General features: G+C 46.9%; 2 long non-coding RNA genes and 1 other non-coding gene across 14 annotated transcripts; 1 reads left to right on the plus strand and 2 right to left on the minus strand.

The window, feature by feature from the left end:
- Positions 1-23,412: 23,412 nt before the first annotated feature.
- On the minus strand, positions 23,413-27,624 carry LOC121485086. The gene is made up of 3 exons (XR_005986196.1): positions 27,246-27,624; positions 25,877-26,005; positions 23,413-24,060 (listed from the first exon to the last, which is right to left on the minus strand). It is a non-coding gene; the product is annotated as an uncharacterized LOC121485086 (long non-coding RNA).
- Positions 27,625-31,538: 3,914 nt separating this feature from the next.
- On the minus strand, positions 31,539-79,121 carry LOC121484896. Of its 12 annotated transcripts, XR_005986148.1 has the most exons (11): positions 78,798-79,121; positions 76,755-76,849; positions 73,847-74,039; positions 73,008-73,165; positions 70,509-70,552; positions 67,508-67,554; positions 62,563-67,105; positions 61,619-61,748; positions 60,783-60,961; positions 58,850-59,023; positions 48,754-50,557 (listed from the first exon to the last, which is right to left on the minus strand). It is a non-coding gene; the product is annotated as an uncharacterized LOC121484896 (long non-coding RNA). The 12 variants fall into 12 exon arrangements; XR_005986147.1 differs by lacking the exon at positions 73,008-73,165; XR_005986144.1 differs by having other exon boundaries at positions 62,563-67,554.
- On the plus strand, positions 57,063-57,167 carry LOC121485926. The gene has a single exon (XR_005986429.1). It is a non-coding gene; the product is annotated as a U6 spliceosomal RNA (small nuclear RNA).
- Positions 79,122-144,179: the final 65,058 nt, after the last annotated feature.

A 144,179-nucleotide genomic window follows, 5' to 3' on the forward strand; every position in this document is an offset into this window, starting at 1 on the left:
GTGGGTTTTAGGGTGTGGCCTTAGGAATAGGGAAAATAAAGATAGCAAAATCACAGGGCCACTGAGGGGGCTCAACGAGATGGTCTATGTCAGGGCTCTCATCACAGAGCCCTGCACTTGCTTAACAAATGCTGCCCAATGACTAGTGTCATTGTAATTAGCTCCTAATGGTGGTTTTGGTGTGTTCTTTGCTAAAGCTGTATAATAAGCCCATGTGCAAATAGTATTAAGAGTCTGCTGGGGGACGCCTGGGTGGCTCAGTGGGTGAGTGTCTGCCTTCTGCCCAGGGTGTGATCCCAGAGTTCCGGGGTTGAGTCCCACATCAAGCTCCCCGCAGGGAGCCCGCTTCTCCCTCTGCCTGTGTCTCTGCCTCTCTCTTTCTCTCTGTGTCTCCCATGAATAAATAAATAAATTTAAATTAAATTTTTTTAAAAATTAATTAATTAAAAATAAAATTAATTAATTAATTAATTAAAACATTTTTTAAAGAGTATGCTGGTATTTTGATTTTATTATGCTGTTATGTTTAAGGGATTGGGGGTGCAAAGGCCATGGGGTATTCCTTTAAAAGGGTCAATTCTGATCGAGGAGAAAGACTGGCAAATAGCTGTAAAACAAAGCCATGAGAGCGTTACAGACAGGAACCAGAGTCCATGAGAGGGAAGGGCTACTTCTACACTAGGCAGTTAGGGAAGACTTCCTGGAAGAGATGGTCCTTGTCCAGAAAGAATAAACAACGTTGATAGGATTGGAGACTATAGCCAGAGCAGGAATTCCAGGAGGAGGACCGAGAACCGAGATGGCCAGAGGCACAAAGGTAGGAGTATCCTAGTTACTCAGAGAAGTCCGTGGACTCTGCCCATGAATGACTATTGACAAAATCTCATCTGTTCTGACTTTTCCTTAGGGTTTTTCTCGATGCTGGTTTCTGGTACACCTGCATTAGTCAGGGCAGGCTAATTACGTGTAGCCAACAGCCTCTGAGATCTCAGTAGCTGAATACAGCTAAGTATGTCTTGCTCCTGTCTGTTGGGGAGAAGCTATGCCTCACGTGGTTTTATAGGGACCAAGTCCCCTTCTCTCTAGCAGCTTCATCATCCCCTAGGATCCAGAGTTCTCCCCTGGGCTGAATCTGGCTGACTAATGAATGGAAGGATTATGTGGAGCCCTCGCAGAAAGTTTTAGGGGCCAGGCTCGGAAGTGCCAACCTCACTCCTGCCAACATTCCCTCCACCAGAGCTCAGTCTCATGGCTCACCTCACCACGGGGGCGTCTGGGCAATAGTCTCCTGTGTACCCAGAAGAAAAATTAAACAGGTGTGGTGAAACCAAACAATACTGTCGCTGCCCCAATTTCCTGGATCTATAGACATTTGGGCAACAACTTGAGGATGAGAATAATAAATCCTCATCATTTATTAATAAATAATAAATAATAAATAAATAATAAGTATTCTTTTGAGTTTACAAAGTGACTTACAGAGTGTCTTATAGGTCTCATGCCAAGAGAATCCTGAAGTGTCTTGCACACCAACTATGTACAAGCCCTGTGTAGACTAGCTACATGGCACATATCACTGAAGCTCAGGGGAGGCAGACAGGACAGGTGTTAATCCCCCTGTTTAACCACAGAGGAAGCTGAGGCAGCAGTTTCTCCTGGCCTTGGGGTTTTTCTTTCCCATCAATTTGACCCAATCTGTTCCAATGAGGAAATGAAACTTTGGAGACGGTCCCATTACTTCTGTGCTCTCTGCTTTTAGAGCAACGGTTCTCAAATGGGGACATAGTCGTGCCCCACCCCCCAGATATTTGTCAATGTTTGGGACATTTTGGGTTACAACTGGAGGGTGGGGGATGCTTTGGTATCTGGTGGGTAGAAGCCAGGGATGCTGCTAAACATCCTGCATGGGACAGCCCCCCACCCCCACCCCACCACAAAGACTACTCTAGCTCCAAGTTGCAATTGCAATGCTGTTGGGAAACCCTGCTTTAAAGATGGCTCAGAGACAGACAAATACCAGGGACTTCAAAACATTTCAGGTTCCCACTGATTTTCAAAGAAGAGCAAAGACCAAAAAGGACCAGTAGTTGAAGTGTAGCCAGAGGATGGTGTGGGAGAGGCGTGCAGAGCTTGTGATGTCAGAACACGAGCAGTGCCTGGCTGTTATGGCCAAAGCAGTCAGCAGCTGCCGCCAAAACTCTGTCAAACACCCACATCTCAGGATTATAATCCCTCTTGCCAAACCAAACATGTTAGTAAGCAAGTCAGAACCTCCTCGACAATGTGTGTCTATAACCACAAGTAGTTCTCAAAACACGTCATGTTAGTGCACAGCTAAGAGGTTGCCCAGTACATTCTAAATACTGGAAGGTGCACAGAAAGGAGCCTGGGGAGAAATGACAAATAGTTCAACGTAGTCATTTCAGCAGGATGGGATGGAATTATTTTGGCTGCTGGGTGCTTCTCTGAGTTTTCCAAGATTTCTAAAATGAGTGTATTGTTTTTAACTTTTTATTTTAATGTCTTTTCAAACTTACAGCAAAGTAGCAAGGATAGTACAAAACTTCCAGAAGCCCTGTACACAGATTCACCCAATGATTCCATTTGACCCCATTTGCTCTTGTATCCCCCCCTCCCCCGGCTTTGCACGCTCTCCCATTTGAGCAGAGGTTGGGGCCAAAGTATCTCTTTATTCCCAAATACGTGAACGACATGCTTGGCAAAATCAGGTAATTTCTTTGTAGTTCCCTCTAATCTGCAACAGCTCCTTAGCCTTTTTTGGGTTTCTTGACCTTGACATATTTGATGATCATAAGCCAGTTATTATTTGCAGAATATCCCTCAGTTTGGGTTAGTCTGATGTTTCTGTCATAATTAATTCAGGGTATGCGTTGTTGGTCAGAATACTGCAAAAGTGATACCGTGTCCTTCTCGACATGCATTACTTTTTTATTTATTTAATATTTTAATATTTTATTTATTCATTCACGAGACACACACACACACACACACACAGAGAGGCAGAGACATAGGCAGATTGGAGAAGCAGGCTCCCCACAGGGAGCCTAATGTGGGACTCGATCCCAGGACCCCGGGACCATGCCCTACACTGGAGGCAGATGCTCAACCACTGAGCCACCCAGGTGTCCCGTCGACATGCATTATTTTTTAAATAAAAAAAGGAAACACCTACAAAAAGGAAATGGCTTGATATGTGAACAGAGCCCGCTCCCTACTAGTCTCCACCTCCTATCTCCTCCAAAGGCAGGAATCATGGCCATGTCTTCCTCATCTTGACATTCTTTTCAGGGTTTAATATCAATCTTTTTTACATTTCATTCCTTTGCCAAACATTTCTGAAGCTCCTATGACCCATGCTCACTTTTCCTATTTTTATTTCATCTCCCTACATGCCAAACCTTTCTAGAGCATAAGGTCTATGCCTCGACTTTGCCCCGAGCGAGGCAGGCAATGAATATTTACTGAATTGAGTTCACTCTCCCGCCTCCTCCTATGAGATCTGTGAGCCATCTGGGGTGCTCTTCCCTCAGTAATGGCCACATGGCTCTTCTTCCCTACCTCGAAGTCAGTGCTGATGACACCCAATCAAAGGGATCTGTTTGTCTCTGAACTGGCCTCTGGGCTGCTTGATGAGAGAAATCGCGTTGTGCCCATCTCCAGCTCCCAAGGAGCCTAGCCCAATGTACCAAGTCAGTGTTTAACACATGTTTCCAGAATAAATGTCTTTTACGTAACCACCCAATATAGATGGGTGGGTGACCTCTCACTTTGAGAGAACTGACTGAGAGTGTTCATTCTGTTTAATGAATGATCCTTAGGTTATGCTTATAACTTAAAAGGACAAAGAGGCCAAGAGCCACCAAGCGCAGCAGAAACACATGGTAGCTGTACGCACACACACATATGCACACGTGCATCGCACGCACATACACCCAGCTCATCCAGAGGGATTTGGAGTTCCCACTCAGGTCAGAGTGTATTTCTCTAATCCAAATGGCCCACTCTGCCCCAGACCAGCTCATCCTGTGCTGCGGATGTCTGGGAAATGGAGCATCATATTGTGTTGTTATGGCAAAGCCTTTGGAGAGAACAGCAGCTCCAAGCTGCCGCCAGGGCTCCCAGCCTCACGTCTTCATTTCATAACTACCAGTTGTCCTGGTAACTTTCTTTGCTTTGAACTCTAGAACCATGAAAAGTAAATGAGAATGAACTACTTTACATCAAATATGAGAAACAATTATATTTTGACAATTTAATTGCTTTCTTCCTCCCAGCCGAAGTTCCTAAACAAGATACTGCACTTACCAACTACACCAATTGTATTCTTAGATCCTTTTGCAATGGAGAAAGTATCCCTAAAAGAGATAGAATAATTGGTGGACTAAATGTTTATTTCTTGAGGGACCTATATTAAGGAAAGGATGCCGAGCCATCACATTCATTGTAATTAACTTTTAAACACTGCAGACAGATGGAGGCTCCTCCTTGAAACCACAATCCTATTCTTCATGCTCCCTCTTCTGCTCCATGTTGCCAACCCAACCTAGTGTCCAGAAATGCTTCAGCTAGCAAGCATTGAGTGGGCTCTTTCCTCTGTGGTCTGAGCGTCCCGAAGTGGCCTTCAGGAATGGCTTCATCGGTGCAACCACCCAGCAGAGGAGTTATCAGTCTTTTCTGGGAAGTGCTTTTAGCATCTGAGGACTGTGGATGCATTTGGCAGATGCTATGGATGCTGTTAAAATTCCAAAAGCTGATTCAAAATAGGCAGTGGGGCTGGAGAGGGACATAGAGTTACACTAAAAAAGAGTAAGATAGTGAACTGTATAATCCCAGTTGGTACCATCAAGATGCCCATTATTGATAAAAGATGGAAAGTATTACGCCAACGTGTTAGTGACTGGATGGTGGGATAAATGAGCTTTACTTCCCTATCCTTTTCTAGCAAAACCTAGGCTTAACACAAATATCTACAGGAGAGGGTTGAAATAGCAGACGGTTGAGACCCTATTCAAAATGAGAATCATAAGAGCATCTGTGTTTGATGGCACCTGTTATGGGCTGAATAATACCCCCTCCAAAACCCATATGTTGAAGTCTTAACTTTTAGTATCTCAGAATGTGACCCTTTTTGGAAATAGGGCCTATAAGTTAAAATGAAGTCTTTAGTGTGGACCCTAATCCATCCTAACTTCTGTCCTTAAGAGAAGAGGAGCTTAGGACACAGAGGGAAGAGGCTGTGAGCACACATGGAGATGGCCACTTGCAAGCCAATGAGAAAGGCCTCAGAAGAAACCGACCCGGTCGACACACCTCGGTCTGGGTGTTTATTTTAATTCCAAACTGAATTCATGTAGTTGAAGCCACCAGACTGTGGTGCTCTGCTACAGCAGCCCAAGCAGACGAGGACACCCCTATTCAGTGACACAGTTCACTGTGCTCCAGATGGCTTTATGGGGGGGTGACCCATGCAGGTAGATACACAGGCCCACACTCAGAAGGGCCCTGTACCTGTCGCAGTGCTCCACTGTGGCTGTCCTAAAATTCTTCACAATTTTTATTTTTTTAAGATTTTTTCTATTTAATTATGAGAGACACACAGAAAGAGGCAGAGACGTAGGCAGAGGGAAAAGCAGGCTCCCTTTGGGGAGCCTGATGCAGGACTCGATCCCAGGACCCCAGGATCATGACCTGAGCCTAAGGCAGTTGCTCGGCCACTGAGCCACCCAGGTGCCCCAAAATTCTTCATAATTTTTAAACAAGCAGCTCCACATTTTCATTTTGCGACTTAGCCTACAAATGAGTTAGCTGGTCTTCATTGTACCCATAGATCCACGAATGTCTTCAGTCTTCAAGTAGGCTGGGTGAGGGTTCACTTATTCACTAATCACTTACTAAGCAACTGCTATGTGCCACGCACTTTGCTCTGAAACAAGGGAAGAGTGGAGCTCCAATCCTGTGCTCTAGAAACCTGAGCTAAAGAGAGGGAAAGACTTGCAGACTAACAGCTCAGTGTCCTAAGTGGAGGAGGCAACGGGTCATGAGGGGACCTCAGTCCAGGTGGCTCCACACCAGCCAGTCACCTCTACCACCCGATGCCCATTCTAGAGGCTGGAAAACTGAGATCGGCCTACACAAGTTCAGCCAGCCAGTCCATGACAGGCTTGCACTCTGGTCTTATATCTCTCTTTCCAAGAGGCCATGCCTCGGCCAGAAATGCCCTACGTGACTTCCCATAGCTAACTCACATACCGGGCGAACATTGAGCAGGTGCGTGGTTTAGTCACACCTGAGGATTAGCAAGGCTGCAGGTACTTTGTGAAGTAATTTTAAAGGCTCGTGTTTTCAGCATGGGGCTTGTGAATCACGTAAGGTAGACAGAGCATGTGAGGGCAGAACAGACCACGGGGCAGAGAGCCTGAAGCCAGGGCAGAGATTCCTAAAAGGGAATTAGAGTTCACCCTGCATTAAATCATTCGAGAAGCAATAGTGTCTGGGTCTGTTCCTGGGGCCCAGGGGCCCCCTTTTGGGGGAGTAAGAATGCCCACTCTCTTAGAGTGTCTGCTAAATCATTTATTTTCCACTGTTGACAAAATAACTGGTACAAGGAAGCTCCATGCTCAGAAATCATAAATGTTAGGCTAAGGTCTGCATTAGCAGCAAATAAAAGGTAGACGGTTTTATTTCCATTGAAAATAATGCCCCTGTTTACCTAGATCCCCTTCCATGTCCTCATCTGAAGGATTTTGTTCAACGTCTGAGAACACCTTCCTCTTTGGCTGCATTTGGCTGCATTTTTGGTCATTTCATGACCTCGACATTTAAGTTACCCATTAATTAAATGTGATTAAGAGACGGGTAAGGTGAGTTCTCTTCCAAACTTTCAAGCGAGTGAAACTTTGTCATTTATTAAAGCAGGGGTGAAAAGTCATCTGCTTTCACCTGCACCTGCCAGTCTTGGGATCGGCCCCGGCCCCACCTGACCCGCGAAGGCTGACCCGTACCCCGCTGGCCAGTTCAGCAGCATTTCTGCTCCGGCATCAACCTCGCTCGGGCCTGTTAACCTGAGTGCCCCACAGGCCATCAAGAGAAGGTACCAGACTCCATTATAACGTCTCTTAGCACTTTCTGCACTTCCGCGCCGTGCTGGTGGGATACCTGGCTGTGCAAAAGGGGACTGCAAATGGGATTAGAGACGGAACATCACCTTGCCTGTCCCCTCCAGCCGGGCGACGGAGAAGGCAGGTCTCGCTAAGCAACCGGCACGTTCCGTGATTTTCTCAGAGGCCTCGCGCCAGGCCTGTCGCCCCTGACCAGGTTCCACTCTGATGGATGAACCAACACTCCCCAAGCCACGGCCCCTCTAAAGCAGGCCCCTGGGGAAACTGAGTCACCGTGATGTGGTTCTGAGCACCTCTGTGCACAAGGCAGGTTGTGTCATCTTCTTTCAGCTTTTGTTTTTGGGTCATGGCCGTGCCAAGTACGTGTGTGTGTGTGTGTGTGTGTGTGTGTGTGTTGTCATTTCCTCCAAAAGAAAAACAGGGTGGTTGAGAGAAGAGGGGGCACGGGGTTCCAGGGAAGCAGAGGACAATCAGTGGGTCAAGGCATCTGGGCCAGGCAGGCAGAAAAATATCTTAGCAGTTTATTAAAGGGGAAAAAAAAAATCTCTGCAAAAGTGATCTGAGTCATCCGCCTGGCCTGTCCAAGTTCAGCAGAGTTGACAACTCTGAGTTTTGCTTGGTGCTTTTTGGACTTTGCCCGACACCCCCCTAACTGTCCTGAGCAGGAGAGAAGAGGCCCTCTGCTAATTACCCCAGAGGCCAGCTTTCTGCTCCTTTGAAGAGCTCGCTTTGATGTGATGCAATGCCGCTGCCAGGCCTAGCTGTGCCCAGATTAAGTACATAATGAGCAATTATCAGCTGGGCTGAGGCCGCGGGTGGAAATGCGGCCTGCGCCCCCCCCCTCCCCCTCGGCCTGCTCCCGCCGCCCCGGCTCCCTCCGGGGCTGGAGTAATTCACTTACCCACTTCCCTCCACACCTTTGGCCTCTGCGGCCACAGCCTTCTCATCTGTAAAATGGGGCTCTCGGGACCTCAAGGAACCCCCGTGCTGTGCTTTAGCAACTGCTCAGGGCACTAGAAAAATCCTAGGAGACAGAACCTATGCTAGCCAGAGCCCGGGAGGGCAGGCGCTGTGGTCAGAGGCATCGGTATGAACTTGTGCTCGTGGGCAAGGGACCAGTCCTGGAACCTAGTTCCCTCACCTGGAAAGACAAGGCATGAGGAGAATCCACCGGTGTCAGCAGTAAAGGGAGCGCTGGGCCTGTACGTGGGCGCTTCTCAGTCCTACCTTCTCAGGTGGCTTTCCCACCTTCATGTTCACACAATCCGTCACTTGCCAGGAGGGGGGAATCGGGAGGCTCCTGATGACAGAGCCGAGACACAGACAGACAGAGTGACCTGCACATCTGTCTGCCCAAAAGACCAGCAAAGAAACTGGAGCCCAGTTTGGAAGAAATAGTTAAGGAAGCAGTGGGCAGTTTGGTGGGATCGGAGCCACACCCTCCTTCAGAAGGTCTTTAGGGGCAAGACCCAAGTTTGGGGTTATTTTTCTGCTTTTTTTGCATCAGGACACTGAGTTCTATCCTGGCAGGTTTCTTCAATGCACAGGGCAGGTCTCCCAGCAGGGAGGAAAAAAACCTACCAGAGGGAAGAGCCTTCTCTTTTCACAAGGAGGGTGGGGTCTTCTGCAAAAAGGGACTCCTGTCCTTCCAAGAGCCTCCTCTCTGTCCCTAAAACTCCTCTTCTGTCTCCATCAGATATCAGGCTTGAAACAGAGCTCCATGAAGAGGAGACACAGGACTTCCCTTCCAGATGGTTCTCTTAACCTGTCACCAAGTTAATCTGCAGAAACCCATCTACCATAAGAAGCCCACCACCACCTTTCCTGGTAGCCATGTGGTCTTCTTTGAATTCCCATAATCCTCTCTCCTGGGCCCTTATCTTGCAGATGGTTCCATAGGAGCAGATAAAGGAGGCCGTGAGTATGTTGGAGCAGAGACCACATCCTCTCATCTTTATGTTCACATGGCAGGAGAATTTCCTTCTTTCCTTCCTTCCTTCCTTCCTTCCTTCCTTCCTTCCTTCCTTCCTTTTTTCCTTCCTTCCTTCCTTCCTTCCTTCCTTCCTTCCTTCCTTCCTTCCTTCCTTTTTTCCTTCCTTCCTTCCTTCCTTCCTTCCTTCCTTCCTTCCTCCCTCCCTCCCTCCCTCTCTCCCTCCCTTCTTTCCTTCCTTCCTTCCTTCCTTCCTTCCTTCCTCCCTCCCTCCCTCCCCCCCTTCCTTCTTTTTTTAAATGCAAGCCCAATAGCTTGATATTATTTCTTGAGAGCAGGATTGGTGGAGAGGGGTTAGGGTAAGCACAGGCAGGCGTCTGGGGGAGGAGACGGCCAGAGGGAAACACCGAAGAGAGGCCACCTCATAGTTTTGTGTAAATACAGCCTTTGTCATCTTGGCAAGTTCTAAAAAGTTCTATCAGCTTCAACCTGAGGAATCAAATCCTCAATGAAAGCAAACCATCTCCTATTCCTCTGTCTTCTTCTTTACCTTGAACTACTTATTCCCACTGAAGTCCTTCAGAATTCAGCTTCCCTGTTCAGAGAAGCCACCTCTGGCTGCCCCTCCTCAGCTCCCATTGTACTTCTTTTCTTCTCCTTCATGGGCCTTATCCCAGTTTTATCTCACAGGCTTACTTGTGGGAATATCTGATTAGTAACCATCTCTGATACCCACTCATCTTGACATTTCTCTAAGGCAGTGACTCACCATTTGGCCACCAGGAGAGTTGGGCGGGGGGGGCTTCTTATAGCAGATGGATTTCTGCTGATTAACCTGGGGACAGGTTAAGAGAAACATCTGGAAGGGAAGTCCTGTGTCTCCTCTTCATGGAGCTCGGTCCCAAGTTCTATGGGGCTATGGGACCCAGTAGGTTCTCAATAAAGAGCCAGAAATGAGTAAGTTAGCACAGTGACTGACATTGTTGTGGGTCAAGTTGTCTAGGCTGAAGCCCAGGATATGTGACATAAACTGCAAGGAAGGAATGGGTTTGGCTCTGGCTGCACAGTGGAGGGCCCCCACACCCCTGAGCCTCCACACCCTCACACCTTTTCCCCTCAGTGAACTCAGGTTTGTGTTCATCCAGGACTTGAACAACAGCCACAGCTAGGGAATGTTCCCTTTGGGTAAAATGCCCTCTTCCCAAAGGGGACCGTTCTGACATGTGCCCCTGTTGGGCACATCCTGTGCACCCATGGGGAGGTGGCTGAGCCACCAGGGTGGCCTTGGCTCAAGCTAAGAGCACTCTAACCTCAGGGAAAGGAGGAGAAAAAGGGCGGGGGTGGGGGAGCTTGGAGGGGGCAGCCAACAGGCAGTTCTCACATCTCAGGTTCAGAAATGATTGCCTTTCTCTCCTCTCCCTGTGGGTGGGGAGGTGTGTTATGAGCTGGTGACTTCAGGCTGGGCCTGGCGATGGGAGGAGGCACAGAGTTGTCAGGAGCAACTTAGCGAGTCCTATGACACCCATCACAACTGTGCCCCGATCGATCCTCAGCCCGTCGGTGGGATTCACAGGATCTGCATGGCCTGTGCCAGGGGCTGTGGGGTGGGGGGCTGCTGGACCCAAGAACCGGCGTAGGGGGGAGAAGTAGTGGAAGCGCAGGGATGAAGGGAGAGGACACAGCAAATCCAGGCCTGCCCCACGCCGGGGTGAGCAGCAGAGGAGGGGCCCCACCAGTGCCCCCCCGGAGGCCTGGGCTAGAAGCCATGGGCCTCCCATGAAAGCACATCCACATCCCTGGTACCAGGGACAGGGCTTGGCATTCGCCAGGCTCTGGGATTGTTTCATCTAGTGGTGAAACAAAAGGGAGAAGTGCTGAGTTTGGACAGGTCAGGGTGCAAATCCAAACGTGGTCACGTGTTGACCAAATGACCTTGAATGAGTCCTTAATCTTGCTTAGCTTTATCTAGTTTCATCTTCCTTGATCATCCTTGTGGGTTAAAGACCTCCCCTATTAGGTCCTCAGGATAGTTATGGTGAAGTTATGGGAGCTCTCCACGTGTTACCACGGTGCACATGACAGCACTTTCTCCGTGTGGTAAAGAAAATGTATGGCTTGAACAGAAATCATGGTCTTAAATGGGGTCTCTCTTGCTCTCTCTCTCTCTCTCTCTCTTTCAACTGAGGATTCATGCCAGTGTCTGAAACCTACTCTAATTTACCTGAGGATTCGCTTCCCCTGCACATCTTCTTAGTGTATTAGCTTGGGTAGAAAAATTACAGTAAATGATTAGAATGAGACTAACCTGAGTTTTGAAAAGCACTTCATAGTTGGCAATATTTTTATGTACACTCTCACTTGATGGACAAGGAGTCTTGTTGGAATGAAAAACACAAAACAGGTGTTGGTAAGCAAATAGCTGTCCTGGCAACCCCACCTGTCCAAGAGTGTGCCTCTGGCATGGGGTGTCTCCCCCATGTTGGTGCAGTGTGCCAGTAGCACTCGGTGCCCTTTGGAAATGCTGGTGTGAACATTAGTAAAGTGTTTCTTTAAAAAGAAGGGAATTCCGGGGCGTCTGGGTGGCACAGTTGTGTCCGACTCTTGGTTTCGGCTCAGGTTGTGATCTCAGGATCATGAAATCAAGCCCCTCGTCGGGCTCCAAGCTCAGCACAGAGTCTGCTTGAGACTGTCTCCCTCTCCCTCTGCCCCTCCCTTTCTCTCTGTCTCTCTGTCTCTCTCTTGGTCTCTCTCTTTTTTTTTATTAATTTTTATTTTATTATTTATGATAGTCACAGAGAGAGAGAGAGAGGCAGAGACACAGCCAGAGGGAAAAGCAGGCTCCATGCACCGGGAGCCCGACGTGGGATTCGATCTCGGGTTTCCAGGATCGCGCCCTGGGCCAAAGGCAGGCGCCAAACCGCTGCACCACCCAGGGATCCCTCTTGGTCTCTCTTTAAAATAAAGAAATAGAGACGCCTGGGCGGGTCAGCAGTTAAGCCTCTGCCTTCAGCCCAGGGTGTGATCCTGGAGACCGCAGGATCAAGTCCTGCATCGGGCTCTCTGCATGGAGCCTGCTTCTCCCTCTGCCTTTGCCGGTCTCTGCCTCTCTCTCTCTCTCTCTCTCTTTCTCTCTCTCTCTCTCTCATTAATAAATAAATAAAATCTTTTAAAAAATAAATCTTTTTTTTTAAAAAGAGGGAATTCCATAGTGATTACCAGTCCCCTAAAACTCCATAGTGAAGCCTGTGCACTTGAGCTATTGTTACAGTTTTCTGACTTATACCTGCCTCCTTAAGAAGGATTTGGCATGACTTATCAAAGGAAAAAACAACTATATACATGCGTTTATTTGTACACACATACACACTTACCCGCACATATATACATGCATACACTAACATATGCACATGCATACATATACAGTTGACAGTGCAATAAAATAAATGGATGAAGAAATCAAGGTAAAAGGGAAGAAGAAATGGTAAAAATCAGATTACTCTAAGGACTAGGCCATAGCACCTAGAGCACATGCTACAGATAGGGAAATACTGTTGTTAAACTATTGAGGGATGGAGGACTGGGCTTTATTTACACATTCTTGCAAAGACATTCTTTTATTTCACCCCCAAATCTCATGTCCAGAGTGGCGTAGGCACACTCCTAGACATCAATATCACAAATCCCCTGCGTGGCAGTGTCTCTCCTCGAATCACTGTTTTACACTGAATTTGTTTCCTGGCATGAAACCCACTCTACCTTTGAGGCCAGTGCCTGCAGCATTTTTCACCTGGGGATTTCCTAGCCCAGCTATCAGACAGCATCCTGGTCTGGGAAAGCAATCTGCCTCAGCCTAGGAACAAGACCAGGCTCTGCATCTTTGGACATTTTGGACAAGCAGAAGAGTTATTTGCCCAGTGAAATATAGTTGTTCAGAAGTTCCTAACTCTGGGGCCGCCTGGGTAGCTCAGTCGGCTAAGCATCTGCCTTCGGCTCATGTCAGGATCTTGGGGTTTGGGGATGGAGCCCCACATCAGGGAGTCTGCTTCTTCCTCTCCCTCTGCCCCCCCCCCAATTTGTGCTTACTCTCTCTCTCTCAAGTAAATAAATAAATAAATCTTAAAAAAAAAAAGTTCCTGTGTTGTGTGCTTACGGTCTTGAGTGCTTCGATCCATGATGTGGACTAGCATTGTGCTGCCTCGGGATGCCAGAAAGACAGCACACTGTAAGCTACAGAGAAACCAGTGCCTCCCGTTGACAAGCCACCTGGTGCATTTTTCTTTTCTTTTAATGTAGGAAGATAACTTATTATGCCAACGGATTCTTTTCTTTAAAATATTTTATTTATTTATTCATGAGAGACACACACAGAGGCAGAGAGAGACATAGGCAGAGGGAGAAGCAGGCTCTCCATGTCAGGAGCCCAATGCAGGACTCAATCCCAGAACCCTGGGATCACACCCTGAGCTGAAGGCAGATGCTCAACCACTGAGTCACCCAGGCGTCCCGCCAACAGATTCTTAAAAACAAGTTCACTACTAAGGATAATGGGAAATGACATTGTATGGTTTTACCACCTAATAACAAATCCTAATTCAGCAGCCTCATTCTTTATTTACCGGTGTGAATAGGAGCTCCGGGGTTTGCACTCCACCTCTGGTACTTAGTAGCCTCATGAACTTGGGCAGGCCTGCCTGAGCCTAGATTTTTCTCATCTGAAAAATGGAGTAATAATAATACTCCACATAATGGAGCAAATGCGAAGGTTAAATGAGAGGATGTGTATCAAGTATTTAGCCATGTGTGGCATTCAATAAACGTTAGCTGCTATTATTCATATTATTAATTTTGTGATGACAATGGTGATGACAATACTCTACAGCAAAAGTTCTTGACCAGGGATGATCTTGCATCTTTGGGGACATTTTCAATGTCCTGAGACATTTTTGGTTGTCCTAACTGGGAGGGAGGGTGTTCCCGGCACATAGTGGGGAGATGCTGCTAAATATCCTGCAACGCAGAGGAAAGCCCCCACGATGAAATGATCCAACCCAAATGTCAACAATGCTGAGATTGAGAAACCCAGCATTTTAAAGTATAAAAAAGTCTCATTCAGAATGAAATACTTGGTTTTGAGGAAGTTGATTGTATCAGCTACAGAGATCACCCCTTAAATTAAAAAAAAAAAAAACAACAACTGTTGACAGTGTGCTAACTGGCTGCGTAATTTGCCATAGTTGGCTCAAGCCTCAGTGTTGTCATCTGTAAAATGGCCAGTTTGTACTAGCTGATTTCTAAGTGTCCTTCCGGCTCTGACCCTCTCCGTGATTCTAATTTTCCATAACCTTCTTTTGTGCCCCAAGGAAGTTAGGGCCGAGCAGAACCCTGCTTGCTACATTCTGGATAAATAAGCGCACAATAGAATTCCTTTGGGAAATAAATCATCTTTTCATATAAAATCTTCTGAAGACCATTTCGAGAAGAGTAATAGATCTGCCAGTCCAACACCTGGAGGGTGGGTAATAATTTACTTAGCCCACTGACTTGGAGGCAGGTCCTGTTCTTGATAAATGGCCCAATTAAGCATCTGTTAATCACAGCATTATCTCATAGGAAGGTGGAATACCTACTTCTCTCAAGCAGTTTCTCAGTGAGATAACATCACACATTCCCTAAGCCACGAAGGGCATTTAAGAGCTGAGGGAAGTGTGGGGGGAACGGTGCCCCTCTCTTAGGGCTTCGGCCCCAACGGCTGCTGGGAATATCCTCCGTGTCCCATCCCGGCCCTTCCCCCATCAACCTTCCTATAACCTCAGCTCCTGAACTCTCCTGTTCGTCTGAGGCCTTGATAATAAAGCAACATCTGCAAAACCTACAAGAACCTTACTGCAGTTAATTGAGTAATTGAAGCAAGATGCAGGGCGAGGTGATCTATGGAGCTGGGTTGAGGTCTGGGAAGGGAGACAACGGATTTATTGCAAAGGCCGTGGGCGGCCTTGGGTCCAGGCCCTGGTTCACGGGAAGTTTGAGGTCATGCGGGATTAAAATATCTTTAAAAACAAATGGAATAATTTGACTGAAATATCAGGAACGCTGTGCCAGTTTATGCCAGGAGACCAGGTGTGATTTATTTATCTTGCGCCCAACACATTTTTTTGATATCTGCCCCATTAGTCGGAATTTATAGATTATTGAGCAAATAGATGGCCCTTGTCTGTGTCCGTCTGTCTGTCTCATCCTGATTGTTACATGAAGGCTGGCTTTTGTAGTTCCAGATAAGTAAAGATATGCCTTAAAGAGACTAGAGTTCTGGGAACTACCCAGGCGGGTAATCAGGGACAAAGATATTTACAATCGAGCAGTTTATTTGCTCAAAAGAGGCTGATTAGAGCTAATAAGCAATTGGTGGTAATATCTTCTTGTAATCTGAATACACCCATAAATCTTTACATTTAAGCACAATTCACCACCTTGAAGTCATTGGGTTCGATGCAATATATTTGCTAGCCTTGCAGATGCCAGATAGACACATTGTAGATGCATAAAATCACCCATGTGAGGGCCTGGCATGGGATCCGCCTGGCCACTAGCCTGAGCACACGCCCCCAGCACACGCCCCCAGCACACGGGAGGATTGGCTCTTTGGAAGGTTATTGCTCCTTTTGTAGTTTCTCCACTGCTTTATTAAATCCCAAATTCCTTGCAAAACTGTACAATTTTAATAACTCAAATCGGTGTGGATCATAAAGCTGTCTAAATATACCTAGCGCCTTGGGTACCAGACAGATCTGTGGGTGATGATGTCACTGGACCTGATTAACCGGAACAGGTCACCCGACAAGATTTTATTACAAGTGTCATTTAGATTTCTGACAGCTTTACAAGGCTTAATGGCTTTTTATTAAATACATTGTGTTCAAGGAAGCTGACAGTTGGGGATGCCTTGTAAATACAATGCAATGGAATTTCCTTAGAAGCTTCGTGAGAGAAAGCAGAAGGAGCATGGGACATCCCTCCCTGTCCCTAGTCTCATTGCTCAGGAGGCCCAGGGTTCATTGTCTCCTGAGGCTAAAGACAAATGACCCCCCTGACGCCACCCCCGCTAGCTCTCTCCGAACCCAGCAGATCTGCCCCAGGTCAGCCCAGATGTTTTCATCTGAAGCTCTCCAGAGAATCAAATTCCTTAGCCCAGAGGGTAACCCACTCCTGCTAGACACCCCCGCCCTCCCCAACCCTTCTCTTAAGCCAGGCTTCCTCTTAGGCATCAGTGAGGCTGGCCTACCCCACATTCCCATTGTCCATGAGCAGTTAGCTCCGTTTTGTTTCTTCTCAGCCCTGTTGGATCCACTCGGTGGGGAGGCGGGAGGAAGGACAGACGGACTCACCATCCACGACTCCCAGGTGCTGGGCGCTGTGCTTGGTGGGCTCGGTAAATCACCTCATCCAATCAGACAACCACCTCGCTGAGCAGGTGCTTTTACTCCCCTTTAACAAGTGAGGAATCCCCTTTAACAAGGGAGGAAATGCAGGTCCAGAAGGATCAAACAGAACGGGGGGAAGAGAAAGGAGCGTGAAGTATTTCTTATGTGCCCAGCTTTGATATGCTCTGGGTTATTTCTTACCCTACTATCTGAAGGAGGTACTATTTCCTGGCTTTTAAGATGAAGACGCTGAGGCTTACATGACTCCCCCTGCCCCCATCCCTCAGCCCAGATGAGGGCACGGTTACCACTAGAGACTCGCCACCACCTATTGGGCATCCTCTGTGCCAAGCGCTTTGCCAGCACAGCCTCATTGAGTCCTTGCACTGTTAGTATCATCCCCATCTCACAGGGTGCTTGAGGCCTGGGGAGTTCCAGTCACTGGCCCAAGCTCACGCAGTGCAATCAAGGACAGGGTCAGGATCCCAACCCAGGTAAACTGAGTCCAGAGCCTGTGTTCTCAATGCCTGCGCACCGACAAGTCCTGCCTTCCCCAGCTCACAGCGGATCAGGAAAGCACGTGAGCGCTGTGCATCCGTGTGTTAGGTGCCGCTTCCAAGGCACTTTGCGTAGTCACCTCGCCCGATCTTCGGGAGGAAATGATGAGCGTGACCTCCATTTCATAGACTGCATAGTCGAGGCATGAAGAGGTGAAATATCCAGCCTGTGGGTTGCAAACTGCAGGACGCCAGTTGCTCTTCCTCTCCTCTGAGGCCAGGCCTCCCCGCGCCTCCAGGCCTGCGGCTCCAGCTTGGGCAGTGGGCTGATGGTAAGTGGACACAACCAGAAACCTCAGGGCAGACTTTGAGATCAAAAGACTGGCAGCCGGTGGGAGATGAGCACTGGGACTGACCATAGTAAGCTGGTAAAAACACTTCTCATTATCTGCGGATTCCGTGTTTGCCAATTCACCCACTCACTAAAATGTGTCTGTAACCCCAAATCAGTATTCGTGGTGCTTTTGCGGGCGTTTGCAGACATGCGCAGGGTGGCAAAAATTTTGAGTCACTCAGCACGCACATTCACAAGGTCCTTTGGGAGGTATATCTAGTGTCATATTTTTCATATTTCATACTTTTTGTTGGTGACATCACTGTTTAAAATAGCCCCCAAGCAGTGTAATACTGTCTGGTGTTTCTAAGCTGAATAAAGCTGTGATGTGTCTTATGGAGTATTAGATAAGCTTCATCCCGGCATGAGTTATATATTTTTAAAGATTTTATTTATTTGTTCATGAGAGTTTGTTCATGAGAGAGACATAGAGAGAGGCAGAGACATAGAGGGAGAAGTAGGGCCCCTGTGGGGAACCTGATGTGGGACTCGATCCCAGGACCATGGGATCACAACCTGAACCAAAGGCAGATGCCCAACCACTGAGCCACCCAGGTGCCCCCAGGCACGAGTTATAGTGGATATATTGGATATATATATGGATATATACATAAATAATCTTTAAACAGAAACATACACCAAGCAGGGTGATGTATTGATCAGCTGGCAACAACGTAAGAACCTGACAAGGAACCTAACCCTATACTTCCCCTAGGAGCAGCAGTTCCATATTTAGGAATCTGTCGTCTGTGGCAACCTTATAGAACATAACAACCACGAATAACAAAAATCGACTGTACTTCCCAAGTTTCTCTCATGTATGCAGCCCTCTGCCTTTTTCTCTTGGGGACAGAAGGACAAACCCTGTCCTCTGCTCTCTCAACTCATCATCACCACAGTGACAGATGCCCAAACACTGACAGTGTCTGAACCAGCCCAGGATCCAGGACCAAACCAGTGTGCACTCGCGCAGCAGAACTTCTCGGGCAGTGCTGTCTGTAGAAAAAAGAACAAGAGCCACGGATGTCGTTTTCAATCTTCTAGTGGCCACGTTTACAAAAAAGTAAAAAGAAGGGGCACCTGGTGGCTCAGTGGTTGAGCATCTGCCTTTGGCTCAGGTCGTGATTCCGGGATCTTGGGATCGAGTCCTGCATCAGGTTCCCTGCAAGGAGCCTGCTTCTCCCTCTGCCTATGTCTCTGCCTCTCTCTGTGTCTCTTATGAATAAATAAATAAAACTTTTTTTAAGAAAGAAACCAGCATGCTGCAGTTTAATAATATATTTAACCCAATATATGTAAAATATTACCAACACACAATTAATATAAAAATATTAATGAAATGTTTTGCGTTCTCTTTTTTGCACCATCTTTGAACTCCAGCACGTGTTTGGCACCCACAGCACATCTCAGTTATGACCAGCCACATTTCAAGTGCTCAGTAGCCACGTGGGACCAGTGGCTGCTGTTTGGACATCGTGATTCTAAAGGGCAGGACGTGCCATCCCCAATTACACCCAGAAAAAAGGATCTGTGCACAATGGGTGTTCAGCAAACTCCTTCCGTGACAGTTTGTAGTCAGAAGAGGTCGTAGATACGGCTCAAGCATGGGGGATCTTGGGCAGGTCACTTGATCTGTCCAAGCCTTGGGTATCTAGAAAAAGGGAGTGATGCTAACACCCCCTAATCTTCCTAGGGGAGAATAAGAGGAGACGACAGTGTACAGTGAGACCTCATTAAACACTGCATGTCACTAATACTATATTTCTGTTACTGGAAGGGTGAACTCAGCAGTCTGTGTCCAGCCAAGTCCTACAGAGGCTCAGAAGATCCATGTATGCACTGGACCCAAAGTCCTAAATATTTAATACCACACATGAAACTGAAATTCTGATGTTCCAGACCGAAGCAGCCAAACTGGAAACTCAGTTATATTCCACGAGCCACCCCCAGAAAGAATCAGGGGCTAGTCAGGAAATTATTTCCATTTAACGGGGGCGGGGGGAGGGTGCTGGGTCCCCAGGGACCCTGCTGCGTGCCCCTACTTGGCAGCCACGCCGCCTAAGCCCGGTTCCATCATTTCTGAAGCCAGGCTTTGCTCAGAGTTGGGAAGAGGAGCCAAGGGGACAAACAGATTTTTCTTCCCTTCCTATCGCCCCACAGCCTCCAGGCCTGGAGCGAGGCTACCAGGATCTCTCTGTGTAACTTGCTCACTGTTTCTGGTCTCTGGGGCTTGGGAGCATAATTTTATGTGAGGACTGGATTTCTCAACTCCAACTGTGCATGGACTCCATTTAAAGGAAAAAATAATTCATACATTCTAGAGAGTTCAGCTCGGGCCCCCATCGGAGACACAACAAAATTGAAAGGCTTACTCTGCAGCAAAGCATATTATCATTGCAACAAAGAACATGTGTTTAGATGTCGGTTTGAGAATTATTTTTATACTATTGAAATAAAATATGATTTTTAAAGTTTGTATGGGACTTACGGCTTCCCAAGATTAGGTCTTTAGACGGCAGTTTTGAGAAGTCACTGAGTTAGAGAGAACTGCTGTGTGGAGGTCATCTGGAAAAGGCCAGGGCAGCCTGGAGGAATGGCCCAAGCCACTTCATCTCATCCATCATGTCACCTCCCAGCCTCAGGGAATGGACACCTGGCTTGGGCCCCTGTGCCCACCCCCAGCCTCTGGGGGGCAACTTGAAGCTAATTCCCACATCGCTAAATCCAGCCCCCTAACTTGGCAGGCCAGCACCTGTCCTCTTGCCTTTGGGGGCAGGGTAGAGTTTTCACCTTTGTTTCCTTTTTCCTCTGGATAAAAATCTCCATGGTGGCAGGTTAACCTTCAAACCAGAATTTTGGAAATATCCTATGTACTAAAGTTACAGAGTCCATTTAAAATTAATGGCAATTTGGGATCCCTGGGTGGTGCAGCGGTTTGGTGCCTGCCTTTGGCCCGGGGCGTGATCCTGGAGACCTGGGATCGAATCCCACGTCGGGCTCCCTGCATGGAGCCTGCTTCTCCCTCTGCCTGTGTCTCTGCCTCTCTCTCTCTCTCTCTCTGTGACTATCATGAATAAATAAATAAATAAATAAATAAATAAATAAATAAATAAATCTTAAAAAAAATAAAATTAATGGCAATTTGCTTACAATACGTTTTCATACATCTTCTAAAATGGGCCTCATCTGCCCCAACTGTCTCCTTGGTGTGAGGCCCCCACAGCCACGTGGGAAAAGCACTGCTTGGAATGAGCCAGAAGGAAGTGAGCACCCAACTCTGCTGCTGAGACTTGGGACGTCACGTAGAATCTGCAAGCCTCAGCTTAGTAAATTGTGGAGCACATCGGCCACCCCAGAGGGCGAGGGGTAAGTGACATAACCAGGTTATTTGTCCCTGGCACAAAAACCACCTACCAAAGGACCCAGCGCTGAATGGAGGCTAAGTGTTCCCCCGTGGCTCCTAGAAATCAGGAGGGAGTCCCCTCTCTTTCTGGCTATCCCCAGGGCAAAGCAGCCTGTCTGGATAAAGCAGCACCGAAAAGGATGCCAAAGGTCTACTTCTGAGAGGGGGTGGTGGACTGCTCCGATGTGTGCCAGCTGAGTGAGAAGCTACGGACTGCTCCGATGTGTGCCAGCTGAGTGAGAAGCTACGCTCTCCGCACTTGTCTCAGGTCACATGTACCACCAGCCGTCCAACGTGGCAGCCTGCCGTGCCACCTCCGCAGAGCCACAGGGGCAGAGATGCAATGGGCCGCGTCTAGGCTGTCAGCTCCTCGCATCTCCAGACTCAATGGGCTTCTTTCGTTCACCTGGCCTCCGACGCTGCAAGAGAGGTGGTGAGGGGGGTGCGCTGGGTTAGGTAAACCTCCCCCCTCCTCTCCCAGGCTTAGGCGCAGGCAGCCCTGCATTCAGTGCCTTCGAGAAGGTAGGTACGCGGGTGCCGCCGTGTGAGCAGCGCTGTCAGGTGGTGGAAGGCGCCCAGAAATCAGGAACAGACACTGCACAGAGGGGCCCTAACTTGTCAGAGGAGCCACCTCCTCCAGGAACCCCCATGCCTGCTCATGTCACACTGAATGCCACTGCAGAGCCAGATGACTCTGCAGTCCCCCCTCCACGCCCCAGCCACCGCTGGATCTACCTGTCACGCTTTGATAATTCTCTGCTCTTCCACGAACCAACCATGAGACCTGCACTGATGATTTACTCTCTCTCATCTTCAGTTTTCCCATCCGTGCAAGTGAACGCGACGATGCCTGCTTCTCAGAGATGGGGGGATTACGTGAGCTAACGCGTGAAAGCATGCAACAGAGCCCATGCGTGCTAAGTGTTGGATTAACTTTTTAAGATCAGGATTGCTAGATAATGTTCACATTTGACACCTTTTTAAAAAAGATTTTATTTATCTATGAGAGACAGAGACACAGGCAGAAGGAGAAGCAGGCTCCATGCACGGAGCCCAATGTGGGACTCGATCCTGGGTCTCCAGGATTACAGCCTGGGCTGAAGGCGGCGCTAAACCACTGAGCCACCCGGGCTGCCCCGTTTGACACCTTTGTTGAAGGAAAGGGCCTCGCATCTCACTGGGTGTAGTGAGTACCTCTATCTCACCATATCCCGTGAGGGGGGAGAAACAGTCTCTAACACTCACTCAGGCCAAGACATCTTGATGCCTGGCAGAAGTTCCATGCCACCCGCCGTGGCTACCTGGTTGTGTGCGGAGCCTACACGACTCTCCATGACTACCCTGGGCCAGCTCTTATCTGAGATGTGTCTAGAGTCCAAGGGAGGTTCTTCCCTCAATTTTTGGTCCTGAAAGCCATCCAACTCCCACAGTTAAAGTAAATCTTGGGGATCCCTGGGTGGCTCAGAGGTTTGGCACCTGCCTTTGGCCCAGGGCACGATCCTGGAGTCCCGGGATCGAGTCCTGTGTCGGGCTCCAGGCATGGAGCCTGCTTCTCCCTCTGCCTGTGTCTCTGCCTCTCTCTCTATGTCTGTCATGAATAAATAAATAATAATAAAAAAATTTTTTTTTAAAGTAAAACTTACTAGGCTTGAGAGAGGAGCCCTCTCTTCCCTGTGACTGTCTGTACTTTTCTGACTTTGCACCTCTGAGTAGAAGCCCCGTGGCTTCAGGCTCAGATGCCAGGAGGGCCTGGCTTTTTGTGGGTGGGGAAGGCTCATCATGGCCTAGAGCCAGGCTTCCTGGCAGGATCTCCCCCATTCTCCCTGGCTACACACCTGCCCAGATTAGGTTTTACTGAGCCCCAAGTGCCCCCCTCGGCAGCGCCCCCTGCTAATGTCAGACTGGTCTCCCTGCCTCTGTTCCTGACCTCTCTCTGCTCCTCTTTCTACACTTGGCCTTCTACAATATCAATCTGTGCACATCACCCACCCCTTCTTAAAACCAGCTGATGGCTTCCATGACCCTCGGGTGGAATTCCTAACTCCTTCCCACGTTTCAGAAGGTTCTTCTGAGCTTGCCGCTGCTCTTCTGCCCATCGCCCCGCTAATTCCCACCCCAGCTTCAGTTCTCAGTCTAGGTGTCACCTCCTCTGGGAAGTCTTCCCTGATGCACGTCCCACTGCTGTCTAGTCCTTATCCAAGCGTGTACCAAACCTCATGTGCTGAAATGGCCTGTGCACCTGTCTCTCTGAGAGGCTGAACTAACTTCCTCCTCTCCACTTCCCAGTGCCTGGAAAACTGTACAGAATTAATGAGTTCATAGATGTGGGATGACTACTTCTGGAGGCTCTACGCGAAGCTCTCTCAGCACCGGGGCAAGCAGCTCAGAGCTCCCCCCGAGGCCTGTGGCCCAGCAGAGGTCTGTGGTTTTACTGCTAATGGAAATTGGGCTGGCAGATCAAAGGCAATGACTCCTACGGTCCAGACTGCCAGCAGCCAGCACTATCGAAATATCAGTTGAATTGGTAATTCAAAATTAAGTGGGTTAATGATTGACACAGATTCGTAAAACCCGGCCCACCACCTCGCCTCTTGCACAGAGGGCCTTTCCTATTCTGGGTTGTCTGGGAGCACCAGCCTTCCAAACAGGAGTTCATTTAGTGCTAGCCCTGCATCCCCCGGACCACCCCCCCCACCACAAGCTTTAAAGGGACCCTGTTCTCAAAAAGCGCTGCACCAGTCCTGTGAGGTGTCTTAGAAAAGGCTTAGCACCTGAGATCCCCTTTCAGAAATAAAAAGTCACAAATTTGAGCCAAGGGAGAAAAGCCTGGTACAACTTTGCACCTGTAACCCATGAGTCACTTGATTAGGAAAATACTCAGCAACAAGTTCATGATTCTCAGTGTGGGGTACAGGAAAGTGGGGGTTGGGGGGGTGCGTGTGGAGAGCAAGAAATACCTTCAGCTGCAACAGCTCCCAAATCCCAACCATGATCTAAGTACTCTGGGCCGGCCACATTTTGGAATATGTCTTTTCCCCTCCTGGTGCTGTATTGGGCTAATCTGAAGGCAGCACATGTACGTGAACAACCGCAGGAGGATTTCAAGGAGGCAGGCAGGGCTTTGTTCAGAAGCTGGGGAGGAGAATGCGATCCTGGCAGGGAGAGATGGGGGGATGTGGGGTCCCACCTGTCAGATGAGGGAGACCCAGCCAGGAGCAACCCTCAGCAAAGCCTCTGGTGGACGTGGACTTGTAAATGCTCTGACAATGCATGGAGAATCTGTAAGAGAAAAATGTCCTTTGTGATGGCCCCTCACCCTGCTGGGGGCGTGCTGACCATTGTGCAGAGTTCAAGTCCAGATAAGGCACACAACGCTGTGGGGTCTGGTCTATCCACACCTCCTGGCATGCTCATCAGTGTGATTCTGAGAAGGCTGACGCTGGCTAAGGATGCCTTAGGTGCCTAGGGCGGAGGGACATGTGTAGCCCTGGGGCCCAACTTTAGAGCCTCTATTTCTTCTCCAAAATAGGGCCAATCACCCCTTTCCTTCAGGTGAGGTGAGGATCCAGTAAGATCATTCACATCCAGCAGCTGGCCAAGTGCCCAGCACTGCGGCCATCCCCAGCTCTCCTGAGAGGCAAGCACAGCAGTTCTCAATGACTGTGACCCACACGGTCGCCTGGGGTCACTCTAGGAATGCTTCCCACTCCCCACACCCCCACCCGCTGCTGTTTGTTTGTTTGTTTTAGGCCTTTCTGGAAAAGAGGCTGAGCACCTGGGAAGAGAAGAAGAAGGTGCTTTGTCACATGGGGTCTCGGACCAGGGGGACAGGAGGACAGGCGGGGTGGCTCCCTCCCAGATCTCTGTCTGACCCTCCCCCACTTCCCACCTGGGCTTGGATGGAGGGGACATAGGAGGGCCAGGGGGCCAGGGAAGGCCAAGGACCGAAGGCCACCTCCATTCTCCCCCTCACATCCTTTCGCCCACCTTCCCTTCGAGTTTGTTATGAGCAAGAGATCTTGGGCTGCATATTAATAAAACAATGGAATTTTTATTTCTTCTTCTCATAAATTACATAATTCAAACCTTAAAACACCTTTAATGAACAGTGACTGGCCATGTGACACTTAATAAAACTGGGCTCAGGTCAGTTTCTGCTTGACAGGCTACCAGCCGAGAATGTGCCTTACGAGTAAATGATTAAGAGGCGGGGATCTTTCCTGGGCTCTACTATTAAACACTTCAAAGGTTTCCAAAGTCAGATAAAATGAAAAGCAAATGTGTTTCACTGCCTCTCAAATGCCTCAAATGTTTTAGCAGGTGCAAGCAATGAAACCTTCCATGGTGACAGCATTTTAGGGTCTGCAAAGTGCACCCGACTGAATTCTGGGAATTCTGGACTGGCTTCATAAAAATTCATGATCCCCAATGAGGAGAGATGTTCGGTCTTCAGAGCCCATCTACATATGCGGCACAGAAGGAAAATATCTCAGGGTCCTCCAGGTCATGGGTCAGCTTAACCCTTTCTGCTCCAAGAGAGACCCCACCTGCATCCCCAGCTGGAGTGGTCAGTCTTGTGCCAGCCAAACCGGGGGCGAGGGGGGGGATGGCAAATCTCTGGATTGGCCTAGACTTTCCAAAGGCACATTGGTGCTCAGGTTAAACCCAGGTCCTCTTTTTTTCTGGGCATGAGTACATTTTTTTATGTGGTCGAGGAATGCTTCACAGACTATGAGAGCCAGTGGACTTAGTACGGAGAGACGGTGGGATCTGTGCAAATTATTTCACCTCTCTGTAGCCTAGTTTCCTCATCTGTAAGATGGGGACAATCATAGCACCTACCTCACAGGGTTTGTGTGAGGATTAAATGGGTTAACGTCATAGAAGTGCTTAGATCACATAGCAGAATTCAATACATGTTTGCGATTCTTATTGTCCCATTAGGGAAAATGAATACGAAAAGTTAGCGTTCTACAGCTTGGCGATTTGAGCTTTTCATTTAAAATTTGCTGTAACTTAGCTTTATAAGTCATAGTAATCTCTCACATAGACTTGTAATATTTTATAGTTTACAAAGGACGTTCTGAGACGTTACCTCATTCCAACTTTTCAACGGTAAAGCCGTTAGGGCAGGGATGCTCTTCCATGGACCCAGGATGGATTTCCAGCTCTGCTCTGGCTCTCTTCCATAGAGTTGGACCCATCACCGCTCGGACCTCTGAATCTGTGAAATGGGTACAGAGAGGCTCCCTCCGAATCCCAACATATGCCACACTCTAGAACTGGCGCCACCAACATCCGCTGAGTGATCGGAGCTATTGGCTCCATTCTTATCCTATGGTTTTCTTATTTATGAGGAACTCAAATGCACTTCATGTATTATCTCCATAATCTTGCAAGCAGTTGTTTATGAGACCTCAACTTTTATTCTTCCCCTTTCATAATGAGGAGGGCAATGAAATGGCATTCCAAGAGTCAATGAGGGAGAACTCCTTAGTTCTTTCCTCAGGGAATAGCTGAGCAGAGATTGTTATCAGAGAACATTCTCCTGATTTCCTGGCAATACAAAATTACTCACCTCCCCCTCAACAATGCCCAATACTCAGGGCACATCTCCAAAAGACTTTGTAGGCTCGGGGTAATGTGAATTTGGGACACATCTTATGGCTCCTGCACCACACGATGGGTACCCCAAATGCACACTGTCATAAGCATCTCACTGACCAGCCCCAGCCCCCCGCCAGTCAGCACACAGTAGAGATGCCTTTGGACAAAATCACCATCAGTGTTTTGGCTCAGACATCTCTTCTCTCCTTTCCCAACAGAAAGCCTGCTGGAGCCAGCTTGGCCTCTACTCATTCTCCCCACACAACTCTCATTAACTATGCATCCACACCTGTCTCACCATCCGAGTTCAGGACATGATTTTAAGACGTATGTAAAGAAATAATTACCAGGATGTCCTTTGTAGTATTATTTTTAATAGTGGCAAATACAAAACATCTCCAGTGTTCAGCATTAATAAAACTTGGAGCAGCCATATGCTGAAGAACTAAGCAGGCATTTTAGATGAGGCTGGTAGTGACATAAAAAGAAATTCACGTGTCACGCGAAGTTACAAAAAACTATGTTGTAGTGCTGTATGTCTAGAACGATTCCTTGTGTGCCAGAAGTACAAAATTTTATATGTAAGTACTAAAAAGATATGTATGCCTCTTTCTGAGAGCCTGTGAGGATACACATAAGTTGGTTAATCATGTTTACTACTCAGTAATATATTTCAATTTTTTTTTCAATTTTTATTGTCAGTACTGTGATTTCAGATTTAACGTTTTGTTCACTTTTCCTTTTGGTTGGTCCATCTGTATTTTATGATTTCTCCATGTAAGACCTGATTTTTTTTGTTATATATTTTTAAACATTACTTTTAATTAAAAAAAAAAAAAAAACTTAGAGTTTCATACCTGAGAGTAGCTTCGGAATTCATCCAGTCTATTGGCCTTCGTTGCCAGGCCTAGAGAAGTGAGTTACTTCCAGGAAGGTCCTCAAGCTATTTGGTGGCAAAGCCATGACCAGAGACCAGGTCCCCTAACTCATCCTCATTCCTTCCAAGAAGTCCCATGATGTCTCCAAGATTTTGATAAATATGGAGGGACCATTTCCATAACGCCGTCCGCACAGAACCACCTTCCCTCTCAGCGAAACTAAGCATTCCTCAATTGGCTTACAAGCAAACGTGCCTCGCGCTGGATCTGTCTCCACCCCTTACCCCCTGGGAATGGCACCAGTGGCAGGGTTACAAATCAGTGGCACATATCCGTGTATGTGCCAGGACCTGGGGTAAAGCGTTACGCCAGATTTCAACACATCATTCTTGTCCAAGCTTCCATTGTTTTCCCGAATGTGGGACCCTGCCCTGCCCTCAGCCTGCTCCACCCCTGCCTGCGCTCATCCTGGTCCAGCTACATGGTTAAAGAACAACGTGGCCAAATGAATGGGTGGAGATTGTATCAGCTTGTTTCAAACAAAGATTTTTCTTCCCTAAACCACCCTCAGCATTTATGGTTTTCCTTCTCATCCATCATGACTCATTCATTTGCTGATGCTAACATGGAAGGTGGTTGTTCCGTTCAATTGCAGTAATTTTCTCATCAAGGAGAAGAAAGAACCGATGTTCCAGGCAGTAACTTTAAGTGAGGCCGAATATCCCAGTGTGACCACAGCGGCAGGTGGGCGAAGGGGAGGATGGCTGGGCTGGAGCTGAGCTTCTGCCAAGACCTCCGAGAGCAAGTTCGAGCTGGTGCTAGCAGCATCCGCCCTCCCAGGGCGTGGTGCTTGCACCTTCACCTCCTCGTGGGGATCCCCAGCAGCCCTCTGCACCTGATCTGCTCAGCTTCCTTTGCAGTGGTGGGGGGGATCAAAAGGTGTGCAGAGAGGCTGGGTGAATTCTCAAGGTCACAGGCTAGTAAGGCCCCCCACCCCCTACTCCAGGATTTTTTTCCCCCTTCTATTAGCCTCAGGGAGAATTTGAATAGTTGTGGGACTCACTGCTCTGACTATCTACAGGAGGCAGAAGGAACACTCTGACCCATTTAGGAATGAGGGCAGAAAAATTAAATCACTGAAAATGTCCCAACCTCAGAAGCTCCAAGCTCGGGGGTTGTACCACAGGCATCACTTGTCTCCCTTCTCCTGTATTCTCCCTTTTAAGCCTCAAATGATCCTAAAGTCTCAGAATTTTCCCTCCTGGGAATCTGTTCCATGGAAATAAAAGCACAGCTACCTAAAGATATGTGTCTACACATGAACGCATAAGGATGTTTAGCACAGTATTGTTCCTTGCAGCCAAAAATAAAAATTAAAAATCAAATGAACTCTCATGCATAGAAGAATGGCCAAACAAATAAAGGTTCATGCCCACTCTGGGTGAACAAGAGCTTCATTGTCAGGTTTGGGAGGGCAGATTTCCATGAGACAGGGGTGAGAGAGAAAAGCAGGTGGCAGGGGGTCATATATATGCATACTTCGTACCTGTGTTTATGTTTACATGTCTTTGTATGATTCTGTGAGCACTGAGAAAGTATAGAGGGACACAAAACAGGCTGCCAGCACAAGTTGGCGGTGGAGGGATTGACAGGAGAAGCAAGTAGAAAAGAAAGTCTGCACTGAAAAGCATCATATGTAATAAGATCTTAAATGTTGGGGCACCTGGGTGGCTCAGCGGTTGAGCATCTGCCTTCGGCTCAGGCCGTGATTCTGGGGTCCTGGGATCAAGTCCCACATGAGGCTCCCCGCAGGCATCCTGCTTCTCCCTCTGCTTGTGTCTCTGCCTCTCTCTGTGTGCCTCTCATGAATAAATAAAATCTTTGCAAAAAATAAGATCTTAAATGTGTGAGCTATATGTGTGTGGGTGCAGATAAACTTAAAAAAAAAACAAAAAGATTGAGGTACATTCAGATTTGCTGACTTGTAAAGCCATCAGGTATTCAAAGCAAGACAGGTTGAGAAAAACTTGTAAGGTAGGAGTCCATTTCCATGAAAACAACAAATATGACTCCTCGGTGTGTTCACATGTGTTGGGGATGGGTGTGCGAGGAGAACAGTGTGGAAGGCCTCATGCCCATGAACACTGGCTACTGGCAGAGGGTGGTGTGGGAACAGGTGGCCGAGACGGCTTTTCTTTTTTTGGCTTTGTCTTGTCTGACTTTAAATGTGTTTAAATTAAAAAAAAAAATTTTTTTTTGTATTCTGAAAAGTATCTAATTGACTGTTTTTAATGCTCCCATGTGCCTGTTCTCTGATGGCCTTCCTTGACACATTAAGTGACTCTGTAACCCTCACAGTGGTGTTCTGAGCCTGTGATGGCTGTTCTTGCATGTGGGGAAGGCTTGGGACAGACAGGCACTGTCTGGGGATTCGGGGCTGGGTGGATGGGACCCACCTCCGGGCACCTGGCTGAAGGGTCGCAGCGTCTCCTGGCAGATGGGCGGTGAGGCCTGGACACAGCGAGGGTGAAAATGCCTTCCTCACGCAGACCAGGGAAGGCAAGCTGCCTCTGGACTCCTTTGCCGGCTAGACAGAGCCAAGTGGCCCATCCCCGACCCCGGCCACCTGGGATCACACTGTCACCCACCCAAGTATCACCCACCCAAACCTTAAGACTGTAGAAGGCTCAGTAGGAAGCACCACTTTCTGAGGAGGCAGATTTGGGGTCCTGAGGGAGTGACTTGGCTCACGTTGTGGGGATTTTGGTCTCTACCAGCCAGCCTGGCTTATCATCATTGTGTTAGATGCTATGCTGGTGAGAAAGCAGGCGAAGTACAGGGCTGACGTGAATTTTAGTTCCTGGGAAGTCTTCACGTGGAGGAAAAAGCAGGAGGTAGAGTTTTGTCAGACTGGACCCTAACGAGGACGGGAGAGGAGAAGGTGGAGGTTGGGTATCGAGGCCCATGAGCTTTGCCACAGGGGGTCGGTGGGAAGCCTTCCCAGGACTGCTGTGGAGATTGGGCAGGGTCATAGACTCAAGGTCAGGACTTGGGGCTCTGCTCAGGCAGCCCGTCGCCTAGCGGTCCCCCTCGCCTGCCAAGGGTCCTCCGTGGCACACACCACCGTCCGACACGCTGCATGCTTTATTCTACGGTCAGGTTTCCTTTACTGAATTGCAAGGTCTCTGTGGTCACGGCTTCTTGTCTGTTCTGTTCACTGCTATATTCTCGTGACCTAGAACAGCACCCATGGAGCTGCCCGACAGTCACTCATCGTGTAAACAAATACACAGTGAATAAGTGAAGACCAGAAATTCGGTGAAAAATTGAAAATATCAATGTTTAACAATGGAGGCGAGGAAGCAAATAGAGTGGGATGTACCCATTTGAAGGGATATTATGCAGCCGTCAAAAACGCTTTGGCTCATGGACTGTGCTCCAAACCATTCATAGAAACGACCTCTGAGGATGGGCTTAGCGGAGGTGTGGTACCTTTACCTTCTCCTATCAGGTCATTGTGAACTACCGTTTTACTTTGTATCTCATTTGTTAACTGGAAAAGAAAAACACACCATGTAATATAGAAAAGGGTTTGGATTTTTATTTATTTATTCTTAAGAGACAGAGAGAGAGTGAAAGACAGACAGAGAGACAGAGAGACAGATAGGCAGACAGACAGACAGAAGCAGGCCCCTCTCAAGGAGCAGGGAGCCCAATGTGGGACTCAGTCCTAGGACCCCGTGATCATGACCTGAATAAAAGGCAGATGCTTTGCCGCTTAGCCACCCAGGGGCCCTAGAGAAGGGTTTGAAGGTTTGTGTAATGACATGAAAAAATAAATGTGAAGCAGTGTTCAATTTTTTTTAAAAAAAATTAAGGTACAAACCTTTACATAGAAAAATTCTATGTGCTTATGTGCCCAGAAAAGGAAGGAGGAAACTCTAACGAGGATTGTCTTGGTTTTTTTTTTTTCTGTTTTACATTTTTCTGTTCTTCGAATTTCCTGCAATAAGCATCTAGTCAGCAAACAAAAGCTTTACTTAAAAATACAAAGTAAAAACGAATAAATAAGAATAAAAACGTAATGCAGCCGTCTATACTTGACGATGCGAAATACGATGATGTGGAAATAGGAGATGGGAAACAAGGGAAGTTTGGTTTATTTATTTATTTATTTATCTATTTTTTGATTGTCAGCTCAGACAGCATCTCCAGGCTGCCGGGAAGGCTGTACCTGCTGTGCAGAAGCCGGTGTCCGAGGGGCCCTTCAGGGTTTTCGGGTTGGGACCGAATCTGCTTCCTCAGCCAGAGGATCCTCCCTGACTTCAAGTCAGTCTTCCTCAGATCTAACTCAATTCCCTCCTGCTTCAAAAGACAAAGCAAAACAAAACAGAGCAGCTGCGACTCTTCAGGGTAATAGGAAGCCCAGCGATGCCCTTGCAGACACCGTGCGCAGGTGGGACAGCGGGACAGCGCTGCGCAGCCCTCGGCCCCGGCCCTGCCGGCCCTTCCCCGCTCAAGGTGCGGAATCCGCCTGGCTGCTGTGAGCGGGCTTTCCACCCCTTGCACATGATCGCTGCCTCCTCTGGCCCCGGGCCGGGAATGTGCATCATTCCCCCAAAAAGGTGCCCCAGGCAGAACTCAGGAAGGGACTGGCCGAGGTTACAAGGGCTGAGCGGTTTGCTCCCTGGCCTGGCGCGCACCCCCTGCCACTGATCTGTCCCTCTGTCAATGGTTTAGAAGGCAACACAGAGCCCTGTCATCAGGGCGTTTCGATGACAGCCTCGGGGTCCCTCGCTAGCTATGCCCCACGACTCCGATTCCTGGGTCTCCTTGCCTTTTGGGGTTCAGGATGGCTGCATTCACACCGTCCCTTTCTCCTCGTGCCACTTGCCACCGTCATCAGTCGCTAACCGGCCCAGGAGAAGAGCGGCCACTAAGCGGGTTGGCGGTGCTAAGCAGCATCTACACCCTGCCTGCCGGCCCGAGACAATCCGATGCCCTGAGCCACCCTACCACCTGCACAGGAGGACTGCTGCCCCCACGGACAGGGGGGACGGGACACTTCTGTGAATGGGCAGGTGGACCCCATTCAAATGCAGAGCAGCTGATTTCCGAATGGTCCGGCCAAACCACACACGCGCACGCATGTACACACACGCACACACACAGCACAGCTTATTGTAGCATTCAAAAACAGATTTAAAACACATTGACGGAGTTAACAGACTGTGAGAGGGTTTTTTTTTTAATAAAATTAATTTGTAAAAGTTTCAAGATGTTAACAAATGATCAATGAGACCGTTTCATAATTGATTTAAAAAATTCATTAGCTACACAGTGTGGCTTTATATTAACTTTTACTTCAGCTTCCAGTTGAGCTTTTGTTGCACTTGAGTGGATCCAGGAAAGAGGAATTCCCGTGGTTGCTTGGGTTTGAACCTCATCCTGGAGGCCCACCCATTGCTTCAAGGCTTTGGGGCCAGGACATTGACCCTGGAATCAGGTTTAGTTGCCTCTCATGCCAGTGAGGAGGTGGGGGTGGAGAGGGGGCTTTTTTAGAAGACTCGGGGAGTCCTCTAGTGCCACCCAAGCCTGCCTCATCTTCCCCAAAGTGTAGCCCCCTACACACACTCCCCAAGTCCATCTCTCCCCTACATGGGTACAGGGCTGTCCTCAGCTTCCAGCCTATTTCACAATATTCCCATGTCGACCCCTTCTCATTTGCCCACCCACCCATCTTCTATCCATGCATGTATTCATCCAGTATTCACTGAATGCCCACTAAATGCCAGGCACTTTGCTGGATAATGGAAATTTCACTCACTATTTCTCTCTTTCCTCTTATTTCTCAAAAAAAAAAAGGATAGAAGCAGGAACACAGAGGTCTCAGTAGAAAGTGGGTTGCCAGTGGTTACCAGTGACTTCCAGGACTTCCTGTCCTTTGGAAGGAAATTCTGGGACGCCAGTTGCAGGCTTCTTTGGGGTTTTGATGGTGAAGCCTCCATCGCCCATCACTCTCTCCTTACTTTCCCATGTTGCTTTATTTTTCTTCATGGCAGTTGCTATCCTTGACATGTCCTACATTTAGCTGACTTCTCTTTTATCATCTCTCTCCCCACTACCAAAATGTTAAGTGTCAGACAGGTAGAGATTTTGTTTTTTTCACTGTGGTTTCCCTGGTGGCCAGATCCGTGTCTGGCACATGGTTGGAACTCAAAAATATTTGGTTGGGGTGGATGGATGAGAGGATGGATGGATGGATGGATGGATGGATGGATGGATGGAAGGATGGATGGATGATGAATGGATCAACAGATGGATGGAAAACAGATATGGTTCCTGCCCTTGTGGAGTTTTGGGTTTTACGAAAAAGACTACGGATTTAAGAGTCACAAATGAAATCAATATAAAATTGCAATTCCATCAAATGCCAGAAAGAATGATAATCCAGCTTCAGTAAAGAATTTAACAAAGGGCTTTGACCTGGTTTGGGTAGATGGGGCCCTCACTCTGAGGAAGTGCTTCCCCCTCTCTAAGAATAACTGCCAAGATACGTGGGGTTGCAAAACAAGATTGAAAATAGAAGTTTAGCCAAAATTCTGGTGCCAGCAGGGGAGAGGGTTTTCTTGAGACTTAAACAGAACTTTTCAGGGCCTAGAAATCAATTGAGTGCCTCATCTTCTCCTGGTGCCCTTTCAGTGAAGCCTAAGAGAAAGAGAAGAGCACTCACAATGGCATCAACTTCCTTGGTTCAGATCTTTGCTTTGCTACTTTCCACCTGTGTGACCTTAGGATACTTTACCCCCTCAGCCGCAATTTTGCCATCAGTGGAATTAAAATGATGGCTGTAAAAGTGTTTTCTAACAGAAACCGGAAAGAACTTTATAAATATTTACTGTTTTTTTTTTCTTAATGATTAGTGGTCAATGATTCTCAGAGAAGAGAAAAATGGACGGTTCCACTGGTGCCAATTGTCCATTCACTCAAAAAAAAGTAGCTACTGGTTGTTCTCTATGTTCCATCACTGTGCTGAACACAATGAGGCCACAAAGATGAATCCAGTGTGAGCTCTGCCTCCAGATAGACAAAGATAGAGTAAGAGAGATTCATGGACGGTCATGCGCAGATTAGATAGGTCTACCTGGGGGCAGAAAGAGTTCAGAGGGGAGATCATAAGAGGCCAAGAATATTTTAGCAGAGGGAATCCTAGAGGGCTTCTTGGAGGAGGTAAATCAGAACCTGCTAACCTTAGACCCCAAAGCAGCACATTTCCTAGATTTGCATGGTCTGCACTTGGAGCTGCATTCTCTGCATTTGTGACCTCATCCCTTCCGCTCTTCTCAAAACATAAGCTGAGAGGAGAGGTGGTAATGCAGCAGGCAGGGCCCTTAGCAGCTGCTTTAGGTGTCCTGTGTCATGCTCCCTCGGGCTGTGTCTGATTTCATCTTGGATTTCACCAAAAGCGGTGGGCAGTTCTGTGCATGCTGGCAAAGTCCTACCTCCAGGGCATTCTTAGTGCTTCCACCTTTTCTGCTTTTGAATCTTCAAAGTCAGAGGGTCCTATTGAGCTCACCTGCAGCTACAGTGTGGAACTGGAGGAGAGGAAGCACCACTGGGCCAGCCTTTAAGCAACCAAGGAATGAACCTGTGGATGAGTTCTCCACAGTCCCGTCCCGTGGCCCCCGAGTTCTGGGAGGCAGGCAGGGTTCAGGGGGCTCAGGAAGTTGAGCCTTCATTACCCTATGGCAGCCACCTCAATAACGGCCTTCATGCTGATTTTCTCACCCCCGTTTCACTTTCCCTAGACTCTCGCTTGTGCTTCTTGGGAAGCACTCAATAACTGTCTGTTGTCATCACCGTGATTAGATGATTGGAATTTGTGTCGGGGTATTGTAATTTGTGCAATGCTGCTGTAACCAAAACACACCAAAATCTCAGTGGCTGAGCATAGCAGACATTTACTTCTGGATCATATTTCATGTCTATCTGGATTAGCAGGCGGTCTGTTCTGCATTTTCCTCCCTTGGGGACCCAGAGCAATAGAGCCCTTCTCTGGGGAACATGCCAGCCTGCAGCAGGTAGGAGGAAAAGTGGCAAGTCAAGCACTCCATCTTAAAAGCTCTCCCAGGAAGGGACCCACATCCCTTCTGTCCACATCCCACTGGCCAAAGCAAGTTCCTCATTCTTGCCCAACTGCACCAGGGATGGAAAGACAACCCACACTTGTGATTAGAAGGAGGAAAATGGGACTGTAGGTGAAAAGCCCTAAGGCCTACCATGTTACTCTCCCCAAAAACAGCCCAACTCTGTGCCCAGTGCTGGGCTGGCAGCCCTGGAGGTGGAGCAGGAGACAGTGCATAAGGGAGAGGACACAGGCTCTGGCCTCAGGGTTCCCAGAGCCTGCTCCCTCTTTCTCTTTCTTTATTTTTTTATTTATTTTTTTTTTAAGCCAGTCTTTACTAGGAAAGCTGGCTATTTTTTTTTTTTTTATTTATGATAGTCAGAGAGAGAGAGAGAGAGAGGCAGAGACACAGGCAGAGGGAGAAGCAGGCTCCATGCACCGGGAGCCCGACGTGGGATTCGATCCCGGGTCTCCAGGATCGTGCCCTGGGCCAAAGGCAAGCGCCAAACCGCTGCGCCACCCAGGGATCCCTTTATTTTTTTAAATATTTATTTATTTATTTATTTGAGAGAGAGCATGAGCATGGTGAGAGGGAGAGAGAGAGAGAATCTCCAGCAGACTCCCTGCTGAGCACAGAGCTGGATGAGGGACTCAATCCCAGGACCCTGAGATCGTGACCTGAGCCAAAACCAAGACACTTAACCAACTAGGTGCCCCAGGCACCCCAATTGCTCCCTTGTTCTTGCCTTCTGGCCCTCGTGCCTGCTGCTGCTTCTTCCTGGACCCCTCTTCTCACCCACCAAAACCCTGCCTCTAATTCATTCTGCAGGGCTCAGACCAAACATTACCCTCTCAACATTACCCTCTCCCGGAGCTGTCCCCCAACAACTATCCACACAGGGGTCCCCACTTTTATTCTCTCAATGCCCTCTATTCTTTTCCATCACAGGACTTACCACATTTGTCATCATACATTTATTTTTGTGCAGGATTTTTTTGGCAGCACCACTGCCCGCCCAGACTATAAGCACCATAAAAACTGAGATCACATCTATGTTTCCATAATCTTATTCTTGGCACCTAGCAGAGGGCTGCACACATAGTAAATACATTTTTATCAAAATAATTAGCATATTAGGAAGCAAGAAATACATGGAATGACCATGTCATTCCAGTGGAAATTAAGGGAATATAATAATCCCTTTATATTTGTATCCTGCTTTAAATTCATACTGTCTTTTGCCAAGCACAAAGGTAGGTGTGAAAACTCTATGGAACCCAGGGGTGCCTGGGCAGCTCAGTCAGTTAAGTGTCTGACTTTTGATTTTCAATCAGATCATTATCTTATGGTTGTGGACGGAGCCCCACCCCAGGCTCTATGCTCAATGCAGAGTCTGCTTCAGATTTTCCCTCCCTCTACCTCCCATTCTCTCTCTTTCTCTCAAATGAATAAATACAAAACAAACAAACAAACAAACAAAAAACCTCTCTGGAACCCAGCTCACCCCCACACTACTTACTCCTCTTTCCTGTAGTTGTGGTTACTGCCTCAACTTCCCTGATACCACGACAAGGGTTTTTATCCTTATTTTAGAGATGAGGAGTCTCAGAGAGGGACAGTGACCTGCTTTAGGTCACCTGGCGAGTATTCCGATTTGAGATCCTAAACTTTTTCCTCTTTATAACCTTTCCAAACATAGGCTCTCACCAAATGCTCGGCACCTGAGCTGGTTGGTTAAATGTGGCCGCTGCTAAGTTTGAGTCCAAAGATCAACCAGAATGACTAAGGAGTATTGCAAATGAATGGAGCTCATGATCTAGGTTGATTTTTTTTTTTTTCAGCAGACTTCCATTTCTTCTTCTGGGAAAAGGTGTAGAGCTGGAAAGGACACAGGGTTTCTTGAAGGAAAGGTCCAGAAGTCTTTAGTGTTTGCCCCACAGCCCTGCCTTATGGTTTTATCTTCATGGCTGAATTTGGTCAGCTTCATGTCTTTGCCAAGTGTGACAAGGCTAGCTCACCCTGCCGGTGGCTTGAGGATCTTCTTTGAGGAAGAGCATAGAGGAAGGGCGTCTGGTAACCCTGGGATTCCCCACCTGATGTAGACGAAGTGCCAAGTCAGCCCCAGACGCTGCTCAGAACCCTCTGAGGGATCCAGAGAGTCTCAGGGAGGTGATCCTCTTACTCTGGAGATGGAGCTGAGTCTGAGCCTTACAGTTCATCCTCAGCCACGAGAACAAATTCCTAGCTCACAATAGAAACTCAACTCAAACAGGCTTGAGGGAGGAATATAAGGGAAATTTTGTCTTATATCCCTGAAAAATCCCAGAGTAAGGCTGGATCCAGTTCCTCCAGAGCCTGTCTCTCCTCCTCTCTCTGTTTGGTCTGCAACAGGAAGGCCTTCTGCATTCGGTGGCCTCTGCCATGCCTCCGAGGTTTGAGTCCACTGCAAGAGGAGCACAGCTTTCTAGATCCTTCTGGACACAGCCCCAGGATTTTGCTCTGACTCATTCTGAGAGGCCTCCTTGAGGCCAGAAGGATGGGATGCTCTGATCGGTCAGTTCTGGTCACATGCTCCCTGGTGCTTGGGTGCTGGGACCAACTCCTACCACACCATATGAACTCAGAGCCAAGGAGCCAAGCTTCTGCACTGAACATCGGAGGCTGTTGCTGCAAGAATGGGAACTGGCTGCTCAGCAGGACAAAGCAAATGTTCACCACAAAGAACTGTTATTATTCTTGTGCTCTGAGAAATGAGACAATTGAGGTCCAGAGAGTTTAAATAATTTGCCCCAAACATAGAGATTTGGGAGAAATCATCTGCATTGTTTAACTGGCATGCTCCAAAGAGCATGATGTTGGATCACTTGCTGCTGTGTCCTGAAAAGTCACCATTTCTGTCTGCATTTTTGGAAGACAGGTTCTAAGAAGGATGTTTGTGATTCAGGAGGCTTTAGCCCGAACAACCACACCATCTGCCCTGTGGCCTACAGTAAGCCCCCCATCCTTCTCATGAATAGAGCTCAGAGTCATCCTCCCTCTAACCACCCCCCCCCTTTTTTTTTTTTTTGCTTTTTACTTTTAATGAGTTGGAATTGAAACATTTATTGTAGTAACTATTAGTTTCAAGGCAAAATTGTAATTGCTCCTAGATCCACTCACTGATTTCAAGAGCGCTTTAACCTTTAACTTTCTCAGTACAAAAGGAGGCTTGCTGTGCGGTGAATCTAACAAGACCATCATTTATCCCTGGCAGAGTTCATTAGTCAATCGTAACAGTTTAATTATTAGCATTTTAATGCCTGAGCATTTAGCTTGACAGAACAACAAGCTTTGGCGTACAGAACAAGACTTCTTAAATGGAGCTGAATTAACCCACACAATTGTTTGTATTGTGTATTATTAAAACAAGATGATTAAGATTCAAGAAACAAATAGTTCTATATAGTTAGCCAACAAACCAGCGCTGGGTTTCACAGTATCGAGAACATGCTTTCTTTCTCAGCTGGAATTTTGAATTTTAATATCTTTGGTATATTTTTCCTGCTCCAAATTATAAGCTAACATGATATAAAGAAGATCCACCTCAGTCCACTGACTCTAATAACAAAACTGGAGACCCAAGGAGGAAGCCTAGGAATAGTTTGAGTGGCCCAAGTTGGGAATCCTACTATTAAACATGCCCGTGGGCAAAATGCCAGATGGATGGACGAATCACCCAGAGGGTTTTTTGGGCTGTACCTCCAGAGAGTCGGACGTTCTAATCATTCTAACCATACAGAGTGGCTTCTTGAGTTTGTTTTTTTAACTCCCCAGGTCATTCTAACATGCAGTCAGAGTTAGGAAGCAGACCCTATCTCCGTAAGATGAGGTGGATCACTTAACCATATTTGTCAAATAAAAATAAGTCTTCCCAATGTTCACAGCAGCTCTATTCACAATAGCCAAAAAGGAAAAACAATGCAGATGTCCATCAGCAGGTGAATGGATAAACAAGATGTGATGTATGCATACAATGGAATGTTATTCAACCTTAAAAAGGAATGAAAATGTATACACGCTGCAGCATAGGTGAAAAACTTGAAGACAACATACTAAGTGAAAGAAGCCAGATACAAAAGGAAAAGTATGATTTTACTCCCATGAGGTCCCTAGGAGAGTCAAATTCATAGAGACACAATATAGGTCAGAGGTTACCAGGGCCCTGGGGAAGGGGAAAATGAGTATTTAGTGTCTAATGGATATAGAGCTTTTGTTTGGGATGATGAAAAAGTTCTGGAGATGGATAGTGGTGATGGTTGCACAATGTTGTAAATATACTTAATGCCACTGAACTTTACACTTAAAATGGTAAAAATGGTAAAATTTATGTTATCTATGCTTTGTCACCGTAAGAAATGGGGGGAAAAAAAGAAAGCATGCTATATTCACATTGTAGAATCAATGTGTGTCATCAAATGAGATTGTGGATAGAAGCCTTTGTAAGCTTAAAATGGTGTACACATTTAAAGTGGTAGTAATAGTCTTTAATTATTTGTTTTAATCATATTGTTTTAATAAGAGGCTACAATATAAACAGCTGAGAAGGTTAATTAATAATGTCAAACCTAAACGAGTATAATTAATGTCACTCAGCAAAGGCCTTCACTAGACTCAAAACATATTTTCTCCTGGGGGTAATCGTGGCCTGATTTTTCTAAATAGTTTTTCCTGTGACTGGGAAGCAGGGTCTAGTAGAGAAAATGGGAAGAGATGGAAAGTCTTGCATTTTTCATTTGAGGCTAGATATTCATAGCTCAGTCTCACATGGCATCAGGGGCACAAGTGTCCTGGCCTCTTAGAAGAGGAAGTCTGCAAGCCCTGGAATGGCCTTTCTTAGGACAGACTGAAATGGACAACGTGCAACAAGCAACCATTGTAAGAGCCAGCACTGACTGAATCTTTCCTAAATGCCAGGCTTCTGATGGAAATAATAGTTGGGGGTTGTTGGAAGGATGAAGGGGCAGAGAAGCAGTGGGAGACCTCCTCCCAGAGCCACGCAAAAACAAACTCAAAATTCCAAAGAATTTTCTACTACTTCTTTACTTCTGATTCAAGCAATACAATCTGACCCAGAGAGTCTGGATTGTAGGGACTTGGGCCTGACTTCTGGACTATGAAGATGTCACTTGCCCCTCAGCAAATGAAGAGAATTCCTCTTGTTCCCCCCCTCCCTCCAGATTCTCCTTAGAAAATGACTTTGGTTCCGAGCTGACACCCAGACCAGCAGGCAGTAGAGGTTCTAACAAACTCACCATCTGACATGGCTAGTCGTTTTGGCTGAGTCTCCTAAAGCACAAGAAGGAAACAAGTCCCACCTAGGTTTTAATTTTATCTTGGTAATGTCCCCATCTCCCATTTATGAATGGGCAACAGAACTTTTGGAAAAGTTCTTCAAGGCAAACTAGTTGCAAAATGAACCCAATAAGCAGAATTGGGATGTAGGCATCACATACAGCGATTTTTCCCCCCATTTTCATTTGCCAACTTTTTCATCAATGTTTATCTATGGAATGACAATGGGAGGGGTCCATTCTTTCCACTAATCCTAACAACACCAGTGGGCTATTCTTAGTACTGACTGAATTGTGTGCCATAGGGTATTCTCCAGGATGCCCTTAGACCATTAGTTATTGAAGTTCAGGTCCATGAAGTTGGATAGAGGGTTTCCTGCTTGTGACTGGAGTTAACATATTTCATTACCAGTATTTGAAAAGATCAAAACCCATGTAGCCAGTCTCTTAAAATTCCATCAGCTCTCAACAGGCTGTATTAATGGAGAATAAGTTAATGCAGATGTTCCCTCTTTTGCCAACTCTAGAATGTATCCTCCTCTTCCTCCTCCTCCTCCTTGAGCACATATGAAGCCTTCACTCCATGAAAATAAGAAGAAAATACATTCCTTCCTTATGGGAAGTGCCCAGGTCCCAAGTGTGCTGGCTTCCTAAGGTTTGTCAAGAGCAAATCATGGGAACGGGGATAGTTTCCCGAGAGTTCACTGGTCTATTTTCAGGATCTAGGGGAATGATTGGCAATGTGTATGTACTCAGTAAAAATATATTTAATAATAAAACCCACCTTATCTCTCATTTCTGAGGATCCCTATAAGGATGTACAGATGGAGCAAAGAAGCTGGGAAAGGAAAGATCCCAATGTACAAAAAGAGAGCCACTCTGAGGAATTGGAGAAAATCCTGTCCTAAGAAACTGGTACCACAAGAAGTAGAAGAATTTCAGGAACATTCTATTTATATTTTCAACACTGTATCAAGAAAAGCTGATAATTTAAAAAGAATATCGGAGATCAGGAAATTCTATAAAATGATGAGAAGCACAATTGCTGAATTGAAACCAACAAATAGCAGCTTGAATACTTTTAAATTTTTAAGTCAATGAAATACATAATAAGGTCAAGAATTTTTCCCAGAATAAAGAGATGTGCATTTTAAAAGGAAATAATTTTTTAAAAAATGATTCAGTAGATTCAATTACCATTTATCAGGAAAGTCACTGGAGATAGTCAAAAAGATGGAAGATACAATAATCTAACAATAGAAGAAAATTTTATGAAACTTAAAAAAAAGAATGTCTTTAGATCCAAAGTGCTCCCTGAAAGTCAGACAATATTAATTAAAACAGATGCTATATAGAAATATTCCAGGGGATCCCTGGGTGGCGCAGCGGTTTGGCGCCTGCCTTTGGCCCAGGGCGCAATCCTGGCGACCCGGGATCGAGTCCCACGTTGGGCTCCCGGTGCATGGAGCCTGCTTCTCCCTCTGCCTGTGTCTCTGCCTCTCTCTCTCTCTCTCTCTCTCTCTCTCTCTCTCTGTGACTATCATAAATAAATAAAAAAATTAAAAAAAAGAAATATTCCAGAAATCATGTTTTAGTCTTAGATAAGGGAAATTCTATAATTCTACCCAAGAAAGGAAAACTTATCTGGCCTCAGAATTATCCTCAGCAATACAAAGCAAAAAGACCATATAGTATTAGCCACTGAGGTTTTATTTTCTTCTGGGGAAAAAGAGTAAGAAATAATGTACAAAATTTAAAGTTCACAAATATGGGAAGCCCCAGTGGCTCAGAGGTTTAGCACCACCTTCAGCCCGGGGTTTGATCCTGGAGACCCAGGATCGAGTCCCACGTTGGGTTCCCTGCATGGAGCCTGCTTCCCCCTCTGCCTGCTTCTCCCTCTGCTTGTGTCTCTGCCTCTCTCTCTCTCTCTCTCTGTCTCCCATGAATAAATAAATAAAATCTTTAAAAAATAAGTATTACCTTTAAAAAAATAAAGTTCAGAAATAATGAGTATGTGGCTCAATGAATTTTTGAAAGGAAAACACCCATATAATCAACACCTAGTTAAGAACCAGGACATGATCATCAGCCCAGAACCCTTGTTATGCCCTTATGAACAATCACTTCATACCCTAAAGAGTAACCACTATCCTAAATTTTAACAACAAAGGGTAGTTTAGCTTATTTTAGAACTTTATATAGATGGAGTCATTCTATGCATAGTCTTCCATGTACAGCTTATTTTGTTCAACATTATGTTTCTGCATATAATTGTGGGGTTTTTTCATCTTCATTACCACATTCCATTGCATGAACAGTTTGCAATTTATCCATTCTACTGCTGGTGGACATTTCATTAATGAATATTAATTGTTTTTTGGTGAACATACATATGCACTTCTGTAGGTATATACCTACAGATGGAATTGCTACATCACAGATAGGTGTACATTTAATGAATATGGCCAAATCACTTTTTCTAAAGTGACTATAGCAATTTACATTCCTCTCAGCAGAGTGTGAGGGTTCCAGTTGCTCCACATCCTTCCAACACTTGGTTCTGTCTTTAAACTTAGTCATTCTGGCAAGTTTGTAGTGGTATCACATTGTGATTTTAATTTGCATTTCCCTGATGACTAATGAAGTTTAAAACATTTTTATATGTGCATTGTCATTTGAATATCCTCTTTTTGAAGTGTCTGTTCAAGTTTCTTACCCATAATACTCCTTGTTTTAATTACTGTTGTTTTATAATGTCTTGATATTTGGTAGTGTAATCCTTCACTTTTATTTTTCTTCTCCAAGATTGCCTTGGCTTTTCTTGCTTTTAAGTTTCCATATAATTTTAGAATAAATTTATTGATTCCACAAAAAAATAAAAGCTTTCTAGGATTTGTTTGGGATGACATTTAATTCCAGATGAATTTTGGGAGAATCAACATCTTTTTAATACGAGTTTTCCAATCCATGAACATAGTATACCCTTCGTTTCCTAGGTCTTCTTTAATTTTTTTCAATAATGTGTTGTAGTATTACTTTATACCTTTTGTTAGATTCATTTTTAGGTATGTGATATTTTCTGAATGTGGCATTACCACAAGGAATGATAGACAAATAAATCAATGGAGGTTCTATTCTATTCTGAAATGTTAAAAATGTTTTATATCTTAATCTGAGTGTTTACACACATGTGTACAATTGTACACATCTAACTATACTCAATATATTTCATCTATTTTCCCTATGTTTGATTTACCACAAAAAAACCAGTATGAAAAGAAAAATATTCAAAAGATACAGTAGATAACTTGGAAAAAATTACTACTAATAAAAAATGTAAATTGCAATAAGGTATGATGATTTTTGACAAATCAGCACAAAGTTTTCCTCTTTTTGATGATATTACCAGATACTTTTATATACTACTATATATAAAAGTATAAATTAATATAAACTTACTGGAGAACAACTTCACAAAAGATTGAAAAATGTCCATGCAAGTCCACTAGAAATTCCACTTTCCATATATTTTGAAGAATATATCACATTCTTATTTAAAGAATCATAGCACAAATTTAGCTACTAGGATGTTTACTGTAAAACTATCTGTGATAACAAAATATCCAAATCTTTCTAATAATAGGTAATTAATAAAATAAACTATGATATACAACAATGAAATAATATCAACCACTAAAATTGATGACATAGAAGAAAGAAAAATTAGTGATATAGGAAAGTGTTCTCAATACAATATTTGGTAAAAGAAAGTAATCCACAATAGATCATTTGAGAAGTTCCAAGTTTGAGTCTTAAATTTAAATAAATAAATAAATATATAAATATATATATATAATCACAAGAAAAAAATTGTGTGAGCTGATGATAACTAAATTTATTGTGGTGATAATACAATATATACATATGTCACATCATACTATATACCTTAAACTTACACTATCTTATAAATCAATTATATCTAAACAAAACTGGAAGAAAATATATATGGTTTATATATTTATAGAAAAATATGTTTTTATATATGTATGTATATACATATACATATATATAAAGAGACTAGAAGGATATACAACTAAATGTCAGGAGTGACTTTCTATGTGTTGAGATCATGGGTGATATTTTCATTTCTTCTTATGTCTTCACTTTTTCTGTTTAACAGTGTACATGTATCACTCTTGTACTAATAAAAAATGGTATTTTTAAAAAGATTTTATTTATTTATTCATTCATGAGAGACACACAGAGAGAGGCAGAGATATAGGCAGAGGAAGAAGCAGGCTCCCTGCGGGGAGCTCCACGCGGGACTCCATCCCAGGAACCCAGGATCACAACCTGAGCCCAAGGCAGACCCTCAACCACTGAGCTACCCAGGCATCCCAGAAAGGGTATTTTAAGAAATTATAAAATAAAATGGTAGGCACAACCTATTCTAATACATTTGAAAATGTCAATGAATAAAAAACTATTCTCCCAATAAGAAATAGAAATTGACTAAAGAAAAATATATTCATATTTAATTATATTTAATTATATATTATATATACACAGAGAGAGAGAGAGAGAAATACATCAGAATTTTATCAGGATTGCGGTCAACTTCTCTCCTTTTTAACATCCATCTTTAGTTTTCAGGTTTCCTCCAGTAAATATGTATTCATTTTATAATCTGAAAAAAAAAAAAAAACCCTGCAACTGAGGGGAAAACAGAGGAAAAGCAGAAGCCCCCTGTATAGTTGGAGGACTGGCCTTTGTGTAGGATGGTAGACACCTTGCAGAGCTCTGGACACAAATACATAATCACCATCCGTACTCAAACCCAGTCCCAGTGCCTACACGCCCTCCCTGCAGATTTCATGCACATCCTCTCAAACTTCACAGCCCAGGGAGGTAGACATTCCTCTTCAGAATTTTGCAGGTGAGCAAACTCAGCCCCAACACAATAGTCACTTACTCAAAAAGGCCAGGGACATGTAAAGGGGAAGGAGGGATTTGAACCCTGGCTGACCCACTTTCAAAGTCCATGCTGTTTTCACTACATGAATACTTTCCTATTATCATATCACAACCAAGACCACCAAAAAGTTGTTATAAACTCTAAAGCCACGGTGCACGGGGCCTCCTTCAAGATAAATACAATCTGTTTGGAATGTACCAGCTTTATTGAAAAATATTACTGAAATCAAAGCATTTTGCACTACTTTATTCATTATTTTTATGGTACTCCAGGATTTTTGTGGGATTTGTTTTTCATTTCACTTCTGTAAGCCTGCCAATGCTTTAAAGCAATATTTCAACTGAAGGGGGAAAGAAACCAGTTTTCCCAGAAAAAAACACTCAACAGTGTTTTCCATCCTTTGCATCCTTTCCTATGGTTTGGGAAATCCTTCCCACCTCCCTCCTCGTCCCTCTCCTCAACTCTCATAAAGTGCAAATTTAATACTCAAGCTACTGTTGAAACACTGCCCCCCCCCCCAATGTTTAATAGAAATTAAGCTTGCGGTTGCAAAGTTTTGAAACATTGACATCACCAGCAGTTCCACCTACGATGCCACAAATCACTCTGATGCAAAGATAACCAAAAGGCAAGCTCTGTAGGGCCGGAGCCTTCACAGACTCTGTTGCCTTAAGAGATGACAAAGCATTGTAGGGAGGGGTTTTCTGGGATGTTAGAAGCCAAGCCAGGCCTCTGACATGGAAACAGAAGGCTTCACTCTCACTCCTCGGACAGACACTGTGTTTTCCATAGGCACCGTGTTCTGCTGGCCCTTGCGGGCCTTACACCCAATTTTGGTTTAGGGCAGGTCAATTTAGGTAGTGAATTTTATTCTGCTTATGTTGAGTGACGCTGTACTGCTGTGGCTTGAGACGGGGTTCCCTGGGACTCTAGGGATGCCTTAGGGGCCAGGGGGGCTATGGAAGAGAGCAGAGCCCAAGGTGAGAATTCTTTGCACACAACCCACCCCTCACTTCAACCACTGTAGCTCTGCTAGGATCTGTTTTGTGTATTTGTTCCCCATCAATTTTATTTTGAATGAAAGACAATGTGGCTTAAAAAAAAGTTTGAAAAGAATCCCTGCTTTACTGCACTGAAACACAGCAGAAAAGGAACAGGAGCTTCTCTGCTCATCAGAACATTGAAAGAACAGAACCAGGGGAGCCTGGGTAGCTCAGTCTGTTAAGTGTCTGCCTTTGGCTCAAGTCATGATCCCAGGGTCCTGGGATCCAGCCCCGTGTAGGGCTCCCTCTCCTGCTCCCGCTGCTTGTGCTCTCTCTTTGTGTCAAATAAATAAAAGCTTTAAAGAAAACAAAAACAATGAAAGCATTTTCTTTCAATCTGCAAATGCCCAGAATGACCCTCCTTGGCCTAACCTCCTCTTTTAAGAGCTGAGGAAATTGCAGGCCAGAGCAAGGGAGAGAGACAAACCCAAGGTCCCAGAGATGTCTCAGCGAATGCTATAGCAAAATTTAGTGTCGGAGTAGCTTGCCCACCAGCCAAGAAAACTCAGTCCCAGGCTTTTAGGGAGCAAATCATGTTGCCAAAATACATTTATTTACTTAAGGCCTGCTTCTTTTCAAAACCAGAAATAAGTAGGAGTAACAATCTGAGAGTGAATATTATTATTGAATGTTGAAATTAATTTTGAACTTCCTACCACCCCGGGTGAAAAGAGAAACCCAGTGTTCCATAGTTCTTATGGATGAGGAAACATCAATCCTTTTCACAGAAGACAATTTCATGAAGAAATGTCCTTACTTAAACTTATAGAGGAAAAGAGTGGTGCTCTTTTTTGGATAGAATAAGCCAGTAAGTCCTAAGATGCTAACTTTCCCATCTAGACTGACTTCTTTGGTCAGTTAATGGGTTAACGTGTGAATTCACCCACTGGCCACTTCCATGGACATTATAAATGAAATCATTGATTTTGTAAGTCGAGATACTAAAAATTATTTTTCCTTTTCTCATTCTTCAGGGTTACATCTTTTTCTCCAAACTTTGCATTCTGTGTGGCTTGTATCGGCAAACAAGGAGTATGAACTTTTTGAAAGAAGAGCAGAGGGGAAAAGAATAAAAATGTTTGTAATCTGGGGACACTGAGCGTTCCATGTGCCATCTCACGAGCTTCACTACCACTATTGATTCCTGCTCCGTGTCACTTCCTGTACTCAGTGAAACCCACCCTGGGTCTCTGTTTATCTTCACTCCACCACAACCCTTTCAAATGGCTACTGGTATCAAAATACAGAAGAGCCAAGGACTCACAGGGCTCCGAAGTTTGCCCTGGTGACAGGGTTCTTCTGTTAAATCCTCCAGCCACTCACTCACTGTAAGCCAGGCACTGATCAAGGTACTCCACGTCCCAAAACAATAGAGATCACTCCGCGGCCTTTGGTGGCCTCGGTCTAGTGCCCAGAGACAGGCAGCAGTCAACACACAAAAGAGACAAAAAAGAACAACAAACAAACAAGAAAATCACAGACTGTGTCACAAGCTGAGGAGGAAACACACCAGGAGCAGTGATGGAGGGTCACTGGAATTAGGAGGAAAGGGCATGGGGCTTTCTGCTGGGGATCAGGTGAGGCTTCTCTGAGAGGTGACAGTTGAGCTGAACCTAGAAGATGAGAGGCAGCTGGGGAGTCAAGCTCCAGGTAGAACCAGCAGAGCCCGGACCTGTACCAGGCAGTTCAGCAGGTCTTGGGCCACCTCTTGTCTGATTGCTCTGACAACCCCACCAGGTCAGCAGCTTCTTGCATCTCACAGGCGTGAACACTGTGGCTCAGAGAGGTGAACTGAGTTGATCTACACCACACAGCCAATAGCAGTGGTGCAAGATTCTAATTCAAGAACACCTGGGGGTGGCTCAGTGGTTTAGCGCTGCCTTCAGCCCAGGGCATGATCCTGAAGACCCAGGATCAAGTCTCATATCAGGCTCCCTGCATGGAGCCTACTTCTCCCTCTGCTTGTGTCTCTACATCTCTCTCTCTCTCTCTCTCTGTGTCTCTCATGAATAAATAAATAAAATCGTTAAAAAAAAAAAAAAAACATCTGGCCCAAATCTCTGCTCTTAGCATTGACTTCATTTGATTTGACTCACTGAAATATCAGCTACTACCACTGGCAACTCAACTGACACTGGGTCAGTTAGTTAACTAGTTAGTTGTCTATCCATTCTGAGTCATCCTCAGCCTCATTCCAAAGAGGGCTTGAACCCCTACATTCTCTGTACTTGCTGGGCTCTCTAGACTCCCCTTCAAACGGAGTCTCCTGCTCCAACCGGATTGGTGGTACGGAAATGCCATGAGAATGTCTTCTCAGGGTTTGTGTTCGGACTGTTAGAGAACCTCTCACAGACAAGGAACCTTCTCAGCCTCTGTCGGGTATTCCCCTCAGATGCTGTCATTCAGTGTTCCAAAGGTCCTACGGATACTTAGAAAGTCAACCCTCCTTTTATCAGGCCAAACACCAAGCAAAAAAGCAAAGATCCTCCCACCTCCTCTGGTGATGCAGCAAACATCCCCTGGAGAATCAAGGAGGCATCTGTGCTCTGCTCCTCTGCCCGTCTCTGCTGCCATCATTATGAACAAGGGTGGAGGTCACCATGGAAGCATCCCTTCGTGCCCTCTCAGCCCTGACTTGAGCTCCACGGGGGTGAAAGCAGCCCAGAGTGGCAGAAAAGGCTCTTTCTAACCCCGTGGCTCATTCCCAAGCCTGCTGGTTGATGAAACCCATTGCAACGACTCCGATGGAGTACAGGAAGATGGGTCACTCCCTGAATGACCACATCTGCCTGAAAATAGGTATGTTACATCATCGCCACCCAGGACCTGACTCTTACTCAACCAGGTGTGCAATTTGGGGGTTTTTCTAAGTAATCTGCCAGCTGAAAAAAGAGGCTGCCATGCAGGGAGCCCTCATTAGCTCAGAATAACAGTCACACGTGTTCAGTCTTACCAACCACTAGGTACCACTCTCGGCTTTTCACCATATGAAGTCCGTAATCCCCCCAGCAGCTCGGCTGGAGTGGGAGGCAGGTGTTGTCATCATCACTATCTTCCAGATCAGGACACCAAGGCATCCCTTGCATCCCTTGTGGGAGGTCTCCAGCTGAAAAGGGGTAGGACTGGATTCAAGATGCTAACTTTGCTCTGCTGGGTCTTATGCAATGAAACCGCTTTTCCGAGCCACACGAGGTTTTACGCCTAAGTCAGAACCTCGTATCCAGCTGTCATTATGGACAAACATGGAAAGGTGGAAAAGCTGGCGATGACATTAGCAAGCTGTTCTCATATTCCGGTTTCACTATGAAACGTGCAAAAACCATGCATGACAAAAAATATATATTTATTTTTTAAGAGAGGAGGCTGGGCATGGGTAGGCGAGATCGGAGATGATGTTCGAAGTCTTCAATCACAGGATCTGAATTAGCCGCTGCCTGTGACAGGTCAACCCCCGGCTCTGGTGGCCCTGTCATTTGCTGAGTGACAGGGCTCAGTTCCCTAGACCCTCACGTGAATTTGAGCCAGATCCACTGGATGACCTACCTTCCAGGAGACGGTGCTGCCTCAAGGGCTTTGCCAGGGCCTCTGCCACCTGGGTCCCTAAACACCCAGCTCCCAAAGGAAACATCTCTCCCAACCCTCCCCCCAGCCCCCCGCAGCCACTTTTACTTTGGGTGGTGATGTGTCAATCCAGCGAGGAGTTCTGGGCTGAAGTAGAAGCTTGCTTCCCTCCAGAGCGGCAGTTCCAAGAAACCATATTTTCAGGGTAGAGACTGTTTATCCCTGTAGTGGCTCAGCTTTCTGTGTCCTGCTAGTTCTGAGAGAATGAGAGGGAGAGAACACATAAGCTCCTTCCTCATCCTCTGCCCCAACCCAGGCAGACAGGAGGCTGGAGACCCCTGGAGCTCTGGGACTCCCAGCTCACTGCCTCCGGCACCGGGAGGAAACAGGCCACACGTGTTTCCCAGGCGATGCACACAACACACACACACAAGGACACGGGTGCACATCAGCTTAGAGTCCTAGTGAGAAACCAGTCTCCTGGGTGCTCTCGTTCCAAAGGGACCTGAGCGATGAAGTAGCTCTGCGCTACCCAATAGGAATATGAGGGCAGCCACATACATCATTTGAAATCGTCTAATATCCAGGGTGGCTCAGTCAGTTAAGCATCTGACTTCAGCTCAGGTTATGATCCTGGGGTCCTGCGATTGAGCCCCGCATCGGGCTCCCTGCTCAGCGGGGAGTCCACTTCTCCCTCTCCCTCTGCCCTTCCCCCCAACTCGTGTCTCTTTCTCACACTTTCCCTCTCTCAAATAATACATAAAATCCTTAAATAGTCTAATATCCATATAGAACAAGAAGTAAAAGGAAACAGGTGAGATTAATTATTAGATATATATATATATATATATACCTAATATATCCAAAATATTATCACCTCAGCATGTAATCAATATAAGAATTATTGAGATATTTTACATTCTTTTCTTGTAAACTGAGTTTTCGTGTATTTTATACCCATAGTGCACCTGAATTTGGACTAAGCCACATTTCAAATGCTCGATGCACGTGGCCAGTGGAGACCCCCTATGACAGCAGGGGTCTAGCTCCTCGCTCCCCCTGGATTATCGTGTGCCTTCTGCAGCAGCTCTCCAAGGAACCAGCTAGCTCCTCACTACCCAAGTGTGGTCTTTAGGAACATCACCATTACCTGGAACTCCTTAGAAATGAAGAATCTCAGGCTTCTCTCACGAAGAATTCAAATCGGGATCGAACTTTAACACTGTCCCCAGGTGATTATTACACCAGAAACTCTGAGAGGCCAGCTGCCTTCTTTACAAGACTTCTAGTGGCAGGAGACTCACTCTGCCATTCCCAAGGAAGCCCAGGCCATCTTTAAGTTGCTCCAATTATTTAAAAAGAAAGAAAGAAAGAAAGAAAGAAAGAAAGAAAGAGAGAGAGAGAGAGAGAAAGAAAGAAAGAAAGAAAGAAAGAAAGAAAGAAGAAAGAAAGCCCTCATCCTTCCGTTATAGAGCATTCTCGATGAGCCGGACACTGTGCTAAGTGCGTCACACGAATTATCTCATTTAAACCCAGCACCACCCTATGATACGGGGGCTAATTTTGGCTCCTTTTATATAGATGAATAAACAGACGCCCCGCAAACCTAGATGACTCACCCCAGATCGTGTGGCTAGCCAGCAGTCGGTCTCAGGGCCTGTTTTCTTAGCCACTGGCTACACCAGGGTGTCCCCCTACCTGCTGCCTGCTGGTTCCACCAACACGCTACCCACATCTCCGAATGGAGCCCAGGAGACTTTCTCATCTTCACAGTAGAGGAAAGTGTGGTTGGGACTCAGTAGAGAAGGTCTTCGGTACCGTGGCCTAATATTTTCGTGGGTTTCTTTTATTACTGATTTCATTTCTTTTCGTTTAATATTTCATTTATTGCTTGAACAAACTCTGTTGGTAGCTGCCTACTCAGCATCTCCCTCCCTCGTCAGGATTTAGGACAAGTTTAGAAATTGGCAACTAAGCAAATAGGCAGAAATTAATAAAAGTCATATGATGTCATTAGATAGCTCAGAGGTTCCTGGTTTCCAATTAAATAAGGCAGGTGGTTAGAGCAATTATATAAGGTACACAGATTATGTGAGGGACCCCAATTATGCGAGGTTCATGGATAGGTACTGTGCCGAGGACGACACTGAACTTGCACAAAATGTCATGAGATGCAAGGAGGAAGGCAGGGTGATCCGATGGGAAAGGAAAGCACAGTAAGCAAACTATGAGGAGTTTTACTCCTGAACCATTATGTGTCAGGAAAAGCCCCCAGAAAACTGGAAGAACATTGCCTTCCATCTGTCTTTCCATGATGGCCTGGAAGCACCAACTGCACCTTCAACAGTTGAGCACTGGTGTGGAAATTACGCTGTTGTATGGGAAATGACCTGGACTCTCAATTCAAGAGAAATGTCATTTGCCTTGGACAATAATGGAAACCACTGGAAGAGACACGGTGCTTTCGGGCAAAGGATTTGATGCTTCTTAAATGACTACTGTGTTCTTTGACTTTCCAGGAAATCAAGGATCCCTATGTCTTTGAGGGAGAGTGGGGTGTGGAAACGGGGAAAGGAGGAAGGGAGGGGGGATGATTGAGAGTGCAAGGACATCAAGTGGCACCATCCGGAGGCTCTACACGTCAGACCTACGTAAATAAGATCCCTTTGTGCCTGTTTGTTTCCACATCGCATGAAATGCCTGCATTGATTTCCCCCAAATATAGAAAGTGTATTTGGGGTGGTCGGTTAAGATAGCAATGATGTGTGGTACATACAATTTCACTCAGGGGGGTTTACAGGGAGATGCCAGAGAAATAGACAGTCATCCTCCTGAGCAGTGGGTAGTAATCAGAGGACCTTTGTCATGATCTCTCGATAAAGAAATGCCAAACATAATGAGACACCACAAACCGAGAAAACAAACAGTAGTTCCAAATATGAATCCCGATTTAGTGTCCTAACAGTAGACCATCAGCATTACAGCCCATGATTTATGACCTAGAGCCTCCTGCCATGGGCATTTCTACATGGCTGCAGGCACTGGTTGATTTAAAGATGGTTAATGATTGTCCAGCATAATCCAGGGACTACAGTCAGTGGTGAAATACAGCCCCAAACACCAATGATGGCCCCGTCAGAAGCTGCCCATACTCCATGGTCATTGTCATTTCTTTGGTAATCAAACACCTCATATCCGCATTAGGTGTCCTCTTGTAGGACATGGGTCGGGGTCTCCAGAAGAAGTGAGATTCCAGCCAGCAGGAAACTGTATCTGGTTAATGTGCACTGGATTCTCTGGGACGGAACCAGCCTTTGTCACCATTGCATCCTTGGGGCCCAGGACAATGCTTAGCTCCCAGTGGGCACTCAGTATAAAGCTGTCAATTGACCATCCTTGGAGACCTCACTCCTGTGTTCTAAAGCTCTTCGCTGATTGCAGTAGTAATCCACAGCAGCTAACATTTATTGGAGGCTTATTTTGTCCCAAACACCACGCTAAACACTCTACTGAAACGTCAGTCAGATGTCAAAAACCCTACTGGCATGATGAGACTATGACCATAATTTGTATCCTACTACAAGGAAACTAAGGTACCAGAAGATTCCAGAACATGTCTAGTACCCCCTGCTGGTTGGCGGCAGGACTGGAATTTGAACTCAGATCTGCCAGACGCGTTGTTTGGAAATGCCTCACTATGATGTTTCATTTTTATTTTCATGCTGGGCATCCAGAAGCACACGGAAACCCCAAATGCTCCTTCTGGGCAGAGGGGCAGGAGGGAAGGGAAAGGAAGGGCCTTTGAAATGCCCTCATGGCAGCTTCATTTGAGCGCCCACACATTCGCTCATTCTGAAGTCTGAAAGTCATTTTGGGGCTAGAGCCCTGCACCAGGTACCAGAGAGAGAAAGATGAATAAGATGCATAATTTCTGGTTCCCGCTCTTCAGGGGTCCCAGGTGGGCCTCCGGGGGCAGATGAAGAGATAAGAATGTCCATAGAACGTAGCATTGAAATAAGCTACGGAACACGGCCAAGGGGACACCCGCAAGCTTGGAGCTGAGCAGGGTGTGGAGATGTCGCACACGCTGCCCTCCAGCAGCTCCCAACCTGTCTGTCCCCAAACAGACGAGGAGCTGGGCAGTCTGCACTTGAGCCCAATGGCAGGGTCAGACCAAATGTGTTAGAGGCGTGCAGGGCGTGTGAGATCATTGTGAGTTGAGGTCATTGCCATTCTCAGGGAGATGAAAGCAAAACCAGCCCTGACAGATGCCTCGAGTGTCCCTGTCATTTCTAAGTATTTCCCTGGAGATGGTTATTTGGAAGAAATGAGATGGTAATGCTTGCCGTGGCCACATCTGTACAGCAGTCCTAGGCTGAGGACACCCCAGGACTGCCTCTGAGTGTCCATGGTTCCACTTTGGTTTAGGACACCTTGGAAGAAGGTCATCTCGGTAAGGGGTGCACGGGGCTGGATGTGGTTAGTGGCTGCGGATTGCTGCGGTTCAGGAAAGTCGGCTAAGCTTCTTGAATGTGGCTCTGATTTTGAATAACACATACGAACTGCTTTAACACTCCAAAGGGAAACTTCTAGTGCAAATAGCCTGGAGATCTTTTTCCAGAAGGGCCACAAGGGCATGCCCACTTCTCAGAGCTCTGACCAAGGCTCTGGGGAGCTCTTCCATCCTTCACTGGACCAATTTTCCAAAGTGCTCTCTAATTAATGCCTCCCAGAAGAGATCCTCTCCTTGTCACCGAGAAGAGAAAAATAAAAGCATTCCTGCAACAGTTTTGTACCTTGGGCAGAGCGGAATCATCTTTAGCCAGCTCAAATAAAGGGCCATGATGTGAGTAAGCATAGAACCCAATATTTTACAGCACGGCCCATCAAAGGCCCTTTAAGCAAGTCCAACACCTTAAAGTGTAGAAGCAGAGCTGACATAGAGTTTGCAGGAGATGTTACTGCTCTGAACAGCACAGTTTGGGGTTTTGTTTTCCAGGGGAATTTTTGCAAGATAATAGCTGGTTTAGTGTGTGTGGCACCTGCCACAGATCCTCTCAGATATAATCACTTTCCACACAGTGCATGGATTTATTTATCCACTCACCAAATATCTATTGAACACCTCCCAAATGCAAAATTCTTGGATAGAGATGCTGGAGAAAACAAGACAAAGTCCCTGCCCATATAGAGCTTGCATTATTGTAAGGGAGACAGGCACAAATAAAATAAGAAGGTATATTTGTTAAATATCTCATGATTTGTGATGGACGCCATGCAAAAAAAAAAAAAAGAAGAAATAGAAACAAGAAGTGATTAATATTAAGGACAGGGTATATTTTGGATTCAGGCTCAAGAAAGCCCTTTCTGCAAAGGGAACTTTTGTATTGCATCCAGAAAGGAGCCAGCTTTGCAAAGGGCAGGGGAAGATCTTTCCAGTATGAGGAATAGCTTGTGCAAATGTCCTGGGGCAGGAGGAGGGAGCACAGCTGACTTGGGGGATCTGAAGGAGAAGCAGTGGGGCTGCATTATAGCCAGTGAGAGAGAAGAGCCTGGAGGAGTGGGCAGGAGCCAAGCCAGGAGCTCCACGCTCTGAAGGTGGCTTCTCCGCTCCAATCTTTGGCCTGGTTTCACTTAGCAACCTGACACAACAGACCGGCGCCTGACTCCTCCTCCCACTCTCCCCCACTTGGCAGTCCAGGAACACTATCTCGCGGCTTAAAAAGAAAAACCAACACACTCCAGCCACCCTCTGCTTTGTTCCAGCAGCTTCCACCGGGACGAAGAAGCAGGCCCCATGAAAAGAGCGTGGGTGATGTTCCCCCAGTGTGCGCGCTCTTCCCACCCCATCGAGCCGGCCCAGGGTGGCTGCACTCAGTATGTTGCCACGGTCGTTGATAATAATTGTTGCATTAATTGGTGCTGTCCGGACCAGACAGAAACGTAAAAGATCCCACTGTGTCCAATAATTAATGTTTTTCCCTCACTGCAACGCCATTAATAAGGGGCTCTTCCAAGAAACGAGTAATTGGCTGGTTGGGCGTCATTAGGGTATTTATAGATAAGCTTTGGTCTGAAGACATAGAGGAAAGCTGATTATGTTTATTTAGACTCTATTATCTATCGCTAATGTGTTATCCTGCGTTCCGATCATCCCCATTCTCTGGGTCCTAATGATACAGGGCACACTCACGATGTGATTTCAGGGACCTGCAACATGGCTTTATCTCCGCTGCAAGGGAGAGTGGGGGACAGAGGGGGCGGCTGTTCACAGGTCCTGCTGGCGCCCACTCATCCGCTGCGAACCTTCTCTTTCCGCTGAGAAATTTAGAGCAGGGCTCATGGAACTACTGGAAAGACAGTTTCTCCTAATTAAACCTCAGAGGAGTGGAAGTTTCTTGGGCCTGTGATTATCTGAAGGGTTTTTGAAAATGTAAATCTGGTTGGGGAAACCTTGCTTGGAAAAACAGAGGGAGGAACAGGCCGCCTGGATTGGAGATATCTCTGCGGTAGCAAGCAGTGAAGTCTCAGCGCCGCGAACACCTGGCCCAAATACTCATCTTATCAGATAAGCACACACGCTTCCAAGTGGACACGGTGGCCCGTGGGGCTGCTTTTTCTCCAGGGAGGCTTTGATCCACTTGTCCTTCGCTAGAATTTTTAGAAAAGATTCCTTGTGCTGTTTTTTAAAAAGTAGATGGGCACAACAGTGTGAACGTACTTAATGTCATTGGACTGTACAGTGAAAAATGTTTAAAAAAGTGCTCGCTTTGACAGCACATACACTAAAACTGGAATGACAGAGACGATGAGCATGGTCCCTGCGTAAGGATGACGTGCGAATTCATGAAGCCTTCCAGTTTTTTGAGTTTCTTCATGGTTACAAGGAAAGGATTGAATTTTCCTTCATCAAAACTAGCTTTCTTGCACAAATAAATGATCAAGTTAAACTTCAAAAAATGAGTAAAACAGTAAATTTTATTATATATATATTAAGCTTTGATCTGAAGACAGAGAGGAAAGCTGATTATGTTTATTTAGACTCTATTATCTATCGCTAATGTGTTATCCTGCGTTCTGATCATCCCCATTCTCTGGGGAGATATATATATATATCCTAATATATCCATATATATCCATATATATGCCACAATGAAAAACATTACTAGGAGAATAAATAGGGTAATATAATTTATAAGTAGAATTTGAAAGCATAAGGAAGAACTGTAATGTGTCTAACACTAATTTTGGAAACCAAATACTTCTAGATGGTCTCTTCTGCAATTGAAACTACCCTTACATTAATATTCAAAAAAGCCTTCCATTAACAACAAAAATCCAAGACAATTATTTTGCCAGTTGACTGAGCTGGACTTTATAGGATGGAAGAGTGAATTCAACCTTTATTCTTTTTTATCACTTCCTGTTAAACTTGCTCTGTGGACAGCTCTCTATTCATTCCTGGCTATGATCCCACATGGGTTCCATAGCTTTTTGCGACTCTTATCAAATAAAGAACCCAGATCTATCTAATAATAAAAAAAAATGTATTCCTTGGGACACCTGGGTGGCTCAGTGGTTGAGCATCTGCCTTTGGCTCAGGTTGTGATTCCGGGGTCCTGGGATCGAGTCCCACATGGGGCTCCCCACAGGGAGCCTGCTTCTCCCTCTGCCTGTGTCTCTACCTCTCTCTGTGTCTCTCATGAATAAATAAATAAGTAATCTTGAAAAAAAGTATATCTCGATGCATATGTGCATCTACATGCTATACACGTATGCTGTGCTCTATACCTCATATTCACATGTCTCAAGACACGGTGAGAGTCTAGAGACCTGAGTTCAAGCTCACGTTTGGCCCGTGCATGGCTTGTAAAGGCGGAAAACGACGCATAATGTCGTTTCCACACCTGTGAGATGGGGGTGCTGCAAACACACACTTGGTCTTTGAAAGGGTGGGATGACATCTCTGGAGCGAGGGGCAGAGGAGGGGCCCTGCAAATATCCATCTCTCCCCATCTGACCTTGTATATTCGAAAGCATCTGACCCTCACAATCCTCCACATCCTCCCCCATGCTGTCTTCTCTGGGAAGAATGAGCCCAGAAACACTGACCTGCCTCTGCTCTTGAAAGAAGCTCCCAGAGAGCTGACCTGTACACGCACGTGTGATGTAACTTTGCAAATTAAGTGTGTAATGCTTTTAGAAAATCGATGCCCTTTCCTCTCCTGCTCCCCACCACTGGGACCAGGTAATTTGTGGGCACATCTGTTGCAGGTGTTGGGGAATACTCTTGGAGATATTCTTAGATCCTGGCCTGGGGTCTAAAGGTTGGGAAGCTGGCTCCTGGGACCCAGTGATGCCTGTGGCATCAGAGTAACAGGAGGGGGAAGGCCTGGGAGCCGGACTGGGCCTGGGCAGGTGGCCAAGGTGAGTGGATCAGCAAACAGACAAGCCAGAAAAGACCAGGAGGGCCACCAGGGGCAGGAAGAGGAGACAGGCGCCACAACCCAAACACATATATACACCGTATTTACCAGATACTGCTTACCAGATTTTCCATGGCCAGGCAAGCCACTTAACCCCACTTGGCCAGAGCATTCTCACTTATAAGGAGGAGTGAGGCCTGCTAAGCAACCAGGCTGAGGTTGTTTTGGCTGGTGGCACTTTAATTTACAGATTGTCTTCTGGGCACCCTTGGTGTGCCACGTGCTGGAGGGAGAGCCTGCAGGATCAAAGAGAAAAAGAGGACGTGTAGTCGGCACCCTTGCCTCAAAGAACCCATCGCTCTTCCTACAATCCTGCCATGGCTCCTCATTTTTCTTAGCACAAAATCCAAATTCACATTCAGGATCCACACAAAACTTTGGGATCCAGCCTTGGGGCTTCCATCAGGCAATATTTTGTAATGCTTCTCTGCTAGCCTGAGACAAAATTCAGAGGTGGTATGGTGTTTCTGTACATTAAAACATTGACTGATGTCTTAATCAACATAATGCCTTAACTGTAATATAAAGGTGGGAAAGGAGGAAGTAATTTGTAATAAAACAATGTGCATTTCAATAGGTAGATTCCTTGGCATGACATCACTAGTCAACATAAGGACATGCCTTTGTGTGTTAAGTCACAGTAAATGCCACGGCTACAAACACACATGACAGCAGGGGTGTTGTTCGGGGACTTGAATGCCAAAAGTGATGTTGCCGTGGGTGACATGATTTTCCTTACATGGAGGACACCACTTGGTAATGTTCCCAAAAACCACAGTGCGATCTTCCCTTAATTTATATGGTAGAGCCATTCTTAGACAATTCAATGTATAACTGATTCTGTGCTAAAGTGATCTTCAGTTTATATAAATAGGAGAGTTAAGTCCAGGGCAAGGACATTAGAAATCGGCTTTCCACCTCCATGAATATCCATGAGGACACCCAAAGTCACGCAGGACCCAGGACAGCCCACTAATGTGTCAAACTGTTCCATGCACTGCTTGATGTCTTGCATCCTTGGTGCCTGAATTTATGGCACGCCCCCTACAAATATCTCAAACCAACTCAAGGGCAATATCGTCCCCTTGGGAATCACTGATCTGGCCCCTGCCTACCCCTCCAACATTGGCCTTGTCCTATTCCCTCCTTGCTCACTTCATTTCCAGCCACGCAAGCTCTTGTCCATTCCCCCCACACATCAAAGGCCTTTGCACATGCTGTTCCCTCCCCCGGGAACGCTCTTCCCTAGCAACTCACATAGTGGCCTTCTGACCCTTCATCCCTCAGCTCACGTAACATCTCCAGCTTTCCTAGCCACCCTATTTATACAGTAACTCATGCATCCCTAGGCCTGCCAGGCTCAATCATATTACCCTGTTCTTTATTGTCTCTCACACATCATGCCAGAATGATCTTTTTCTAGGGGTCTTTCTCACTAGACTGGGGTCAGCAACCCTTTCTGGAAAGGTCCAGAGAGCAAGTATCTTAGGCTCTGCAGGCCATATGGTCTCTGTTACAGCAACTCCATTCTGTCACTGTAGCTCAAAAGCAGCCACAGATCACGTATGAGCAAAAGGATATGGCTGGGCACCAATAAAACTTTATTTACAAAACAGGTGGCACTTGGGTCCGGTCCATGGGCAGCAGTTTGCCAACCCCAACACAAGACTATAAGCTCCTTGTTTGTCCAGTTTATTCTTGAATTCCTTGGGTCTAGCACACCGTGGGGAAAGTGGTAAGAGGTGAATGAGTGCGTGTTGAAGAAATGTGCTTATTGTCCAGCTAGAATGAGGAACCACCAGAAAACACAAGAAACACCTTCCAATTCTTAGCAGGGAGGGAAGCATTTACACATTGGTCACACATCTAGCACTATGAGGGTCTTGTTAAGGAAGGGAAGGAGTGAGAACTCAGGGAGGGCTTCCTGGTGGAAGTGACCCTAAACAGCAGCTGAAGGCAGGCCGCAATGTGGACCATGGTAGTCGTGGCACTCACTTATTCAATCATCAATTCATTCCCTCACTGGAGGGACTTGCGATGAGCGTCATTATCAGGTGCAGATTAACACAAAGATGTCCACCAAGTGCTACCAAGGAAGGAGAAGACTTTGATCCTATTGCCAGGGTGATCTAGAGATTCCAAGGACTCTGTGGCCCAGTCACATTTCTGGGTACCTGATGTGTAGGAGAGACCAAGGTCACATCTGAGTATGGCTCAGTTGTGCCATGATTGGGTCATGATCCCACCAACCAGCCCCACTGGCCAGCCCCACTGGGGCACGCTTGGGAAATCAGTGTGCACCTGTCTTCAGCATCCCCCCAAACCCAAACCCTCACCCTCCAACCCCACCCCAGCCCGAGGCCCTCCCTCACCCCGATCACAGCCTGCTCTTGGGCCCTCCATCACCCAGTGGCATAATCATATGCTTTTCCCAGGAAGGGGTGCCCTAATTGTGGGCACATGCTGGGGCAGATGTTGGGGGCGATTTTGAGCAGCGGTGCCCCTGGGCCATTAGAACACCATGACACACCCACTAGGCAGTACAGGTATTTGGGGAGGGATATTTCAGCAGCAGGATGGGTACCTGGAAACCACGAGTGACAAGTTTTTGATCTTTAAGGAGCTATTGGAAATTCTTTTCCCCCAAAAAGAATCAAGGTTAACCCCATTCTTTCCTTTTGGTTTCTTCCCTCCAAAGCCAGAGGCCTTGGACTTCCTGCAAATCTCATCACTGCTTTTACTTCTCTCGTTGCCTTGGCTTCTCAGAAACCCAGAGCCAATGCATAGCCCAAGGTGTCCAGGCCCTACCGGGGATGTGCTGCGTCATTCACCTTCAGTCGAATGGATTTTGCTGCCGAATTTCCCTTTCCCTGGGATTTCTCATCTGCTCTTGAAGCTGTAATAGACGCACATCTGTAGGGCAACTCAAGTCCCCTCAGAGGTGAGCCCGGTGTCTTACTTCTGCATAAGAAAAAAAAAATTGCAGAATGTTCTCCCTATCTCCCCACCCCCTCCAACTCCGAACCCACTTTATGAATATGGAGCTTCATTATTTTGAAGGGTAGTTTAATTTAAACCCAAATTATGGTTAGCATTTCATAAGTAATACAATCATTTTCTACCTGCTAATGAGGAGTAAAAATAAATGTATTTCTCAACATGGTATTGATACCTCGCAGTAAAAACAAACAAGAAAAAACACTCCATGTAGGAACTGGAGGGCATGATCTTCTTCTTACCTCAACCTCCTCTGATCTGCGCCCTCGTGGTGACCCTGACTTATTGTGTGACACGGGGCAACCCTGTAGCACTTCTGTAAGGAACCCCTCGAGAACTGGGGCCACGGCCCAGAAGCTACTAAGGGTCACAGTGAAAAAATCCACAAAGGGTTGCTCTTAATGGAGTGACCAAGAGCCGGGCTTTGGGATTGGACAACCCCCCATGCATCCTTTGTTTGTTGGCCCATTCAGCACATTCAGCAAATCAAGTGCCTTTCGGGTCAGGCACTGTGCTGAGTAAGGGGTAGCAGCGGACAAGACAAAGAAGGTTCCTGCCCCCACCCCCGCCCCTGATCTACCCTGACAGCACAGGTAAGCAAGGGAGTTACCAAGTGAACAAGGTCATTCCAAACTGCTAACGTAGCGATGAACAGAGGGGGAGGAAGAGACGGTGATATTAAGAAAGGCCTTCGAGAGGAGGTGATGTCTGAGCTGGCCACAGAAAGGGCAGGGGAAGCATAAGGCAAAGAAACAACACAACAGGTAAGAATGCAGACCTGGAAGACGCAGGAGTGTAAAGGCCCATGAGGATGCCTGCCTCCACCTGAGGTTTTAGGGTGGAAAGGCAGTTTCCAGGACTGTTCAGAGTCCCCGCCCATGTACCTGCAGGAACAACCCAATGTCACTCCTCTCGCACGAGAGGGAGAAGAGGACCAGACAGTGGTCCTGACTGTGGGAGGCCCGAAACAAAGAGCAAATAAGAAGTAGGGGTAAAAAATGAGCCAAGAACCCCCCTCTTCTAAAACAAACCAGTGGCCCTTGTGCAAGTGGCCGCTGCTGGGCTGTGCGACACCCAGGGGTGGCTGTCAGCCAGGGCCTTCGATCGCAAGGGTCTGGTCCCTTCCAGACCTCTCTGAAGACCCCAGCCCCCCCCAACCCCCTGCCCCAGACCATGCCGGAGCCCCTGGGTCCTTCACGGCGTCTAGAGGGCCGTGCTAGGTATCGCCAATGATCTTTGATCAGCTGATGAGCTAAAGCTTCTCCTGTGGGCTCCTGTCTCCAGATAACGTGGTCCTGGGCCTGCCTCGGAACAGACACGGACCCACCCGATAAGCAGCAGGGGCTTCCCGCCCCCTCCACGAGTGGGAGGCGCTGCTGAACCCTGCAGAAGACAGTCCCCCGTGCCACCAGGCCGGGGGCGCTCATCCGGGGTGGGCTGGCGACATCTGAGCGCCAGGATCACACCGTGACAAGCGGCGAAGGCACAAAACGCTACCTCGTCACCTTTTTAATGAGTACAATCCTCTGGCTGCTGCCGGGGCCCTGGGAGAGCTGCTATTAATGAGCGCTTAGAATAGACGGTCCTGTTTTATCCACGTATGGCGGCCTGGGAGAGACACTTCAATTTCCATTTTACATCTGCTGCCACGTTCAAGTGTCTCCTTAAGGGCAGGAAAACACTTGGCAAATTCTGTCTTTAAAGAGACACGTTCAAAGAGAGCATTCCCTCCCCACAGCCACATTCTATATGTGAACGCTTTTCAATTTGCAAAGCATATATTTAGATTATGTATATGGAAGCCCAGGAGGCCGCAGGGCCGCAGCTGCACGCACGGCTCCCCCTGCCCCTTGGGGCTGGAGAAGAGGGCTTCTGGTGTGGTCCTTGATTTGGTGGCTTCACTCACTGACAGGGGACCAGGACAGCCTCTGTTTTGTTCCCATTTCTGCACCTTGGTCCTAGCCAGCGGTCGCTGTGGGGCCTGACATGGTGAGTACCATGGTTTCCAGGGGGAAGGGGGCTGGCCCCAGGGAGTGAGCCACATGGGGCCCAGAAAGGAGGGGTGGGGGATGGGGCTAGACTCCGCCAGGGGTCTTCCAAAGACTGCAGGAGCACCTTGAGGGGGGGGAGGATGGAGGGGGAAGGAGGAGGATGGAGGAGGAGGATGGAGGAGGGAGGAAGAGGGTGGAGGAGGGAGGAGGACGATGGAGGAGGGAGGAGGAGGATGGAGGAGGGAGGAGGAGGATGGAGGAAGAGGAAGAAGGAGGAGGAAGGAGGGGGAAGGAAGGGGAGGAAGGAGGGGGAAGGAGGGGGAGGCAAGGACAAGAAGGAACTCAAGGATGACAGGTCTCAGGGAGGCCCACCCCCCTGGTCTCAGGAGCCATTGCCTGCCCAGGGACTGAGGGTGAAGGTGGGGAATGTCCCCAGCATCAGGGCCCCCAGGGCGGTGGAAAGCACCACCTCGGCCTCTCGCACTTACCAGCTGTCCTAGTTCGGCCCCATCACAGAGATGCCACAGCCTGGACGCTGGAACAGCAGACAATCTATTTCTTTCAGCTCTAGAGGCTGAAGTCCGAGGTCAAGGCACCAGCGTGACCGGCGAAGGTTTCCGCTGAAGGTTCTCCCCTGGATTGTGGCTGGCTGCCTTCTCACCCTCTCCTCATCCGGCAGAGTGAGAGCTCTGCGCCCCTTACCCACTTATGACAGCACCAACCCCATCATGGGAGCTGCACCCTCATGGCCTAATTATCCCTAAAATGCCCACCTCCAAAGACCACCACCTTGGGGATTAGAGCTGCAACATAGAAATCTGGGCAGGGGAAGGGAGACAGAGACACTCGGCCGGTAGCACCACTGTGTGATCTTGGGCGAGTTGTTGGACCTCTCTGAGTCTTCACTTTGCATCTGCAAAATGGGGTCATAATCCCCCTGGCTGTAGGTCTGAGGTTGGTGTGACCTGCCACCTGCAGAGCTGGCTCCGTGGCATCTGTGTTTATTTCTACGGCCCACTGGTCATCAGAATCTTCCAGGGCAAAAAACACATCCCCCAAGCAACCTCAGAGGACCCACAGCATCAATGTGTCACGAGGAGAAGAAATCCAGAGAAATAAAACTGATCCATACTTTGAAAAAGGGACAATGTGGGATGAAAGCGGCTGACAGCGTGAATTACTGTTGATTTCATCATTGTTGCCATCCGCAGAACAAACAGCCCCAGAAAGCACAGTGGGTCCAACCCTAGGCCTGTGGCATCCCAGGGCATTTCCAATTATCTCAAAGAGCGTTGTAAAATTCTCACCAAAGATAACTCGTGTTTCGTCTAATTCAAAATGCCACCTTCCTCCCTCACCAGCACTTTGGCAGGTGGGGGAGGTGGCACAGAATCGTGCTGGGGCACAGTCGGCCTGCTGCTTCCCCGGTACCCATTCTCCCACACTCGCAAGCACCTATAGTCTTGAGGTAGTGATGGGCCTGGTTACAGAATCTGATTCCCAGCCTCTCTTACAGCCTGATGTGGCCACGCGACCAAGTTCTGGCCACTGAGGCAAGAGAAAGTCATTAAAGGAATTCTGAAAACTGTGGATTGTGGACATGATGGCTGGAGCTGCAGCAGGCATTTTGAAACACTGAGGACAGAAGCCAAATGTGGGGAATGGCAAAGCACGGGAAGAGTCAGAGCTTGGGCCCCAGATGATCATGAAGCTACCACACCAGCCTACCCAGACTTCTGGTACATCTGCGGGGGGGGGGGGGGGACCTTTATGCATTTAAGCCATTGTTCTATGAGTTTTATGTTAGGTACAGCTGACCCTAATCCTAATAAGTATACTTAGTTACTAGAGGCTTGTGAGTGTGTGAAAGAGGAGCCCTGGGTTCCTGGCTACCAATCTGTCTTTGGCAGGAGACACAGGTGCGAGGTGGGGAGGAAGGGAACGGAACATCATGGTGCAGGATGAGGGTCCAACAGCACCTCCTGGGTAGTGTCTACCAAATTTGGCTAGTGCTGGACCCCAGGTTCCATCTCTCTCTGTGTCACTTTCCAGAGCCCCCTAGCTTAAGCCAGAGTCTTCCGGGGGTGGGGGTGTGGGCTGCCACAGGAAAAGAGCCTAAGTCGGAATGAACTCTGGTTCAAGCCCTACCTTTGACCTACCAGCTGTGTAACTTTGGTGAAGCTACTTCACCTCTGGGCCTCAGTTTCCTCCTCAGAAAAATGAGAGTCACAGTAACACCTAACCCCAAAGCATTGTGTAGAAAAGGTCAACAAAGCGTCTGGAAATCAGCCTTCAGAAGTGATAGCCGTTGGGGCACCTGGGAGGCTTGGTTGAGTGTCTACCTTCAGCTCAGGTCATGATCCCGGGGTCCTGGGATCAAGTCCCACATCGGGCTTCCTGCAGGGAGCCTGCTTCTCCCTCTGCCTGCATCTCTACCTCTCTCTGTGTGTCTCTCATGAATAAATGAATAAAATATTTTTTAGAAAAGAAATGATAGCCGTTATTACTATAGATGAGTTATGAACTGACATTTTCAGAAAGAGGTTTTGGGGCAAAAGCACATCCTCTTTCTTTCTTTTTTCTTTTCTTTTCTTTTCTTTTTTTTTTTTTTTTTTTTGTACATCCTCTTTCTGGAAGTGCAGGAGGGAGCAAGACTCTGGCCCAATGGCAGTGGTCCAGTGCTTCCCAGGTAGAGTGAAATCTGCTCTAATGCCACAAAAGTCACTCCCAGCTATTCGAAAACTAGAAAGACGACAGAACCAGGAAGGAGGAGACCCAGCTCCTGTCACTGGCTTCACCGCTAACTAGCTGGATGACTTCAGGTGAGTTGCTGCCTCTTTCTGAGCCTCAGTTTCCCCATCCATGAAGTGAGGATGCCAGCTTCCATGTCTGAGACCTCTTCTAGCATCAGAGTGCAGCAATTTGATGACATAGAAAGACTAGAGAACCAGGATCGAAACAGCCAGTCACCTGCACTATTTGTACCTGTTGCTGGTTTTCCTCCAGCATCCTCACCCCTGCCAGCTATTCTAGGAATTTCTTTCCAATTGTACCATTTTGTTTGTTTTTTTTTATTTAAAAAAAAATTTTTTTTTGTATTTATTTATGATAGTCACACACAGAGAGAGAGAGAGAGGCAGAGACACAGGCAGAGGGAGAAGCAGGCTCCGTGCACCGGAGCCCGACGTGGGATTCGATTCCGGTCTCCAGGATCGCGCCCTGGGCCAAAGGCAGGCGCTAAACCGCTGCGCCACCCAGGGATCCCAATTGTACCATTTTGGAGACCAGATGCAGGAAGAAGCATCATTTCTGCAGCCCCCAAGGCTAGATCTGAGGACAGGGTAAGAAGAGATTTAAGAGAGTAGTTTGCATCCCTTTATGCAACCTTGATGAAAAAAATTCAGATATGTGAACCCAATAAACTGGAAGATTCTCTGTAAAAGAATCATCTAGAAATTTAAATAACCTTGCTCATCTGAGTCTTGCTCATATGAGTTATGCAGAGATGATGAGAAGGAAATCAGGCCGAGTGTTAGCTACCAAGCTTGAGGCCTTAACCACATGGTTAACATCCATCACTAATTCCGTCCTTTCCAGAAGAATCCCATCAGGCAAGCACTCCTGTCCTCATTTTGCCAGTATGGTTGACGGACAGTAAAGTTACACATTTTGCTCAAATTGAGGTCATTCTGATGGGCAATGGTTGAACCGGGATACTAATCTTGATCTTACCTAGGCTGTCACCCTCGCACCATCACACCTGAAAGAGAAGCAGCATCCTGCCAGGGAAAAGAACAAAATGTCACCCTAGAATCTGCTGGCAGCGGCTGGCTGTGTGTGTGACCTTGGGGCAGTCCCAGAATCTCTCCTTGCCGGTGTGTGCTCATGCGTCAAAGGTAGGCCCTGGAGAGATGAGAGCCCCCCTCTGCAGAATGGAACCTGCTGGTAGATCTCCCAGCTGCCGGGGGGATGCACCGCCCCCACTCCGCGGTCAGTAGATACCTGGGCTGCCAAGGGGAGACACACAGCCGTGGAACAGGGCCCTCTTGGGAACCTCCAGATGGGCAGATGACCGGGCCCCCTGACTTCACAGGTCTCCCCTGACCAACTCCGGAGCCCCATGGGTGCCTCCTGAGGCTCCAAACCCAGGCAGATCTGCTTGCCAACATGTAACATTGAATATTTGGGATGCCTGGGGCGGGCGGTGCTCCAAACGTTCACCCAACTCTCCCATTCTAGAGACTCTGCTTCCCCGGCCGTGTTGTTAGGAGGTGGGGAACCCTCGCTGGCATTGTCATTTACCCGTGTCAGCCACGCGGTGCCAAAGGAGGTCACCGCTCCATCCTGAGACTTTTGCAATATAGGGACGGTGTTGCTGTAAAGAATTTAACAGGCCAGCAACTGACACTCGAGCTCTTTGGGATCCACCAATGAATCTGATGCCCACGTGCTGCCAAAAAGCATTTATTGTCTCATAATTCGATTTACTTTTTTCCATGCTGCTCCCAGTGCCTGCAAGTAGGGGCAAAATGGCTGATGTCTCCAGATGCCACGGAGGCTAATAAAGCTTGCTGTGCTCCCAGCATGCTCTCTGCTGTCAGAAACCGGCAATTAACTTAATAGGGTTCTTGAAATGGAGTCGATCCGGGAAATGTGGCATGTGTTGACACTCTCCCGCTGATCCAAGCAGCCTCCCACCATTGACTTGCAGGGTCTGTTTGCTATTTGAATTATTTAGGAGCTTGTTATGTGAATTAAAAAGCAGCACTTTGCAGCATTAAGTCTAATATTTTATGATCTTCAATTGATTAGGTGGGCTTTCAGGATTACATGGAAAGGTTAAGATAAAACACGCCTCAGACAGGCAGCTCTCACCAGTCTGCTTTGCTCTTCAAAAATCTAGATGAAAACCCAAAAGGAGCCTGCCTCCCTTTTCCCTTCCAAATGAGTCTTCTAGAACCTGTTTTTGGGGCCATCAAAGAGCTTGTGCACCCTGGGGATACCAGGTGCCCTGGCTTCTCAGGACTAAAGGAGGCTGGTGCCCCATTTATCTACTTTTCGTTTATGTCTTTCTTGGCACAAAGATGGCATTGATGATGCGATGCCCAGAGGGACTGCATCCCAAGCCCAGGCCTGCAAAGGGAGAGCCCTGCTGTGGGTTCCCAGCCACTCGATTGGACCTGGATGGGCACCACTGCCACACCTGCCCTTGGCCAAGGGTGTGTCTAACACACCTCCCTCGACCACACGTGCCAATTCATGCTTTCTTTGGCCTGCCAGCTGCCACCACCCTCTTCCCTGGCCAAGACAATAGTTTTGCACTGGTCTTCTCCCATCACCCCCATTCCAATCCACCGTACATTCTGCAGCCAAACCTAGTTCTGGCTATGAAACTCCCTTGTTCAGAAACATTCAGTGGCTCCCCATTGCCTATTAAGTATGTACTCATCAACCTGAGCCCCAATCCTTTTTCTAGCCTCATCTCCTTTTATTTTTTTTAAGATTTTATTCATTATTCATGAGAGAGAGAGAGAGAGAGAGAGAGGCAGAGACACAGCAAGAGGGCGAAGCAGGCTCCATCCAAGGAGCCTAATGTGGGACTCGATCCCAGAACTTGATCCCAGGACTCCAAGATCATGCCCTGGGCTGAAGGCAGGTGCCAAACCACTGAGCCACCCAGGGTTCCCCCCGCCAATTACTATCGCCCCCATATCAACCAACCAGATGGAGCTACTTGCTATTCTTTAAAAACACTTTTGCTTTCTTAACTCTTAAGCTTTGCTCATGGCATTCACTTGCTGCATTACATCTCCCTTCTTCATCTACTGAAACTCTACTAGTCCTTGATAATGAAGAGTGAATAAGTACATAGTATAGAGGTTCTTATATTCTAAGAATTATAAATATGATTATTTAATATTCATAATCCTGTAAGATAGGTATCTTTATTATTTGCATTTTATAAATGGCAAAACTGAGGTTCAGGCCAGTTGGCTAACTTACTTCCCCAAAATCACTTGGCTACCTGGGATTTAAATGCAGGTAAACAAAGCTCATCTCAATCTCACTTCCTTGGTAAAGCCATTCTTGCCTTTACCTGGGTGGCCTTTCTCCTCTGAGGTTTGCAGCGTCCACTTTTCCACTGCACTGACTTATTCAGGCAGCAAGTGTAGGTACATGGCTCTCTTCTGTACCAGGATATCAATGCCTTGGGACAGTCGGGGCCTCCCTTGTATCACTGCAGGGCTTAGGATTTGCACACAGTAGGTGTTGACTCAAGCAGGCCATCAGCCTGACCACAGGGTGGCTCCCCACCCCAAAGTCACAGGCCCCGGAAGACTACCTGGTCCCTCTTGTATTTCAAAGGAGTAGAAGGAGGCACTGTAGGTGCTGAGTGACAGCGCAAGCTCTAAAGGGTGACTTGAATTTGAATTTCCAAGCACCCCCTCTTTCAACCATGCAACCTTAGCCTCACTGAGCTAGGGGTTCTCACCTGTAAATGGAAATAACAGTAGTCCCCACTCCATAAGGAAATTATCAAAACTAAGTGCAATAACGCTTCAAAAGCACATGGCCCCTAGCACACATTAGGGGCTTAGGAAAAGTTTGCTGTCATTCCCATTGGATTGACCCCAGTGGAGTCTCTAAACCACCTCCTGCAGCTCTGAACCCTGGGCCCAGCATCTCCACACCTCCAGTTCCTCACCTGGAACATGGGCTATTTAAAACTCACCTGATAGGATTACGGGGAAGGACTTAATGAAATAACAGATGGGCCTGGAACAGAACAGACATTCAGTATATGAATAATAGTATGTTATTTTTAATTAATATAACCTCCACTTAAGCTAAGAATATTTACTTTTCTAGAACACCATGAAGACGGTCCTTGACCCCTGGAATCAACAGCTTTGTGCAAAACAAACCCTGCAGCAGCCCCCCGCTTCCAGGGGGCACTCAATTTAACAGGGGAGGCAGGATGGAAAGAGCTGATCTCCCCCAGGGCAGGAGGAGGGCAGGACCACATGCATGGGGAGCCCTGAGCAAAGTCCCAGGGACTCAGCTGGGAGAGGCTACTACTGCCCGATCCTGTGACCTGTGATCCATCAGATCTGTTGGATGTGATGCCTTCTTAGGAGACCTTCCCCCTGAGAGTCTCGATGGTCATCCAAACCCCTTAAGTAAGGTGTGGCCTGCTGCAGGGAGGTCCTGAAGCCAGGATGGCGTTCCCAGGACTCTCTGGCCCCACATTGTGCTGGATCTTATTCTTTAAGGCAGCCGAGGCCCTGACGTTGGGCCATGTGGATGAGCTTAAGGGGGCGGGGCCCCAGGAAGTCTCTCAAATATGTGCAAGATCTTACATGAATGTGTGCAGGGAGTTACACTACATAGAGGTTCTAGAAGATTCTGTGTATGTCAGGATAGACTAACTGCTCCCTGCAGTGACAACCCCTCAATCTCAATGGCTTAATGCAACATGTCACAGTCCAAGCAGGCTGATAAGGAGTAGGGGTGTAGAGCAGGGCTCTGCTGGCAGGGCCTCCTCCACTTCCAAAATGTGGCTTCCAAAGTCACCATGAACCCTGACATTCAGCTGGCAGATGGAGGAGGAAATGAGCATAAAAGATCTTACAAGAAACTTTAGGGGTCAGGCCTGGAAACAGCATTTGTTTCCACACATATGCTCACATTCCACTGGCCAGAACTTGGTCACATGGGGCCCTGGACTGCAAAGGATGTTGGGAAATGTAGTCTTCCTATGTACCCAGGAGGAAAGGAAAACTGGTTTGGAGAAGATATCTCATAGCCCTTCAAAAAGGACTTTTGTTTGTAAAACAAAACAAAACAAAACACAACCAAAAAACCAAAAAGGACTTGTATAGGGGAAGAAAAACAGAGTATAAAGAAGACTAATAAATGCTATTTGCTTTATGTACATTATTCATTTAATCCTCACTACTAGTAGTAGGTTTTTTAACTTTATGTCCATTTTATAGATAAGAAAACTGAAGCTCAGAAGACTAAGTCACTTGCCAAGGATCACACGGTAGTGAATGGTGGAACCCAGAATACACCTCATGCTTGTCAACATACAGTTTGAAAGGTTCTCCATTTTATGACTTTTGGGTATTACATATTTTGAGGGGGAAAGCAAACATAAATGGAGAAGATAGTTTTGAGCTTGTATTTTAGGGTCAGCTACCATTTGTAGACTGTTTATTCTGTGCCAGACACCGCTTAAAATGCTTTTCCATGTATTGCATAATTGACTCCTCCCACTGACCTTATAAGATTCATCTAGCTGTTCCCTCAGCTTTATGGATGTGCCTTCTCTGAGGCACACAGAAGTTAGGCAATTGTCCCAAGGCCCCACAGCTAGTAAGTAGGGGAACAGGGACCCCACCCCTGGTGGCTACCCCAGTTCCATAGGTATGCAGTGCACCCACCAACCTATGTGTGCACTCCTGCAGTTGCTCTAGGTCACCCCATGAGATCAAGGCAAATAGAAAACACATATCCTTCACCCTCGAGCCCCCACCATGCAGCCCAGTCCTGCCCCTCTGCCTCAGGAGTCACAGCCTGACAGTGGGAGTCCTCTCAAGAATGTGTCAACACACCAGTAGAGTCACCAGCCACCTGTTGTCTGGGAGCACCATGACAGAGCCCATCAGCCCATGTAGGGTGACTGCTGTCCCCTTTACAACCTCACTCAATCTGCCTGATGGTCTTATGAAGGTAGATTTTTTTTTCTTTTTTCTTTTTTTTTTTACTATCTCCAAAAAGAGGGATGGTTTCACCTAGGGTGAAGTCCGGGGATGGAGAATGTGTCCTCACTTTGCACCTTGAACGAAGCCAAGATGTTGACCTCAAGCTCATATACAGAAGCAGCAGACTGACGGGTGGGCATGTGGAAGGGACACAGAATGAGCCCTCAGTCCGTCAACAGAAGTACTGTGTGCAGGTGGATCCCTAAGTCTGAGGGGTGGGTGGGGGATGTAAAAGCACCGAGGTCGAGAGAGAGGGGGACACTCAGACAAAGGTAGAGCTTTGGGAGGAAGGAAGGGGGCAGCCCCCACATGCCAGCTCTGCACCAGGACCTGTGGAGCTGTGGCAAAGACGCCAGGACCCGAGCCAGCCAGACTTCCCTTGGGACCAGCTCCTCCATTCATTAGCCCCATTGTTTCACCTCTCAGTTTCTTGGCCTATGAAATGGGTGTGATGTCCGGCTCACCTCTCAGGGCTACGGGAAGGCCTGGGGCGTTGAGCATGTGGAGCACCCTGCCCACGGTCTGGAGGGAAGCCGAATCCAAGTGTTGGCCCAGGGGCCTTTGAATACAGGCCTCTCAGAAACAAACAATCAAAAAGTAACAGACTTAGTCGTCTAATCACCTGTATCACCAAACAAGACACCTCATTATAGTCATTTGTTTTGCAATTAAAATAAACACCTCTTCATTTTTCTTGGGCCGTGTGCAGGATCAAGGAGGGGGCCAGTGGTTTGTCCCCTGCTCTCCCAGGCCCAGCACGGACCAGTGCCCGTAGAACTGAATGTTTCTGAAGTCAGCAGTTCTCACTTGAGAGCGCACGTCCCCGGACGTTATCTTCATTAATCCTCCCCGTGGCCCTGGGAGGCAGGTGGAGCCGACCTCATGACCCTCATTCTACAGGCAAGGAAATGGAGACGCCCCAAGGGTTTCATTTAGCCAAAGTAGCAGTGCAGGGGCTCCGAGCCAGGTCCTCTGGATCCAAACACAGGGTGTTTTTGGTGACCCTGATGGGGTTCAGCACCCTCTTGGCTGCCAGGCGGGCGCCAGGATAAGAGCATGGGCCCTGGAGTGAGACTCTGTGGGTTCCAGTCCCGGCTCTGCCATTTACTGTCCCAGAGACCTTACTTGTCCCCAAGCTGCTGGACCTCTCTGTCTCATCTCTAAAATGGAGCTAATGCCACTTCCTTTGCCTCAGATTCTGTGATGCGTGTAAAGCAATTAAAACAGGGCCCGGTGTCTACAGAAAGAGCCAGTAAGCATCACTACTGGTACCCTGTGTGGGGAACCACACCCGCCCACCTACCTTCTCTGTTTGCTTCTGATGCTCCGTGCCCCTGGATGGCCGACGCTGTGTCTCTTCCATCCTGGAGACGGAGATAGAGGGTCAGGGCGGCGTGGGGGTCTGGGGTGCGGGCTCTGGTTCCAAGTTCAGACCCCATCACTCCCTGGCTGTGTAACCCTGGTGAACTCTATGTGTGCTTTGAGCTTATTTCCTTCTGCAGAAAAGGAGATAATAATAGAATCTGTTTCAGAGAGCTATAACCCATTAAGTGATGTCACACACATGAAGTATCTAGAACAGTCCCTGGCACAAGGGAAGCACTAAACAAGTATTAGCTATTATTGTATCTATGTCCCCGGCACCCACCACTGGGCTTGGTCCAAAGGCGCTAAGCAACTGGTTTTGGAAGTATGAATGAGTTGAATATTTATGCTTCTTGTTCTCTGGATAGCTAGAGGTCTTCAAATTCTTTCCCAGAGATACGACCCCGGGATGGGAGTTGGCCACCCAGGATGGTGACCGTGTCTGAGATACTCATTGTTTATAATGGCCTCACTGAGTAAATAAATAGTGTGAGATGGGGAGCCAGGCCAGGCCTTCCAGAAATACTCTGTCCCTGGCTCCAGCTTGGGCACAAAGACACAGTGACCCTAGCCAGTTGACTCATCTCCCCAACATGAGCTGAACTGCTGAGGCAGCCCCACCCAGCCTCTCTCAGCCCTCACTGGCTCCTTCACATGGCCTGGCAAGCCCGGCAGGAGCCAGTCTAATAGAAGCAGCTGGCTCTGGGGAGGGGGAAAGGCAGGTGTGATCTGTGATGAGTGCCAAGGAGGGGAATCAAAGGAGCAGAAAAGTCTTGGCTGGGGAGGTTGAGGACAAAAGGTGGGCGCCCAGTGATGTCATCACTATGGGGGGAAGAAGGTGACACTGGAAAGCAGGTAGCGTTGCTACTCTGTGGGGTGAAGGTCTACAGAGCCCTTGGGCAATTAGGGGAGAAATCAAGACTGGGAAGAAAATCCGGAAGGCCCCCCATCACTTCCCAGGATCATGGGAGGGCTCAGAAAAGACTGGTTCCAACCTCATGGTCAAAAGGAGTCAGTGTACCAAGACACCGAGAAAAGTCTCTAAATGACACTTTTTTTGAAAACCTCCTCTCTTTCAGGAAATTGTCTACTTAGTTAAAAATATATATGTATGTATATATATAACTTCCATGCTGATGGTTTCACATCACTTAGACGTGATATGGTTCCACCACTTTGACATATAGGTCAGAAGATGAGACTCCATTCATCCATCTACAGTTTTTACTGAGCACTTACTACGTAGTGGACAATGATCAAAGCACTGGGACCCGCAGAGAACAAGAGGAAGGAAGTCCCCATCTCACAAAACAGATTTGGGGGAGGAGACAGAGAAACACAAAACAAAGAGAGGTAAATATTTGGATCGGATAAATATGAGGAAGAAATAAAGAGCTCTGTTAGAGTGATGAGTGGGATGGGAGAGCCAGGTGGTGGTCATGAAGATCTTTCAGGGGTGACAGCTGAGCTGAAGCCTAAAAAGAAGCCAGGATGGGGACAAGGGAAGAGCTCTGCCTGCAAGCACAAAAGGCCCTGAGGCAGGGACTGTGGTAGGGAGGTCCAAGGAAAGGAAACCGTGTGGCTCTGAGGCGCCCGAGACCTGCGGACACTTGCAGGCCCTCTACTTTGTGCCTGGCACCCTTCTAGCACTTGACTGGCAGTTGGTTAAGTGCCCGTGAGGACCCCTGAAAGTAGGGCTCCACTATCGACTCCAGTGTAGGCCAGAGAGGTTAAGGAGCCTGCCCGGAGTTAGCCCCAGGGCAGGCCCGGCAGGATTGCAGCCCGCACCCCTCCGCCAAATCCCAAATCCCGAGGTCCCTGGCCCAGATCCCAGGACGCAGCCCCTGTGAGCCTCAGAGAGGAGCTCGCTCCGCTTTGGGTCCCGGACCCGGGGAAGTGACGGGTTCCCAGAGTGTGTTAGAGGTCGGTTCCATGGCTCTTGGGGGGCCCGGCCCGGCCCAGCCCCAAGCGCCCACGTGCGCTCCAGCTGCCTGCGCTGAGCTCGCGGGGGTCGGGGGCGGGACCCCAGGCCAGCGCGCCCACCCCCGGCGGGGCGCCCCGGGGCCCCCTTCCCACCCGGGGGCTGGGGCGAGGAGTGGCCCTGCTCCCGGGCCCTCGCAGCGCAGGCGCCCCGGGCGCGCGGAGCCCAGACCCCGCTTGCAGATCGGCCTCCCCGCGCCCCCCGCTCGGCCACGCCGCCTCCCCCGGGAGCCCCCGGGGCGCCTCCCCCGGGAGGCCCTTCCTGCCCCTAGGCCGGCCCCGGGCGGGGTGCGGGGGCCTCCGAGCCCAGGGGCCCCACCCGGAGCTCCGTGCCCCGGGCGCCGCCGCCACTCGGGACGTCCCATCCCGAGCCTCGGCTCCCGCAGGTCCGCCGGCCTGGCGGTGCGCGGCCTGATTGGCAGGTCCCCCCTTGGCAGGGGTGGGGACGCCGGGGAGGGCTGTTGTGCACAATTGCTGTTTTTACTCCTGCCATCATTAATTCAACTATTGACAGAGAAAGGAGGGTCCGCCGCGGCTTTGTGTCACGCACTCACTGTAATTTGCTTGAAAAGAATTAAATCACAATTACCTGCCATTCGTTTTGCATAAAACGAGCTGCGAGGAGCCTGCCGTCGCAGAGTGCTTGGAAGGACAACAGCCCCATTGTTGCCATATTAGAACAATATTTCTCAATTCGAAACTTAAAACATTCGAATTAGCAGCTCCGTTTGCCTGCGGTGGCCCACGGATGGGCACGGCTGACACCCCACCTCGGACTCCAGACGTTACAGTTAACGAGCATAATTTTCATCCATTTGAGTCTAGACCGATCTTTTAAAATCGTCGCATTTATTGCATAAACGTACCTCCCAAATGTTGGAAAGGAAAACGCAACCTTTTATCTGTTGGGGAGCCCAGTTGATAAATTATCTAAACGCCACGAAAATTCCTCCTGCTGGAGCTAAAATGAGAGCAAACTGTAATTAACTCAACTTGAGATTTGTTTAAATGTCCAAAGAAATCACACTGCTTCTCCAATAAAGTTACTTCTGTTCTCATTTCTCCCTTTCAGATTACGGTCACCAGGTAAACACGAGTGATTAGCTTTTAAGCCAACGTTTTTCAAGTGTACTTAAAATATTCAATTCTGCAAAATTACATCACTGCGAACCTGTGTGTTCAGCAAATTTGAAGCCAGGCTGGGTTTTAACAACTTCTGTAAAAGTAAACTGCTGCTTTGAGTGAGCTGTAGTTTCCATTAGCAGTAATAGTTTTTCAGTAACAAAATGTAACTGTTCAATCAGGCTTGAATATTAAAAGGAACCCAGTTACTAATTGTAAGAACTCTGGAACCAGCAGGAAAAACAGCAAATAGAAAAATACAATTGGTAACAGGGAGAGTTGTGTGCAGGGAGAGTAACATATTAGAGCAACTTTCTGCATATGAAAATAAAGAGAAGTGACGGAAAATAAGATTGAAATTAGTAAAGATGAACCACCAGAAAGGTAGAGTTTTTAAAATCTGAGTGGTAAAAAAAAAAAAAAAAAAAGGCAGCTGAAATGTAGATTTAGTGCAGAGAATAATTAAAGTGTGAAATAAGAAAACTTACAACCTAGAAAAGCCAGTCAGAAAAGGAGTAAAAACACATTTGCTATTGCTAACACTGGATTTTCCCAATTTTCAAAAATGCAGTTTTGTGATTGAAATGTTATCGGTATTTTAAGAGGTTTTTTTTTTTTTTTAAAGTGAAAGCTGCTAGTTGATTTTTTTGTTTAACGAGTAGCCTTTTCCTGTAAAGAAAACATATTTTATTGTCTGTTCCCTTTTATTTTTTTAATGAGTGTGAAAATTAAAATGTTCACTTTGATTTTTAGTGACTTAAAAATTTGTAAGTAATTTTTCCTTTTGTGTGTGTGTGAGAGAGAGAGAAGAACCGTTTGGCTTCAGCAGAAAACAAATTACAAGTGGATCAAACCAAGGACTCAACTCTATTTTCATGACTGGGTTTTTGAAGAATAATCCATAGAGATGGGGGAGGAAAGGATTCATCAGGCAAATGAAACAAAGTCCCTGATCTATATTCCTATTCTGATATCACCTCCTGGAATATCGGGAACATTTTAAGTTCCAGCCTAAGCCATGAATTCCTTCAGAACAAATCAAATGTCTTTAAAGAATATTTCTGTTTGAAAAGGAATTAAGCTCTCCTGAAAGAATTTTAAAGGTTGTGATATTCACAGTCTGATAAAGCAGCACCTTTAATGAAATTCTAATTAGCAATTTCATGCACTTTGCTATTAGTCATATCAGATTAGTGCACATTTTCACAGCCTTCCTTTAATTAAGTGCACTTATTCCAAGTTTCAAACACTTTCCTTATAAGATGAAAACTGTGCTGAAATGTTATTTAGTAAACAGAGGAAGTGTGAAAGTGTAGGTGTGCGTGTGTACAGGGGCGGACATTTTTAACTATCTACAAATTTCTTTTTACATTTATAGAGTTGGTGAACTCAGGTTTTCATTCCTTTTTTTTTTTTTCTTGTGTTCTCAGTGTTTCCTTGGGATTTCTAAGGGAACTATTCAGATCCTCAGTCCAAGTGCACATCGTGCGTATTTTTGCTTGAGACATATATTCTGGATGCCTATATCTATATGTGGGAGGACTTTTTTTTTCCTTCAAACATCTTTTCTCTGTGTGTGTGTGTGTGTGTGTGTGTGTGTGTGTTTGTAGTAGTATGTATGTGTAGTGTATATACGTATATACATACATATGGGGGGAGAGAGAGAGAGAATCAGAAAGAGGGGGAGTGAAAGAGGGAAACTACGCAACATACAATATTTAGTTTTTGACGTCTCTGAAAAGCAGTGAGAAAGCATTTGCCCATATAACATCCCCCACCCCTGTCACCTTTTGCAGGCACCTCTTTTCCTTTGAAAACAGCCATATGATGTCTTTCGACCTTCTAAATTTCATTCTGAAGCTCCAGCAAGGAGCCAGCAGCTAGCTTCGGGAGCCGGATCCATGGAGCACAGGATATCTTCCTTCATGTCAGACCCCACTTCTCCACTGTGAGAGCTCAGTAGTCAAGCCAGTCTTTTCCAGGCAAAGCAGGACCTAGTCTGGGGGCTCCAACCCTGCACACCCCCTGAATCCCCCGATCAGCCTGCTGGAGGGTTGCTCCAATTCAGGGAGATTGTATTGTCTGTGAATTAACCTGATCTTATCTGTAGGCTTTTGTCAAGCGGAAATTTTTGTTGCCTGTTTTGCTCAGAGGTTGAAACTTGTAATATATTAACTAATTGCTTGCATCTCTAACACATGTTCTCTTGTTGGTGTCATTCATTTATACTGTAACATTTTTGACATTTTTAGATCGTCTCTTGGGACTCCTGGGCCTCTTAGCAGTTCCCTCCATGAAGAGTGTTTGCCTAATGATTACTGACTGACATCTCAATAACGAGCAACGGAGGAGTTGGGTGCATCTATTGAAGAGTTCGGGTGTGTGCGTGTGTGCGTGCGTGCATGTGTGTGTGTGTGTGTGTGTGTGTGTTTTAATTCATGGTCCACTTTGTCAAGTCATGTGTGAGCCATAATTTAAGCTAATAATTACCAGACATGAATTCAATGAAACATTGGTGTCTACACTTAAAAAAAAAAAAAATCGTCCTGAATTTTAATGCATTCAGAAAACGTTTGCCTAGGGCCAGGCTGGGTCCAACACGCATATGGAAGCACTTTAAAAGTGATAAATGATTTGGAATCTACCCTGTCTACTGGTGTGCTTCTCAGGAAAGAAAATTAGAGCTAACAGGTGTTAGATAGGGAATGCTGGGGCATTTTAATAGAATTGTCAAAATGTTGGTACCAGATGTTGACATTAATGCACACAACTCGGAACGTAATGCCGGGCCGCCATTTAAATGATTATTTGTTTAAATTTCAAGTCGCCAGCAGGAAATCCTTACTTTGTTCAGCACCTTACTCTACACACCATCCCCCTGCTCTTTCCCCTACGATTTGCATCAAAGTGCAGTGGCTGCTCAGCTCACATATGCATGCTTTAAATAATCCATGCCTGTCAAATTTCATTTTTTCTTTTCAGATCATACTCATCACATCCCCATCCTCGCCAGCCTTGAAGTCCGCCTCAATGTATTCGTTTATGAGAAAAAATGATTTAAATACTGCCAGTTACAGGCTAATTAATCTTTGAACTCCTCGGCAACTTCAAATGTATATAGCAAGTAATCTGCATGAACTTGTAATTACTATGTATTTATACGATCTTTTCCATGTAATCACCAAGTCGTTACATGGTTATGTGAGCCTTGTAAATCATGGTGATAGCAGAAAACGAATCTTGCCCACACCACGGCAAACAGCCCATGCAGGAGCCGCTGGTATCCACCACAGTCAATTAATCGAAGGATCCGGAAAGACTCGACGCTTTAAAGGACACTCCAACGCCTGCCTGCGATAGAGTCCCAACTTAAAGAAATATCAGGGGATTGAGAGACTGGAGAGGTGGGCAGAGAGCAGCCTTTTCATCCCACTTTTGTACAAAGACCGTGATTGGTTTGGGCCATTTATTCCTGCAGGAGTTGAAAGGCAATTAGAAAAAAAAAAAAAAGTCTAGGCAAAATCCGTTGGTTGTGCAAGCAGTGCTTCTGCTGTGACTTGGGGGAAGGTCCTGAAATAAATTCCAGTGTGAGTTTCAAGAGCAAACCCGGAGGCAGACTTAGGTTGTCATCTTTTTGAACCCAATTAAAGCGGAAGCAAAACCTCCAGTTTTTGCACACCGGGGCTTCCTGTCCCAACTCTTCAAAAGTCAAACTCTGTGTGTGTGTGTGTGTGTGTGTGTGTACACATATATTTGTGTGTCTGTGTGCCTGCGTGCAAGAACTAACGTATATCTTCAAAAACCACTTTGGACCATGCAGGCCCTATTGTTCGAAAGCAACCCCCATATGGGAAGGCCCCTTCTCTCCTCCTTGGGAGGTCCCCTCCTCTCTCCTCAACTGGACAGCTGAGGTCTGGTTTTCCTTGGCGCAAGAAAGGGTGAGGCAATACACAGAACCGTGGCCTTTCTGGGAGCTCCGACGGGCCACTCAGAGCAGAGCCAGGGGGATCAAGAGGCTAAGCCTGGACTGGATTCTGAATTTCTGCAGTCAGGAGCTTCACTCTTTTCTCAGCCCTACTCAGGAATAAGGAGGCGGAACGTAGGCAACATGCCTGGAGGCTCCACCAGGACTTGTGCTCACCCGGACCCTCGCCCGGACCTCCCAACACAGACCCAGACCAAGCCCCCAACCCACTCAGAGGCTCGCCCGTCTAGACTGCCCTGTCCCATACGGTAACCACCAGCCACAAATGGCCATATAAATAATTAAGATGAAAGATTAGGTTTCTTGTTGCACAAGCCACATTTCAAGTGTTCAAAATGTGGCCAGTGGCTACCATATTGGATAGTGCGGATACAGAATATGTTCAAGACTGTTGGTCTAGAACTCTACGTAATTTGCTGTTTCGGTCCTGATATTTCCCTGCCCAGAGACAGTGGCATTTAGCAGCACCTAAGCACAAAATCAGAGAGGTTTCCCCAAGCCAATCAAGAGGCTGCCTTGCCTCCTCAGGAAGACCTCTCCTTACTATACCTGGCCTTTTGTGCAGGGTCAAGGTCAGGCCTTGGGCTGAGTGGGTCACTCAGAGCTCAGTGGGTACCAGCTGTGAGGAACAGAGGCTCCAGGCCCCACAGAGCCCTGGAATATGCCTGAGGCCATGGAGGCCTCGACGTGGCTAGTGGCAAGTTCTGCTAGCCAAATTAATATTTGCATCGTGGAGATGCCAGCCTTTGCCTGTATAAACCTGGGATGCCACTCTGCCTTCTAGGGTAAGAGATTCCAGTCTCATTAGCTAGGAAGAAATTCTAACTATTCATTATATTTCAATATAGTAGCTGTTATTGGCTGCTTGACTGATATTTTATGCTACTCCCGATTATGGCTGTTCTTCAAGAGCTACCACAGGCCAGGCCACTTACATCTTGAATCCTCACAACAATGCTATGAGGCGAAAACTGTGATTCCATCTTACAGATGGGAAGATTAAGGCAAAGATGTACTCACTGACTCCACCAAAGCCTCATGGCTCATGAGCAGTGGATCAGGATCCAAACCTCACCCCCTTCACCATCCCACACAGGCCTGTTCATTAGCCTTGTATGAGATGTCTCTGCTCCCCATAGTCAACCAGGAAGCTCAGTGGAGTGCCTGGTTTTTCCAAATGCTCAGCAGGGCTCATTGTCAGCATGGGATTCCTTATCTGCTTCACTCCCTTGATAGCTATGGATTGACCATCCCTCACCCCCTATAGCACTTCCTAAACTGGGTCCAATTTTCCACCTTTCGCCATATCCATTCCTCCTTTGCAATGGGACTTTGCAGCTCCTGTCCTCAAGAGCTAGGATGTATTTTGCAAAGTGTATTTCTAAATCTAAGCTGGTCTTGTGACTTGGCTTTAGCCAGTAAAATGTGGCAGAGGCAACCATCAACCTACCACTTCTGAGAGTATGTCTTGAGACATCGCATCCTTTTGAATCCTGACACTACCGCCTAAATGAGCTTTGGCTATCCTGTTGGATAATGAGAAATAAATGGCCCAATTGTCCCCATTGCACAGCTAATAGCCAGCCAACGTCCAGAAGCAAAGCCACCTCAGTGACCTGCAGCTCACCACAGATGCATGAGCATGCATATTCAGGAAAGAACAGCCCAGTTGAGCCCAACCGAATCTGTTGATCCATAAAATCATAAATAAGTGGTGGTTAGGTCACTATATTTGGGAATGGCTTGTTTCACAGCAGGTGCTAACTATAACACACCCTCTAAGCTGGATGGTTTTTCTTATGGCCTAAGAACTACTCATATTCTAATCTTCACTGCTTTGGTTGACTGGTTATCTCTTAGGGCTATGTAAGAACTTCTGCTAGAGACCCCAAAACCCATCAACCTGGCAAGTGTCAACTGTGCTCTTGTGCTCTTCATGGTGCTGAGCATCATGAAATATCTGCTTGCTGAGCAGCTGACAAATGAGAAATTTTATTTAAAAATCAGAGGCTATTGGACTTGAGATTCATTCCCACTTTTGGTTCTCATTTCGGACCAAACCACAAAACCTCCCACATCCACCAAGATGCTTGCCTTTATTTTCTTTCTTTTCATAGCCAGGAATCTAGAAGCACATGCCAGTCCCTCCCAGACCCATCAGCAGCCAGCAGGGCTGGGTGAGACTTCACCCAACTTATCTTCCATTTTCCTATTGGATCCATGGATTCCAGGCCTTCCCAAACCCAGAGTGGAACTCGCATTGGAAACCCTGTAGGGCCTGGGGTCTGGAGCAGTGCTGCAGAGCCCACAATACATTCCATGCAGCTGGAAGTGAGATTCTGGAAGCTGGGTCATGGCCAAGCTGGGCTGTTCCAGCAAACTCCACAGAGCTTCAGTGCTCAGTACTTTGGATTTTATGGGTTTGCTCTGTGGAGGTGAGTTCCAGAGATCCCTATACACTTTATACTCCACATTCATTCAATATGTAGGTTTTTGTCCTGCTGTGTGCAAGCAAGACTGGAAGGGATAAAGCTGGGAAAGAAAGAGGCCTATACTTGAAAAGAGCACCCTGGTGGGTAGGTATAAAAAAGACAAATGATGTCAAAAAGCAGAATGTCCCCCAGAGAATAAAAAAATGAAGAGCTGCTATTTACAGACACTCAGGACTTGCCAAGCACTCTTCCAATTAGTCTAACATGCATTAATTCCCTTAACACTCACAAATATCCTACTATGAGAGCACTATTACTGTGTCCCATTTTATAGATGGGAAAACTGAGGCTTAGGGAGGTTAAATTATACAAAGCAGTCCCCTACCACGTTCCTGACAACATCCATGTGAATTCAGTGCATGGAAGGTACTGAGTGATAGACTGATGTGTTAAAAATAGATATCCATCTCAAGGGTGTAGAACAGAGAAAATATCTAGCTTCTAATGCACATCTGATTATTCAAACATTAAAAATGATTAATACATCAAAATAATTAAAACCTTAAAATATTAATTAAAATATAGACAAAAGAATTGCTAGAATAATTCCTTACACCAAATCCTTGACCTCTTGGCTGCCCTGAAGTGTGTTATAAAGCAAAAAGAACGAGTTTTAATCTGGGCCAGAAGCATTTGTTGAGAAGGAAGCATTGCTGCAGAGCCAGAGAGACCAGCTCAGCTCTGAACATGCTCCTGAGCTGAGAGGCTCCGCGTCTGGTGAGCCAAGCAGAGCCTGGGAGCTGGCAAAGGGCTTCTCCCCCGCAGCTGGGTGGCCTTGGGCTAATCACTTAACTTCTCTGAGTGTCAGTTCCTCAGCTTAGCATGGATAACAACTTTCCAGGCCTCTTGGGCTTTTCGTAAGGCTCCATTAGAATGTTGGACCAATATGTTGTCAATCAGCCGTGTGAACTGTCAAGCACCTATGCTCCAAGTCAGGCTTCTCAAAAGTATGGACAACGTGTGGTCCGCGGACCTGCGGCATCGACATCACCAGCGAACCAGTTAGAATGCAAATTCTCCGGCCCTAACCCTCCTGAATTGGAATCTCTGAAAGTGGGGCCCATCCATCTCCTCCAACAATCCTTTGCCTGGTAAAGTTCGAGAACTCCCATCTTAAGTAATGCCCGTTCTGCAGGAGAGCCCCAGCTTACAACCGTGGGCCCAGGGGAATTATGGAGAGTGGCCTTCCGATCTCCCCGGTGTCTCGGAGTGTGCTCTAGATTGTATGCTCCTGACAAATAGCTCCTATGAGCCCAGCAGCCTTCCTAAGAGATGGAGATCACGTTATCACCATGGAGACGGGACTAGGAAAAGGGAGTAGGAAGGAAGGAAGGAGGGAAGACAGGTGGGCAGGCTTTCTCCAGAAACTGCCTTTAGAACAACTAGAAACAACTGGAATTAGAGACCATGGTCATAGGTCCCAAGACCTGAGTGGCCCCGAGGATCCTGCCTGTGGGGGCTGTTTCCATGTCAACAATCACGCCGTCATCTGTAGGCTACAGGTCACTCACTGGTCCTTGCTTCCAGAGCCCTGGTGTGGCCTCGAAATTCTACGCACAATGCTCCACGCTGCTCCTACTTATTTGCCAGACCTGACCTAGTCTCTCTCCCTTCACTATAGACATGAGTAAACTGAGGCTCAGACGACAGCTCCCCCAGGCATGCAGGGTGCGTACACAGCTCACAGTGCCTCACACAGCTCATTCTTCTTGGCCCTTTGCAACTACTGGGCCTGCTGAGAGGGAAGAAGGGGAGAAATATTGCAACTTTTGGGGAAGCAAGTGTGAGCCATCTGCGGGGAAGTAGCCTCAACTCTGACCTCACCAGGCAGAGATCGCCCATTTTTCAGATGAACTAATGGAGGTGCGGTGAGATTAACTGGCTTGCCATGGTGGCTAAGAGGCACCTAGCTTGAACTTCCTGACACTACGTGGTCCTTGGATATTTGATCTGAAGCATAGATTGCCTTTGACCTAAGGGACCCCACTTGCTGCTGGCCTGAAATTCTCATATTGGGGATTCATTCCAATGGATCTGGAGATCAATTTGGCCTTCTAGAGTCTTACCTGTGAGACTCGGACCCTAACTACAAACGTGGCCAGACGTTGGCAGCGAGCTGAGAATAAGGCCATGCCATCGGTTTGGCCATTTCCATGTGGCTGGCCTTTATTATTTACTCAAAATTGTACTTTACATTGATTTGCTTTTTTCTTAATCACTTTAATACGTTTGTTGTAAAAGAACACTTCACATTAGTATTGGAAATGGAAAGCCAGTTTCACTCACCAGAACTCATTAAAGCAAATATCCATCCTTCAAAATAGAAAAATGTTCCTCAGTGTGATACCTCCAGTCAACTCACGCGCCAGCAGCACGACACATGGTGTATATGAGGAAAGCCCACACCCAGGGAAGTGTGAGCCTGGGAGAGGGGAAGGGCAAGAAATTCTCATTTCTGTGCTGAGGCTGCAGGGTGTCTTTCGGAGAAGTCCCAGGGAGTGGAGGGAGGGGTGGGATGTGGCTTTGGCTTGGCCACTTCTATTGCAAGCCTCAATATCTTCAGCTCTAAAAGGAAGCTAAACATGATCATTCTTTCCCCCTCAGGATGCTTGGGAGGTTGATTAATTGGGATTGTGTCTGTTTGTGAGCCTTATAAAGAATGACACAGCAGAAAATTGAATGTTTGAGATTTATGTATCATTTTATTTTATTTCTTCATCATAAGTGTATTCATTAATCCCCATTCCTATTTCCCCCATCCCCTCACCCAACCCCTTCAGTAACATCAGTTCGTTCTCTACAGTTAGGAGTCTGTTTTTTGGTTTGTTGCGCTCTCTCTCTTTTCCCCCCATTGCTAGTTTGTTTTGTTTCTTAAATTCCACATATGAGTGAAATCATGTGGTATTTGTCTTCCTCTGACTTATTTCACTTAGAATGTCCGAGATTATTATTCTCAGCTCCCCCCATAGGGTGGAGATGCCAGTCCTGAGCAGATGAAGGTTGCACAAGGGAGGTTGCTTTTGGAGGAAACTGTAACATTTGTCATGGCGACATGTAAACAGAAGCAGAGAAAATATAAATAAGAGTAGACCATCAAGACTAGGGATAGCAAAAGAGGCGTATGCAGGTCATATGGGATCACATAGTTGCCCTAATTTGGCTTCAGAGTGAACACTGAGCCTCCTGGTGGCAAAAGGGAAAAGGGAATGAAGGAGGAAAGCAAAGAAGTGTTTTAGCTTCTTGGGGGAATACAGAGCTCTTCCTAGTCTTGAATTAAAAACTCAGTTTTTCACACAGGGTTTAACACAGGGACCCTAGGTGACAGGAAAAATAGTCCTACCTCAGGGCTGTCTATCCTGCCTCAGTAGCCCCTGCAGAGTCACTTCTGAATCTTATAACTCACCCTGACTGCTTTCCGATTCTGTTTCATTTTGTGACTATGTCCACACTGTGCACAATGGGAAGAGTGCTGAACTGTGAGCCCGCAAACCCCAGTTCCAGTCCTGGTTTGTGGGCCCCCCCCACACTAGATAGCTGGCTCTAGCTAGCCAAAACTACTCCATCTGGTGGTGCGGCCCTGAAAATCACGTAGTCCATTGTGACGGCATCAGAAACACTCACAGGGCAATACTGAACGGGAAAAAGGAGGCAAAACCTTAGCTGTGGCATGCTTCACCTGTATCACGGACGTAGAAGAATGCCAAGGACGGAGTGGTTAAGAACACGGGCAGGTGGTAGGGTCTGTCCTGGCTCAAACCTTACCTCTCACCTGCCACTGAGCGGCCTCGGGCAAGCCTCTGTTTTCTTATCTGCAAATGAAGGTAATAGTAGTACCTACCTGATACGGTTGTTCTGAGGAATAAATAAATTAACATGTAACCAGCCCTTATAATAGTACCTGGCACACCAAGCATTCATGTGTGTGTGTACCTGCATGTGAGTGTGCACGTATGTGGATGTGTGTATCTGCATGTGAGCCTGTATGTGTGAGTACGTGCATGCAAGTGTGTGTGAACCTGCATGTGAGTGTGCATGCATGTGTATGTATATATCTGCATGCGAGTGTTTGTGTACCTGCATGTGAGTGTGCACCCATGTGTATGTGTATATCTGCGTGAGCATGTATGTGTGTGTGCGTGCATGTATATGTGTGTGCCTGCATGTGAGTGTGTACAGGTGTGCATGCATGTACCTGCATGTGAGTGTGTACATGTGAGTACCTGCATGCGAGTGTGTGTGGCAATGGAGAAGAATCCAAAAGGAAAAAATCTAAAATGATAAATATCCTCTGATGGTGATTTTGTTTTTCTTCTTTATGCTTTACTTTTCAAATGATTTTCTTTATTTTACTTTTCTACTCAGGGGTGTGGGGATGTTTTACATTTGACTTTCATCACCTGCAAAATCAGGATCACAAGCTTTGTTCAACATCCCTCCCAGGGGCGCTGTGAGGTTTAAAGGAGACACTGAACACAGCAGTTTATAAACTGTGAAGAGCTGTACCCGAGGCGGGCAGGGTTACCTGTATAAGCTGACTGGAGCCTTGAACCTCCGGTTCTTTGAGCAGGGTCCCCCAAGAGTGAGCCCTCTGACCGTGTTCTCCCTTACACTCTGGCCCAGAATCTGGGTTGGGGGCTACCTCCCTCACTCAAGTGAGTTCTCTCTGAACCCCTCCCAAAAGGTCCCTTGAGCAGCAAAAACATAGGTCCCCCTATGTAGCCATCAGATGTCCTCTGGCCCCTCCAGTTTTTGAGCTGGCTAGTCCTTTATCATCCCCTTCCTGGTGGAAAGAAAACCTTTCCAGCACCCTCCCACCCACATGCACCTCCAGCCTCTGAATGTTTTCCATTAAATTCAGTGATTCCTAAAAAAAAAAAAAAAAAAAAGTGTGGGGTCTCCTTCCTTGGGCATTTATCCCACTACTCGGGGAAATATCTGGAGCCAGACTTCTTCTCCAGCTTCCTGTTCCAAATTCATATCTAGAAATGAAATTTTAAAATAACTAATAGGCCCTTCTGGGCTTTTCCACATTTTCTTTTTGAGGGTTTCTTTTTTTTTTTTTTTTTTTTTCCTTAAAGCAAATTTGGCGTCTTCAGCGAGATACCACCGTATATTTATGGGAGTTTAATAACTTCTTCCATTAATAACATAGACAAACTAATTTACCCAAACGTGTCTGTTTTAAACTCTGGGAACAAAGGGTGGGAGGATGAAAATCAATCTTTCCTTTGTACTTGAGCCACTGACCCGTTAAAGCTTTGAAGATCATTTCTTTAAGAAATTGTGAGGAGTTATTTAACTACAAACAGCAGCTACCTTCCCATTCCAGCTGCGTAATCAAGCATAATAAATTAGAACTTTAAAAAAGTTGACTCCATTTTTTTTTTTTTTTTTTTTTGGATAACCGAAAAAATCCTTAGTAGCACTTTGACAAATCAGCTTTGTGGCAGACACCAGCGAACCTGCCTCACCCTGGAGCTGGTTAAGCCGAGCCCAGGCCGTCTGGAGAATTCCTGATTGGAGGCTGTTGGGAGAAACCCAGGTCTTACCTTTGAAGCAGGGCTTGATAAAGCTGCTGTGGCTGGCAGGAGGAGCGGGTGCTCAGGGACTCAGTCACCCCGAGCGGGATGGCAATTTCCGGCCTCTCCCCAACACCCACCAGACCGAGGGCCACTCCGTGAGCAGGAGCAGTTCAGTCCCAGGCTCCCCTGGGAGCGGCACGGAACCCCCTCCTGAATCTGGTCAGCATTCCTCCATGCAAACCATTCTGATCCACTTTGATAAAAATCAGTCTCCGTGGGTCTTGAAAGAGTCAAAGGCCCTTCTTAATCAAATGATCAACTGTTCATTTTGAAAGCTTGACTGGTTCAATTAAGATCACAGGCAGGAGACAGGCCGGTCATATTACCCTCCTTTCCAGCTGGTCTGGCCAGTTGCCGTCCCCAAGACCTACCTTTGACCAGCCTACTCCTGTGCCTGCCCGGTGGAGCATTCCACCATGAAATCTGACCACCCTTCAAGGCCCTATTCCGTGCCCACCTCCTCCCAGAAGCCTTCTCTGGCCCTACCAGCTGGCCGTGACCTCTCTATCCAACCACCACCCCAGAACCTCGCAGCCACCCTGTGTGTCCCTTCACTCAGCGTTTCACAGGCATCTGCCCTCAGCGGCTCTTTACCTTCCTACGAGCAACCACACTGTCCCCTCCCTGAGGAGCCTCCCAGCCCAACGGGGCATCTGTGAGCCTGTCCTGATTCCTGCAGATGGTCCTTTCTAGCCCCGTGTGGCCTCGCAAACAGGCAGCCCTTGATGACAAAGGGTTGGCTTCCCTAAGTTTACTTGTGAATCAGTTGTTTGGAATTCAGAATGTGCCCTTTCGTTTTTTTCCAGAATAACAATGTTCTAAAACGAGGCGATCCCGTTCTGGAGGGGCCAGGCCCCAGGCTAGCCCGCAGAGTCCTATTTTGTCTAGAACCGAACGGCTGTGCTTTCGACAGGCGCCAGTTAACAGTGTTAATCCACTGTGAGCTAAATAACTTTCATGGGCTAGCCTCGGAACTTGACCCCCATTACCCACTAAAGGGAAATGCCTCTGTGAGCAGCACACGCCCCTCCCCACACGTCCCCCTACTCGTGCCCTGCCACAGCAGCTGGCAGACTGCTACACCCGGGCAAGGCCCGGAATCCCCTGCTGCCGCTGGCACCCCCAGATCTGGCCAGCCTGGTTGCACCTGAAACAAAAGCAGAGAGAGCTCAGAGAACTGTCGGCGGCCAGAGCCTGCCCCTGGCAGAGCCAGTGGTCGGACGGCTGGGACATGCCTTCTGTGGCTGCCCAAACCCAGCCTTCAGGTGTGTCATCTCCCGTGTCATCTCCTTATCTTAATCGAGAGATAGAGCAGAGAACCCCATAGGCTCTGACGTTACCTTAACTGGCTCTTGATCTTCCCCGATGTGTCCCTGCCACAGGGGCCACGGCCAACAGAGCCTCCCTGCAGGCTCCTAGCCGCAGAGCACGAGGCTGGAGGATGCGGGATCTCCTGGGCCCTGGCCTTGCCCTCCTGCCCGGCTATCTGCATGGGGCAACTGGCCATCCTGAATTTCTCTTCTGGGCCACAGCAACACTTAACAGAGCATCTTCGATCTTCCCACAGGTTAATAGTGCCCTTCCATGGCTCCCTCCTGTAGAATTTGTACGCTTCACAGACAATATCTCATAAACGCCCCTTCTGATTGAGTGACCACTATATTAGGCTCACGTCTGGTGTTTTTTCTAGAAATGTCTCCACCTCACATTTCAAACCCAGCCTCTCTTCAGTTCATAGGGCCCCAGATCACCTTCTAAACTGACATATTAACCCCAGGGTGGATGGCCCGGGAGGGAAAGTCAAAAGAGGCCTGTGTCGTATGACTGTTGGGAAATTCGAAGGGCAGAAGCCTCAAAAGGGAAGCTTGCTGAGCCGCCTTACCTTGTCACTACACCACTTTGCAGACGCCGTGTTAGAACCCATTTAAAGCATTCAAGCATATAATCAAATTTCAGTAATGAGTTATTAATTAAGCAGGGGCAACCAATTCTCTGCTAACTGCCTCATAAACAATCGACAGGAGATTTGTGAATTTTGACTTCCTGACACTATTAAACAAATCAATATTAGGTTTCAGACACAGCAATTCAGACAGTTTTCTCTGTTATTTGGCAGCCATCTGCCTGGAATACTAATGAAAGAATTAAGAGCTGGAGATTTTGCATGTGTTCCATCAAAAAGATCCTTATCTGTGGGGAATTGGGGCCTGATTTGCATGGAAGAAGTCTTTGCTTTTGTAGGTACAATTTTTCTCAATATGTCACTCATTAGTATTTATAAAAGCACTGGGCAGTGGAACGTCCACCAGGCTTCATAGCAAGCAGCCAGAGCCCTACTGGAGATAGCTCAGAACAAAGCAATTCATTTATTTATATATTTTGCAGACTGGTTAATTTATAGCTAACCTAACCCATGGAAAACTTGGGCCTAAGAATTCAGCCAAGCTTCTTACTCAGCTTTTATTTTTTAGAAAGAGCTGTTTGTTCTAGCGTAGAAACAGCTAACTAAATGGGAAATACGGAGTTTTGCAAAATCAGGGCAACCTCTAAGTGGCAAAATGTGGTCATCTCTACAACTTTTACCCCTGACCTTCTCTCTTTCTTTTATTTATTTCCCTTCAGAATGTTCCCTTCATAGCGGTGCCATTAAAAATACCTTGTAGAGACAATGACAGAGACTTAACTCTGTTTATCTAAGGAAGAAATATGGTGCAGGCAGTCCTTCCTCCAAGCATCCCAGACCCAGAGTGGGGGATCTGTTCAAGGAGCCACTCCATCGGCCAATCCATTCACTCTGTGGCCTCCCGGATTAGCAGGGCAGAAAGGTGCCAATTAGGAGTCAATGTGAAGGCTTACGGATTGGGACTAACACAGTGACAAGGACCCTTTCCAGACATGCAGAGGTGGAAGGTCCGCTACTCATCATATATTTATTTAAATTCCTTGAAGCTAAAAACAAAACAATACAAAACAAAACAAAAAACTCCCACAACTGCAAGTGTTTGTGTGTGTGTGTGAATATATATATGTCAAAATGATTTGGATATTCCAAGATTCAATTCACATACAACATTTCAGAACTGTAGCAACTGCTTGTGTTATATCTCTCTACTTACAGAAATAGGTAAGAGGACAAGAAGAGGGATCCACCATGAGTTGGGTATTTATTATGCGATGAGCCCATTACCTTACATTGTCTCACTTAATTCTTCCCACAAGGTAAATTAAGCCATGTAGATAGTCTGTCCTTGTTCAGGGCCACCCAGGATGTGGCATAGTTGGGATCCGGGGCTGATTGACAGAGTAACCCATTCTCTCTCTTTTGCCCTCACTTATTGTGAGATGTTTCACACTATGACTTTGTCACAGAGAATCTCTGTTAGTGTTGTCCAAATATCAGACTTTGGTTTTTCACTGAAACCAGCAATTAGAACTATATGAAAGATTAATTATACATATTATTTGCTGTTTGGGGACATGGAAACCTCCTTCACTCTTTTGTAGAATTGTAACTTGGGTTTTTATTTTATTATTTTATAATTTGCTTTTTAAATTTTATAATATCCATGTTATATTTGCAGTCCACATCTCATAGTGAATCAGTACCATTAGTTTGAAACTACTACAGATTGTCAAGATCATTTATATAAAAAAAAATTCAAGAGAAAATTCAGAAACTATCTCTGTTCCCCATCAATCTTATTCTTTTCCTTGATAAGGCAACTTGGAGACATAATATGTATTTAAAATTATATTCGTGCAGAGACTGGCCACATTGACAATGAACAACTTGAACACTAAAACTGACATTTACAACACCTCGCTGATTGCTATGTCAAACTTTGAATATTATTACTGGACAACAGAATCAGCTCTATTAATTTAAGCAGAAAGGGATTTATTAAGGAGGATTAAGTAGTCCACAGAACCTCTAGGAGGGCTAGAGAACCAGATTTGAATGCTACAAGAAATACTGTAGCCAAAGTATCTCTTTGCTAGAAGAAACCACCACCATACCATGGGACTGCTGTACTGTCAAACCTGCTGATCAGAACCTACACTACCGAACAATGAACTCCATAACCTCCACCATAGCCAGCTCCAAACTCAGGTGCCTACACTGCACTTGACAGCACATGTGGTCTTCCTGTATATGGCCATCAACTTCTGGCGCTCTCTTCACTTCCAGGATCCAGGTGGCACATCCACTTGGTGGAATTCAGATCATATGCAGATTCCTAGCTGCAAGAGAATCTGGGAAACTTAATTTTGTTTTTAGCTCTATAGCATCCATAATAGAAATAAGCTAGAAAGGAGCTGCGATGAATAATAAGTGAGCTCATCTACAAAATCAGTCCTGATTTTCTTTTTGTAAAAGTGAACCTATAGACTGTAAGGCTCACAATACACTAACAGTGTATAAGTGGTGAGATAGTACAACACATCCATAATCTAATTTCATTTCCACAAAAATCCCATCCCCTAGGTATTTACAATCCTATCTGCAGTCAGGAAAACCGATGCTCAGAGGTGTTAGGAAACTTTCTCGACCTCATACGAAGAGTGAATGGCATAGGTGAGCTTGTTCTAGTCCAGCAAAAGAGCTGCTATAGTGAAGACATCACAGAAGTTCAGCTGCTGTTGAGCTCAGGGACCTTCGTGAATTTTTATTTGCCTAAGCCTCAGTTTGCTCCTCTGAAGAATGGAAATAATTTACTAATTCATAGGTGGAGTAGCAAGGATCAAATAAGATCATATATGTATATCCTCCACCTTCAGATCCAGAATATAATGTGTCTAAAATAAGTGTTAAATAAATGTATAAAAAAAATTTAGAAAAAAAGGAAGATGGTTCTAACTTTTCACCCCCCTGACAATCATCCTTCTTTTGCCTGAGTAGGACATGATTCACTTGATAATCTGCCCCAATGCAGGAAGGCCTAATGGCCAACAGCTCAATGTTCAAATAGGATTATGTGCCCACGGAAAGGGAACCTTTTATAGCAGCAGAGGCTCGCTTTAAAAACAGGAGGGCCGTTAACACTCAGGCTTAATTAAACTGATTTCTTGATGAATCTAGTGTGACAGGGACCAACACTGTTAACCGTTAACACGCAAGCCGTCCCAGGCTTTCCCTGGGGAGAGGGCAGCGGAAGGGGCATTTTAAGACCTGTCATTGAGGTTATTCAGTGGATCTCCCTTAACATTTCTGTGATGATGTAGGTCAAATTTGGAATTCTTTTGTAATTAGCTTTGGCTGATGGATAGTGCTCCTTTAATATGATCCTATAAAGACTGAGTCATATAGGTACCGACTTCTATGTGGATTACACTAGTTTTTTAAAAATGTAGCCGACAGGGATGCCCGGGTGGCTCAGTGGTTGAGCGTCTACCTTTGGCTCAGGTTGTGATCCTGGGGTCCTGGGATCAAGTCCCACATCAGGCTCCCTGTAGGGAGCCTGCTTCGCCCTCTGCCTGTGTCTCTGCCTCTCTCTCTCTCTCTCTCTCTCTCTCTCTCTCTCTCTTTCTCCCTGTGTCTCTCATGAATAAATAAATAAAATCTTTTTTAAAATGTGGCTGATAAAGGGATGGTCGTTGCCTTATTTGAAGGTTCAAAACTTATGGGCTTGGGGTCCTCAGGGGGTAGAGGATAGGTGAAAATCTTGCAAGAAATCTCCATGTTTAATTGTTAGCAAAACATTGCATACAGATTGAATACAGGATATGCCTCAGACACGTATATGCACAACTATTTTTCTTCTTTTTATTGGAAAATGTCTAATTATACAAGTAATGAGCCCAACTCGTGTTGCAAAATTTTCCGAATTAAAGACCCCTTAACCGGAGACAGAACATGAGAGACTCCTAACTCTGGGAAAAGAAAAAGGGGTGGGGGAAGAGGAGGTGGGCGGGGGGTGGGGGTGACTGGGTGACAGGCACTGATGGGGGTACTTGATGGGATGAGCACTGAGTGTTATTCTATATGTTGGCAAATTGAACACCAATTAAAAAATTATTAAAAAAAATAAAGACCCCTTAACCATTTGTTTCATTTTAAAAGAACAAAATAACACTGTGTACTTACTTGTCTGAGGTACTGCTCTGAGTACTTTACATGTATTAACTTCTGTTTTCCTTCAGACAACCCTGAAGATTACTGCTATTATTATCAACATTTTACAAATAAGAAACTCATGGCCCAGGTAAGTTCGGGGCCGGCCTGAGGTTACACAGCTAGCATGTTGTAAAACTGGGATCTCAACCCAGGCTGTGTTCTTCACCGCCACGACATGCTTCTATCCCATTGAATCCTATTGAATCCCGTTGACCATCCCAGAGAAAGATACTAGTGTCGCCTCATTGTGGTGCTTCCCAGATATTTTTCATTGCTTTACAAACACAGACAACCTATAAAAATATTTTTTTAAATTGTAGTTCTCAGAGTGTGGTCCTTTCCAATTGATTGGCATCACCTGGAAACTCATTCAAGTGCAGATTCCCAGACCCCACCCCAGAGAGACTGAATCAGAAACTCCAAGGATGGGGCCAGCAATGTGGGTTTTAGCAAGTCCTCCAGGTGACTGCAGTACACGCTGAAGTTTGAGAACCACTGCATTAATGGTATGCAGTGGGTATTCCAAGGAGTAGACACCAAAATAGGGCTAAGCATGTACAATTTTCATTAAAAGAGATCCCTGTATGAGAGGATATAGGGGCAGGCATGATGTAGAAAGGGAACAGAGTGAAATTAGGAGGAATCAGACCACAGTGCAAGTTTGGTCAAGGAAGGAAGAAGAGAAAGGTAGGTGGAAACAGGCTAGATTGCCTTGAAGGGAGTCCTTGAGCAAAGTTGGCCGATGACGGAGTCCCATCTCTCCCAGGAACAGGTTTGTTCTAGTACTCTACCCATATCCGGTCATTGCAGGGGAGCAACCCATGGGGAGCATGACCTTGACTCAAATACAGGGATGGATTTGAAAGTGCAACAACTGGGATCTTCCATCAATGATTCCACTTAAATGTGTGAGACTTACCCGTGGCCACCAGATAGTATCACAGAGAGGGTTAGCATTCGGTAGCTTCCTTGTTTGTTCTACTCCACAGTATGTCTGGAAATCTTTCCCCCACGGTACATATTGAACTGCTAACTCCACTTAATAGCTGCATGGTATCCCAGTATATAAATATTCCATTTTTTGTGTAATCATCCCTCCATTGATAGACATTTAACTTATTTCCAATGTTTTGCTATTCCATATAGTGCTTTACTCTTCATCTCATCTTGTGTGCTAGAGTCACCAAGAAGTTAAGTTGCTTAACACCAGTGTGTGTGTGTGTGTGTGTGTGTGTGTGCGCATGCCCCATGTGTGGGCACATACATTTTAACAACCCCCCTCCAAACTAGCTGCATTGATTTCTATTCCCGTGAACAGAAAATAGATAACAGTAACCGTTTCCCCACACCCGACTATGCTAGATAGCATCAAACTTTTAATTTTGCCTATCTGATGAGTGAGATGATTCTCATTGTTGTTTTAATTTGCATTTCCCTGATTACTAGTGAGATTGATCATTTTTTTCATATATGTATTGGCCATTTGTATTTTCCCTGGGAATTGTCTATTTTATCTGCATCATTACAATTTACATAGGTGTGATAAATAAAATACAGAAATATTTCCAAATATTATTAAATCGGGAGTATCATCATTTTTTATCATTTTGGTTTTTTTCAATTAACAGATACTAAAAATATTTTGCTTTTTTTTTTTTTTACATTAAATGGGTCCTTGTATGCAAAAGGGTTTGGAACTGATGGATTTCATGGACTCTGGGCTACAGGGAGCCCACTGCCTGCTGCAGAAGGTAGAGGAAACTGAGCCCCGGCTCCCTGGGAGCACCAGGCCGGTACTAAGCTTTCACAGACCCTGCAAGTGTCAGCCCCACATAGAATGGGTCCCAGATGTCCAGCCGGCCCAAAGATGGCCTAGAAGGGTCTCTCCACATGATGTGGCAGGAAAGCTTTCCTACCCACCACACTTTCAGTCCAGTGTCCTGCTATAAAGTCAGATGACAATGACTAGAACACTAGCTCTGCTCTTTACTCTTTGTGTAAGCTCAGGCTAATAGTGAAACCTCTCTGAGCCTCAACTTTCTCATCCATAACACACAGATGGACAGGCCCTTCACAAAGTCAAGAGAGACTTTGCAGACTTTGCAGAGAGACTCCAAGTGCAAAAGCAGCCCCCACCCCAGAGAGGAGCACATTAGACACCCAATGAACGGTTGCTATCACAACTGTAGTATAAGTTACTATTCCCAATCACCGTAAAATAGAGAAAGGGGTCCAAACACCTTCCAGGCCACTTTGCATTAAGAGAGAAGTCTCCAGTCCTAACCTCACACAAGAACCCCCAGCCATGGCTCTTCCCACAATGCACTTCTGCAGCCCTTTCTGCAGAAACCCTCAAAGCAAATCCTGGGACTCCCACTTGGTGTTGTGCTCCCAGAAGCCTGTCACTCTCCTGGCACCCTGGCCAGCCGCAATTTGGCACTGACTTCTTTGTCTCTTGCTGCCTGCCTTAATCTTGTGACGCCAATTAACTTTAATGAAAGTTACATGGGAAAATTGCGGGGTGTAGACGCACAAATATGTCTTTAGCAGAGAAACAAGGACAGCCTTAGAACCGTGGTGATTTCCAGGTGGAAAGAAATGTGGAGCTTTCTGTCTCCTCCGGGTAAAAGAGGATTTGTGAAACCCAAGGAAAATAACTCTTGAAGCAGAGGTTTGAACTGTGCCAAGTTTGTGACACAGAGGAAGCCGCTCCCAGAAAGGAAGTTCTGATTAAGACTGACATCTTTGCTGCCACTCCCGGGGGGGACGGGAAGGCATTTCTCTTGGACAGGTAAGCGGGCTCCACCCACCCACCACATGAGCCCAAGTGGGTCTGGGGACACACCTGACTGCGGGTGATGGATTTCCCCCACTTTTATTTAATTACCCTAATTCCTCACATCTGTAGAGACTTTCAGAGTTTACAGCACACCCATTATCTTGCTTTGGCCTCATAACCACCCCTTAGAGGAAGAATCGCTTGGGTCCCCATTTTGGGCAAAAATGAAACTCAGAAAGGTGAGGCGATCTGCTCAGCGAGGAAACTACCAGAACATGGGTATCCCCCTACATTGTGCAGCCTTCCCCATGAACACACATGTCCTGCTGGCTTTCTTCCTCAGCCTCCTGAAAACTCACTTCTGATTGTGACAAGCAGTGCATGAGAACAAATTCACGTTGCCAGACATTCATCACAGTGACTTCTGGCAATTGCCAAATCCTCATACCCTCCTATCTGAACAACATCTAGGCTGTCTATATATACTCTTTGAAGACTCCACCTTGAAATGGACTTGAGATAGGTGTCATATCCTTCAAGGGCTTTTGCCTTCTAGGCCATATATTCCTGAGTCTTGTCTAAGCATTTGTGGCTGGACCCTTTTATTTTTTTCCATACCACTCTGTCCCACCAAAGGACCAAGAAAATGGGCATCCTGATTATATGAGTATAACATTCATCTTAAAAGAATTCCTTTGAAATAATTAAATGATAGCTTCCTTTCTCAAGGCCTGATTGTATGTCAGGCCCTGTGCTTTGCAGGTTAGTCACATTACCTGCTTTAGTCCTCACCACAGCCATCTGACATAGCTATTTGTGGAAAGACAGCTAGGTATCCACCAAAGAGTAATCTCTCTTTCTTCCATAGAAAGAGAATTGTAACTGGACACATGGATGTCCAGCTAAAGACTACATTTCCCAGGCTCCTTTGCAGCTAGTGTGGTCATGTGACTATACTTAGATCCATAGGATATTACTGCAAGTTATTTGTGCCATTTTTGTGTCCTTTTTTTTTCACTCCAAAGGCAAGCTGCTTACTTGCCTCTCTCTCTTTCTCATCCCTGTATGTTGGTTTTGATCATGTGCCTGAGAACAGTGGCCCAGGGGAGGCAGAGCAACAAGAGGGAAGGAGTTTAGGTCCTGGAATGACCACTTGAACAGAACTGCCTGCCAATCTCAGTCGTTCACTCAGGGCTAATACATGAGAGGGAAGTAGACATATCCTCTTTTGAGCCACTGTATTTTGACATTTCTTTGTTTTATTACAACAGCTTCATCTTTATTGCAGTATTATTATGTCTGTTTTACAGACGGGGGAACTTAGGCTCATAAAGATTAAGTGCCTTGCCCAAGTTCACACAAATACAGAGCAAGGATTCAAGCCCACGTCTGTTGGATTCCAAAATCTCTGTGATGATTCATTCACTCATTTATTCATCTAAGCTTTAATGACTATCTGTGTAATAGAAGCAGAAATCCCAGGGTTTTGCCTGTACAGGAGAATCATAAACCCACATATTGCCTCCTTCTCTTCCACTCTCAGGAGAATGCCCTGCTCAGGAGATGAGTTGCTCTAAGATGCAAATTAGAGTTCATTTCAAAACTTCCACCTCGTCTTTGTGAAGCTTTAAGTGCAGCAGGCTCAAAGATGGGCATCAGTTCCTTACGCAGGCAGATCGGAGCGGGCAGCCTGGGACTGGCCAAGGAAGGATTAAAGGAAATAGACCACCTTGATTAATACTCTAAGGAAAGGCTTTTGCCATAGAGGGCGGGAGTCTGTGAGGATGAGGTTGCATTTGGGAAGATGTCTTTACTCCTTATATTCTAGACGGTTTGATATCTGAGAATTAGTATTTGTCATTGAAAGAGACATAGGTAAGTGTGTGTGTATATATGTATGTGTGGTTTGCTTATGTTCTCATTTGTGTACATGTGGTTACGTGTGTATGGCCTTGCATATGTAGAGATGTATGTGTGACACATGCATCTATTATACATATGTTGTTGTGGTTATGTTTGCAGTGTGGGTGTGTATCAGTATGTGTTCATTTGCACTTGTATTTAGTTTTGGGGGGGTTGAGGGGGATGATACACCAGTTGTCCATTGGATGACTGGGAAGAACTATCCCTTCACCCCACTCCCACTGGGAAATCTGGAAGAAGACCTGAGTTGGTGTGGTCAACTCTATCCCAAACTGTCCCGTTCAAGTCCTTCTGGTCTTCTCCCAAACACACATACACACCTACACACACATGCATGCACATCCATACACACTTGTCTTTTTCAGTCTTGACCAAATCACCCAGCTTCTGGAAATGAACTTCAGGGATTACAGAAGCTTGAAGACCAGTTGTCTAAAGGAGTGGATGAATTCCAGGGCCAGGCCAATCCTCCGAAAAGAGTATGGAGCTTCCCTAGTGTTGGGTAGGAAGTCATCTAGAAGGTTCAAAGGAGAAGCAGACTCAGGACAGAGAGAACCCCCAGAATGGGACACCCTGCTAAGAGCTCACACCTGCGGTGATGGTCACCTTTGTGCCTTTCTTTTGGAGAATCTTCGTGGGAATCCCATGAATTGGGCATCTTCCCCTTCTGGTGTAATTCCTGTCACTTATTCCCATCTCTCCAGTAAAGTCTGGCCCAGCTGTGCAGCATCAAGTGACAGAGTTGCAGGGCATAAAAGCCTGTGGGTTTCTGCCTCACTCTCACACCCCAGAGGTTCCAGGCCCCTCAGCCTGCCAAGGCTCATGGCCCAAGAGTGCCAAGCTGTGACCATCACTGAGGTGCACAGAGGTTTCAAGGACAGGACCCAGAGCCTGAAGAGGCAGACAGGAGGCAGACTTTGAGCTGCCCAGTGTGTCCTGGGTGGAGATAACTCAAGATCAAGAAGGTTGAGGTTTGGGTTATACCTACTCTGTCCCGGGGCCCGGAGTTTGGGGTTGTGAGCACTACTCAGGCACAGACGCTCCCTGCCATGAACTACAGTCCAGGGGGACAGGCAGACAGGACACCAAATCAGCAAAAGGCAGAGGAATGACCACTAGGCCAGAGACCAAGCTGTAAATACAAGAACTGTGAACCCTCTCTGAGCACCTGAGAGCCCACCAGGGGCTGGTCCAGTCACTCCTCATGTATTAACTCATTTGATCCTTTATATCAATCCTATAAGATAAGGATCACTATCATCATCCCCATTTTACAAATGGAGAAATTGAGGCATGGGCTACACAAATTATTTGCCCCAATCACATACCTAGTAAGAGGAAGGCTGAGATCTGAACCCAGGAGGTCGGGCTCTGCTGTCACTATTGCCCTGCCCTGCTATGAGTGAGGCATGGCAGTAACACCAAGCAGCAGGAAACGTCCTCTGCTTGGGGAAGTCAGGGTGGGCTTCAGAGGGGAGGGGCTCAGGTGGGGAAGCCTGAGAAGCAGGGGTAACCAGGTAAGGGGAGGGAGAGGGGAAGTGGGAGGTGTTCTGGGCACCGTCAATGGTGTAGAGGTGATAGTGTGGCACTTTTCAAAATTCCTTTTTACTGTAACCCGTGGTGAGCGATGCATCTTACACCATGACCTGGTACGTCCATGCATATGAACAACAGAGCCCTAGTTCATGAGTCAATATTTGGTCCTATTACATAGGATGAACTTTAATATGTTCTAGCCTGTTCCACTACCTGTTTTGTGAGAGCCGTGCACAACATCTGCAGATTTGCTTTAGAATCCACTGAAGTTTCATAATGAGTAGTTGGAAAAGCACTCTCTAGAGTAGGTTCTGCAGGAGGCAGGGGTCCGGGGATCAGCAGCACCGCACCACTGAGCAGAGCCTGGACTAGGAGGAGGTAAGCGAGCTGCCTAGGGTGGAAACGTACAGAGGCACACATCTCGGGGTCAGGCAGGTACGGGGGTGGCACCTGAGGGTGGGCCTTAAAGTTTGCATCCCACATATATCTGTTGCCACATCATAGCCTCAGCCCAGGCAGGAACCAAGCACCTGTTCTGTGCCAGGCATGGAGGCAGGGCTTGCATGTGTCTTCACCTATCAGTCCCCCCAAGGAGCCCAGCTTTCCACTAGGGAAACTGAAGCCCAGAAAGATGCCAAGGAGGTATCGGCTCTGCCTGGTGGAAGCCCCCAGAAATCTCAGGGAACTGAGGGCATCTGGACAAGAAAAGGAGAGGAAAGGCCAGAGCGATGGTGGAGAGCCAACAGAGGAGCCAGGCTGTCACCCATGCCCAGGTGCTCACCTGACTGTTGATCCCAAAGCCCAAACACCCACATCAGTTTCCACAAGACACATCAGCTTCCACAAGACAACTTCTCAAGCCCACTCTCCTTACGAGTCACGGGGAGCTCAGCCCGGGAAATCCTCAACAGCCATCTCCTCCTGCGTGTAGACCAGAGTGATACCAAGTGCCTGGATGCTGGCCAACCGCTAAGTTTTTCTAGAAGCCTCACTTGATATCACGGGAGTCCCATCTACTAGAAGAAAACTAATCTGCGCTCCTCCAGAACAAATAGAATCATAAAAAATTATGTCTGAGATCACTGTGGAACATCACTACACACCCAGCAAAATGGCTACAGTTAAAAAGACTGATGTGCAAAGTGTTGGTGAATTTGTGGTCCATCTGGACCTCTCACACTCTGCTGCCGGGTGTGTAAATGGGCATGACTTTCACTAATATCTACTAAGGTTAGGCCTGCATGACCATGATGCTGAGATTTCCCTTCTAGGTTTATACTGAACAGAGATACAGGAACAGGTGTAACAGTGCTCACGGCAGCACCATTGTAATACCTGAACTGGAAACAACCCAAAGGTCCACCGCTAGAGGAGTAGACAAGTACATTGTGGAACAGCCACATTAAAAAAAAACAGTGCAGCACCATGAAAATAAACAAACTGTTGATAATCTAGATGAGCCTCACAAATGCCTTGTTGGATAGAAGAAACCAGACACAGTCGAATCTATGCTGTATGATCCCAGCTCTGTGAAGTTCAAAAACCAGGCAGAACAAAACTATGCTGCTTAGGTACATCTGCTTAGGTGATAAAACCAAAACAAAAAGCAGGGAAGTAACTCCTGTAAGAGAATACGGTTCACAGCTGCACAAGGGGGCTGTGGTGGCAGTTGGGAGGGAGCGTGGGGGGCTTCTAGGGTGTGCACAATGGAACCTACGTGGAAGTTACATGAGTGTTAACTTACAATAATCCATTGGCATGCAAATTTATGAATTTTGTACTTTTCCTATATGTATGTTATGTTTCACAATTATATATACATCCATATACACATGTACACATATATCTATAGCGTTTTAAAAAGGTGGACCCATCTTCGGTGAGCCATGTATGTTCAAGGGACCCTGGAAAGCTACCAGCCCAAGACTTCCCATAAGTTGGCCTTGGGGTCAGACAGTCCTGGGTTCGAATCCTGACCCCCCACCAATGGCAAGCTACACAGCGTCTCCAAGCCTCAGCTTCTTTATCTGTCAAACTATCTTAATCTGAAAATACCTGGGAACTAAGAAGTCATATTAAAGAGAGCATATCTTTCTAGCACGCTGGTGGAGCTCAGCAGACAGTATCTTAGAAGTGGAGGCAAAGCTAAGAGTGACCTGTCATTCTGCTTGCTGCTGACAGAAGGGCTTTACAGTGAGGCGTGCACATTGGAGTTTAGCTACCAGGGTTTCCTCAGGTAACGTCCTTTGTGCTAACATCCCAGACTGCCACCCAGGACCCCAGCTGTGTGCGAATGTACCCCTTCTCTGGGCGAATGCAGTGCACCACCCCCACCCCTTCAGAGCAGCCTTGGTACCCTCTGCACAAACATCTCCTTGTTCAGTGGTTAAGGGTCTTAAAAGAAGAGAAAACAGGTCAGATCCCACCCCGGCACACAGGCGAACCCCATAAGCGAATGTTGCCCTGGACTCACATTGCCAAGTTCAGCACTTATGTTGATAAGGTTCATGGGACTCCGACAGAAATCGTTCCCAATGGCTGTTTCTTCTCAACCTTAGGTCCCAGGGAGGCTGGGCCCCCAGTGTTTGAGATGGAGAAGCAGGAAATAGAGCCCGAAACGTGTCCTGATCAATATGTTCGTCTACAGGGGATGTGCCAGGAGCAGGACGACTGATGGGGTGTAACCCCACCCAGTGGCAGAGCGGGCACTCTCCACATATCCACGCTCTGGGAGACTGTTACACACTTGGATGATGACCAAGTAGGGGTGAGAGCTCCGTATTAGATGCCCTCCAGACTTGGCCACCCCAGAGAAGGGACCAGCTTCCTGGCCCCATCTAGAAAGGGAGGTATTACTGTGTCCTGGAAAAGCTGTCGGGGCTGGGGCCCCAGGAACCCTAATCATCAGAAAGTTACTACAGGTATCAGATAAAGGAGGTTCCGCCCCTCAGAGCCAGGACTTGACAGGCCCATAAAGGCCGCCTAATACCGCTGAGCCCCATGTGCTTCTGATATCATGTCTCATTTTCTGCATGAATGAGAGACCCGGGCGATGAGAAGAGTCCTCGAGTTTCGCTGACAGCGCACGAAGTCTCGTTCACCTGCACTGGCAGCCTTGAGGCAGCGGGGCTCGCCCAGCCAACACCAGCAGGGTGTTCCAAGCTGCTACTTGGCCACGTCTCCGGAACTGTGAGATCCCCTACCCTCCAGAGGTGGGTCCCGGCCTACAAGGTTGCAGGGCCCCCTCGGTCAGTGGTGAGCCCGGATGACCTGGTGCTTTGAGAAAGAAAAGGAATGCGAAGCCCATCAGTGAGGTCAGCCCTTGGGAAGTCTGCTGAGTTTGGGACCAGTGACCCTTATCCCCACAATCAGGCCCTCCACTCTTGCTCCCTTCAGGCAAAGGATGGAAGGGAGCGGACACGTATTTGGTACCTACTTTTATCGGGCTGTCTCAGGCTGTCTCCATCTCTGGTCTTTCGTTAGACATCATTCCCATCTGAGAGATGGGAATACTAAGTCACACCACTGGTGAGTGTCAGAGCCAGGCCTCTCACCCCTCAAAAAGCAACAACTTCTAGGCTCTCCTTCCTCATCCCCCACCTTTGCTCTCTCAGCACCTGCTTTCAAGAAAGGATCTAATAACAGCCATTTACACCTCAATGCAAAAGGGTCTATAGGGCACAGGTGGCTGAAATCTGGTGGGAAGGGGCTGGGATGCCGTCTTGAAGGTGCACGTGCAAAGCAAGCACCTAGAGTTGACTCAAATCCAGAAGCTTCCACCAGAGGACCTCTTGCTGAACTTGGGTATTCCAAGGCCCTCTCTCTTGTTCACTGCATGTGAAAGTCTACCCACTTTCGTTCCCAAAGCCATCTTTGCCAGAGTGGACTCCTGAACTCCTGGCTCTCTCGGTGGGCCTCAGTGGCCTTCTGAGTCCTTGTGCTGTGGCCCCGCCCACAGGCCTGCACCGAAACAGGGCTGACCCCAGTGCTCCACACTCTCGCATAGGGTGGGAGAAGCCAATGGAGCAGACCGTCTTAGGGTTTCTCTTATAGACCCCCCCCCCAAAATTTGAGGCTCCCCTGCATAACAAAGGAAGCTGGAGGCTCCCTGGTTCACCAGTCACTTGGTAAAATCAAAGTGTCTCCTCGAGAAGTCTCCCCTGATTTCCTTGCTTGCCATTGACTGTGTGTGCCCCCACCCCCAAATTCTTGTGGTGAAACCTAACCGCCAGTGGGGTGGTATTTGGAATTAGGGCCTTTGCAAGGTGATTAGGTCACGAGGGCACAGTCTTCAGAATGGGATTAATGTCCTTATAAGAAGAGACCCCGTAGAACTCACGCCTTTGGCCATGGAAGGACACAGAAGTCTGCCAACCATGAATCGGGAAGGTCTTACCATACATCGAATCTGCTGACTCTTAATCTTGAACTTCCTGGCCTTCCAAACTGTGAGAAATGAATTTCCTTAGTTTATAACCCACCCAGTCTATGGTATTGTGTGATAGCACAATGGCTAAGACAACCACGCCTCTCCCATCATTTTCTACCCCCAGCCCCGCCCCCTCTCCTCAGTCCAATGCCTTCAGATTCAGCAAGATTTATTAGGGAAAATTCAGGAAAGAATGAAGGATAAATTAGTGACCATCCATGTAGCAGACACTGCAAGTTGACTCCCAATCATCCATTCTTCCCTTGTTCCCTCCTCACAAAATCCCAATTTCGTTCAAAAATCGCAGTGTGCCAGGCTGGAAATTTTTCCTTCCTGACATCCTTTGTCACCACGGATAATCATGTGACCCCATTCTGGCCAAGGAGGCACAAGCGACAGCTACTGTTGAGAAGTTAGAGGAAAATCCTTTGATAAAGGGCCACTCGGTCAACTTGCACCTTTAGGCCTTTGCCCTGACCCCTCTTTCTGCAGGAAATGACCCACCAAGTGGGGCACAAGGTGGGGCCCACCTTGAGACACAAGTGACAAGCCCGAGGACAAAACTCCCATGCTCAGGCTGGTCATAGGCAGGTTTCTTGTGGGGTTGGAGAGCCTCCAACACAGCGCTGGCTGGGCCCCCCCCCAGATCTTCCAGTCCGCGAGCAAGCCACACCTCACTTGCTGGAGCTGTATTGTCCAAGTTCTCGGTTACCTCCAGCCACAACCTTAACTGTACGGCTCTCCTCCCACTACCCACATACACATGCTAATATTTTGCCCCATTTCCTTCTAGGCCTTTCTCTGCGTAGAGGCACACACCCATCTTTGAATTCAGGCTCCTTCCCTAACCAGGTAGTTCCTGGAAGTAAGTTACTTCTTTTTTTTTTTTTTTTTAAGATTTTATTTATTTATTCATGAAAGACACAGAGAGAGAGGCAGAGACACAGGGAGAGGGAGAAGCAGGCTCCCTGCGGGGAGCCCGTTGAGGGACTCAATCCCAGGATCCCAGGATCACTCCCTGAGCCAAAGGCAGATGCTAACCACTGAGTCACCCAGATGTCCCCGAAAGTAAACTACTTAACCTCTTTGTGTCTCCATTGTTGATCTGTAAATACCAGTAACTTCCCAGTGGAGTTCTTCGAAGGCTCAGTGAAATGATACATAAAGTGATGAGCACTGTGCCTAGAGTTTAACATGTGCCTAATAAATACGATTATTGCTAATATCAACACTTTATATCCTGATTTTCTTTGCATGGTATTATACCCCATACATTTTCTCCTGTTATTAAAAAGTCCTTATAAACACCATTTTAACAGTACTGAGAACTTCATATACACTTAACAAATGTTAGTTACTATTATTAATATCAAAATTTCACCTCCTACTTTTTACCTAACATTATGACACGCATTTTTTTCATGACAATTAAAAACAAGTCCTTATTAATATCATTTTTAATGTTTGCCTGGCATTTTTTCATATGGTTCAATCAGGAATCAGAACATGTTTTATTAAAGGGCAAGATAGTAATATTTTAGGCTTTGCACATGATGTGGTCCCTGTGACAACTATTCAACTCTGCCACTGTAGTGCCAAAGCAGCCCCAGACAATACGTAATGGAATGGTCGTGGCTGTGTGCCAATAAAACTTTATTTACAAAAACCGACTGAGAGTTAGACTGGCCTGAGGGCCATAGATTACTGACCTTTGGGTTGGATCATCACTTAGTGAACCAATCCCTCTCACTCTTACAGCCTAGGCTGGTACCAAATTTGGATACCATTGCGCTATTATAAATAAGTCTGCAGAGCAGATCTTGGTGCAGATGCCCTTGACTGCATTTCTGATTATTTCCTTAGGACAGTTTCTCAGAAGAGCAGTTATAGTTTTCAGGCTCTTGAGTCATATTGACAAATTCAGTAGACAATTTTTTTTAACTACGCTTTGAATTTTGACCTGCCAGATATTTCCTGAACAGGAGCCCTGTTGCTTCTATCAGACTTCCAATCCCACAAGTATAAAGATGTAACATCCTATTCTACCTCTATATACCTTGCCCTCAGTTTGCCATCTCCCTCCCACCCCCGACACACACACACACACACCTGCACAATGTCTATTGTGACTGCACATGTGCCATGTACTTAGGGAAACTAGATAGGTGGCTGAATGAATGAACCCCGTAGTGTATGTTTATTTTTTTCTTTATTTTTTTCTTTAAAGATTTTATTTATTTACTCATGAGAGACATAAAGAGAGAAGCAGAGACACAGGTAGAGGGAGAAGCAGGCTCCATGCCGGGAGCCCGACATGGGACTCAATCCCAGGTCTCTAGGATCACGCTCTGGGCTGAAGGCGGTGCTAAACCACTGAGCCACCCGGGCTGCCCAATCCCGTATGTTGGTATGTTTAAAACCCCAAAGAGGCATAAACCAGATACTACTGGCCAATCAGTGAGATTTGAGTTAGGGGACCTTTGTAAATTAGGTGATAAATAAGCTTAACCTTTTCATCCAAATGATTCGTGGCAAGATGCCAAAGAAGATAGTGGTTTGTCTCAAAGTCCTATGTCCTTCTTTGTCTTCTCAGAGCTTGGTGCCACTCCTGCCTTACCCCTTCTCCAGAAAGGCTCTTAGAAGGACATCAGTGGTACCACGTGGATGCTCTACACCCCTTTCATCTTCCACCAGCCCTCACTTCTTTTCCAGTCCCATGCCATGGTGGACCCTCTCACCACTGAGATTGAAGAGACTTCCCACCTCTGCCAAAATCCAGTTTAAGAGATGGAAAATATTCTCCTACATTTCTTTTCACCTTGAATTTTTCATGAAACCAAATGGCAGTTTCCAAAGGTGAAAAACTGTTATTTTCCCAGACAAATTCCTGTGAAGTGAAAATTGCTAGTTTCACACAGCTCTACCACTGATGACTATTATTACTATGGGCGCTAGGTTAGCACAATTTGATCAGGAAAAAATAAAACCTGGTCTCAAAACAGCAGGTCTCAAATGTTCCTGTGGCCAGGCCTTCACAGACCAAAAGCCAGAGGGAGGTCTTCCTGAGACTCTGGTCACCATGCCTACCGTCACCATGCCTGTGGATGCCTGCTGTACGCGGATCCCTGACCAGACATGGCCAAACTCAAGAACATGCCATTTATCCTCCCGAAGACTGGGATGCATTCCTTGGAAGAGGAGATGCATCCCCCTGTAAAGAACATGGATTCAGATCCTCTGAGAGGCGATACACAGTGTTCTCTAGTCATCATACAGTGGGGTAAATAGAATTCCTCAAAATGGTGAACTGTATGGGAAGGGCTGATCCCCCTGCCTTTAATATATTAGCTCATAGGGCTGCCTTGACAAAGGACCACAGACTGGGTGGCTTCAACAACAGAAATTTATTTTCTCATTGCACTGGAGGTTAGAAGCTCTGAAAGCACGGTTTGTAGACCATCAATGGTAAAAGGACTTTGGGGGTTTAACTAGTTCAGTAGTTTTCAAACTGTGTTCCATAGAACCCTTGTGGTTCTCTAAGTGACTGTAGGGGCTTCTTTGAATCAGAGAAGAGCAAGTGGAAATCTGGGCCTCCTATATCCATCTAAAATTTTGTTTTGCCAAAGGGTTCTTTGCTTTACAAAATGTTTGGAAATTGCTGATTATTTTTCGAATGACCAGACTGCAATGCAGAGAGGTGAGGAGAGTACCTGGGATAGGACAGCCACTTGTTGGCATTTCTGGGTTAGAACTGAGCTCTTCCATTCTAGTTTAGAGTTCCCTCTGCTCACCCTCCCTGAGGTAGCACTTATGTAAGACCTCAAGAACCACAGCGCCATATAAGGGTTTTGGTGATGCCCCAAGGTGAGCATCGTGTTGGAGTCAGATGCAGAATTGTAGTCACATATCACGTAGCATCATCTGAGATGTTTGGACATGTGGATCTGGGCTTAAGTGTCAGAAAATCTGAGTCATCGTTATCCTGACGTCAGATGTTGCTTGGAAATTTTCACTTCAAACAGGAAGAAAAAAGTGCCTCATTTCGGTGCATTTGGGTGTCTCATTTAGGAGTCACGTGGAGTGCTGAAAAGTGATAAATATCTTTGGCAATCAGCCGTGGATAACTGTGTTTGCACGCTTTCCTGGGTGTCTGGCTGTCAACAGCAAAGATGGTGTTGAGGAAAAAGGATCAGCCTTCAATTAAAAGAAAAGAAAAGAAAAGAATTAAATCTCTGAAAGCCTAACATGCTGAACTCACAATAGAACAAGAGTTTTGTCACATGTATGTTCTGAAGACATGTGCTGTGCTTAGAATATTCCAAGAAGTTCTTGGCTTTGAGGAGCACAGTGATCAGGGTGCCTTGGTGGCTCAGTCAGGGAGTCTGCTTCTCCCTCTCCCTCTGCCCCCCCCCATTTGTGCTCTCTCTCTCCCAAATAAATAAACGAAATCTTAAAAAAAAAAATAGAAAGAAAGGCAAAGTGATTATTTTGCCTCGAGTCAGGGTAGGAGGTAGCTTCAGGGTAAGAGAAAAAAGGGTGTTCCTAGACATACATTTGCACAACCCTTACACTAGCTCCTTGCCGGTCAGCTTGGGAATTCTTGGGCAGGACATAGGAGTTGAAGCTAAGTCGGGTAAGTGCTTTCCTGGGCTCCGAGATAGAATGGATGAGAAAAATGAGAGTCTCACCCAATACCAGAGTCCTGACCAGCAGGAAGCTGCTTCCCTACATTTTTCTTTGGAACTTCCTGGTAGGGACCACACCAGACAGTTAGGGCCACCCAATTCAGATGACCTCCTAATAATACCTGGAGCAACTCTTTATAAAGTCATTGAAAGAATTCTTGGAGGAACAGCTGATCCTACACAATGTCATGGGCATTACCAACCCATAGGCTGCTCCTTTGCAAGGGCTTACTCCTTGGCCTGGCCATATCTCATGGTGCCATAGCCTGGCTGGCCCAGGCCTTCCACCAGGGCTCAGCTTGGGTGTCCCTTTTTCCCACCTACTGCCCATGACCAGCAGTGTCGACCTCTATTGGTAATAGTTAGAAATCCAAAATCTCCAAGCTGCCCTACACCTACTAAATCACAGTCTACATTTTTGAAGATCCTCATTAAAATTTGAGAAGCCCTGGTCTGTCTATTGGGAAGTTACCTGCAGGGGCTGTTCTAACTGATGTGCAGTGAGAAAGAGAGCTCCATGGGACAAACACTGGGCAATAGTACCCACCAAGACTGTGTGGACATGAAAACTCATAGCAGTTTGTGAGCCCTCGAGTGAGAATCACAGGGCATGCTCCAGTAAAGTCTTCAGATTGAGTAGCAGAAAAATGTGCTACCGAAGACAGATAAGTTCTTTCCCCAACTCAGCTGGAGAATGGAGCTAACCAGTCATAGATACTGTGTCCTGAACATCTCCTGTCCATGTACAGGCACAGTGCTAAATAAACGTTCTATGTGTTTTGCACGCATTTGATTCTGGCACCAGCCCTATGAGATTGGCCTCTACATTACATAAGAAAAATGGAGGATTTGGGTGCAAACATTCTGAAAAATAATTTGACACCATCCCATAAAGTTGAATATCTCCATTCCCTAAGATCCAGCAATTCCACTTCTGTGGACCTGTCCTGTAGACGCTCATACATCTGTGCAAGAGAAGGCACACACCAAAATGTTCATGGAAGCACTATTCATAATTGTGGGGAAAAAATGGAAAAAACTCAAACGTGCATCAGAAGGAGACTGGATAAATAAATTGTAGTATTCTCAGGCAATGGGATAGTGTCTAGCAAAGGGAATAGATGAAACACAGCCTCACACAATAACAAGGATGAGTCTTAGAAATACAATTTCAAGCAGGAAAAAAAAAAAAAAAACAAGCAAGTTACACAGACCTCCTAGGGTATGATATAAGCTTTCTAACACTAAACAAACAAACAAACAAACAAACAAACAAAAACCAAAAAAAAAAACCCCACAAGCAAAAAGAAGCTATACATTATTTAGGGTTGCATATATAAATAATAAAAAAAGTTGTTTTTGTTTTTAAGAACTAGAGCTGTAGGCACGTTTCTGGATCATGGTTATTTTTGTGGTGGAGGCAGGGAACCCTTATAAGGGAAAGAGGGCCATCAATGACACAAAGATCCTGGGAAAGGAGTACTTTTTAGGTTGGGATGTGAGTTTTCAGGGATTCATCACTTGCATGTTGCATGTCTTCTTTTATATGTGCATTAAATTATCATTTCTAAAAAACACCTAAATGCTGAGAGGTGTGGGGGGGGGGGGCACTGAATAGGTTAGCCAGGTTTACACAGCTAGTAACCAGCCATGCTGGAGTTTGAACACAGGCAATTGGCTGCAGAGCCCACGCAAACCATTGAGCTCTGCTGCCTGCTGTGTGCTAGGCGGGCCTCGAGAGCTGCAACAAATATTATCCCCACGTGTGACTGCAGGGCACAGGGGGACTGATATCAATGACCCATCCCTCTCGGGAAGGAGACTGTGTAGACACCGATGCTAGAAGCATTTGGGACGAGGTCAGAGCTGGCCTGTGCTCTTCCTCACGCTGCTTTCAGGAACCACGACCTGCCTCTGAATCTCCCGCCTGCCCCGTTCCACTGGACATGTGGTGACCCCAGCTCACAAAAGATTTGCAGAAATCTGCCTGCATTTGCTTCCAAGTCAGACTCCAGGCAGTTCTCACAGATTTGTAGAACAAGGAAGAGACCCAGAAAGCAGAAAAGTAGGTAAATCCGGTTCAATTTCAGTTCATCATTTTAGCCCCTAAACCATTCCTAACTGGGATGTTTGGGGATGTTTGAGTGCCTTGCTTTTTTGGGCAGCACATCACAGTTGCTGGAAGGCCTTCCACTCTCCCGAGGCTTCCAACACCCGCCTCTGTGAAAGGAGCTCTAACAGCTATCCCTGTCTGCAGAGAACAAAAGTGGTGCCCAGCGAGGGCAAGTCAAGGCTGTGTGACCTCGGCTGATCATTTTCCCTCTCTGGGCTTCAACTTCCTCATCTGTAGACACAGAAGGGCTGCCCCTGGGGATTCATAAGGGGCCTTCAAGTGCTGACAACCTGCAGTTCTCAGGGGGGCAAAACCAGGAAAAAAACAAAAAACATCCCCACCAGTTTTCCTCTAACTTCAGGAAGGAGTTAATTACCCAGGTACCTCTACAGGAGGAAGATCCAAGTTCAAGATCATCAAAAAGGAAAAGACAAGAACATATAAGAAGGAGATTCAAAAAAAAAAATCATAAACAACACTCCCTGCTCTCTTCATCACTGGGGTCACATTCTGGAGAGCCTAAGCAAATAATTTGGATTTCTTGTCCGCTGCGTGGCTCTGATAGCAAAGCGCCTATCGCCAAGGGAACACAAAGGAGAGAAGTAGAATCAAGCTGTCAGCTGCATGACCGGCATCGTGCAAAGACAATGGGCGCTGGTTTAATTTCCCCACCGCCTCCCAAACTGTGCTCAAAGCAAAGTCAGATGTCTTCTTCCCAGAAAGTGGAAGAGGAAAATATCAATCTGTTTCGGGGAAAGTTACGAATTGCGTGTGCCTGGAATACTTGATATATGACTGTAGCCTGGTGAGCAACAAGTGATTCTTGCTGTTGCATTTGATCTCGGGATGGTAATGTGCTCTCCTGACATCATCCAAATGGAGAATGACTGAGGATGTTTTATATAAGATGGTTGCAAACTTCAAAGGCCACTCTTAACCCCGAACCACCCCCCACTCCCTCCCTTTATTCCTCCCTTTCCTCCAGGCTCTCCTCTCCCTTCACCCGGCAAATTGTTTCGGGGCCAAAAGTGATTGTAGGACGATCAAGAATCAAGGAACTTGTGGCAGGTGGCACCACCTGCGTCTGGGCAACAGCCTCATGGACAGCATCTGCTCCCCAGTTGTGGAGGGAGGGAGGGGGCGACTGTCTGAGCAGGATTCCCAGACAGCCGGCAGCCTAGGCCGCCAGGGAGGGAAGTGGGTAGGGGGCTGATCCCCCGCTGCCTCCTGCCCTGAGAGACAGAGGAGGGCTCCCTGGGGTTGGGAATTCATCACACATGGGGAAACTGAGGCCCCAAGAGGTGACCAAGAAGCTCCCCAACATTGAGGGGCAGGGGAGGAAGCAGACCCCAGGCACCTCGACTTCCAGCCCAGAATTCTTCCCCTATACCCATGCTTGGCTAGATGAGAAAGTCACCCCATTCATCTTCTCCCTTCCTTGAGTCAACAGGAGCTCCCTGTGATCCAGGCCTTACTCTGTGCCGGCCACTGTCCTCAGAACTTTATATGGATTAACTCATGTCACCATCACATTAACCCAGTGGTCCTCAACTGTGGTGATTTTGGCCCTCAGGGGACATTTTTATGGTGAGGGGGTGCTATTGGCATCTAGTAGGTAGAAGCAGGGATGCTGCTAAACATCCGAATTGGACAGGACAGCCCCTCCAAACAAAGAATCAGCCAGTATAAAATGTCAGCGGTGCCATGATGGGAAAGCCCTATATCCATCCTATGAAATATGTATATATATTATTATTATCATAGTAGTAGTTGTTTTGATGGTGGTGGGGGTGTTTTAATGCCTGGCACTTATTCTCATATTACAGATGTAGAAACCTACAGATAAGTGACCTACTTGCCTGGGGTCACACAGCTCATAAATGGCAGAGCCAGGATGTCAACCCAGACAGTCAAACTCCTGTTTGACTCCAGGACACGTTTCCTCTCAAATTATGCGGGGAATGCAGGAAGCCAAGTTCATCTAAAAAGTCTCAGAAATGCAGATCAAGCCAAAGAACGCTTGGCCCCCAGATTCACTTCCCTCTCCAGAGCAAAGCTCACTCCCCAGGTGGCACAAGTTCCTGGGCCTATTTCTCTCCCCAGGCATGACCACGTAATGCTCCACAGGCCTGTTGCGTGCATGGACTGTTACTTAAATGAAACTCTTCTCTGCTTATCTTATTGAATTTGCTTTTTCTCACTTGCCTGCTGTCTTCAAAATCATTCCATAGCACAACATGCAAGCCCGCATCGTTCTTAAGCAGCTACTTACTATGTCATGGTTTGGATATCATCACTCCCCTATTGATGGACACTTAGGTGGTTTCCAGTTTTCGACTTTTTTTTTTTAAGATTTTATTTATTTGTCCATGAGAGACACAAAGAGAGACTGAGAAAGAGAGAGAGAGAAAGAGAGAGAGAGAGAGAGAGAGAGAGAGAGGCAGAGACAGGCAGAGGGAGAAGCAGGCTCCATGCCGGGAACCCGGCATGGGACTCAATCCCGGGTCTCCAGGATCACGCCCTGGGCCGAAGTTGGTGCTAAACTGCTGAGCCTCCCAGGCTGCCCGAGTTTTTTGACTCTTTGAAGCACACATATGGTACAGGAGTCAAAAGCAGAGGTTTGGGAACCAAACAAAACTGGATTCAAATTTGGACGAGCTGTGTGAACTTCAAGGAGTTCCTCAACCTTTCTGAACCTTGGACCCCTTGCCTGTCAAGTGGGAACCTCACAGGACTAGTGTTTCAGTTTTTAATGGCAGTGTATGAAAAGGGATAAATGCAGTAGCTAGCTTGTAGGAAATGTTTAAAAGTGACAGAACTTGCTGGTATTATTACCATGCAGCTTTATAACATATAGTCATCATCATCATCATCATCATCATCATCATCTGTATTATTGTTACTAATCCATTAGTCAGTAGTCTACCCAAGCCAATTCACCCGGAAATGCCGTCAAAAGTCCTTTGGTCAAGCACCGTACCATTCCTTGTCCAAAGACTTCTTAAATTAACTGGCTCAACGGGAAGGTCACCCATCAGGATCCTGGGGGCTGGAGAGGTTCACGTTTCTAAGGTGGGTTTAATGTGGACCAGCTTCAGCATACAGGAGTGCCAGCCTTCGTGGGGAGTCTTGACCAATGAGTATGCATGGAGATTTAAAAAAAAATAAGGGCAGGGGAGTTCCCAGCTGACCCCTGAACCGACTAGTCCAGACATGATACTGGACAAGCCCAGCTCATGACACAGTGAGGTCCTGAGTGCGCAGAAACCCCAATCCAGCACGGGCATTTCACCGGGTGTGCACATAGAAATGGGTCAGAGGCTGAGGTTTTGTAAACAGGGCTCCATTTAGCTCCCTCTTGGCTGTGCCCCAAGAAGAGTCCCCCACACCTCTTGGGGAAAGGGGGATGGAGGGATGCCTCCTTTAGCAGCCTGAAGGATGGGTCCTAGAACAGAAGCTTGCCAAGGAGCTTGCAAATTGAGACAATGATGCCAAGAAAAGACCCCCTCGTGTCCTGCCTGGGGGCGGGGGGGCATCATTGGCCACTTGTAGTAAACACCCGTGGTTTCTTTCCCCACAGTTCCTCCTTCAGCAATCTCAGTGAAGAAATATTCTGACGTCTGGCCAGGGAAGTGGGGTCGTACCCAGGGTGGATCCATCACAGTAGAATCTCCCCTAGAAAGAGTGATTGTGCCTAAGGATGGCAGATGACCCGGAATGAGCCACTCAGAGGTCTCCTTCCTTTATTCCAAACTAGGAAGAGAGGGGTAATAGCGTCTCTTCCTAAGATAATAGACCCTGTGGATTTGTCTCTAGAGTTGCAGGTGTCTGAATGTCCATGCAGAGGGGAAGAGGTAATCTGACTGCTGTGCAAAGTCCCAGAAGCACTCCTCCTCATCCTCCGGATTTCCTAAGCCAATTGATTTATGTTTGCTCAAGCCTGTTTGAGTGGGGTTCCTGTCATTTGCAAAAACAGGGAAGGAAGGGGTGCAGGTTCGAAGTAATGCATCAGCCAAATCTGATAAAGCAGTGCCGGAGCCGGTATGGTTTGGGTGGGCATGAATAACATCTCAGTGACGCCCAAGGAAGGCTCATACACCAGGGGCTCTGGAAGACTTATTGCTGATCTTGGAGCTCCTCAAGGATCATCACCATTTGTCAAAGGTGGAGGCTTATTCCACCCAAAACAAGAAACCAGACTCGTCCACCCCTGGCGATAGGTCCTGCACTCCTGCCAGCATGCTGGATGGGAACCTTCCTGAGTGCCAGGATACACTCGGTTCCTGATGGGGGGGGGGTGCTCTGGGGAGAAAGACCCTCAAGCTCAGGACAGGCATAAAAGCCCAAAGAGGAACTGAATCCTAGGGATGAAGACAGACTCCAGCCAGAGAGACACAGGGAGCAAGATCCCAAAAAACAAAATGGAAACAGAGGGGAAAATGCATTGCCAAGGGCCCCAGGAAGACATGCCAATGAGAGTAAGCCTAGAGTCAAGGGGAGACTTGGTAGATCTATTTGGGAGCCAGAGCTCCACAGGTCAGACTTCTGGTGCCCTGCCCTGCACACAGGGGCTCTCTCTAGGACAATAGCTGTGCTTGGTCACCTGCTAGGTTGGCTCCCAACAAGCTGAGTGTCTAGATGAAGGATACATGTACGTTCAGTATATGTGTGTATGCAGGCATGTGCAAATGTGAGGGCATGCCTGCACAGGGATTGAGGGGCATCTGAGATGGGGGCCCCTGGATGACCTGCTATTCTGTGTGTGTGTGTGTGTGTGTGTGTGTGTGTGTGTGTATAAGGGAGGAGGCAGAGGGAAGGGTGCATGATGTCTGTACATATGGTGGCTGTACGTGGGTGAGCGAGCATGCCTGTAAGCAGGGTGGTGGAGGGAATGGAGTAAGAGATACTTGAAGTATATGAGGACGTGGGTTAAGAGGATGTGGTGAGAGACTGTGTCAACACTGTGCGTGTGTGTGTGCACATACATGCCTACATGCAACAAAATGAGCTGTGAAAAAGAGGAGTCCAACTTGATCGTGCAAGGAAAGGGCTGGGGTGTCTATCTGCTGGGTAGTTCTGGTGTAGGGAGAGGTGAGTGCGGAGTGGGGTGAGCAGCTCCTGGGGAGAAATCCATCTCCCTGCCAGGCCTTCCCGGTGAGGCGGTGGGCAGACCCTCTCCTCCCAGAGCCTGAGCACAGGTAACCAGAAAGGACAATGGCAGGCCAGCCTACCTGAGGCCCTCACTGGCCTGGCAGGATGCCCACATTACAAGTCCTACCCCAAAGGGAAATCCCTCAACCCCGACACATTGGCCTGCGGGCTGTGGAAGTGAACTTGGTGGGAGAGACCCCCTAATTTGCTCTTCTAGTTCTAAGGCAGCATCCAAATGCAGAAAAGAGAGGGTGGAGAACAAATCTTGGGGGTGGGGGTGGTGGTCTGTCTGCTGGGGGCTCTCTTGGTGAGCCATCCACAAGGACCTTCAAGGCAGGGGCTAAAACCATGGTTTTTAAGAATGAAGAGCTGTGATCTCATGGGACCAACTACCCCCACAGATGGGCCATACCGGAGACACTGGCACGTTCCCTGCTCCACGAGGAGAGTGTGGGAACCTCTCAGGGACCTACCAGGCCCATCTCACGGAGGTGAAACCACCAGGAAATCTGAGTCACTTGTTTCTGGGTCAAGGAGCCGGGTCCCCAGGCACCTCGCTAGTGTGAGAGCTGGAACAGGCCTGGCTTTTGTCACATCCTGACTTCTAATTCTGGTTCCCATTCAACACCCTGCATGCCAAGTGGCTTGACTATTTGGTCCTCTCGGGTTGTCCATCTTCTCAGGCGAACCAAAGGCTACTCTTCCTCCTGCGGTTCCCGGCGGCCCTGAGACTGACAGGGTCAGCGGCCAGCGGGAGGCAAGCTGCACTCCAGTTTCACAGGAGGGCTCCTGGGGGAGACCCCCACGTCTCCCCAAGCTCTGTGCGTGACCCACATCCCGATCCCTTCCTCCCTCCCCGATGATGAAATCACAGCCTCAATCTGGACCTGTTCATGCCACAAGATAAATTGTCAAAATGTTTTCATCTAATTGGGTCTTTTTCAAGTCAGCTGAAAACCATCAGGCGGGGAGCCAGATGGAGCTGGTGATTAATGAGGGACATTTGGTTGCTTCTCCACATCCATCATGGAGTCCCATTTGGGCGGGAGTGTTCTAATCCTTCGCCGGGAATGGGTATGCTGAGGCAGATAACTGAGGCCTCTCCTTGCGGCCGAGAGCCGCAAAGTGTGGCCTTTTCCCCCACAAGGCTCCAGAAATTCAAATCCAGGACCCAAGGATAGGCCCCAGACTCGGAGTTGGCCTCTTGTCTCCAGGTGCTCCCAGCCCAGTTGTGAACCATGGCGACACCATGCATGCCCCAGCGAAGGGGGTGTTGGGGCCACAGAGGGGAAGGGAGACAGAAGGATTTCTGGATTTCTGTGAGCCTGGGGAACATGCCTGCTGCTCCTCCATCAGATCTGGGTGCAGGGGCTCTGAGGCTCAGCCTGTGTGGCCACCTTCCCTCTGTCTAAAAGGCATCTTGCCCCAGGGTGGAGGGGCTGAGTGGCTTTAGGAGAAGCTTGCCCAGGTTCAAGGCCACAGCCTCACAGGCGCTCTCTAGAGGGCTCATCCAGGCTGAGCTTCCCACTTGCTGTATGACCTTCCGAGAGATCTGCCCCTCTCTGAGTTTCTGGTGCCTCAGAGGTAAAATTCAAGTAGGGCCCAGCCCTCTGGTTCTCTCGAGTTGTGTCCTCCACCGTTGCCGCTCACTGAGATTAGCTGGGGTCATCAGAACAATGTTGATAGCAAGGTCCACCCCAGCAACTGAATCAGAACTTCGGGGGTGTCCCTGGGACATGGGCAATTCTCCAAGGTCCTCAGGTGATTCAAATACACAGCTCAAGCACAGAATTCATATACTAGAGGGAAGTCACATCTTCAACCCAGCGGAGCCCCATTGACAGGTAAACCTGGAATCACACCTCCATTTCATCACCTGATGATTGGAGCCATTCCAATCCGCCCCGGAAGACTGTCTAGGGGATTTAAAGGCCAGGGGAAGTGAGAAGACATTGAATGGTTTCATAGGGAGAAGGAGGATGAGCAAACCAACAGCCTCACTGAGGTCATATCAACAGTGTCCATGTATCATCCATTCACCCAGCAAACATGTACTGAGCACCTACTGTATGCCAGGCATCCCTGAGCATGCAAAACAGAAATGGTCCCTACCCTTGAGAACCTTGCAGATTAGTGAGGAGGTGGACATTAATCAGAAATGACACAAGCATGTGATTGCAATCTGTGACATGTGCCATGAGGTTAGGGGAGGGCTAGTGGGGGAGGTGGGGGGACACAATCTAGGCACAGGGAACAGCATTTACTAGTTACCATGGCTAGTTACCTATCAGCATTTACTACTTATGTTTTCATTTCTTGGTAAATGTGCTGCCTTTTACTACATACAAGTATTTAAGATCAAGAAAAGTGCCCATGGAGACAATAGGGGTGCCACATCTCTCAGTGCTGTGATCATCCTGAGGTCTATCTCCCCACCTGCACGGAGCTCCACGTTCTATGCACCCAGGGCCTGACATGGTGCCCAGGACACAACAGGTGCTCGGTTTATTTGTACTGATTGGTGGATACAATAAACAAAATCTTACTTCCGTTGGCACACTTGCCCTGACTCCAAACCAGGCTTCCAGGAGAAATTACGGGAAATGTCCATTCATCTGCAGAAGCTATCCTGCCACACCATCCAACGGTTCCCTGTCTTGTGTTTTGAGAACCTTAATGATGGGGTTCAAATGAAGAGGTTCTAAGAGTAAGATAAGTTACTCCAACTGACAGACTCGTAAATATCCTTTAAACACTAGCTCGGATATCCCTTCCTCCAGGAAGCCTTCCCTGATGTGCTAACCACCAGCAGATCTGTCTTCCATGATGCTATTGTCACACGTGTCGTGTTTGATCTGACGTGTTGGTTGTGTATCCATCCCCAGCTCTCCAAATCTCATGGGTTCTGGGGCCTGCGTAGTTTGCTCACCATTGAATCTCTAGCACAATGAAGATGTTCAGTAAATAATGAGTCAATTAACATCGTAAGACTGGGGACTAGGTACGATTACATTCAAAGATAATTTGCATGGGTGTGCAAGTATTTTGGCAAGTGGGAGGGTGAGGGAGAAGAGCCAGCAACATAGGATTGACCCTTTGCTCCCGCAGAAGGCCTCATAGAACGGGATGCTCTGGCGAAGCGAGGCCCTTCTGGGCCTAGTACCCCAACGCCGGGAGCTGAGAGGTAGCAGCTCATGAGCCTTCACCAGTTCTGCTGGAAAGCCAGCTACCCACTGCCTGCGGCTGACTTAGGACAAGAAGCAAGAAGATTGTTTACTCCTCAAAGAGAAACTAAACACAGCCTTCATCCTGAGCAGTTGCTGGGTCTCCCCAGAGTGCACACACTTGTCACCTGGTGCCAGCATGTGCCGACCGCCCTCGCTCACGGCTGCAAATCTGCCCAGCTGAACACTCTTGGTTAAAATTTCACACTCATCCTAAAGTGGTTCCCAAGACCCAGGATTTGTTTTTCCTGATGATCCTTTTCTTTGATCAGTGAGACTCGGTGAAGTGGAATGTACTGCGTAATTTATTTTAGGTAGCTGGGAAGTTATCACTCTTCTAACCAGTTGTGGGTCCCTCCTTCCCCAGACTCAGGCGGCTCTCACTTAGGGCCGGGCCCTAGAATGGGAAGAAGTTGGAGTGTTGATGAAAAGGGCCTTGCAGCCAGAAGATGTGGCTTCTGGCCTTGCCACCGCCCACTTCCCACCTTTGTGACCCTGGGCAGGTCACACCTACTCTCAGAGACTGTTTCCGTATCTGCACTATAGGATCATCACACCTTTGGGGGGGATTATGAGGCTTGAATCAAACAATGCTTGTGAAAGCCCTTTGCCTTTGTACAATTGATTTCCTGGTGTCAGTTGTTAGGATTCTGTGTTACTACTCTGTCTCCTCCAGGGGGAGCAGAATGGTTGCCCCTGGGCCCCCACACTCATTTCCCTTCTGATCGCTGAGATTCCTTTCCCACAGGATTTCTCCACTTCAGCTCTGTTGACATTTGGGGTACGATGATCTCTCACTATGGGGCTGTCCCGAACATTGTAGGACATTTCCCATCGCACTTTGCCTCTACTCTCCAGATGCCAGTAGCAGACCGACCCCAATCCTTGGCATTGTAACCACCAAAAATGTCCCAGATGTTGCCCAATGTCCTCTGGGGAGAAAAATCATCCCTGGTCAAGAACCACTACTTTTGTAAAACCCTTTTTGCCAGGACCCTTAGACATGATGGATTTTATGGAGAGAAGGAGAACAATGTTTCTAATTTACAACACGGGTTCTGCTTCTAATGAGCTGTGTGAGGGTAGCCACATCCCTAACCTCTGTGGGCTTCTGCACATTGTTTGTGAAAAGGGGGCACAAGATGACCTACTCTGTAGGGTTTCTTCAGCTGGTGCTGAGTCATTTTTCCAGAAGCAGTTATGTCAGGGTGGGGAAAATGTTGGGGACTGGGAAGGCAGGAGGCATGCAAAGGAAGGCTGGGGAATAGGAGATTCCAGATCTTCCCAGAGCCTGACCCCATGGAGGACCCAACTCCTGGGGCTCAAAGTTTCTTCACAAGAGAGTAGGGAGTCTATAACATCACAATAATGCTAACGGTCATTACCACAGTCACTGAGCCCCAATAACGAGGCACCGTGTTGAGCTTCCTATGTGATTATTTCATTTGGTTTCCAGAATCACCCGTATGGCCTTCAGAAGTAGGTGTAATTATTGGGAAGGGTGGAGACCAGGAGCCAGGCTTACCTCACCTGCTTACTGTGTGGCCTTAAGCAAGTCACTTCTCTCGAAGCTCATTTCCTCACCTGCAACCTTCTTTCTAACATGGTGCAAGTGCTAAGCTCAAGGCAATGGGCAAAACAGCATGGTCTGTCTCTGCCCTCATGGAATTCACAATTTGATGTGAGAGCCAGCTGGTAAACAAATAGATAAGCAAATGAAAGAGCCATGGGTGACATGAGACAGCCTAAGGGAGGGGCTTACTCTGTGGAATGGTCAAGAAGTCTGGTTGTGGAAGGTGAGATTTTAAGCTGATGTGAGGAGGAAGAAAAAGGGCCAGCCATGAATTCTTGGGAGTGGAAGACGGGAGTGAGGTAACTTGCAAAATGGGGAATTGTATCTTTCAGGATTGGCTAAGTTAAGATGCTATAGCAAACAATCCCCAAATCTTAATGTCAAATAATAAAAGCTTATTTATTGCTCATACTATAAGCCCAATGTGGGCTAATAGAGAAGGTGGGGAATTCTGTTGATAACAGAATGTTCTGCAATCTTTCTGCACAATTTTTGGGGTCACCGTCTCAATACAATGTTCAGGGGCTTTGCTGCAATGGAGGAAGAACAGAGCAATGTCCCCAGGCCGGCAATTAAATACTCTGGCTGGGATCACTTCAGCTGGGATCACAAATGCATGACTTCCATCGATAATTCACTGGCTAAAACTGTTCACAAAGCTCACCAAGCAGCAGAAGACTGGGAAATGTAACTCTCGTGTGCTCAGGACTGAAGAACCAGATAGAGGTGAACCTCAGAAGTCACTCCCTACAGCCCCTCCCCTCAGCATGGACCACCATTACAAATCCCAAAGGGGCATCTCACTGTGTTTTGAGCACTCGGAGATCAGCTTGGAGGGTCTTGGGCATGCCTGCCTGCTCCTGGCAGGAGCCCAGCACCAAGCCCACCAGCCTGCCACCCCAAAGATTCAGAATATGGAGCTCCTGCCCTTCATCCTTAACAGCTCCTAGGAGTCCTGCACCTGGTCCACATCACTCACCACCCCTCCATTTTCAGGAAGAAGAAGCAATTACATTGCACCTACTGTGTGTCTTAATTTCAATTCTTTCTCCTTGGGAAGATTTAGTGAGGGGAGTGTGCAGAGGAGCATGTGAAAGTCTCTTGCCAGACACATGGAAAGCCTTCAATAAGCCTGGTTAAAATGAGATGGAAATGAAAATGAGCATTTAGTCTCCACGACAACTTTGTGGAGTTATGAACAAGGATGATGATGATGATGATGATGATGATGATGATGATGATTATGAAGATGACAATGATGATGATGGCCATGATGATGAGGACAGTGGTGATGACAATGATGGTGGTGATGATGACGATGATGGCAATGACGTTGACAGTAGTGATGGCAACGATGACAATGGTGATAACAATGACAATGATGACAGCAATGATGACGATGACAATGAAGATGACAGTGGTGATGGTGACAATAATGATAATGATGGTGATGATGATAACTACTATGATGATGACAGTGATGATGATGACAATGATGATGGTGATGATGGCGATTATGATGATGATGAGAGTGATGAGTGACAGTGACAGTGGTGATGATGATGATGATGATGAGGAGGAGGAGGAGGAGGAGGAGGATGACAGTGGTGAGGGTGATGATGGTGATGATGATGATGATGATGATAATGATGATGACAATGACGATGATGGCACTGTTCTAGAGCTTTACATTCAGTATTTCATTTAATTATCATACAATCCTTTGAGGTAGTTTCTATTATCCCCCTTTTCAGGCTTCTACCTATAGCTCTCTACAGAGTCCAGGGCACTTCTTTGGGGTCTTGTGGCAAGAAACTACTGTGGACAATATTTTAACCCAAAGGTATCTCCTTAGTAGTAAAATGTCAGATACATGGTTTAGGCAGCCAGCCCACTTGGGGAACTTGTGACATTCTGGACCCACTCAGAAGCTTCCAGCATCCCTTCTGGTTCCTGAAGAAAGGGTAGGACCAGCAGGCTGAAGGTAACAGCAGTGACATCATTAGGTCCATGGATTCTGCATCAGGAAGCCTGTATTCAAATCCCAGCTTACTATGTGACTACAGTTCTCTTGAATGAGACTTTCCAGATCTCACTTTGTTCTTCTGTGCAATGGGGATAATGTCTACCTCAAAGGTTGGTAGACAGATTAAAGTGGGATAATGAAGACAACATGTACATAGTGAAATAAATGAAGAAAGAGAGAGCCCTGAAGGAGATAGAACACTTTTTCTACTGCAGAGCCCTGCACCAATTTGACTGAACCCTTGTTTCAACTGAAAAGACATTCTCTCTTGATTTACATGTCCAACACCAGAAGAGGTGTCAATCACAAGCCTTTTACTGCCATTGATTAGTTCCGTGTTTCTGGAAACTAGGTATGTTGAAAAGGTATGGGTATGTTGATGTTAAACCAATACCACGTCATTCCCACCTGGCTTTGGCATGTTCCTCTTTGGTTCTCCTTGCTGCTCACTCACTAACACAAAATCTACCCAACCCCTCTAGGGCCTGGCAATGTCCCATCCTCATTCCAGGACAGAGGCAAGAGGCCACCAGCCCCCTTATTTTAAACTTTTCCCACATGCTGAGCCTTAATACATCTGTACCTCACTTAGCTTCTTTCCCTCCCACAAACATACTTGGGGCTATTTTGGAAAGATTTTGCCACAGCAGACTCTGAGTGCTAATGAGTGTGATTTCAGAAGAAAATTTTCCATTAGTAGGTAAGAAAAAAAGACAAATCACCTTGAAATCTAATAAGGAATATTAGGCCCTATATTAGGGTTCTCCAGAGAGAACCAACGGTATATATCAGTGTGTGTGTGTGTGTGTGTGTGTGTGTGTGTGTGTGTATGGGAGGGGGAGAGAGAAAGATTTATTATAGGAATTGGTTCACATGATTTTGGAGGCTGAGAAGTGCCATGATCTGCCATCTGCAATGGAGGCCCAGGGAAACCAGTGGTATAGATCCAGTATAAGCCCAAAGGCTTGAGAACCGGGGCAGCCAATGGTACAAGCCCCAATCTGAGTCCAAATGCCCAAGACCCAGAAGCACGGATATCCAAGGGCAAGAGAAGATGGATGTCCCAGCTCCAGCAAGGGAAACCACCTCCCTCCACCTTTTTATTCTATTCTGCCCCTCGACAGATCAGATGGTGTCCACCCACATGGAAGAGGGCAATCTCATTGACTCATCTACTAATCCGAACACAAATCTCTTCTGGAAACTCCCTCACAGACACACTCAGAAATAATGTTTTGCCAGCTATCTGAGCATCACTGAGCCCAATCAGGTTGATGCCAAAAAAAATCAATCATCTGTCCCTTACCTCCTAACAATGTCATATACGCTAAAGTACAATTCTACCCAATGCTCAAGTTCAGAATTAAAGTTGCTTTTTGATTATATGCTTTATTCAACAAATGTTGTCTTGGGCCCCTACTGCATGCCAGACATTGGGCTGGATGGTGCTGAGAATACAGCGGGGAAAGGATGTGGTCCCTGCTCTCCTGGGACTTTATTGTTTCAGAAGCCAGTACATATATGGCCAAAGAGAAAGAGAAATGCAGATTCATGGGCAGCCAGAAAGAGGCAGTTAGGATCGGTCTTGAAGGGCAGCCAATGGTGTCCCACTGCCCGGGCTCAAATCCTATCTCTGCCATTCACCAGCCGTGTGACCAAGGCAGGTTACTTGTCTGGGCCTCCCTACCGCATTTGTGAAAGGGGCACAAAAATAACACCGAGCCCACCGGCTGTTGTGATGACTCACCGAGTCCACACGCACATAGTACAGCGCCCGCCACATAGTAAGTGCTTAATAAAAGTTAGCCATTAAATAATCATTTTCTGTTCAACAGGGCTAATAATAGGGCTTCTGCTGCTGCCAGGGTAAAGAGGAGAAAATTCAAGCAAAGCGCTTAGCACAAGACCTCGCACATGGTAAGCTCTAGCTAATGTTGCTATTTATTCTTAGGGCGGTTGTTGGCAGCAGGGCTGGGGGCAGGGGGAGCACAGGGCAGGCAGGGCAAAAACATTAATTAGCTCCCCCTCCTCTGTTTCCGGGTCTCAGGCCCACCGTTTAGCTCCTCGCCCCCAGCAGCCAAGTGTGGTCTCGGCCTCCCCAGCCCTGAATCCCCCCGGAAGCTGCAGCAAAGGCGAGGCTGGTTTCGGCCACTCTCCTCTGTTCTCAATCAAATGTGCCGCTTTTCTGCCTGGCTTCACACATTGTAAAAAGCAGCCGAGTGCGGATTGCTCAGTGTCCACACATCGGGCTCCTCCTGACCTGCTGTTGGCCCGCTGATGGCTCCGAAGCCCATTATTGTAATGGATTTGCTGTTGGGAAGAAGAAGGGGTCGGCAGCCTAATAAATCCCCGCCCAGCGGGTCTGCTCCGGCAGGCCATCCTCCGCAGCGATCCCCCTCTCCCGGGTCTGGTTAGTGATCTCCGAAAGACAGATAAGCTCTAACGAGTGCCCTGAGATACCGGCAAGATGCCACTGAAATGGAAAAAGAAGCACAAGACTTTTTTACAGGAATTATTTGAGTCCCTTTTTTTTTTTTTTTTTTTTGGTCCACCTTCCGAAAGCGTGGCAATACCCAATACCCTCTTGCTGTGAGGTTTAAAAGGGTGAGGGGGTGGAGGTCTGCTAATGAAATGCATAGGGAGGAGGGCGGGGGTGGGGGTGAATGGGTGACTGGCACTGAGGGGGGCACTTGACGGGATGAGCACTGGGGGTTATTCTGTATGTTGGCAAATTGAACACCAATAAAAAATAAATTTATTATTTAAAAAAAGGAAAAGAAAAAGTAAAAACATGTCATGCAAATTGGACACCTTGGGGGATTCTGAAAAACTCGTCTGAAGGCCTAATTAAGAAGCTATTAAAAATAATTAATAATCATCTGCTTCTCCCAAATTCTTTGCAGTCCGGTGGTGCAAGCGATGCCATCCTTCCTTCGCTTTTCAAAACACAGAAGCTGAAGTAGCCGGTCCTTTGTTTACCTGGAAATATTTGCTACGCTTTTTAATGATTCTCTGAAGGTAATCCCACTTGTGGCCGTCCTTCTCTGGCTTTTCCTTTTCGGCCTGAGCCCGTGGGTGCAGCCGATCGCTCAGAAAATGCAGTCAACGCACCAGCGCAGGAGTGACTCTAGAGCCTCACTGGGAGAAAATTGTTGTGAGTTACAGGAAATTAAAAAATTCTTGCAATACCAACCCACTTCTCAAAGTCAATCTGTGGTATCCCAGCATCCACTCGACTCTGAAGTCAGGCCAGAATGATTTTTGAAGAGTAATTTCCAGCCTTATAAAGGGTCACATCGTGTATTGAAGCCATATTTGCTTCTGTGTTTTGTAAATTTCGAACTCATTACTAAACCTTTGTCTCTTCTACCCCGTGTCTGGCTCTCACCTCGCCCTCATCAATCTGAGCCTTAAAAATCTAATGAAAAATGCCGAAACACATTTTGCATGTGGAAATGTGATAAAACACAAATTGTTATGAACCTGAGGAGAAACTGGCTTTCGAGGACGGGCGGGGAGGGCACAGCCCTGCTCAGAGTCAGCGCGCGGCTGGGCCTCTGCAGGCCCCCGGGAGTGAAGGGGGAGAACAGGGTTTCCCCGGCTCCGCTCTGAGCCCCCCGGTCTCTGTCTGTGAGATAAAGCCACAGGCTTTCTCTGCTCCACAGATTCCAAACTATGCCCTACATGCCAGGGTACAAGACCAGCCGTGTGACGCTTTCCTTCTAGAAAGCATGTGTATCAGATAGAGATGTCTGTGTCCCCACGAATGATGGGGGGACACCTTGACAATTTCACATGGTGGCCCTTGGGACAGAAATCCCACCACTGGGCTCCATGGTCTGGGAGATATTGAGAAGATGAGGACAGCTATGGGAACACCTCCCACACACACACATAGACACAAACACAGCTTCCCTCCCGCCCGCCCTCTCTCCCTCTCTCTCTCTCTCTCTTTCGTTCTTGCTCGTTCTCACATTTCATTTTAAAGAGTCCACATCAAGGTCCTTTGGTGCAGAGAAGCATCACACCTGAGCTCCCGTCACCAGGGTAGATGGGAGTCAGCTTGGAGAAATGAAAGAACACGAACGTTGGAGGCAGGCTGACTTAGGTGCGCAGTTCAGCGCTGCCATTCCCTAGCTGTGTGGCCTTGGATGAGTCACTCAGCCTCTCTGGGCCTTGATTGCCTCTCATGCAAAATGGAGATGATTACACCTGTGTTTCAGGTTTGTTCTGAGAATGGCCAAAAGCATAGGCAAAAAGCCCAGTGTTGAGCCTGACACTGGGGACCGGGCTCTGATTTGGGAAGGGGAGAGAAGTCCACCGAGGTGGCTGCTGGGGAATTATCACTGAGCGTTGCCCTGAAAACTCTGGATACAGGAATGGAACAGCTCCGTTCTTTAACACCCGGCCTGACACCTCCTAATGAAATGTAAATGAGGGTTCTAACAAGCCTGGCATTTGCTTTGAGGAAAAGGTGCGAGCAGAGGATCACAGACAGGGCAGCCATTTGGACTGAGCACCGTGTCTGAATGGGGCTGTTTTGTAGAGAGGGGACCTTGGCTTTCTCCTCTAAGGGTGGCCCCAATGCGGGGGTCTTTCATGAAGCTTGCCCTCTCCCCTCTCTATGAAGATGAGTTCAGCCCTCCTCTGGGCCTTCCCATGGATCATGATCACTACTGAAGTGCCTGGTGACCTAACCAGGGAGTCAAGCAGGCCCTCCTGGCTTCTGCCTAACCTTGAGCAAGTGGAGGGGGGTGGTCTCATGGCTATCCTGAGACCTGCACTCCTGGAACGTGTATACACACATGTTCCCCAAACCCAGAAGCCAAGAGGCCAAGGCCCATGAGTGACCCCACCAAGCGAGGCTCTCCTAAGGGCACCTGTCTGGCCATAATGCCCCCTCAAATGTGAATTCTCCTGGTCCAGGAGAGGATGTGGTCTTTGAGATAAAGAAGTCTATGAGAGCTGGCGTGTGTGCCCAGGCCCTGGGGACAGAGACACCATGGAATACTAGCCTGAGCTCTTCAGAGAGAGCTGATCATGCGGGGCTTTTACAGCAGCTGTTGGGAGCTGTTAACAAGCAGTCCAGGAGGCGTCTGTACATTTCTGTCATTCCTCCAGGGATGGATTGTGAGAATGCACCTTTACAGGTAGTGCACCCAGCCTCCTGCCCAGCACCCACCTCTCAGCCCCGCCAGCATTCTGTGCTCCTTGGTGCACCCCAGAGTTAGAGATTCTGGGGGTGTCATGCCACACTGGGAGAAAACCCAGAGGAGAACTGGAGGGATTCATAATTCAGGATGCACTTAGCACCATACTTACAGATGGTGTTCGCATGTCCAGTGAACCTGACTGCATTTTGTAAGGAATATTGTCTGCTAGGGGCTAGGAGAGTTCTTGAATTTGGGATGACAAAAAAAAAAAAAAAAGCCTAACACAAAGATATGCAATAACCAGCTCACTATTTTGTACTGCTGCATGCATCTGTCTTCTTTCAAGGGCAAGGATTAAACTTATTTGCCTGTTTCCTCAGCACTTGGCCTGAAATGGATGGTTGATATATGTTTAACATAAATGAGTAAAAGAATTAATCACTCACAGAGAAACCCAGTGTCCAGCCTGGGGTCAGGCACAAGCTAAAGCTGGTGGCCGGGATGTCCCCCAGGGCCCTGTGGTCTCCATCCCCGGGAAAAGCCTGGCCTCACTCCAGGCAGGATGGAGTCTGGAATGGGGAAGGTCATTTGTGGCACCTCGGAGCCATCGATGCCAGAGATTCCACAGCTGCTGCAGGTCCCTGGTGTGCGGGCTTTGGCTGCCCCTGCCAGATGCTCCTGCCTCCTGGGGAGCAGATCCACAGCCCAGGACCTGGCCCAGAAGAAGGACCTTGCTCGGGCCTGGGAGTGTGCACGCTGGGCTGACAGGCTTCACCGTCCCTGCCCCCTTGCTCGGCCCCTGCAAGCCCCACTTTGCCTGGGCTCACCTCTCTTCTCACTCAGACCTCAAATGTCACCTCCTTCCCTGCACCCCAGCCGGGACGGCCTAAATCCAACAAGCCTTCAGCACGTGATCTGAAAATGTGCTCATTTTGATCTTCCCACCACCTCGGAGCCGCTGCAGAGGAGATGATGGGAACAGAATCCCAGGGGAGCCCTCGGGGCCTAATGCATCACATGTGCTGAGAGAGGCCAGCCCAGGCCGGACATTTGCAGCTCAGCTCCCGGCCCCCCTGGGGCTCCCATTCCCAGCACCTCGGCAGAGTGGGGGAGACAGGTGGGCGGCTGGGCAGGGAGGCCTTGTTCCTCCCAGCTAAGGCCCCGGGAAGACCCAGGCCCATCCTTTCTGGGCTGCCCCACAACAGCACTCTTTCTGGCAAGTTCCTGGAGGACTTGAACCTACACACAGAGTAAGCATCGCTTCCTTACTTTCTAAGCTCAGGACTGAGAGAGACTTTGATGATGTTGGCCCCACGGACTCAGCACAATGCCCTCAGCCATTTGGGGTTCAAATTCAAAATAACATCAGCCATAATCCACAGATTCTGGGCCTCCCACCAAGCCAGGTACCTGGCAAGGGTTATTATAGGCACCAGTGGTCACCTGCCATAAGAAGCACAAATGTGTACAGGGAACAGGAAGCACGGAGCTGTCTGCAGATAAGCACCTACTGTGCGTCAGGCCCAGGACATCAGAGGCGCATGGTGTGCAGAGTTAGCCACTGGAGGAAGCAGTAGATGAAAGAGGAAAACAAAGACTGTGAAGGAGAATGAGAACAGGCTTTCAAGTCAGAGAGGCCTCCTGCTACTGCTCATCAGCTGTGTGACCTTGGGCCAGTTACCTGGACTCTCTGTGCCTGTTTCCTCACCCACAAAGCAGCTGCAGTGGCAGCTCCGTCACAGCAAGGCATGGAGCCCGGGGCTTGGCAATGGAAGGTGGGAGTGAGAACTGGCCGCTGTCCCCACGCTCTCGGCTCCCACTGTCCCCGAGGCATGTGGAGTCTGTCAGGTGAGACGCGAACCGGGGCTCAGGGAGTCCACGGTCAACCTGGGAACCGCCAGCCCTGGAGCGCAACAAGCCGGAACATTCCCAAGCCTCTAGGAACGAAGTCCCTTCCCGCTCCCGGTTTGACTTCTCTCGAGTTCTAGGCCCACTTGGCCGCCTCCTGCGACGTGGCCCTGAGGGTCCGTCTGTGGCTCAAGGAGGCGCTTTCGAGGTGCTGTGGAACTGACTTCCTTTCTGCCGGCAGCTTCCCCTTCTCAGGGGCTGGGAGCCCAGCTGTAAGCGAGCTGTCTGGCATCTGGTGGTGGGGAGCCAGGTGGGAGCGGGGTGGGAGCTGACACATCTGGCTGCCCACCTGAGAACGGTTGGTGGGGGGGGCACCCCAGGCAGTTCAGGGCAGGGATGCCTCGACCGGACCCCTGGCCTCCCACATCCCAGCCATGAGACCTGGTGCAGCCGTCTCAGCTCTTTGGGCCCAGGGCACATTCTCATGGGTGTCCCTCAGGTGCCCTGTCACAAGCTGTGAACTCACAACTAAGCTCACCCCCCAGCTCCCCCTGCACCCCCAAATCTGGGGATTGGCACACCTCCTCCCAACCTGCCAGCCCCCGATTCCTGGCCTAATCCTAGTGTCCTCTGGCCGGCCCTGTGCCTGGCTCCTGGCAGTTCTCTGGTTTTGTCCCCTCGGCCTCCTGCTCATCTCCTGAGTAGCCCCCTCCTCATCATGCCTGGCCCCAGCTTGGCCTGGGCTCTTGTCTGCACCCCAGTATGGTGCCAAAGCCCCTCATTGGCCTTCCAGCCCCTGGTGAAGCTGCCCCTAGGCCAGCATGCACAGAGCTGTGCGGTGGGCACCCTTATAACCCCAACCCCTGGAGATCAGGACGGCAATGAGAGCTAATGCTTTCCAGGGCTTACTCTACGTCCAGCTCATCCCAAGTGCTTTGCCTCAAATTAGCTCACTGGGGCCTCCCAGCAGCTCTGTTGAGGAAGCACTATCACTATCCCTGTTTTGCAGATGAGAAAACCAAGGCACAGGGGCCACACAGGAGCAGAGAGCTGAGCTGGGGATGAACCCAGCCATCCGACTCCAGCCTCCCCCACCAAATACCGTCAGGATTAGGATAAACGTGGCATGAGAACACGGCCTTCCCAACCTAGGGCACCCAACCAAACTCCCCAAAAGTACTTTCATCACTCTCCCCACGCCCAGGGCTCCAGCCGGGCCCGGTGACATAAAGAGCACAGCTGAACACACCAGAAGCTTCTCTACCTCTGAGCCTTTGTACTTGCTGTTCCCTCTGCCTCGAATTACCTTTCCAGCTCCCACTATGTCCCTTCAAGACTCAGCTTTAGAAAGCCTTCCTTGACCTGGCGACCCCCTCTGTGCACGGCTTCTTGTGCCGACGCCAGCATCACACCCAGTACTCTGTCCTGCAGTTGCCTCTTCACCCATCTCTTCCATTAAACCATGAGCTTTCAAGAGCAAATATTGTGTTTTTATTTTTTTTTAATATTGTGTTTTTAAAGCTCTGTATTGCCTGCAGCTTGCATAGGGTGTGGATGAATGAGCAGGAGGCTTTATCTATTTCCAAATGTAATAGAAAAAAAAATTGAATCGAAGTGATAATAAAACAGGAGCTTTGAGTCTAGCTGCTGTGGATTAGAATCCCAGCTCCTGCACTTACTAGCTGTGTGACATTGTGCAAATACTTGACCTCTCTGAGCCTCAGTTTCCTTATCTATAAAATGCAGGAGACAGAATAACTCCTTCTAAGGGTTGCCCTAAATATTAAATGCAATAAATTTAATAAAGCATTGAACATATGGTCTCTGTCATTAAGTAGAAGCTATTATAATGATGGTCATTAGCTCAGTATGTGATTATTAGGCTATTATGTGAATAGTATTCACATGCTTTTCACATCTGCCTGTGCGTATGCTTCCCTGCACCACCCAGGCCACTACTGAGCCCCAGAACCCAAGAGCCCTAAAAACCCCTAGGCAGGAGTCTCTGAACAGACACTCTCCTTTCTGCTCCTCACATAATCAAGCCCAAAAGCCCTCTCCCTACCACAGGATCTTTGCACATGCTATTCATCTGTATGGGATTTTCTTCCCTCCACTATGCTCACAGTTGGCTCCTGCTGATCTTTTAGGCCTGGGCATGGATACTACCTCCTTGAAGAGTCTTCTCAACCCCTCTGCCTGAGCAGATGTCCCTGTACTCTCTACCCCTCCCTGTTGTCCATCTCCACTCTTACCAGTCTCTTCCACAGTACTTTGAAAATATATAAATATTTGGTGCACTTGTTCATCCATTTCATGTTAGCCCTGAGATGGCATAGCACCTCCATCATCTTCACTGCTGTGTCCTCAGTGCCTGGCACACACTTGCCACTTAGTGGGGAGCACAATAAATAAATTTTTTAAAGATCTTATGTATTTATTTGAGGGAGAGAGTGAGCATGAGTGGGGCTAGGGGCAGAAAGAGAGGGAGAAGCAGACACCCCGCTGAGCGAGGAACCTGACATGGGGCTAGATCCCAAGACTGATCCCTGGCCCCCAAGATCATGACTTTGGATATTTAACCTACTGAGTCACAGAGGCACCTCTCAATAAATAAATATTGAGTGGATGTTGAATAAACAACCTACTTTGGCCCCATTCAGGAAGAGCAGAGAAAAGGTGTGGAAATTTGCAGGCAAAGCCCCATCCCTGGCAGACGGAAGAGGGACCCTCCCTTTTCCCCAAACCTCAGCAAGGCCGCACCTGGCTGCCTGCAGCCCACAGTGCTCAGAACCAGCTCACCAGAGACAGGTTGGAGGAAGTTCAGAGGAGCGGGCCAGGCAGGATTAAGTGAAGGGAGAGGGTGATTTATAGAGAAAGATAAAAGGGCCCAGCTTCCTAAGGCTGGCTGCAGGATTATTCGATAACAGCATCCAAATGTTGGCAAGGTGGATGCGCCAGGGGAACAAGATGATTCCCTGACAAAGGTGCAGAGGCGGCCACCAGGGGAGACACATAAAGTCTCAGCTGAGCCGAGGGCCTGCCCTGGAGCGGGGACTCAGGGCCAAAGCAAGGAGCCTTCTGGGCGTGGAGAAAGGACCCTGCCTCCTCACCATAGCGGTCAGCCACTCACCTTTGAGCACCAGGGAGCATCAGGGAGTTTATGCAGCAGAAACCAGGTTTCATTTGAGAAACCCGAGGGGAAACCCTGTCTCCTCAATAAGACGACTTTGCCAAGTATCTGAGCAGGAGGGCGCCTCGACCATCGTGTACACCAGCGTCAGCAAACCGTGTCCTGGTGGCCGAATCTGGCCCACTGCCTGTTTTTGTAAATAAAGTTTTATCAGAAGACAGCCATGCCCCATCATGTACTTCTTCTCTGTGGCCTCTTGCACACTACCACTTCAAAGCTGAGTCCTGACAACAAAGATAATATGGCCCACAAATCCTGTTGACCTCTGGTCCTTCATTGACAGTTTGCCATCCCTGCGCTAGACCCTTGATTCTTCGGTCAAGTGCACATCACTTTGAGAGGGAAAAAATATCCCCTGGGCCCCAACTTGAACTGAAGTTATTTTGATTATAGTATTACTTAAATACACACACACACACACACACACAGAGAGAGAGAGAGTTAGGTATAGCATCTTAGGCTTCTAGCTTTCGGACAACTAGAAAACCAAAAAACATTCTTAGAATAAATGCCAACAAAATGACAAAAATGGTAAAATGATAACGAACGGCATTAAAATAATGCAGCTGCTGATGTTTCTGCTGAAGAGGCGCTGCTCAGGGCAGGACGGGCTGCTAGGAGGCAGATGTGCGTGCTCTTGGCCAGGCTGCTATTGGGAGTGCCGTGCGATGACTCAATCTTCCCGCTCGGCTTTCTCTCCTCACTATTGCACAAACTTTCATTCACACAGAAAGCCTTGACATCACGGCCCTTCGGTGGATACAGATACTTAGCCACATCCGCTCTTTCTCTCATTAGCCCATGAGAATTCAAGTGTGTAGTCCTGATTGACCCAACATCCTCCTAACACGGCTAAAACTCGAGCACTAAACTCTCCTGGCCCTACCCAGTTATGAGGCGACCAGCCAGATGAGCCGGAAAACTCTTACATCCTTTATGTTGACTTACAAGTACAATAAAAATAGAATGTTTCCAAAGAGCTCTTAAGGATCTTGTCCACTGGTCTGAGAACCCCAGTATGAAAAGCAGAGCTCTAGCTCACCCTTCATCTTTTCCAAATGGGGAAACAGAGCCCCCCAGGAGGAATGTGACTTGCCAAGATCCCGGCTGGAGTTGGGGCTGAAGCCAGGTTTCGATAGGGATGTGCTGACTCTCAGTGCAGTGCTCTCCTTCTCAGCTGACTGGAGCAGAATTTTACCCACTGGAACCCAGAGCGGGTGGCCATTAGTTGGAGCCACGAGCTGGGATGTGAGTGGCTTCCTCTAGAGTTGGGGAGGGGGCTGTGCCCTCCAGACACCATGAGCAACATATGAGGCCTGCAACTGGGAGGCACACGTGGGGGCCCAGAGGCTGGACGGCCGGCTGGGAGGGCTTCCAAGAGCACCTCCCAGAGCCTCAGAAGTGATAACAACATCAGTGGGACCCCCGCAGCACCAGAAGCCCCTGGCTTACCCCCAAAGAACATCAGTGGGACCCATGTGAGCTCAGAGAGGATTGGACTGTCTGAGCTCAAAAGTTAGGCCAAGCATTCACTGCTCTGGGGAACTGCTCATGCAAGCGGATCATATGGCCACCACTCGGGCAGCTGGAAGCCAGCAGGTTCCCCAACATGGCTGTGGCAGCTTCAGCCATTTGGGAAATCCAGCTCTTAGGGGGCCAGGCCTGGAGAGAGACATGCGAGCCGTTCATCCTGGCCAGAGGCTTTGCAGGGGCGTAACCCCTGTTCATGAGGCTGGGCAAGCCCTGGTTTACCTTTATCTGCACTGAGGAGGATCACTCTGGTCAGTAGGAGAGGCAGTGAACAAACAGCAGCACGCTTCTCAGGGCAGAGAAAAAGGAGCATGGACACACACAGCTTCTATAGACAACGTATATTTAAAGGCTTAGGACTGGACGGGATGAGCACTGGGTATTATGCCATATGTTGGCATATCGAACTCCAACAAAAAAAATATACAAAAAATAAAAAATAAAGGAAAATTATTTAACTCTTAAAAAAATAAATAAAGGCTTGGGACTGGTTGGTTCAGACTAAATAAAAACATAAGAGATATTCCAGAACAGGGCTCTGCAAACTTTTTCAGTAAAGGGCCAGATAGAAATATTTTAGACTTTGTAGACCACATAGGGTCTCCGTCACATATTCTTTTACTTATTTTTTTTGCAACCTTTTAAAAATGTGAAAACCATTCTTAGCTTGCATCACGTACAAATGCAGGCTACAAACTGAATTTGGTACACAGGCAGTTGTTTGCTGACCTTTGTTCTAGAATTATCACTAAATGTAGACATTCTCTTTAAGATCAACTTGGCCATCATGGAACTATAAGTGTCCAGAAAACATGTGCTGCTACACACACACACACACACACACACACACACACTCAGCATTCTGTCCATTAGACAAAAAAAACACTCTTTGAAAATAATTTCCACATTTACAAAGCACACATATGCTGTAAAGTTAGCTCAGGGTCAATATATAATGTGCAAAGTCACCCAGGTCCAGGGCTGGGAGGCCAAGACAAGATCAGAACAGGCAGGAAGGACCTTCCCCCACGATCTAGCCTGTAGGTTACCAGATTATTCCCAGAGTCATGAGGTCTTTGAGGAGAGGCCTCAAAAGGTCACTGCTTCAGGCTGCTGAACTGAGCTAAGCTGCCCCACATTTACTCTCATAGGTACTTGATTTTCATCCAAGATTTTATCTGAAAGAAGGATTTCATGGCAAAAGGAGCTAGATTGGTATTCAAAACTAATGCCTAGCCAGTTGCCTTATATCTACAAGTTCTGGCAAGATTAGCCCCTATGCTTGCCTATCCATGGAAGTTGAGAAGCAGCCATCATTAGCCAGGCCAGATGCTCCCTGGTTTGCTACAGTCCCCACCACTCCCTATTGTCTTCTACTAGCCTGTTTCACTAACTAGTTGGACCTGCCTGGCCCCGAAGGCATTTACATTTGTGACTCTTGCTCAACACTGTCTTGGCTGTCATAACATGGAACTGCTTCCTGAAGAGCACTACTGCTAAGTATAGTGAACTCATCACTAGATCCAAAACACTGATCTGCTAACAACTGCCTGGCTCTGCAGGTTTTAGGTCACTCTTGACTGATTCTGATATTTGCTCAATCTGTTAGACTTATTTATATCCAACTACATTCCAAAAAGCATTTGAGACAACTTGTAAACATACACATAGCACAATAAAATCTTAAAACAGAAACTCACCAGGAAGAAAATCAGATTTGAATAGTAGGATGAGGCCAAAGGAAAGGTTAGAACATGGAAAAACAAGTCAAAAAGATCTGTGTGATTATTAACGGTAAACAGAGATTTTTGAGTTAGGATAGCTCATAGAAGCATATGGAACCATCCTCCCCTAATAGCTGAAGAAATTGATTTAAAAAAAAAATATATATATATATACACACACACAGTGATCAAGGGAAAAGGCTCAGCCCAAAGCTTGAAACTTCAAAAGTGTCAGCCAAGAAAGGAAACAAAAAGTTATGGAGGACAGTAAAATGATTCAGTGCAGCAAGATGTCCAGCCTCACTCTCTACACCCCCAAAAAACATGGGCGAGGGGGAGGCAGTGATAGTTAATTTTATGTGTCAACCTGACTGGATCATGGGATGTCCAAGTATCTGATTAAACATTATTCCTGGGTGTGTCTGTGAGGCTCATTCAGAAGAGGTTAGCATTTGAATAGATGCACTGAGGAAAGTGGACTGCCCTCCTCAGCGTGGTTAGGAATCATCTCATCCTTTCAGAGCCTAAATAGGAAAAAAGACAGTAGAAGGGAGATTCTCTCTCTCCGCCTATGGAGCTAGAACACTGATTTATCCTCAGGGCTCCTATTGCTCAGGCCTTCAAACCAGACTGGCATCTACATTATCAGCTCTCTGGTTCTCATTCCATGTTTTAACCTTTCCTTAGAATGGCACCGCCAGCCTTTCTGGGCCTCTAGCTTGCAGGAGAAACACCATAGCACTTCCCATCCTCCATCATCACATGAGCAATACCCTATAATAAACATAGATATAAGTCTCCTATTAGTTCTGTTTCTCTGGAGAACCCTGACTAATATGGGGGCCAAAAAAAAATCTCAACAGTTCTCCCTCATACTGTCAGATCAGGAGTGAAGCGTGGATGAGGACTCACAGATTTCCCTCCACTGACTGGGGGAGAGTAGAAGATGCTACTGGAAAAAAAAAAAAAAAACAAGGGAAAAATGGGGCTATGATCAGGGCCCTGACTGTCATTGACAAAAGCGAGGGTGCCAGGATGCTATGGTCATGAGGGGAAATGATCTAAAGCCAAGGGAACTTCCATAGAAATGGTATATATCCCCCCAACTGGGTGTGCTGAGCCCAAGAGAGGGTATTTAGTGAAACTTCAGAAAGAGGAATCTCTCACACACATCTCTTTATTGGAGCTCTTCAAGACAAAAAGATATAACTATGATATGAAACACCATTCTTCAAAATAAAGCAAAGGATAGAAACAACCCACAAAAAAAATCTGTATGCAAATATTTATAGAAGCTGGGATAATCATCCAAGATTGGAAATAACTCAAATGTTAATTAATTGCTGAAGCAATAAACAAATTGTGGTTTATCCACAATCCATCCACAGAATGGAGTAATGCTCAATAAAAAGTTGAGCAATAAATAAATAATAATAAAGCAGTCATCAGTATAAACTATTGATTCATGCAAGAAACACGGATGAATCTCAAAAGCATTGTGCTAAGGGAAAACGGTCATACCCAAAAGGTTGCACAGTGTATGGTTCTATTTATAGAACATTCTAAAAGAGGCAAAACTATAAGCACAGGAAACAGACCAGTGGTTGCCAGGGATTGAGGGTGAGGAGAGAGGACTGACTACAGGGGGGATGATAGAACCTGGTGAGATGAGGGAAATGGCATATTATCGTGGCTATGGTGGCAGCTATACACTGTCTACATTTTCCAAAATTCATAGAACTGTATCCCCGAAAAGGATGGATTTTACTGTATCATATTGTCCATATCCCACTGTATCATATTGTATCATTTACTGTATCAAAACTCATTACTGACATAGCATGAAACTAAAAAAATAATGTAGCTAAGGGGGAGGGAAAATCAAGCCATCCTCAAGTGTGATGGCAGGAAAGTCATAGTCAAAGGCAACCTTACTCCATTAGATCAAAACAAATGTCTGGAGAGAGCTGCTCAAGTATGAGTGAAATGAAAAGAACTGGTATAATAAGTAAGCAACACGGGATGTGCAGTTGACATGCATTCTTCTCAAAGGGAAGAATATACACAGCAAACAAAACAAGAAATGCATGAACGTGCCATGGAAAAAAAAACATTAACAAAACAACAAAAGAAAATTCTTTGCAAGTGCACTAGCTAAAAACAAAATGCATTAGGAGCTTGAATTCAATTTTGTTTAAAAGAGTCTAAAATGGGGGCACTCAGGGACCTGAGTCGGTTCAGCATCCAACTCTTGATCTCAGCTCAGGTCTTGCTCTCAGGGTTGTGGATTCGGGCCCTACATTGCGCTCCACGCTGGGTATGGAGCCTACTTCAAAATAAATAAATCAATAGGTAGGGAGACAGATAAATAGCTTAAAATGATCACCACACCCAGCAGAAGGGCAAAAATTAAAAACTCCAACAACCAAATGTAGCCGAGTATATGGAACAACTGGAAACTTCTGACACTGCTGGTGGTAGTGTAAGATAATACAAAGATAGGAGAAAAGTTCCAGCAACATAAACCAAGCAGACACCTGCTCTACGACTCAACAGTGCCAATCCAGACATTTACCCAGGAGAAATGAAAGCAAATGAAAGAAGACTGGCACGAGAACATTCCTAACAGCTTTATTCATAATAGTCGAATCTGGAAACATCCCACGTATCTATGAATAAGAGAATGAGTGGGTAAACCAGGGCACAACCAGAGGATGGAAACCAACTAACTACACAATGAAACATGAACGTGAGACACTAACGATGGACCTCAAGAACAGTGCGCTGTGGGAAAGACGTCTTACAGAAAAGAATGCATGCTGACGTATGATTCTGCTTGTAGGGCGTTCTAGAGTAGGCAAAGCTAGTCTATGTAGAAAAATTATAGTGGTTACCTCAGGGTAACTGGGTGGAGACTGGCTGAGAAGGGGCAGGAGGAAATTTTCTGAGGTAATATTCTATATTTTGATGCACAGTTTGGAGTACACGGTGTGTGTACTTGTTAAAATTCATCAAAAGTCCATTTAAATCTGTACATTTCATTGCAAATTAATTTTACCTCAAAAGAAGTATGTTACATCTGTGATAAAGCAAGTACAATTCACTGTCCATGAAAACATACAGGTGGTATATATACAGTCACTTGCTATAAAAGTCTTTCAAATTTGCTGTACAGTTAGAACCTTTCCACAATAAATTTTTGGGAAAAGCTCCATTCAATGGCGAATGCCTAAAATTTATGCATTTTGCTGTATACAACTTTTACCTCAAAGAAAAAAATAAGCAACCGTAAACAAATATTAAACTCTACTTAATGATATTCATGCTGAAGTAGAGGGACCTATGCCAATGTCAACACTTGCTTTTGTTGTTTTATGTTTTATTTTTAGGATTTTATTTATTTATTCATAAGAGACATAGAGAGAGAGAGGGGCAGAGACATAGGCAGAAGGAGAAGTAGGCTTCCTGCGGGGAACCTGATGTGGGACTCGATCCCAGGACCCCGGGATCACGACCTGAGCCAAAGGCAGATGCTTAACCACTGAGCCACCCAGGTGCCCCCAATACTTGCTTTTGAAACAAAACAAAAAATATGATAGATTGATGGACTGAGGGGTGAACTGATCAGTAGGTGTATCACGAGGCAAGCAGAGGAGTCTTTTAATTATAGAATCTGGGTAGTGGGTAGATGAGTGTTCACTCTAATTCCTTCAACTTTTCTGTATCTTTCAAAGTTTCATAATAAAATAATGAAGCATCTGACAAAATGACAGAATGAGAGGAAAATGGAGTTTGCAAACCAAAGGAAATAAGTTGTGGACCAAAACAATATTCAAAAGTAAATAACTTAATTAAAATCAGCAAGAACAGCACAGATATGAACATCAAATTATTGGGCAAAGAGGAAAAGCCTAGATAATTACAAAGAACAGAGATGAAAAAGACAAAGAAATAGAGCAAAGAGAATCCAACACGAGAGTAATTAGTGTCCATGATAGAAACCAAGAAATGGAATGGAAAAAGTACCGAATGGAAAAGTATTGAATGATATAATCCAGCACTGTCTGAAATACAGGAAGATCAGAATCCACAAATACATAATGTTCCAGAAAAAAAGAAAAGAAAAGAAAAAATGCATTCAGAGTGGTCAACACCATGATATGTCCTGATTAAGTAATTTAACTTCAATACAGAAGTAATAATTCCTCGAGAACTCGAGAATCCAGGTATAAACAGCAAACAGCCATCGAGGAGGAGAGGGTCAGGCTGCTCTCGGGCTGTCCAGGGTGACATTCAAAATCACCACACTATCCAGGCAAGGCACCGGTCAGGCATAAAGACAACAGACAGACATCTTCAGATATCCAAAGAATTAAAAGGCATTTAAAAAATTCAGGGACTACAAGGTCTTCTTGACAAAATGACTTGAATATAAAACCAAGCTAATTAAGAAATAAATCAGGGGGCCCGGGCTCAGTGGTTGAGCGTCTGCCTTTGGCTCAGGTCATGATCCTGGGGTCCTGGGATCGAGCCCTGTGTTGGGCTCCCCACAGGGAGCCTGTTTCTCCCTCTATGTCTCTACCTCTCTCTGTGTCTCTCATGAATAAATAAATAAATAATATCTTTTAAACAAGAGAGAGAAAAATCAAAATCAAGAATTGAGCGATGGAGAAGGTATAGGGAAAGGGCTGATGGTGACAATAGAACCCATTTAAACATAGACTTAATACTACAAAATTGTGTGCAATGAAATATATCCATAAAGGGTAATAATGATAAAACTAACAAAAATCAAGTAATAGGGGAAGGGAGTGGGAGGGAGTGCTGACGCCCTCATCCTCCATGGCAGGGAAGTAACTAATAGTGTCTACGTTGAAAAACATGGTTAGATGAAAAACATAATTACTCCAAATCCAATGGGCCTTTTCCCCCATAATCTCTTTTCTTAACCTTAGAGAGATCCTTTAGAGAACATCTCTTGGGGTAAAAGCACTTTTATTTCAACAATACTATCCACTTCTCTGTAGCTTTATTTTCTTCTCTCTGTTTTTTTTTTTTGTTTGTTTGTTTTTTTAAGATTTCATTTATTTATTCATGAGAGACACAGAGAGAGAGGCGGAAACACAGGCAGAGGGAGAAGCAGGCTCCATGCAGGGAGCCCGACATGAGACTCGATCCCAGGACCCTGGGATCACGACCTGAACTGACAGCAGACGCTCAACCACTGAACCATGTAGGTGCCCCTCGTTTTCTTCTTTTAAACCCAAGCAGAAACAACTTTAAGACATGTTTAAAATAAAACACATAATTTATATGATCCCTTTTCCATACATCTAAGTAGATAGATGACTAAGTAAATAAATAGATGTATGAAAGTCCATTCACAGTTACTGACATATAGAGATAAGTACGTACACACCAACATAAGGTATTTAGAATATGCTTCACCTCGTGGTACTATTTGGAGTGATTTCGAAACATTCTTTTGCATGCAGGGCTACATTGTCAAAATTTCAAAGTTATTACTAGATTTATAAAATCATATATTTATAGAATAAGTTTTCATTGATGCTTATAAAAATCAACAAAGTGATTTTTAACTTTTAGGAAAATAGTCATCCCTGAGCTTCCTAGCAGCCAGAGGGATAAAAGACCTGCAATCACTTGCAGGCTGACCATGTGTGGTATCTGCCAGATTCAAACAAACCAACCCAGCAGAAGCACAGCAGTCCCACCGAGGAAGCACAGCTTTTCCAGGCTCTCAGATATGAGAAAGGAGGTACTGATTGGTGTGGAGGTGGCGTCCTCACAACCTGCCTTCAGCAATCCTGCAAAGGGCCCTTATGGAACCACTCCAGGCTTTTCAGGAGCCTGAGGACATACGCACTCCTCTGCTCCAGCTGGAGGAAGCACCAGGCAACCACTAACTTTGGACTCTAGCAAGTCTTTTTAAGACTTGTTCCCACCAGCCAGTGATTTTTTTCCCCTTGAAGTGGGATCAGGTTGTGGTGGGCCCAACTAGAGAAGGGTCTATCTTTTCCCTTCTTCCTGCCCATAACACACACACACACTATCCTTCAGTCATAAAATCTCACATATAGTTCTCAC

Source organism: Vulpes lagopus, chromosome 2, assembly GCF_018345385.1.
Source record: "Vulpes lagopus strain Blue_001 chromosome 2, ASM1834538v1, whole genome shotgun sequence".
Lineage (NCBI taxonomy): Eukaryota > Metazoa > Chordata > Mammalia > Carnivora > Canidae > Vulpes > Vulpes lagopus.